At 40.8% G+C, this 141895-nt stretch overlaps 6 protein-coding genes across 16 annotated transcripts; 4 read left to right on the top strand and 2 right to left on the bottom strand.

Annotated features, from left to right (window-relative positions):
• The first annotated feature begins 1532 nt into the window (after nucleotides 1-1532).
• On the top strand, nucleotides 1533-12226 carry GTF2H2 (general transcription factor IIH subunit 2). 6 transcript variants are annotated; one of them, XM_086630092.1, is made up of 15 exons: nucleotides 1533-1633; nucleotides 1715-1792; nucleotides 2490-2526; nucleotides 3129-3215; nucleotides 4022-4072; nucleotides 4515-4569; nucleotides 5379-5484; nucleotides 6500-6590; nucleotides 6756-6840; nucleotides 7388-7495; nucleotides 8676-8739; nucleotides 9256-9359; nucleotides 11080-11182; nucleotides 11489-11528; nucleotides 11957-12226. In XM_086630092.1, exons 1-15 carry the CDS (start codon nucleotides 1578-1580, stop codon nucleotides 12074-12076), a joined length of 1185 nt encoding a protein of 394 aa, XP_086486218.1. In that variant the 5' UTR covers nucleotides 1533-1577; the 3' UTR covers nucleotides 12077-12226. The 6 variants fall into 6 exon arrangements, with proteins under 6 accessions (XP_086486218.1, XP_009988774.1, XP_086486219.1 ...); XM_009990472.2 differs by having other exon boundaries at nucleotides 6756-6843; XM_086630093.1 differs by lacking the exon at nucleotides 4022-4072 and having other exon boundaries at nucleotides 6756-6843.
• Nucleotides 12227-16736: 4510 nt separating this feature from the next.
• Nucleotides 16737-21833, bottom strand: LOC104382512 (survival of motor neuron protein). 4 transcript variants are annotated; one of them, XM_086629249.1, is made up of 9 exons: nucleotides 21795-21833; nucleotides 21632-21703; nucleotides 21419-21544; nucleotides 20929-21129; nucleotides 20390-20533; nucleotides 19306-19377; nucleotides 18661-18771; nucleotides 17682-17767; nucleotides 16737-16977 (listed from the first exon to the last, which is right to left on the bottom strand). In XM_086629249.1, exons 1-8 carry the CDS (start codon nucleotides 21831-21833, stop codon nucleotides 17711-17713), a joined length of 822 nt encoding a protein of 273 aa, XP_086485375.1. In that variant the 3' UTR covers nucleotides 16737-16977; nucleotides 17682-17710. The 4 variants fall into 4 exon arrangements, with proteins under 4 accessions (XP_086485375.1, XP_086485376.1, XP_086485372.1 ...); XM_086629250.1 differs by having other exon boundaries at nucleotides 20956-21129; XM_086629246.1 differs by lacking the exons at nucleotides 16737-16977; nucleotides 17682-17767 and having other exon boundaries at nucleotides 18420-18771.
• Nucleotides 21834-22816: 983 nt separating this feature from the next.
• On the bottom strand, nucleotides 22817-23984 carry LOC104375470 (small EDRK-rich factor 1; the record flags this gene model as incomplete). The annotated part of the gene is made up of 2 exons (XM_009981830.2): nucleotides 22817-23323; nucleotides 23875-23984. Coding segments are annotated over 2 exons (183 nt in total), but the record flags the coding sequence as incomplete, so codon positions are not given.
• A 7648-nt stretch (nucleotides 23985-31632) lies between these two features.
• BDP1 (BDP1 general transcription factor IIIB subunit) lies at nucleotides 31633-90365 on the top strand. 3 transcript variants are annotated; one of them, XM_086628853.1, is made up of 43 exons: nucleotides 31633-31726; nucleotides 35737-36311; nucleotides 36969-37072; nucleotides 37859-37918; nucleotides 38269-38415; nucleotides 39293-39426; nucleotides 42519-42613; nucleotides 43212-43266; nucleotides 43840-43983; nucleotides 45625-45909; nucleotides 46241-46418; nucleotides 47488-47647; nucleotides 50967-51043; nucleotides 53079-53223; nucleotides 53390-53466; nucleotides 54059-54218; nucleotides 54665-54747; nucleotides 57319-57547; nucleotides 58011-58198; nucleotides 58923-59139; nucleotides 59637-59673; nucleotides 59785-59824; nucleotides 60388-60598; nucleotides 62080-62195; nucleotides 62913-63132; nucleotides 63680-63867; nucleotides 66832-67048; nucleotides 68080-68297; nucleotides 70026-70416; nucleotides 73341-73466; nucleotides 73748-73784; nucleotides 75569-75652; nucleotides 76311-76542; nucleotides 77516-77664; nucleotides 78308-78449; nucleotides 79034-79190; nucleotides 80379-80436; nucleotides 81954-82143; nucleotides 85259-85475; nucleotides 86378-86420; nucleotides 87332-87605; nucleotides 88938-89181; nucleotides 89545-90365. In XM_086628853.1, the coding sequence occupies exons 1-43, from the start codon at nucleotides 31633-31635 to the stop codon at nucleotides 89671-89673; spliced, it is 6927 nt and encodes a 2308-aa protein (XP_086484979.1). In that variant the 3' UTR covers nucleotides 89674-90365. The 3 variants fall into 3 exon arrangements, with proteins under 3 accessions (XP_086484979.1, XP_086484978.1, XP_086484980.1); XM_086628852.1 differs by having other exon boundaries at nucleotides 31633-31805; nucleotides 35759-36311; nucleotides 59637-59824; ... (1 more) ...; nucleotides 73341-73439; nucleotides 87311-87605; XM_086628854.1 differs by lacking the exons at nucleotides 77516-77664; nucleotides 78308-78449 and having other exon boundaries at nucleotides 31633-31805; nucleotides 35759-36311; nucleotides 59637-59824; ... (1 more) ...; nucleotides 85253-85475; nucleotides 87311-87605.
• Nucleotides 90366-92881: 2516 nt separating this feature from the next.
• MCCC2 (methylcrotonyl-CoA carboxylase subunit 2) lies at nucleotides 92882-131000 on the top strand. The gene is made up of 17 exons (XM_086628929.1): nucleotides 92882-93010; nucleotides 97500-97566; nucleotides 100525-100609; nucleotides 100873-100974; nucleotides 101571-101698; nucleotides 104268-104380; nucleotides 108919-109032; nucleotides 114871-114935; nucleotides 115896-115995; nucleotides 116923-117018; nucleotides 118275-118347; nucleotides 118556-118632; nucleotides 120701-120767; nucleotides 121024-121180; nucleotides 121973-122087; nucleotides 124099-124184; nucleotides 130767-131000. Exons 1-17 carry the CDS (start codon nucleotides 92882-92884, stop codon nucleotides 130882-130884), a joined length of 1692 nt encoding a protein of 563 aa, XP_086485055.1. The 3' UTR covers nucleotides 130885-131000.
• Nucleotides 131001-137550: 6550 nt separating this feature from the next.
• On the top strand, nucleotides 137551-138065 carry CARTPT (CART prepropeptide). Its single transcript, XM_086629795.1, has 3 exons — nucleotides 137551-137706; nucleotides 137789-137872; nucleotides 137958-138065. The coding sequence occupies exons 1-3, from the start codon at nucleotides 137551-137553 to the stop codon at nucleotides 138063-138065; spliced, it is 348 nt and encodes a 115-aa protein (XP_086485921.1).
• The last annotated feature ends 3830 nt before the right edge of the window (nucleotides 138066-141895 follow it).

Here is a 141895-nt window from a genome sequence, read left to right as displayed (position 1 = left end):
CACCAATTATGGTCATGGGCAAAACAGACTCAGATTTGGTAAAAATCAATTGACTTTGTTATTAATCACATCAGAGACAATAATAAGAAAGCAAGCCAGATCTTAAAAACACCTTCCCCTACCCCTCCCTTCTTCCCTCACAGCACAGGGGCACATAGAACGGGGTGTCCTGGTTTCAGCCTAAACCACAACAGGGGGTTGCAATCTGTTCATCACACATTGTTTCCATGTGTCCTTCTTTCTCAGGGGAGGACTCCTCGCACTCTTGCTCCAGCGTGGGGTCCCTTCCCATGGGCTGCAGCTCATCATGATTTTGTCTGACATGGGTTCCTCCCACTGGGTGCAGTCCTTCACCAGCAGACTGCCCCAGCACAGGCTTCCCACAGACTCATGTCCTTCTTTGGGCACAACCCCTGGTCCAGCACAGACTGCTCCATCATTAATCTCCATAGGTGGCAGGGGGGCTGCCTGTCATCTCACCATGGGCTGCACTGGAATCTCTTCTCTGGCATACCTCTTCCTGCTCCATCTTCACCGACCTTAGAGTCTGTATAGTTGCTTCTTTCACATCCCACTCCTCTCTCCGCTGCAGCCATGCTGGGCCTGACTGGCCCAACAAACTCTGGCAGCCCCGGCAGGACAAGCTCTGCCTCATGGGTGCCCTGGGAGCAGGGGGCTCCTCAGTGCTCCAAACCACAGCCACCACCACACCCCTGGGTGTGGAATAGGGTGGAATGAGCGGGAGGGGGGGCAGGTAGCCCCGCACAGACAGCTGCCCACACCGACTCCTCTCTCCACTGCCGGTCCCGCATGGTGCAGGTTTCTTTGTCCCATCTTAAAGATGTCATTCACAGAGGTGCTGATGGGCTCGGCCCTGGCCAGAGACGAATCCGAACTGGAGCTGGGGGAACTTCTGGTAGCTTCTTACAGGAGGCACCCCTGCAGCCCCTCCTCTACTACCAAAACCCCGACTGCACAAACCCAACACAAGTATTTTGATGTTGTTGTGAAAAACACCCCGTTTTTAATTGTAGCGGCAGCAATATTTCCCGTAGTTTGGGATGCCGAGGGTCGCCCACTCCCAGAAGCCACCGAGCGGCTGGACAGCTTCACTCCTGCCTCCCCCACGGGCCCGTCTCCCGCCCGGCGGTGCGACCGGGCTGCGATCAGAGCAGTTGGAAGCTCGGGGCGAGTCAAACCCCGCGTTGCCGGTGACAGCCGCCGGGCCTCACCCCGCTGCCTCCTGCGAGGGGACGACGAGCCCCCGGCTGCCAGGCGGTGCCGTCTCTCCTCCCCGGAACGATCGCTCCGCGGCTCGGGCGGCAGCCGGGAGGGGTTGGCAGCGCACCCGGGCGGGGCGGAGCGGAGCGGAGCGGGCGCGCGGCGCTTCCCGGTCGGGGCGCGGGGGATGGTCGGGCCTGGTGGTCGCGTCTGGTTCCGTTCAGCTCTCCCAGTCGCCGTAACGGGGCTTCCCCTCCGTCGGGAGCCGCGCCTGCCCGGCCGGGGTCGGCAGCTTGCGGTGCGTCCGGGAGCGCGGCCGTCGCTGCCATCCGCAGGGGCACAGCGAAGCCGCCGAGATGGATGACGAGCCCGAACGGACCAAGCGCTGGGAAGGAGGCTACGAGAGGACATGGTAGGCTCTCCCTTTTCTCACCTTGTTGGTGAAAGACGAGAAAAATCTCCCTTCTGCTCAACAACCGTCTGTTTTGCGTAGGGAAATTCTTAAAGAAGATGAATCCGGGTCACTGAAAGCGACCATCGAGGACATTCTTTTCAAGGCAAAGAGGAAAAGGTATATGTTGTCACGACCTTGCTGATCATACTGGTTTGGTCGGTTATAAGGACTTAATCGTTCTGAGACCGAGTCCTCTGGATAGAGTAAGCGTACCAGCAGGTCTGCAATATATTTTTGTGTCCTTGCCCCTTCAGAGCCTCGTGTTTCTTGCCTGCTACTTACTAATTGTGCCAGGAAATAAACTAAAATTTATTTCTCTCCTTTATCTCAAGATTGTATGTGTACAGGTTAGGGGTACCCTGGATGCGTGCTAGCTAAAGAGGTGAGGTCTTGACCTGGTGAAATACAGCGCAGAGCACTGCTTAGAGAAAATCATTCAACTTTTTTTTAATACACAAATCGTGTTTTAAGCCTGAGTTTTGATATCGTGACACCAGATTTGTGTTTGAAATTGTCAGAAGAATTGCTAGGTAAAGTCTAGATTTGTTTTACTTCAGATCATGTTAAAATACACAAATCGGGATCAAATCTTAAAGGTCCTTTAAATCTGGTAGCAAGACATAGTTTTTGTTGGTTTTCTGAGAGGCATGAAATCTGTTTGTAATTTTTTTTTTTTTTTTTCAGTGTAAAAAGTGTCTGTGGTTTGTTATTGCTTCATATTGCTAGAAGTCTAGTATTGGATTTGTTCTGGGCTTTTGTTTTAGGAACCATTCATTCATTTGCATCTTACTTAAACCCTTTTGTGGCTTTTTAGACTCTATGAACACCATGGACAGGTTCGACTTGGAATGGTATGTTAATGTCTGTCCTGAGGCCAAAACTACTTGAATAGAGGTGGTATTCCCAATCTGAGATACACTTTTGCTGACTTAATGTACTTGAGACCCAAGCTTGTGTTTTCCACCCAACTTTTTGGGTTTTTTTAAACATTGTTTGTTCGTTGGCAAAGTGGGATGTGAAGCACTAGTGTTCAGAGGTGGAGGTTTGGCATTTTCAGTGTATCTGGGTGTGTTTTGCATCAGCAGTCAGATCACACACACTTGAAATGTCGATTTTTCTTCATGTGAAAAATGGGCATAATTTAAATGAGTTGTAAAAACCAGCATTGTACAATGCTGAGCTCTTCAGATTGAGAGATGAAGGTGCAAACTATGCATATTTCGTAGCTTATTGTGAGAGGAAGCAAACAGTGTGCGTTTTTCAAGATAGTCTTTTTTTCATATTGAAAGAAAAGTGGAAACTTTTTCAGTTGCTGTTGATTGCATAGCTCAGTATACTGAATTTTTCCCTGTTTGAGAGAGGAAGTAGTTGCTTTTTTTAATTAAATGGAATAATGAACAGTTCATTTACATATCTGTTCTTTGAGTGATTCTCATTTGTGGTGATAATGCAGATGCGTCACCTTTATGTGGTTGTTGATGGATCAAGAACTATGGAGGACCAAGATTTAAAACCAAACCGGCTTACTTGCACTTTGAAGGTACTTCTGTACTCTGTGAAGTTTTCTCTTATTAATCTGCAGTTTCTCTGTAAATGCATGGCAGTTTCCTGTGACTGGCTTCCTTGCATAGCCTCATCTCTCTTCTTATCCCTACTCTTTTTTCGCTTGTTGCTGTTGCTAGTCTGTAATCTTGTAAAACGTGTGTGACATTAGTTTGCCTTGCACGAGTGCTTCTATACAGGAAAAATACTTTGCAAGGACATATTGCAGAAAGACACATTGTGAAAAGTAGGTGGAAATTAAGCTGAAGTGTTGCCCATAATAAGAGATGGAAGAAGAACAAACATGCTTTCATTACACGTCTGGATTTTTTTTTTCTTACAGTTGTGTTTTAATGACTTCTGATTTGAATGGATGCTAGATGGGAGTTAAATTGGATTGCTGCTTCAAACTGTGGAGGACTTGAACTGTACATTTTGTAATACATGATCTTTTCTAATAACACTAAGCATTGACGTGCTAGGTTTTGATCATTTTGTACAGATAAGTGCTTTTTGGTGTATCTGAAAGCTCCGTTTGAACCAACAGTAATCTAGAACTTTAATAGCTGAAGTGAATAAAATAAGATGTGGCTAGTTTTTGAAATTTACAGTGCATTAGTAACACAGGAGGAGGGTGAATGATGGAAGGACTAGGGTGAAATGAGAATGAAAGGGAAGGGCTCATTGCCCTTTTTACCCAACTTTTTTTTTTTTAATTATAATGGATGTTTTGCAAGTACTACCTACTTAATGCATGTGGAATAAAACTATTTAGTTTTTAACAGTCTTAACTTTTCTTTGTAGTTATTGGAATATTTTGTTGAAGAGTACTTTGACCAAAATCCTATTAGTCAGGTATGTACAACCATACAAGAAACAAGTAATGAAAACTATTTTAAAAGTTAGGTTTAGTTTTAACACTATCTAGTAAACTGTTTTGAATTTATGTGTTCCTTCCCGTACCTTCTTCATCAGTCTGGTGAAATTCTTGTTTGTACCTGAATTAATGAAAGAACTCATTTATTCCCTTTTTCCTAAACATAAATTTTAACACAGAAGACTTGATTTTTTTTTTCAGGCATTTAGAATTTTAGAAGATTTATTTTTGTACTTTGTGGCAAAAGTACAGGAGGCACAGTTAGTGTTGTGCTCTTTTTGGTACAAGAAAATTTGTATAGTTAAGTAAATCTGATCCTTAAAGAAGTATTAGGCAAAACATAGCAAAAATGTAAATCAACTTATTTTTAAACTTGCTAACAAAAGTTTTGCCTTTTTTTTTTTTTTTTCCCTTCTCCAGATCGGCTTAATTGTAACCAAGAGTAAAAGAGCTGAAAAAATGACAGAACTTTCAGGTATGGAGGTAGTTTGTCATGGTTTTTTTTTTTTTCAAATTGAATATCTGTCTTATTAACTTGGGTTGGTGTAATCTCCCTGGATGACACTGTTGAAAGTCCAGATAACATAATATTTTTAGTTTAAAAGAGAAGTTATTGCAAGTTCTCTGAAACCAGAGTCTTTATTTCAATTGGTTTTGATTTAGAATTGTCATTACACACTTGTTTGTGATCAGGTCTTACCCAGATTGCAACTAAAATACGTTTTGTTTCCCCTGTAGTTAATTTCTCACTGGATTGGTTAATTTTGTATTTTATGACATGTGTGCTCTGTGGGATCTGACCAGATGTTAAGAAGCAAGGTTGTTTTGATTCTTGCCTTCTGTCACTAGCAATCCATGTGGCTTCAGAGATGAAGTCTTAATTTTTTCTCCTTATGCACCTGTAAAACTGGAGCAACTGTGTTGAGGAATTTGAGGATCAATCAATCCTTGAACAGTGCTTCAGAGACAACAGAGAAAACTAAACTCTGTTTCTACTGAAACACTTTGTGAGACACTTCACAGTCATGTTAAGTGCTTAATGATATCCAACAGTGATTTTACTATTTTTGACTTCTTAAAGTTTCTAACAATTGAGTGCCTGTAAATGTCTTCCTGTTAATACATTGTTTTATTTTTTTCTACATTCTGATCAAGAGGTCAATTTCTAAGGAGGAACACGAGTTACGAGTCACAGTTTGAAAACTGTTGGTTTACAAGTACACTTCATTAAATATATAGTTTAAATATTTTAATTCTTTTAACTTGTTTTTTTTTTTCTTACAGGGAACTCAAAAAAGCACATGACTGCTCTGAAGAAAGCAGTGGATATGAACTGCAGTGGAGAGCCATCTCTATATAATTCCCTAAATTTGGCTATGCAGACTTTAAAGTTAGTATATACATCGAGGTTTTTTTGTTTTCTTAGTTTTATATAATCAGTGTAATGCTGATTGTGAATTTTTGGAGGGGCAGAGACAATATTTTTTTGCAAGTAGCATCTTGCATCATGCTGATCTGTGTCTTTAAAAGGCAGCTTTATCTCCTCTTACAGTACAAACTGTTAAGAATTCAAATAATGCTAGTAGTGCAAAAGTTAATTTTCTAACACAATATGCTTCTATTTAGAGGTGTGCTTATAAAAAGCAACTATTTTAAAATTAAGTAGGTCATTTTTCGTTGTGTATGAATATAGCGATGAAAGACTTTGCAATGATTTTTTACTAGAGGGCTAAAGTATGAGAGAAGGCAGTTAAGGATTAATAATGATAAGAGAACAGAAAAATAAACAGCATTGAATCACAATAATCTGATGGGAGTTTGAGCATACTTTAGAAAGGTAGATTATTGGGCAGGATAAACTCAAAGTATTTTGTTATGTGAGGTATTGAGATGGAAAACATTTGTGAAAGACAGCTTTAAACAAGTAGTTATAGCTAGAAACACTAACAGAACAAAGCTAGTAGACAATGTTGTAAAAAATTATTTGAATCATTAGTTGGAAGAGAGTTTTCTATTAAGAACTAAAAGACAGTAATTAAAAGTAGTAGATTTACACCCTTAAACTGATTAGAGATTTTTATTTCAAGAAGTCTTACTGCAGTGTTGCTAATTTGAAGGTGAATTTTACCTGTGAGAGTACAGATAAGGTACAGGGATAACTTAAGCATTAGAGCAAATAATCAAATAACAACTACACAATCAAATACTGTACTTGAGATACTGGAAAGGTTTGACTTTTGAAAGGTGGAATTCTGGTGCTCAGAGAAGGATCTTACCACATTATTTTATAATTTGTATGGAACTTCTTATGTCATCTTCTGACTTTAGTGCATTAAAGTCCTTGGAAACTTTAGCATACAAGTAGCTTAGTGTACAGAAGTAAATCAACTATATACTTTCTTTAGGCACATGCCAGGACATACAAGCAGAGAGGTTTTGGTAGTCTTCAGCAGTCTGACGACATGTGATCCAGCCAACATCTATGATCTAATTAAGGTACAGAAGTGAAGTTTGACTACTACATTGGACATCTGAGCTATTAGACTAAAAACAGACAGTTATGGCGTCATTGCCAATGAATTTTCTTTTAACACTTTGAACTTTTTTGCTGTTTTGTATTCTGCATATGAATTTGAGTATGCTTTCTTTTTCCATGTGAAGTGTTTAAAAGCAGTTAAGATCAGAGTATCTGTCATCGGCCTAAGTGCTGAAGTTCGAGTTTGTACAGTACTTGCCCGAGAAACTGGTGGTATGTATCTGAAGTTCTGTAGTTATACTACTAATACAAGTTTAAAATCAAAATTAAGTAACTAATTTGTCATATAATCATTAATGCATTTTGATATTTAAGGATAAATATCCTGTTGTGCTGTCTGAAAATTTAAGGGTTTCCCAGATCTACAAAATACTCAGTATTTAGTGAGATTATCAGCTGATAGCTGCATCTCTAGAGAGAAGGAATACATAACATTTTAAAACCTAGTGCTCCACATTTAAAGCTATATGATGTGAAATTTAATTAATATAACATGTTAATATCAGTTACTACAGTGGTAACTCTTACAGTGTCATTACTGCAGTGTAATGTTGGAGAAAAAGCTATGGGCCTTCATATGTAATTAAACTTTCTGGTGTTACTAGTTTTAAAACTTGTTATTTTCAGTAGCGTTAACTACTTTTTTTTTTAGGAACAGAGTTGGCTAAGTTAACTTAAGTTATTTTCTGTCATTTGGAGAATGTGTTTGTATTTCTTACCATAATCTGAGAGTAAAGCATTTCTTTCATCTTGACAGGAACATACCATGTTATCTTAGATGAAAGTCATTACAAGGAGCTGCTGATGCATCATGTTAGTCCTCCACCTGCCAGTTCAAGTTCTGAGTGCTCCCTTATCCGAATGGGTAGGATATAGTTGTTAAAGTCCTAAAACAAGATTTGTGAACCTTGTGTCTTTTTCTTTGTCTGAATCTTCTGTGTTAAAGCCATACAAACGGTTAGAAGCATAATATAAACACTGCACAGTTGTTGGTTTTTTATTTTGGTAAATAGATATCCATTTTCTTAATGTTGTTCTTGCAAAGTAGTCAGCTTTTAAATACATTTTAAGAATTAAATAAGACAAATTACTCAACTGCAGCTGGAAACATTAAGATTAAATGATTTTGCTTGTACAGTAATTGGTGTAAAGATAATACTTAAAAATGAAGGATGAAAAACTGTATTTTATTTCTTCCTTTGTTTTTTTTTTTTTCCCCTGCAGAAGGCACCTGTTATAAGTTTAGTTGACTATAAAAGCTATCTTTTTGGCCATGTAGTACCTGTTTGTTAGGAGCACCTTTGTGGTGTTCTTTCAACAAATGGGTGACGTAACTTTTCTTCTCCTAGTGTATTTCTCAATAAATTTAACTTTGGATTTAAACCAGAATAAGAACTCTTAATGCCACGAATTAGAGAATTGATTTCTCACTTTCATTCACCTGTTTTCACAGATAAGAGTTTGCATTGGTTTAAATATCTAAGAGATTTACTTGTTATAGGTAAAGCCTGAGCAGCAGGCAGAAAAATTAACTGCCTGCTTGACGTGAGCTTTAAAAATTAAGTGATAGAAAGAATGATATCTGTTACAGCCTCCATAAAGCACTATAGTCTCGTCTGTCATATACTGCACTTGGGAGGTGGATATATGCTTGTTGTCTGCATATAAAAATATTTTCCCCCTAATTAGAAACCATCATTCAAGTAAACATTCTTGCAGTGCACTTTCTGCTTTCCTGTGGTTGCGCTTCATTTTGTTTTTAGCTGTTATTCAAAAATGGGGTTCCAGTGAGCTTCAGTTAATAACAAAGTCTGTGAAAAGATTGTTTTCAGTTGGGGGGAATACAATGAGGGATGTAGGTAGAGACCTTTAGGACGAATTTGATACCTAGTAAGAGTGTATTACTTCTCCTGTAATAAGAAACAAACAAAAAAAGAGATGGGCTTTACTGTTTAGAATAATCTTTGAACTTCTTTATTTAAGTAGGAAACTGAAAGATTACTTGTGTGTTTAAAATTGGTAATATGTGATGTTTTTCTCTTCAGGTTTTCCTCAGCATACTATTGCGTCTCTGTCTGATCAAGATGCAAAGCCATCCTTTAGCATGGCGTAAGTAGAATTGATTAGAATTCAAAGAGCTGATTAGAATTCGATGATAATTAGTAATATTTAGAAAATCTGCTTTTCAGTGAAAATATTGCAGAATAACATGAAAAAAATAGTAAGCAATGTCTTGTGACTTCTTAGTAGAAATGTTATTTTCATTTGCACTTCCAGTATGTGGCCATAGTTACCTCTGTTAAATATGCTTTTTTAAATTTATATTTAAAATTTTTGGAATATAGTAAATAGCTTTTAGTTATGTTGTACTGTTATCTTTCGTAACTTTATTTTTTAAAGATATATTGACTCTTCTATATGGGAAAATTTGATCTTTGTTCTGTTTCTGTGCGAAAATGTGGTTACTGATATGTCACACTTCTGACACTTCCATAGGTGTGGAACTGTTGCATGGAAGCTACTGAAACTTTTTAAACTATTTGCTGTGAGAACTATGTAGTATTTGTAGTCAGGTAGTATTATGGTGTTACCTCTTTGGTATTAAATCGTCTCTTTGTACCGTAGGCAATTGGAAAACAACAGTGAGCCAGGTCTTACCCTGGGTGGATATTTCTGTCCTCAGTGCAGAGCCAAATACTGTGAACTTCCTGTGGAATGCAAAATCTGTGGTGAGTAGCAAGAAAAGGTGAGATAAATTACGAGTTAGTGGTAAGAGAGTTAAGGGGTAGAAAAATTCAACTACACTTGGAAATTAAAAGCCAGCTTTGCTTTAAGAAGCCTGCATTCCTGTGTCCTGGGTTGTCAGCTTCATACAGGGGACTTTCAGGACCATAGCTGTAACAGTAAAGCTGTATCACATTCCCTAGTATAATTTTATAAACTAAAAGCCCTGAAGCAAAGGAAGTAATAATTTCCTTAAGAATCCTGATTTAACAGGCACACCAGTGTTTCAGACTCCTCAGTGCAAGGCCATGAAAATAAAGAGTGCTTTGGAGTGAAAGGACAGAAGTATCCCCTCACCTCTAGGAGAATGTGGATGAAAGGTTTCAAAGTTGAACCCAAAGGCAGGCTGCACAGTGACACGTGAAAGGCTATAGAGTTGTAACCGGAAGCCCTGCAGTCTTGCAAATGTTAATGGCCTGTGCAACCAGTGGTGCCTCCTCCATGAGAGTGGGAGGGAAGATCAGCATTTTTTTATAGTACGAATATTGTGTGAGCAACAGCTGTCTTCCTTTTAGCTTCTACTGGCATATGACTAAAATATGATAAGTATTAGCAAGATGGCGTGTATTTGGCAAGAGGATGAAATAACTCTAGTTTTGCGTCACTTTGTCCTAGTTTCATGTCAAGGTTTTCATGTCTGCATGAGTTTCGTTTCACCAAGGTAATAGTGTAACTGGAGAAATCCTTTGTATCAGCAACAGATTTCTCCACAGATGCAGCTGTCAGCAGAACAAGAGCTCAGAATTTTACACTGCATATGAGTGAGTGATGAAGAAGTATGTGCCAGCCCGTGCCCCAGCTAACACTAGCCTGTCGTCATGGTTTAACCCTAGCTGGCAACTAAGCCTCGCACAGCCACTCACTCACTTCCCCCCCCCCCCGGAAGAGAATGGCAAGGGTAAAAGTGAGAAAACTCATGGCTTGAGATGAAGACAATTTGATAGATAAAGCAAAAGCTGTGCGTACAAGCAAAGCAAAGTAAGGAATTCTTTCACTGCTTCCCAACAGCAGCTATCTCCAGAAAAGCAGGGCTCCATCACGTGTAACAGTTACTTGAGAAGACAGATGCCATAACTTCAAATGTCCTCACCCCTCCACTGCCTTCCCCCAGCTTTTATTGCAGAGCATGACATCTTATGGTGTGAAACATCCTTTTGGTTAGTTGGGGTCAGCTGTCCCAGCTGTGTCACCACCCAGCTCCTTGTGCACTCCCAGCTGACAGGGCAGTGTGAGGTGCAGAAAAGGCCCTGACACTGTGTAAGCACTGCTCAGCAGTAACTAAGGCATCCCTGTGTTGTCAACAGTGTTTCCAGCATAAATCCAAAACATAGTCCCCCACAAGCTACTGTGAAGAAACTCTATCCCAGCCCAAACCAGCAGACCTCAAGTTGCCTGAAACAGGGCTGTGGCATGGCTTCAGCAGTATCATAGCAGGCTGCAGTAGAGCTTTGTAGTTGGGCACCGTTTTAATTGGTGATGTGAAACAGCAGAACCATTGTTGCCAAATAGGGGTTGTGCATTTAGATTTAATCAGAAGACTTAATTCTTAAAAGCTCTGAACCACTGAGTAATTAAAAACTGTTTCATCCATTTTGTTTTTTAATACAGAAAAGGTTTTTCAGTAAATCCTCTGTTGTAATAATTTCGATGTCGCTTTATTTGCAGGTCTTACATTAGTGTCTGCACCTCACCTGGCTCGGTCTTACCATCACTTGTTTCCTTTGGATGCCTTTCAGGAAGTTCCTCTGGAAGAGTATCAGGGGGAACGGTATGTAAATCATATCTGTGAGAATGACTGTAGTTGTGACTTTTTTTTCGTGAAAGTAAGAAAAGCTAGCAGCAGCTTCTTTGCTGCTGGAGACAGTGTTGAATGTTTGGGTGTTTTTGGGCACCTGTGGCAATAAGAAATATTTGCAGTTCCTGTTAACAGTTATCCTGTGTGTTCAGTTGAATAGCTGAAGTAATTGCCATAAATTGCTACTATGTGTAAAATGGTGTTTTAAAGACACCTCATATGATCTTAATCTTAAAAAATCTTAATTTTTTAAGTTAAAATACACAATTTTGCTTTCAGGTATTGTCAAGGCTGCCAGGGAGAAATGAAAGATCAAAATGTGAGTATGTTGAACTACATTGGAATTTGCATTGAGGGGTGTCAGAAGTAGAGGTAATCCTTTAGTGTAGTCTTCCAAAGACTAGAAAAATATTTGTGGAAGTTTACCTCATGGTTAACTAGAGTTCTCTGTTATGGAGTGACGTCTTTTAGACTGCAAAGTCTGTGAAAGTGTGAGAAGGGATTTCCTAGAGAGTTGCATAAATAAGCTTCTGCTCTTAGCCATTTGGAAGCATCTACAGTGACCTGACCTCAGCCCTTTGAACATACTTGCTCTTAGAAACTTTGATTCACTTGGGTTTCTGTGACACGAGCAATATATCTAGTCTATTTACACTGTCTTAATGACATAACTGTTGCCCTAGTGTAGTGCTATGATGGTGGTAATTTTTTTCTAATTTGACTTGTTTTTCTGTCTTTTCCACCCAGGTTTACATATGTAAAGTGTGTCAGAATGCCTTTTGCGTGGAATGCGATTTGTTTGTTCATGATTCTCTGCACTGCTGTCCCGGCTGTGTTCATGAGCATCCTGCTCCTATATCTATATGACATCTTTTCTTAGAAATTGTTGAATCTATGTCATTCTTGCATAAATCTATTTTGTTTATTCAGCCGTAGCTTTCACTGAAGCACCTCAAAACAAGAAGGACCTAGATGATCATGGAAGAATGAACACTGGCTTGGGAGCAAACTTAATTTTTACCTGATGTATTAACATATTGATATATTAATGTATTGAAGTATTAATGTATTAATGTTTTAACATTTTGATGTATTAATAATGATTTTGTTACTGTGTCCTGGTTTTGTCTGGGATAGAGTTAATTTTCTTCTTAGTAGGTAGAATAACGCTGTGTTTTGAATTTAGTACAGGATTTGGTGTGAGAACAATGTTGATAATATACTGATGTTTTTAGCTATTGCCAAGACATCAAGGACTTTTCAACTTCCCATGCTTTGCCAGTGTGCAGGCATGCAACAAGTTGGGAGGGAGCACAGCCGGAGCAACAGACCCACAATCACTGCTTTAGGATATGGGCTTAGGCCCAAATCAGCCAATGGAATATTCCATACCATGCAACGTCATGCTCAGTGTATAGATAAGGGTCGACTGGGAAGATGGGGCTCTCTGTCTTCTGAGATTACAGTTTTGGAACTTCTCTTCTTCAGGATCGCTAGCTGGACATGGGCTGGGCATTGGCCAGTGGGTGGTGAGCAATTGCACTGGGCATCACTCATTTGTATGTTCTATCTTTTTAGTTATTTTTATCATTGTTTTACTTTATTTCAGTTATTAAATTGTTCTTATTTCAACCCTTTTCCCCTTTGATTCTTTTCTCCATCCCTCAAGGCAGGGGAAGGTGAGCGAGCGGCTGCATGGTGTTTAGTTGCCAACTGGGGTTAAAGCACCACAGTCCTTTTTGACACCCAGCATGGGGCACAAAGGGTTGACATAATGACAGATTTGACCCAGAGTGTGTTAGAACAAATTTGCTGTAAGCGTTCATTATGTTTTCTTGGACGTCACTAGTTGGAATGTTGGTGGGGTTTTTTTTGCTTTTAGAGTTGTTTTCAGAGTTGTGTTATGTAGCACCTTACTTGCCCTACATGCTGTTTGCCAGTGTGTATGCATGGGTTACTGTCTTTAGGTGCTGGTTTAGGATTAAGGATATCATTTTGTGGGTTAAGAGTATTGCTGTGCTGTGCTGTGGGGTGCTGGCTTCTGGCATGAGGAAATTGTGGGTGGTGAGACCAATTTTGTATTGGTATTCAGTGATGGCGGGTGGTGTGTGGAGCGGAGCAGAGTTGCCAGCTTCATTTCCGTACTTCAGGAGCCTTCTGGAGAGCGTTGTTACTGATACACCAGTTGCATTTTTCTCCTTGAGGAGCCAATACATGGGGTTCTCCTCCAGACCATTTACAAAAATTCTTAAGAATTTTGAATATCCTTGGGGTGTTCAAACCAGCATGATCCTCATGACCCTGTTGCCAGGACTCCTGAATGTATGTCTAATTATGTATATAATTAGAGTTGATCAACTAATTAAAAAAGATCACCCAGTTTGTTATCAGCATTAACCAGAGCTGCTGCCTCAGGCTCGCGACAGACGCTGCAGCTGCTCTGACCTTCACAACAGACCCTGAGATTACTCAGACCCCCGTGCCTGGTACGGCTCCTTGGAGCCTGGTGCTTGCCGTGGTTGCTCCACTCCGCCTGCTGCTGGTGCTCCGTTCAGATGCAGGTGCTCTACTCAGACTCCAGCGACAAGCAGTGCAGTTGCCCAAACTCCCACGGCAAGCACTGTGTCCGTTGGGCTGTTGTCCCAAATCGGAGGTTCATTCACCCGGTGTGCAGAACACCAATATACACACCGAATCGAAGCATTTATTACATTTTTGTGCGGAGATGGGTGCCTGTCCCAGGACAGCACACCCCTTCCGAAACTCGGAGAGCATTTATACAGTGTGCATTAGCATATTTATGTATTCAGTGTTATTCTCTTAGACAATTGCTTAATTTTCTCTTGCCTGGGATGTAAATTAGTTTGCATGCCCAGTCCATTGCCTCAGCCCCTTTCTTTGGAGCCTGGGGTACATTTAGGGAAAGTGGTCCATGAGTGAGACTTTGCAATCTCCCCCTGCCGGAATTACCTTCCCCTAGTTACCGCTGCACATGCTGACAATCCAAAACATGGTAACAAAGGTTCTATGTTTTCTGGGATGTTCCTCATTCAAGGATAGCCAACTCTTGATGGAGAGTTTCTTAACTAATCACTCGACAGCTTCAAGGATGGTTGTCCTATTCTCAGACCTTATGTGCATATCTGTCTTATTCAGGCAGTTGATTTGACATTGCTGTTTTTCCTCAGCAATGATGCTGGAAAGCAAAACCCACACCCCACACACCTCCCATTTTTGTCATCAAGGTTGCTATATTCAGACAATTGATTTCAGCAGATCTTTATTTCTGATAATCGAACATTCTAAGCCTGCTACCTACCCCATACCTTCTAATTATTCTATATATATCGTTCTACATACTTTCTAGGGATCTCCTATGGGCTTTTCATTGAGCAAAAGTCAGCTGATTGTTCTCTCAGATAGTCACCATGTTGCATGAACAATGCTGATGGCACAAAAAACTTTTCCTTTGTTTCATTGTCTTTCTGTTGTGAAAAATCCTGAGTATGTGCTTCGTAATAACTGAAACACTGCTTCCAGAATTTTACTTGGAATTAACGCTTAGGAATAATGTTTTGGGGATTTTATAGGCGTGAATTCCTTCAAATAAATAAGGTGAGGAAATAAAAGGGTACATTGAAACCTACAGTGGATTTGTTGGAGTGATGGTAATCTGATAATCTATTTCAATCTTCCTTTATCATCAATACACCCCAAGGAGGTGGTATCTGTGAATGGAAGATAGGCAAATTAGGCCTTGATCCTCATTTCCACCCTATTTCTCCTAAAAAAACCCAACAACCCAAAAGCTGTATATAATTGCATATGTAATTAACGCTATGCACTGTAGGTGGAATTTGTTTTATATAAGTTTATTTAAATATGTGCATCCAAGCTGCTTGCCCAGGTAGCACCTAAGTAGTCCATTGATGAGCAGTGACATACTTCTAAAGCAGATGGATGAATTAACTCCTTGTGGCACCTATACCTATTTATTGCTTATTAGGAAGATCGTAGGTGAGTATGCTGAACTAAGCACTTCTGCATGCCTGAAGTCAGTCGTTGAACTCTATCCTGCCTGCTCTTCTTGTATGACTTCTTTTTTGTTTGGGGAACTTAATTTCATCAGAAAAAAAAATAATATGCAAAGTATATGCAAGATCTTTCATGATTAAAACCCCTGTGCCTCAAATATGCCTAAAAAATCTGGAAGCTAAACCCATTAGCTAATTAAAATGAGAGGACTGCAAGTACTGCTTGGAAAGCACCATCTCAGATATCTTAACGAGATAGTCAGTGAAAGAGGGAGAGTATCAGTGCTCCCTTTCTTTCTTTACAGCTGCTACTGTGGAGAGCCGTTTCTTCTCATTAATAGTATCCTGTCATTACCCAGTTGCATTTCAGAAATGCAGTGCAGGTGCGTTTATGAGATCCTGCCAGGTGTATTCTCAGGCTGCAAGCAGCAGACGACTTCAATGAAGGATGAGTTGGGAGGGAAGGGCAGTGGCATAAGGACGACAGGAAGCAGCAGTCAAGAGAAGGGAAGTCAAAGATGTTAAGATGTGAGATAGTGAAGTTCAGCTACAAAAACCTTAGCAAATTGTCAGAAGAACAGAGGGATTAAGCAGATCAACCCAGTTTCATTGCACGTTTGTCTGGCTTCATCACAGAACTACTTTTTTCAAATTTGGACAACTGTCAGTGAGTGGATGTGAGAACTGCAATGTATTGATGATGATGCAATACCTGATGGCTTCAAAAATCTCTGTATGTGAAGAAATTGTTGATGAGCAGAATGAAGCTTGAAAATGGCTCCAGACTGGGTGAGGTGCACTTCAAAACTGTAGGTACTATATATTCCATTAGAACCTGTTAATACTAAGTAGCAGTTTTAATTTCTCCTTTAACAGGCATGTAGCATCTCTGAGTTGTCTTCCCATTGCTTCTGCCCTACAGCTTCTACCTTGAGTTTACCACCTCAACAAAAAAGAGGAGCTGTAGGGCAGCACTTTTACCTTTCAGTGCTGTAACTTTATCAACCTCCGTAAGTTAGCATGGAGGAAGAAGCAGGACTCTCCTCTTTCTTTTCCTGGAGTGAGTTATTTTCCCTTCTCCCTGCTCACAGGCTGCTAGGAGGAAGAAAAGAGGGAGCATAATTGGCAACTGACTCCCGATCATGTGCATAGCTTCTCTAACAGGTCAATGGGCAGATCACGACTTCTGTTTTAGCTGCCTTATTCCAGGAGGAAGCTTAGTTTTCAGCCAGGGCTCCTCAATAACGGATTTTGTGTACGCTATGGTAACGATTACCCAGCTCTACTTCAATATGTAAACAAGCAGTACAAACCAACAACATTCAGTGAACTATACCCTCAATATCTGGATGTTGGACGGAGTTTTTACAATGTACCTAAAACTAGCAATTTCAGGGGGAAGGTGTTAAAATGAGAGAGAAATGAAACGTATCGTGGGGTTAAAAGATTTAGACCTATCACGTGGTAAAAAGACTTAAAATTGTTTCAGGGAAGTAAAAAATATTTTATTCCTGCAGTGGTTTCTAAATACATTTGACTAGAGGTCTTCAAGAAATAGCTCATTTCAATGCACATATAATTACTAGTCTCAGGTTATTTGTTTACTTGTTATCAGGGGCAGCTCAATGTTAAGAAAACGTTAAGATTAATTGTCTTGATAAAATTCTGATCTTCACCATCAATCATCAGTGCATAAGTGATACACACTTCTCAGTGGGAAAGATTTGTACCTGGCTTTAAAAAAGAAGCAAAAATTAGTATACAAGAACTTGTTGTTTTTAAACAAATTACTCAGCTGTACAGAAATTACATGTTGTCACAGAAAATCAGAAAAACAAGTCCTCGGAAGATTGCAGGTTTGTTCTACATGGAACTGAAAAATATACTGGAGAATTCTAAACAACAGATTCCAAATAGAAGCATGGGCACTGAAATAATGAGAACAGAATTGCTCAACAATATCAAACTGAAATGTTGATATTGTCCTGCAAACAAAGTTTAGCTACACATCCTGCTATCTGTCTGTATAAGGGAGCAGTTGCTTCTGAAGATGGGTACATAGAAGCAAAAACTGCATTTCATTTAATAACCTTTTATTCTCAAAATAGCCCATAAACAGATAAGTTTCAGTAGCTCAAGTAAGCTGCACAGTTAATCCAGATGCATGGAGATGCTGTCATTAAACCACTCAGAGCAATAAAATACTTCCCTTTGTTCTAGCCAAGAAAATATTATTCCATGGCTAATAAGCAAAGAAGGGATTAATACTGGCAGAAGTAGTCTTTGAAGAGATCGATATGAGTGGATGGAAGTCCCGAAGCTCACAGTTTTTGCACAGAATTCAAAACTTGTTGAGAGCTTGTAAAATGAACCGTGGTTTCAAACAAGTTTGTCGAGCAACACTGTATCTTCATTTACCACAAAATGACAATACTTACAATCCTTCAAAACAATGATGGGTACTCAGTTATTTTGCATGCATTTCTCTCTCCAGTGCTCCTTCCATTCGACTTTGTTTTAAACCCTACAGGATACAATTTAGTAAAATCTTGGTTTTACTAACATGGAAATAAAAGCTTTAGTCGCAGAACAAAAACCACTTTTGGACAATTTTTTTTAGTCCTTTACAAATCAAGAATAGCTTTTAACTTTTTGGGGAAGTCAGAATGGGCAGTTAAAAAAGGACAAAAGCCAAACTACATGTCTTCTTTACAATCAGTGGCTCTGCAGAATAATTTCAAATACGTATTTCTTGTTCAGTTAAAAGTAAATTAAAGCAATTCGCAATTATATATACTCTAAAGGAAGAGATTCCAAAACTAGTCTTTCAAAGATATCCTATGGCACCAAATCCTCCCTTCCTGACTTCTCTAGTGCAGAGTTTAATTCCTCATGTAATTGTCCTTCTTCTTAAGTGTACCAAGGAAAACAGAAATCAATACTCCACATCACACAATTTTTACAACTACACTGACAGCTCCCACTGGACCGTCACAATCACTGATGAACAGACGCTGCGAAAATGCCAAATCTGATACTAAATGCGATACTACCACTCATACTCAAAGAAAACACATAGAAGACTACTGAAAAATAAACATATTCAGATTTACTCCACCTGTCCACAAAGACACAACTGGCTGTTTCACAATGGCTATAAAACACTGGGTATAAAAGTACCTAATGGGACGCCTCCAGTGCAACAAAGAACTAAACCAACATTGACTATACATATATGCTGGCTCAAGTGACTCCTACTCAACGAAAAGAATACAATACAAAATACCCTTAAATTTAGCTGTCGTAAATTAGAATAAGAGATCGAAAAGCAGCCCTCCCTTAACTTCTTGCTGAAAAGAGCAGCAGCAACACAAAAGCGAAATTATAAAGACATTTGAAGACAAAAGTGGCACGTACCAAGTAATACCCAGTGTGATAACCACTCATGTACCAAGCTATCAACATGCTTCCCAGTGCTTCATCATCATCAGGAGAGTCTGGCCTCATAGGTGGTGGAGGAGGAATCAACTAAGAAATCACAAAGGAAATGTCTGTGTTTCTATAGGTTATATCTCAGTTTAGATGGCAACCAATTCTAAAAGATCAAAATATAAAACTGAAAAAATAGGAACATAACCTCAATACATTCTCTGAAAAGGAGTCAAGTAAGATGGTATTGTCTGAAAACGTGTAATTTCCAAAACCTGGGAGAAACAGGATTCTCATAGTTTGACTGTACACAAAAAGTTTTATTGGCAGTAAGTATTTATCTGCATCAGTGAAATACTGTTAGTCAAATGTAAGGTGTAGTTTCTTCAAATAATTTTTCTCTTGATACTCTTACCAACAGCTTCACTGTCATGAAAATGAGCACAGACCAGGTCTTGTGCATTAGATTCTTGTAATATTTGCAAGTGAACCTGTTATCAAATACCTGGAAAATACACACTCTAACACAGAAACGTGTTCTAAAAACACAGGTGGTGAGCACATTCAGGTAAAAAACTCGATATTGCCAATACTCATCTCTGACACCTTCTTCCTCATTCTCCTACCACTTACCGGTGGTCCTGCTGGGAAGGGTGGGGGCCAGCACGATAAAAACGATGGAGGTGCCCTGAATTTTGATCCAGGCTACACAGAAAAAAATCAAATAGTGCAAATTAAAAAGAAATATCAGGCATTCAGGATTTTATTTAAGAGAACTATTTGAAGCAATTCACAAACCTTAAACTAAAGACAACACATCCCAGGAATTTAATGAAAATGCAATAAAATACACAGTAGCTATTTCTGTGGAGCGTTCCACGACTGGAAGAGTAAAACTTAGATTACACATGTCCCCAAGGGTTCTAGTTGGTACAAGCAGTTAAATAAGTGTGGTTTTTTGCTAAATAGAAGTCAGTGGTTGCACTCTCACGTGAAGAAACGTACCTAATATTGCCCACAGGCAAAGAGGTAATTTCTCTGCTCCTGTGTGGCGGGGAGCACACGTCAACTAAATTCCGTTACACTTGTGAGTGTCTTTAAAACGAGCTTAGATACAAACTTATTTACATGAAAGCAAAAGGATAAAGAAAACTTTATAAAAAAATCTTGCACAAACACTAATATTTAGAAAACATAAGACTGCATTCAACTGCACTATTATTTAGATTCCTACACAACAGGAAAACTGAAGAGCGTATCAATAGCCCAGCCCTCATAATTCAGTAGAGAAGCTACAGCTGAGAGCTTCTACGACTTCTGGACATCACTTTTTCTGCCTTCAACATCCTGTGTAGCAAAACACATCAATTGGCTAGAAAAAGTGCAATTTTGAAACATCAACAGTGCTACCATTAACAGCACTCTCACAGTCAAAAGAAAAACATCCCTCTTTTAAGTTACATGGCAATTGCAAAGCAAGTGCTAGCTAGGAAGAAGGCTTTCCTCACTAGACAGCAGCACTGCAAAAGGGCTACACTGTGGCCAGATTATTATAAAAAGGCATACCAAGAGGTTCTAACATGAGTATCTGTATGTCCATTCTCAAAACGCTGATATTTGGTTTCTAGACAATGATACACATCACTCTATTGTCTCAGAATTTAGATACCAAGCTTAACAGCAGTATACGAATTATTTCAGATAAGGCTGAGCTTACCCTTCCCAGGCCTGGGGCTGCTGGTGGTATGGGAAAATGTAGGTTTTGAGGGGAGAATCTTGCTTTCGTGCAGTTGGTTTTGTTTCGAGGTGACTGGGACGATTTTTCACTTTCATCTGTTGAATATGGAGTCTCATTTTCATTCTAGAAGATCAAGACATTTTTACAATATGCACTAACCAGGAGTTTATAGCAAGCAATTTTAGTGTGAAAAAACTTGGAAAGCCCCATCCACATCCTTCCCTCTCTCTAGCCCTCCCAGTCCTACTCAGGAAAGATCTTATAGCCTCATAATCTTACCTGCTCACCATTTTAGCTATGTTATCTTTCATTCAGTAATTTCTTGTTGCCCTCTCCCCTTCTTCCACGCTGAGTTCAAGAAGAGGACGTTTTCGTTCCCTCCATCAGCTTGTGTCCGTTCACAACGGAATCGAGTACTGATTCACACTCTGAACACCGCAGTGGTACCCGAAATACTGAAAAAGCTGATTCTCCCTCTTTCTTTTTCCCTTTCAGAAGAACGAAAAAGCACCCCTCACCTCCCCAGAACTGCCCATCCCACTTACTGTTTCATCGCTGGCTGGCGGAAGTAGATCAGACAGGTTCTGCTCCTCCCGATTTCCATATCCTGTGTACGTGACAACACATGTGCCCCTCTTCTGATTGATGGAGGCGATAGTCGCCAGGTACACATTGCCATCCTCAGACCAAACGGCATTACAGCTGTCACCAACTTTCCACTGCAACAGAAGCAAGAGAGGAAAGTAAAGACCTACATCAATGGTCAGAAAGAAAGATGCCTTCTTCTAAACTACTTTTAGTCCCAACCCCAAGAAAGACGACTCCCACTCAGAAAGTTTTTCCTTCGTATTTAGTGAAATCACTCAGAGTGACCTGCAAATAAAGTTTATAACGTGACCATCCCCCACCCCAGAACATCACTCTCACGGTGATGAAAAAGCTGCTTTCGAGTGCCACAGAGAAGCACCACACGCAGTACGAGCATCACTAGCGGGCAGGCGAGGCGACCTGTTTCAAAGGCGCAGTGTTGCTCTTCTTTCTGTGCCTGTTCTTCTTATTGTTCTTCCTCTTCATCCCCATGCGCTGCTCCTGTTTGTCCGAAGGCTCCGAACACTCTCCGTTCTTTAAAGCGTTCTGCGGGAAAAGAAAGGAGGAAAACAACGAAAGGCACTCCCGCGGCCTCAGCCCCGGGTCCAGCGGCGCCCGGGCCGCCCCCCTTACCTTGAAGGAGGCCACCGCCTTGTCGTACGCCTTGATGAGGGCCGTGTCGTCCCACACGTCCGAGTCGTCGCTCTGCGGAGGCCACAGACCGCTTTACCTCCGCCCTACAGACCGGCTCCCGCCGCCCCGCCCCGCCCCCGCCCCGCCGCCGCCCGGCGCCCACCTGCCCGGTGCCGCGCCGGAACAGCACCCGGTCCGCCATCGCCATCGCCTTCCCCTGCCGCCCGCCGCCGGCGCATCGTCACTTCCGGCGCGCCGCGGGCCCGCCCCGCGCTGGCGGGAGCGTGCGCTCCCCGCGGCGGTCCGGGTTTCGGTCTTCCTTCGGCTTATCGCCACGGAGCAGCTCGCCCGTAGGGCTCGTCCCCTCCCCGGTGCTGGTCACCGTATTCGACAGCACCGTGTCGGGGACACCGCGCGGGAGGCGGCCGAGCGCTCGATTTCCGTGATAACGGCCCCCAGCTGTCGCGGCGCGCCGGCCTCTCCCGGGGGAAGTTCGGCTGTGCCTAGCGCGAGGGCCCCGGCCTCACGCCCGTGAAACTCGCCTTGAAAAGCCTGGCAAAGCTGAGAGCAGGAGCCAAGACCGGGCCCACTAAGAGCAAGGGGGAAAAAAAACCCAACCAACCAACCAACGCCTGCTTCGTTTCACAGGTATTACATTGCCAGAAACAGCGACCTTTTCCTTCGGACACTCCCCCAGCGGTGCCAGAGGCCTGTTAGCAATAAGTGCACTTTGATCTACGAGGGCTCACACAAGCAGAGGCTTCAAAGCTCACCAGTTTCACCTCAGTCAGTACTCCACATGCTCACGCATGTCTGTAAAGCAAATGCTGTCTCTCATACTAAGTTTTATTCTTCAGGCTCATTTAAGCAGCGATTTAGAGATCTCTTTACAACTGCAACTCATTAACTCCAAGCCTCCAGCTTCTCTAAAGTTGGCATCAGTAGCAGATTCACAGCCAGTTACATGCACCGACGAAGCCTGCAGCTAGACGGGCATCTTTCTGTAGTGCAGACTTACCTCTGTGTATTATATTGCTTACATATGCATTTCTTATTAATTTGATTTATACTTGTATTATACTGACTTATTTATGTCACATTTCTCCACAATTCTGTCTATTCTTTGTGTTCTTGGTAACTTCTTAGAAATCAACTGATCATCAAGCATAACCACTTCAGATTAGACAGTATTTCATGCAACATTTTATTGTAAAAATAAGACAAGATTTACAGTTCAGACCTCTGTACCGTTATTCAAGTGTGTTCCATTCTGAATGAAGCTGCACTTCAAGAATTAAGACAAGAAAATCTCGTCTAACTGTGGATGCAGAAATTCATTGTCACTGGAACCATTAAGTGAAACCAACAAATTCAGCAAAAGCTGAAGTAAAGCTATTGCTTGGTACGTTTATTCATATGCATGCAGAAAAGTGTAGTCAGTTTTGAAATAGCAGTCCAGACAAGTAAGCCTATGCTACCAGAAAATATTCTAAACTATTTGCTAGTTGAACAACTCTGCAAGACAGACATTAAATCATTTAATGGCTGGACACTTTAACGAATGATCTTCTACGGCCTTTTGCTTCATTGTCGCACTCCATCTTCTCCATACAGGCAGCTCATTTTGCTCCTGCCTGCTGAGACTTCCTTTCATTAGCCGCTTTTTGTTTTTGCTGCATAATTTCAGAGTCTCTGTGAAAAAAAAAAAGTTGGATTTCAGATACTGGCTTACTGTTTTTGTTTTTCTAAGTAGAGTCTCCTCCAGCTTGTTTTTGCCCTTTAGCAACCCCCATTTCAAGAAGGGAAAAAGATTAGTAGAAAAACCTCAGTTAGCCATGAGCACACTGTTTCTATTATCCCATTTTTTCCATACAGTACTCCATGAGGCAGACAAGTTACTTGATTAGTAGACCTTACATAATTCATTTAGTTTTAAAAGTAAAGGACAATGCAGTGGATCAAACATCGTCAGTAAAGTATTAACACAATGTTTCCCTGTTTGTACCAGGCAAAAACCTTTTCAAAAGAAACAAAAGCTTTACAGGTCTTACCAAAGATAAATCTGTTTAGCAGCAGACACAGTAAAACCTACAAGCACAGTTTATGCTCTGGCATGTGAACGGGCCGTGAATCAGGGCAAAGTACTTAAATGCTGCTGTTTCAGCTGAGACACTGGATTCTTTCTGACCCATTTTCCCCTCCTATGTTGCCCAATCATTTCACTCAATCATATTACATCTCACCTCTGTTTTCTCTGTGAAGCAGACAAGCTATCCTCTTTCCTTTTCCCTTTGTGGATCTCCTGAGTCTTCTTCAAGTTCTTCTGGCGGGCAAGTTCACGCTGGTTCCCACCTGTAAGATAATACACAATTTATACAGGTGCTACCACTTTTTACACACAGTTTGCATGTGCAGTAGTCTGTTATAAAGGTGGTAAGGTTTGACTCAATTTGTAGAGTTGGTATGGCAGTATCTGCTGTAGTTGTCATTATCTTCCACCCCAGTCTCTCCCTCCAGTGCATAATGGGAGGCACTGAAGCCTGTTAGTTCTCACATTTACGTCTCTACAGGCCAAGTCCAATAGATCACCAAAATCCATTCCAACACTCCTTCCAGAAACACAATGCAGTTTCCAACAAAAGACTGAAGGCAGACCCTCCAATCAACAGCCCAGACAAAATTATGACAGTAGCTCATCCAAAGAGGAGCCATCCTCTCCATCTCAGGTTCCAGCATTCAATGTAGCTTAGAAATTGATTTTAGACTGAAAGAACAGCATTAAAATAAAGGCGGCCTGAGAGTTTATAAAAATTCCTCAACCTCTTCCCAAAGCCCTCTAGATTTTTGATGTCCCAAGGTATCAAAAAGCAAATGGCTCTAAGTATTTGGAATCCAGAAACATCCACTTGCTTTTAGTCTGTAGTGCTGCCATACAAAGTCACTGAGATTCTATCGCATCCCATGGTCAAGCAGCACGAACTTTTCAGGTCTCACTCATTCTCACTGATAACAGTGAGGGGCCCCATATGTGTTTGTACGAAGAATACACTTTCGCAGATGCCACTTAGAAGATGACCAGTATAGTCAATATACATGGGAACTTTGGCTTTCCTTTTTACTGGATAAAGTCCCCAGAACTACTTAGCACAGGATTTACAATGCATAATTGGGCACACATACCCTAAAAGCTCAGCTAGCACTATCAAATGATAAAGTTGCCTTACTCTGGAACCAATGAAAGCAGAGAAGACCACACAGTACACAAGCAGCTGTATGTAAGTTAAAGTTATTTTTGCTTCAAGGCAGCTGACATGTATGCTGGGTGAAGCTACAGCAGCTATGGAGCTCAAGCCCAAGATTTTGTTTACCCACCATCTACCACAGAGCACCTTGCAAAAGAAGCAGGGCTGACAAAGCTGAAGTTAACGCTCAACCGAAACTCCAGTTCCTCATCAAGACACCTTGTTCAGCTGCACAGCCCAAGCTACAGAAGGCAAAGGCAGGGACTGGGAGAGTGAAGAACCGTGCACTGTAGGAGAAGATCAGGTTCAAGACCACCTAAAGAACCTGAAGGTGCACAAGTCTACGGGACCTGATGAGGTGCATCCACGGGTCCTGAGGGAGCTGGCAGATGAAGTTGCTAAGCCACTAACCAGCATGTTTCAGAAATCGTGGCAGTCTGGTGAAGTTCCCAATGATTGGAAAAGGGGAAACATAGCCCCCATTTTTAAAAAGGGGAAAAAAGACCACCCAGGGAACTACAGGCCAGTCAGTCTCACCTGTGTGCCCAGCAAGATCATGGAGCAGATCCTCCTGGCGACTATGCTAAGGCACATAGAAAATAAGGAGGTGATTGGTGACAGCCAACATGGCTTCACTAAGGGCAAATCCTGCCCAACTAACTTGGTGGCCTTCTATGATGAGGTTACAGCATTGATGGATAGGGGAAGAGCAACTGACATCGTCTACCTGGACTTATTCAAAGCATTTGATACTGTCTCACACGACAAGCTTGTCTCTAAACTGGAAAGACATGGCTTTGATGGATGGACCACTCGGTGGATAAGGAATTGGCTGGATGTTCGCACTCAAAGAGTTGTGGTCAACGGTTCAATGTCCAAGTGGAGGCCAGTGACGAGTGGTGTTACTTAGGGGTCAATACTGGGGCCAGTGCTTTTTAACATCTTTGTTGGAGACATGGACAGTGGGATTGAGTGCACCCTCAGCAAGTTTGCAGATGACATCAAGCTGTGTGGTGTTGTGGACATGCTGGAGGGAAGGGATGCTATCCAGAGGAACCTTGACAGGCTGGAGAGATGGGCCTGTGAGAACCACATGAAGTTCAACAAGGCCAAGTGCAAGGTCCTCCATGTGGGTCCCATGCACAAGTACAGGCTGGGTGGAGAATGGATTGAGAGCAGCCCTGAGGAAAAGGACTTGGGAGTGCTGGTGGATGAGAAGCTCAACATGAGCCGGCAATGTGCACTGGCAGCCCAGAAAGCCAACCGTATCCTGGGATGCATCAAAAGAATCCATGCGACCAGCAGGTCAAGGGAGGTGATTCTGCCCCTCTGCTCTGCTCTCGTGAGACCCCACCTGGAATACTGCGTTCAGCTCTGGAGTCCCCAGCACAAGAAGGACACGGAGCTGCTGGAGCGGGTCCAGAGGAGGGCCACGAAGATGATCCAAGGGCTAGAGCACCTCTCCTATGAAGACAGCCTGAGAGAGTTGGGGCTGTTCAGCCTGGAGAAGAGAAGGCTCCGGGGTGATCTTATAGCAGCTTTCCAGTACCTAAAGGGGGCCTACAGGAAAGCTGGAGAGCGGCTTTTTACAAGGGTGTGTAGTGATAGGACAAGGGGAAATGGATTTAAACTAAAAGAGGGCAGATTTAGATCAGATATAAGAAAGAAATTTTTCACTCAGAGGGTGGTGAGGCAGTGGAACAGGTTGCCCAGAGAAGTTGTGGATGCCCCAACCCTGGAGGTTTTCAAGACCAGGCTTGATGAGGCTTTGGGCAACCTGGTGTAGTGGAGGGTTTCCCTGCCCATGGCAGGGGGATTGGAACTAGATGCTTTGAGGTCCCTTCCAACCCTAACCATTCTATGATTCTATAAAATTACTTACTACTTTCCCAAAACAAGTGCGTGCATATGTCCCCACACAGGGTGGATAACCCTAACAGTGTTCACATGTGAGAGTATTTTCGTGCTATTGAAGGAATTAGCAAACAACCATTCAGGAAGGTTCTTTTTCCATGCACTACTATGGGTTTCTGTTCACAGCTTTCTTGAAGCTTGCTGTGAACTTTTTAGAGTTGTGCTTGCTTTTTAGAATTCAAGGTAAACCAACATGTATTTTTCTGTCTTACTCATTTTACAAGTTTCTCTGTGTAGGTGTTCCCTTAACTTGGCAAGTGAGGGCACAGTCATAGTTGTCCTACCTACTTTGCTTTTTTTTTTATTTGAAATCAAGCGCAGCACTTAAGCATGGCCTTAGCAGGTGCTTAACCTCACTTTCAACAAAAGTGAGAGGAGTAACATCATATGTACACAAAGACACAAAAGCACACCACTGTTGCCAGTACAGGGAACACCTCTTCAGGGGACAGACAGCTTTCCCCAGGATTACCAACCCTCTGAACTGCTGAGGCATGAAATTTTTTTGATCGGACAACATTCCTGAGAGCATGACATCATAACCAGCACAACACAACTGCTGCTCAGAGCAGATAAAACTCTCCATCTAAATATTCAGGGTCTTCCAGGCAATGGCCACAGTCATCACAATTACAAACTCTTCCACATTAGCTGACTATCCTTCCTTACTATCCACCTCCTTGTGGCACCTCTAGTCTGCTCTAACCTGCCAGAGCTGGTTCATTTGTTTGGTATTTCTTCTTGCCCTGCTGCTTTCGGACTCAGTGTTCCAGATACACTAGGAGTAATCACTTGTGCTGTTGAGCAAACATGATCACATTTTTCTATGCTCAAAAACAAAAGCTCCATCTCCCTATAATTTCTGTTGTGCCTCTTTTCAGTCTCTGTCCAGTCTTGAGACTACCTACACCGTCTTTCAGTCCCAGAGATCTCTCCAATCTTCAGGTGCCTGTAACTTCAGGTATATGAAAGCAGTTTAGGACTCAGTCAATTTTGAACAACAACCTGTTGATAGAATCCACAGCTTTGTTCTCACCCCATTTCTGAGCTGATAAAGGTATCTATCATATCAGCAAGTAGACAACAGCAAACCTGCAGAAGCAGGGGTTCTGCACATTCTTCACACCAGTGCAAGTACTGTCTGGCAAGAAGTGCCAGAAGCCCAAATGAAAACAGTATTATGACTGCTGCTTCCCAAGGGCTACTCCTGCCTTGGAAGCCATACTTCATCTGTGACAGAACATCAAGCGCTACCTTTTGAAAAAGCTGAGGGAACTCCTGCTCTATCCTCCTCACTAACATTCAGAGAGATCCTGTCCTCAAAGCCCTCGTAGAAGGGCCACTATTTGTTTAGAAACAGAAGTAAAACAGCTATCTATCTCTGGCAGTACTGGTGTAGATTAGAACTTGATGACTCATGAGCAGATGATACATTCCAGACTATAATTGGTTCTTGAGTTTTGTGGTACTCAGGAGGCATGAATGTCACACGAACAAGTTAACAGCAGTGAACCAGCTCTTCCGTGGTGCTTAAAGAAATGAAGTATCTTCTTTTACCATGAAGAAAGACGCAGGAAGTCAAAACACACTGCTATAGTTGGAATTCATACAGCAGTTATCCTGCACCCTCAACCTTGTACACTTCCTTCTTTTTCAAGTATTGCACAGGGTGTCTGCAGAGTTATTCCATGCACACGGTAACATTGTAAACTTAAGAACCAATCTGCATGGCATCACTGAAAAGCTCGACTGTCACTTCTGCACACCAAAGCAGAGTAGGTAGAAAAGCAGAGGAATACAGTATGAACACATGGCATACAGAGCCAAACAATTATTTGAAGAGAAACTTACTTGTACCATATCCCTGCTTCCAAGTAAACATTGCCAAGGACAGTTTTGTCCCAGTACTTTACCTGAGATGCTGAATGAGTACCCCTAGCTCCAAGGGAGACTGTGCTGTTTTCTGCATTCTGCAACATCAACCTAAGTCTTCCATGAAGTGTGGTCCAGTCCTGACAGAGGACAATTCAGCTTCTTGTAGAGTGAAATTCAAGCATAAACTGCCACATAAAGACCAGTACACCCTTCCTGCTTATATCTACAGTTAAACATCTCCATCTTTTGTCTGCCTCTGCAAGACATATGCCTTAGTTCAACCTGTCCCTGCTCTTTTAACTCCAAGATCCCGTTATTCTTGAAAAGAAAAATAAGCAAAAGACATCTGAATCGTACTGGAACAAGCAGTAATCATCTCTACTGTAAGGAGGTCAAAGAGAGTGGCAGTAAGGATGGCTACTGAGGTCATCATCCCTGGAGTTTCTTCTCAGCAGCAAAGGATCTAATCACATGTCAGAACCTAAAGGAGAAGAACAGTGCCTGCCACTAAGTCCCAAAAATAGACAGCTAAAGTAAACAGAAGATTTTGATGCAAGAGCAAAGCAATAGCGGAAGAAAAGTGACAAAAACCCCTCTAATTCATCTAGTCATCATCATCTTCACAAATTTACTAAGTTCTCCAGTACCCTGAAATTTGGCAGTGCAACAAGTACCATGAATTCACAAACTCGCGGGCACAGTAAGTAGTTGTTAATAAGCAATTAATTCTTATTCTATTTTACTATACGTTCATCTGAAGTCACAGGGTCTAGTCCAAGTCTGATTGGCAACAAAGTACTGAACTCTGGAAACATGTACAAAAGCTGTGACTAGACTATATGGTTGCACATAAGTTCTACATGTCTAGTATTTCAAGTACTGTAATAAGCTAGGTCATCCTAAAACAAAATGTTATCATTCTGCTATGCTCAGATGTGGGACACTCTGCCTCATTTCAACCTCGAGCTATGTTTATTTCAGCACCATGCAGAACATTAAAAAAAAAATCAACAAAAGCCATAAACCTGCCTGTTCCTCACATTCAAGGTCTGATCTGTGCACAAACTGTTTACGATCCATGTCTTCAACTGCACTTCCAGCAGTACCGTGGCTTCAAAGCTACATATTTTTAAGTGTGAATGTAAAAGTACCTTCTCAATTAAACACAGTTTCTGTACTGCCAAGTATAACACACAGAAGCGAAAACAACCACTCCACCAGTTAGGTGAGCCAGAGTATTTTAAGTTTGGATCACAGTTCTCCACCACTTTGGAGTACACAGACCAATATTACTTTCGAATAAGGTGATGATTAGCAAGTTCTCTTGCCCTTTCAGCAACAGCCTTAATACTATATTGCTTAAATGGTGGTTGTTAAGTATTTAGCAGCTATATAAAAGCTCTTTATTTACAGACTAGACGGTAGCCAGGACTGAAACTGAATGTTACTGTTGTTCCAGCAGATCATCGCCTTTTCTCCTCCTCCTTACCGCTTAGCACAGCTACACCAGGGCATGGGATAAGGATGGTTTTGCTTCAAGCCTAGGACAGCAGCAGGATGCGGGAAGCCTCAGCCCCAGCGGCCCACGCACTCACCAGGGGGACACCAAGTCTCCAAGGACCAAGACCCGTCAGCAGCACACCACTGCAGCACACCACCGCGGCCGACCCCCGCACCACCCTCGGTGTCACGCCCAGGCCGCCGGCCAGGCGCAGAGCGGCCCACCGCCCACTCCCCTCCCCAGAGCAGCCCCTCGAGGCCTGCCGGCACTCACGGGTCATCGCGAGACGCTCAGGCCGCACAGCACCGCAGCTGTCGCCGCCGCTACAGAACCCCCGCACGCCGCCGGCTGCCAGAACCTTCTCCCTCCCCACCCGCCGCCGCCGCGCCTTATAAACCCCGCCGGCCGCGACGTCACTGCGGCGCGCGGGGAGGCGGCGCACCGCCCGAAGGTCTCTCCCAATCAGCGGGCTGCGCGCTGCTGCCGCGCGGCCGGGAGGGCGTGGCCGGGGGCTGGCGCGGCGGGCGGGCGTGAGTGCGGGGCCGAAGCGGTCGGGCGGTCCGTGTGAGCGCGAGAGGGATGGCGCGGGCGGCGGGCGTGCCGCTGCCGACGGTGAGGTTTAGGAGAATCCAGCTGCCGTAAAGTGGCGAGAGGCGGAAGCGCCGCGGTGCCCGGGCCTGGAATGCTGGGTGTGGGAGCGAGTAACGGCGGCGATGCAGCACGCGGGCGGAGCCCTGGCCGGGAGCGAAAGGAGGCTGTATGGATACGACTGAAGGATTTTTTTGTTTGTTTTTTCGAAGTGTCTCGTGCTGAAAGAGTACGTGGGTTTCGATCGACAATGAAGTGGGGAAAGAAGTCACTGCAGACCGTTGTCCGTTAAAACCACCGAAGGAAGTTTGAGATAAAAATCCCAAACTGCTGCTTTCCTTGGGCACTGTTTGCCTTTTCTAGCTTTGCGTGCTGAGAGCAAGAGCGTGCTTTTCCCGTCCGAGGGTACTTTATTTCAAAAATATAAAAATAATAACTAAAAAAAAATAACCCCTCAAACTTCACAATTTTAAGCACTGCCCAAGCCCTCCGCCGGGAAAACTTTCCCAACCAGAGGAACGTCCCTTGTTCGTTTAAAATTGACCATCGTAGGCAAAACTAACGCCGGGAAAGCTGCTTATGAGATGCCTGAATTAAGGAGGGAAAAAAAAAAAAAAGACTTCCGAGCTGCTGAGTTACACATTCCCGCTCCCGGCCTCGCCGAGCGCGGGGCGGGCCGCTCCCCCTCCCCCCCCCGCCCCTTCCTCCCGCAGAGCGCTGATGACGTCGCAGGGCGCGCCGGGCGCGGGGCCGGGTGACATGCCGTGAGGCGGCCGGGCTCGCGGCGTTACCGGGCCGCGCGCCGCTGACGCCGCGCTCGCGGGCGGGCGGGCGGGCGCGTGCGTGCCGCTGCCGGGCGCCTGGAGCGAGCCGCCGCCGCCATGTTCCGTAGGGCCCGCCTCACCGTGCGGCCCAATGTGCGACCCGCGGGCAGGGGCGCCGGCTGCGCGACGGACCCGGAGCCTCAGGGCTCGGGCGCCCCGGCGGATGCCAGGGAAGAGGCTGCGGCGGGAGCGGCGGCCGAGCCCTCGCCGGCCGCGCGGCGGGCCGAGAGGTGAGTCCCACCGGGGCCCCGCGGCCGAGCCCCGGGTGTGGGGAGCGGGGCTGGGGCCGTGCCGCGGGGCTCCCCCGGCGGATTCTTGCCTGGGCCGCTGCCAGCGCTTGGCCGCGGATCCCCGGGAGTGGGATGGGGGAGGTGGGGGACCCGCCCCCACTGCCCTCCGGAAGCCCCTTGGGATGTAGCGATAGCCGCTGTCCGGTCGCGCTCGTTGTGACGGCCTGTCCCCTCCTGGTTGTCCCTGCTTTCTAGGTGGGAGGCGTCTCGTCTAGAAGACCTCCTGAAGTAGGGGTGCTGCGCTGCCCTTCGGCCCGTGCCTGGCGGCACTGGTGGTGCATGCGGTAGTGGGACAACGGCTTCTGGGTGTTTGACGCGTTTGCAGCCTAAGCAAAACCTGCGTTTCTTGACTGCGGTTGCACTGCAGGTGCTTGGAGTAATAGATAAGTTGAGACTGCAAAGGAGGAGCTTAGCATGGTCCGATACTGGGCTCTTCTGGCGCTGCAGCAGCGGGGAGCTCCAGTTTGCGGGGTACAGCAAAAATTCTTTGCACTCCGTAACTGAATTGCTTTGATTTTGTATTCTTAGAGCGCTCCCTGTTTTGTATTCACTGAGTTAGTGAGAGGGAACTTTCAGGCTTTTTCCCTTTTGATTGCTTATTTTTTTAAGTGCTTTTTATTGCAACGGAAGCACATGGTAAGGTTGGTCCGAGGACCAGTCCTTCAGGACCTCCCTGTTTTGGCTTAAGCCTGGCTGGCTTCACTCCCCTCTCCATGGGATGGGCAGAGAATTGGAAGGGCAAAAGTGCAAAAACACGGAGGTTGAGATATAGATAGTTTAATAGATAAAGCAAAAGCCGTATATGCAAGTGAAGCAAAATTGGGAACTCAGTCACTACTTCCCATTGGCAGGCTAGCCATCTCCAGGAAAGCAGGGCTTCGTGCGTGTAGTGGTCAAACGACATCACTCTGAATGTCCTCTTTTCTTCCCTCTTACCCCGGCTTTTACTGCTGAGCACACTACCAGGTGTATGGGATATCCCTTTGGTCAGTTGGGGTCAGCTGCCCTGGCTGTGTGTCCCCTCTCGGCTTCTTGCGCACTCCCAGCTGGGCAGGGCAGCATGAGAAAAGGCCTGGATGCTGTGTAAGCACTGCTCAGCAACAACTGAAACACGGGTGTGCTGTCCCTGCTGTTCTGGTCACAAATCTGAAATGTAGCACCATATGAGCTGCTGTGAAGAAAATCAACTCTGCGCCTGCGAAAAGCAGTACAGACCAGTTCTTCAGGACCTTTCTCTAGTCTGATAGTTGCTCTTCAGAACAAAATTCTCACTTCTTTTAACTAGTTGGTTTTGCATCTTGCATGAATACCGGTGTTCTTTTGGCTGAAACTTGTCCCTTATGACATAATGCAAGATCTTCTTACAGTCTTCTTTATCATGTGACTAGAAATTCAGGTATCAAACTAGTTGGCGTGGCGTGTCTTTGGTAAACCTGTGCTGATTTTATTCAACCTGTATCTTACATCTTTCATGCTTAAACTTGTTTTGCATTGTGCTGTAAGGATGTTCTTCTTTCAAATTTTATTTATAAAATTTATGTGTTACAGAGATCAGGTTACTGGATCTTTTAATATCCAGTACTTTTTTTAAAAATGAAGATATAGTTCCTATTTTTCAATTCTGTGGTACTGCTGCTGATTCAGCAGATTTATTAGAGACTTTTGTGTTTGTAATTTGATGAGTGCTTCAGTGTAATCTAATTTTGAGTTTCAAAACTAGATGCCAATGCCGTTCTGAAAGAGATCATATTCTGAGAAATCTAATCATGTGGCTTGAAAATAGACCTTTGCTGTATAAGTAACAGGCTTATGAAATATTTTCCTCAATAAATGCAGAAATATCCAACTATACAAATCCACATTCTGCTGTTTTAAAGAAAAAGTAGGGCACTTACACAAAATTTAAGACTGTTTGTGGTGGATACTACCGCTCTGACTGTAGCGTACAAACCTCTTCAGTTTGCTGACACAGTGAAATGTGGGGGATGTGGCTAGGAAAGAGCTCTGGAGAAGTGCAGGTTTGGAAAATGATGCGCTTAGAAGAAGAGACACGTGGACCACTGGAGTGCTGTGGTGGGTTTCCACAGCTCGGCTGGAGGGAGAAAGTGGAATCGAACGTAAAAATGCTGGGAGACTCTCAGGGGGAGCTTTTAGTCCTGGGAGCAAATAGAAGAGGCATAGCTGAGAACTGCTCCCTTCTTGCCCCCATTTGGTCACCTTAAATTCCAATGAATAGCTGATTGTTAAAGCTTTTGCTTGCTTTGGAAGGCATACAGCAACCAAATAGGAGAGAGCAGGCCTAGGGAAGGCAGTATTAGCTTATTGGGAAACTGTCGCTCTAGATGGTGCATTTCGAAGACTGGCTGCCTAGGTGTCTCTGAAGATTCAGGAACAGTGGATGTGAGGAAGATGGCACAATTTGATCTCCTGAGTGGGGTAATTGGTGGCATACAGCACAATGTGTTTGTGGTCTGCAAGCAAAGTAAAGGCAAGTGTGAAAATATCTTGCACATTTATCCGTCCAACCTAAGGCATTCCTTCACAGGTGCTCAAACCTGTATCTGTAGTGTCAGTTACGTTACTTTGTTTTGCTTTCTAAATGCTGAATGGGTTTCTGCTAAACTGTATTTAACTGTCTAGAAATCTGGTGTGGCGCTCTGATTAAAAACTCCACAAAACACAGGTGATGTGGAGAAGATGAGTGAAGAATTACTTTCCACTGTCTCTTGTACAAAAACCAGAGAGTACTGAATGGGCCTTGCAAGGATCTCATTCAAAACACATGGACAGGCACCGTGTAGTAAGGTTGCTGAACTCCTTGCTGAGGGATGTTCTGTGTGCTAAAAATGTATATGAACTCACAGTATGGAACAAATTGATTCAGCCATTTAACAGAGGCTGTTAAATACAAAAACATAATCTGCAGCATTTGCCTGAGTCACGGATGGTAGCTAGAGAGGGTTTGGAAAAGTTTCACTGTATGTTTATGCTTTTCTTATATTCATTCAAAGGCATTTGCTTCTGACTGGTTTTGAAGATGGCTAAGTGAACCATGGGTGTGGTTGTCCTTCTGTACAGAAGCAAGGCATAGTTCCAATGTAAAATTTAAAAAACTCTTTATGACTCAATACTAGTTCTACCGCAGTCTTACTGTGAGCAACAGCCGAGGAGCCAAACACTGGAGGATTCTGCAGGTTTAAGAAGATCATAATGTTTTGGAATTTTGCTTGTGCTTTGAAAATTATTTCTGCATGAGGGATGGAGAAAATACTTACATAAGAAAGCTTTCCAGGGAAGCCAAAAGTTGTTTCCTCAGAAGGGATACTTTTGATGGGTTAAGCATGCGTGGTAGATTAACAGCAGCCAGTTTGACAGCTGAAGGTTTTTTTTGAATTCACAGTTTACATGTCGTCTGCTTGCAAATGTAGAAGAGGAATTTTTGGATTGATTGTAATAAAAATCATCAAACTACTTGTTACATATAGCTTTATTAAAATGTTTTTAATACGTCACCTATGTTCTATGGGTTATTTTTTTTATAAAGCTTTATTGTATTATGATGTTTGTCATTCTCAGCTGAAAGTAGAAAGCCTTCCGATAAACAAGAGGAGGTTGGGGAGGGAACATGTGAGTTTAATGTTATGTATCAACTAGCTTGTAACAGTAACATTAATTAATAATAATTAATATTAGAAAATAATATACTGGTTCCTATAGCTGATTAATTTACAAGTAAGTACCAGCTACAGATTGATTCTAGTGTGGCTTCTTGTATACAACTGTATTTTTCTGTAGCACTATATTTGTACTGACTGCTGCTTAAACATATCTTTAAAGTAAGAGTTACAAATCTGTCCGTAAAGTATTTCAGAATGCCCTTTTGAATTTTCCAGCAATGACAAGACTGATAGCTCAAATGATGCTGCAGGAGCTAGTAAACCTGCCGAGATGCCTTCGCAGAGAAGAAAACGGATCTCTACCATGCCTAATCTTGTCAAACCCAGAGCTGGACCTTCATCTGCTCAGGGTTCTGCATCAAAACCGCAGAGGCGAGCGTCTCAGGCTCCTGATGGCAGTGCTTCACTTCAGAAAGATTCCTCTCCATCAGAAAAGAGTAGTGTTGAAAGCTCTTCAAAGTCTTCCATGCTGCCCGAAAAGAAAACACCTGTGCCACAAGTGCCACAGTTTTCCCCCTTAAAAAAATCAGTGAGCAAAGAGCAAACTGTAGGTGTAGCTGCTCAAAAAAATGATGATACCTTGCAGAAGAATTTACCTTCCCCACTCAAGGAGAGACCAACACAGGAAAGATCAGGAACACAGGAGGAAAAGCTGCCTGTGAAACCTGTTCCCGAAAAAGAGAAACGAGCATGTTCTGACCGTGAAAGGATCCTCAAAGCTCGGAAGCTGAGAGAAATGCTTAAAGAAGAGCTGAAGAAAGAGCGAATGGTAGGCTTCTGTGTTGAGCAGTGCTGACCTATGAAGGGCAAGGATGTGTGACTCACCTAGCATATATTACCTTTTTGCAGTAGTGTTTTTTGATGGTGAGCAGCTACTTACTGCTAGTAGCCTGTGATAGCTCATAACACTGTATGGGGTTTTGTCTGTTTATAAACAGTAGTAGCACTGTGTTCCCTCATAATACAGATTTCACGAGAAATTGTGTGTCTTTTCATTTGATTAGACCCACAAGCCTTTTTTGACATGAGACCTGCATTGGAAATCAACATTTTTAATTTTAAAAGTTTCACAGCTGGTAATACAATGGAAAAATGTGCTATAAGAAGCTTGGGATTTGGGGTGTCTCATATCTTTTCAGCTTGATTGTTGACCGAGTTCTGTAATTTTGAATAACTTTTCACTTTTAATTGTGCCAAGTGTTGAACTTCTCTGAGAGGTTAAGTCATTTCAGGGCCTGTGGCATCCTTTCTGACAAAGGGATAATTTTTAAGGTAAACTTACTTTAGTTGTTGGGGGCGGGGGATGAATGTGAAACAAACTCCCTAAATGGATTACTTCATAAGCAAAGAAAAATATTTGTTTGTGACATATAAAGTACTTTCAGAGTGAATTGAAGGGTTTTTTTTCATTCTTATATGGAAACAGTTGAAACACAGGCCTCCAGTAATTGAAGGACGTTCTCCACCAGATCGTTCTAAAATGACCATGAGAGACCTGATATACTATCTGCCAGAAAACAATCCTATGAAGTAAGTATGACTCTTTTTCTGTCTCCTTAGATTAAATGATTTTTATTTTTCTATCAATTTAATTATTGTGAAAAGGCGAATTCTTAAATCTGGAGTATTAGCACAGATGAAGTATTATTGCAATGGTAGCAGAGTCTTCTAGACGTTCCTCCTTCCTAGGTGCTGAAGTGCAAAATGCACTACAAGACCCACAAGGTCTCTCCATTCCAGCTGAATAGATGTAGCTGCTACTGTTTGTGAGCATCCCAGAGCTGCACATACACAGGGAACAGTAATGCAGCTAGCTGGACAGACTACCACAGGCACAGCAGGGCCTTTTTCCTGCAACTACCTAAAAAAAAAACCCATAAACATCAGTACAGCTGACAAAGTCTGATTATTCTGCGCAGTAGCAGATGAATTCTCTGTTCTTGTCTGTTATCACCTGCTTGTTAGTGTTTGTGTGCTTGAGTGTTTTATTTATCACTTTCCTTGTTGTTTTTTCTTTTACACTGAGTAGTCCTTAAGCAGGTAATGAACTAGATGCTCTCACATTCCTTGTACCCTTACAATGGATTACTGCTTGAAATATTTGGTTTTTTGTCCTTGCTTTTACAAAAAAAAAAAAGCAGGATTCATTAGGCAGTTTTGGTTGTTCAGTTAGACTCAAGTCTAGATGTGGTACAAATAATTGAAAAAAAAGCTTTGGTGTTTCTTTATCTATTATCCACTAAAACCAGGTTTTGTGGAATGAAGCAGAAATGTGTCTGTATAAATGTTCATCTCTAGCATTTTATAAAATTCTAGGTCTTCATTGGTAGAAGAAAAGCGAACAGAAAAAAATTCTGCACTGAGTCAAATGAAAGAGTAAGTCTTGATCATAGAAATACATATAGTCAAAAAGGTTTCTGATGTTGGAAAAAACCCCATGTTTCTGTGGTTATACTAACTGTAGGTCTGTCTCAGTGCACAGCCCTTATTTATAACAAAAATTTAATTTGGAAGGGGAGGGTGGTTAAAGAGCATTCCGCTTTAAATAGTATGGTTTTGGATTTGTCCATTTTATAATAGAATGAAAAGCAATTCTGGTTTATGTACTGACTAACTTGCTGGTAGGTTGCATTGCTGGGTGGTTCTTTAAATTCTTGAACACCTGGCGTACAGAGCAGCAATTCAAAGCACTAACAAAGAGACTTTTTGGTCTCTTAAAATTGTAGACAGGAAGAGAAAAGTACCCCTGAAGATCATGAAGAGGAAGATGAAGACGAAGAAGCAGAGAATGGGGAGGAGAGTCAGGACGGTCCACTTCTAGTCCCTCGTGTGAAAGTAGCAGAAGATGGCTCAATTATTCTGGATGAAGAAAGGTAACGCTTTCTGCACCTGACTGATGAACAATGTGTGCTACCTTGCTGTTCAGTTTGCGAGTAGAGAACAGTTACTTTGGACGGGGACAAACGTGGGCGTATTTATGTGTTGAGAGTTGAGCTATCCCACCTTAGGAAACTGTGCAGTTGTCTGCATCTCAGTAGCGGCAAACTTGCTCTATGAGAAATATTTTTGGAGAAGAAGACAGAGAGGAAGATGTCGTATTTTATTACAGTGAATGAATACTGGATATTTGCCGACCTTCCAAATATCTTCTATTTGGTTAACTTTGTTCTCACAGTTACTTGTGTCTGTTTACTGTTACTCAGTTGCCAGTATGATTTGCCTCTGCTTTGCATCTTGCATGTTGCTGTTTTATTCAGCTGTCAGTGTTCTCAGTAACTTTGCTTCGAATATGGCTTTTTAAAAGTAGTAGATTATCAAATTGCGGAGTTCGTCAAATTTATTCTTAGCATGAGATTTAGGCCAAGGTGTAAGGGTAAAGCACTCCTGGTAAAAGAATTTAAAAGTATTCTAAAAGTATATGGAGATATGGAGAGGCTCCAGTGGTTTTGCAAAATAATTTTCTTATGTTAAAAAGACAATCTTTCTTCTTTTTTGAAGATATTTAATTTTGTCTCTTTGTACTATATCTTATAAAAAGAGAAGAGCAAATATACTTGCACAAGCTGAGTAGGATAGTGATTTCTTGCTGCATTCTCCTATTAAAATGCACGTTAGTATACTTTTAAGCCTGATTACACAGTACAAACTCTGGCTTGTAGCAAAAAAAATCTGAGTAGGTGGCTTATAAACATCTATGTGTCTTGTTAATGATGTTTTCTATTAAGTCTCTTTGTGTGTTTGCTTTTCTAGTTTAACTGTAGAAGTTCTAAGAACAAAAGGTCCATGTGTTGTAGAAGAAAATGATCCCATCTTTGAGCGTGGCTCTACAACTACGTATTCTAGCTTCAGGAAAAGTTTTTACACAAAACCATGGTCAAATAAAGGTGAATATGTTTTTTGTTTCAAGTTTTGAGTCTGCAGAAAAGTTTTAGTTTTCCATCTATGCTTTGCACTCAACAATTTTTCTTTCCAGTGTAGTAAATGGATCTACTTATGTATGACCTAGTCTCAACCCTCCAAATTATTACAAGCAGAGCTCTAATGTTTGCTGTGAAAATCAGCACGTTTAAAAAATCCAGTGCCTTATGATATACAGGTTACCTGTGAATTTTTTCTGTCATGGACATTTGGATGCTGTGGAAATGCTAGTCTGCCTTATCAAAAGCTTAATTTGGATGCTGGTGTCCAGATGTTTGAGCTCCGTATGGAAAAGTTAACACTTCTTAACAGCTTCTTTACTTGGTTCTTCCAGCATGGGCAGAAATAAATTGTGTCAGCTGTCTCTTATGTGGGCTGATTTCAGTGCACATGGACAGCTGTGTTTTTATGAGTGGGTGGGTTGTTTTTTTTGTTACGCCTGTTGTGAATTGATTATTATTTCTAGGCTGACAACACTGTGCAAGACTTTTAACAATTGGAAATGTTTTTTACAACCATAGATGGAAAAATGAGCTTCAGAGTTCACTGTGCTGCTTTTGAAATGCAGTCTTTTCCTGTTAACAAATAATAATGGACATGGTAGTTTTACACGTTTTTTTCCTGGTTTCTGTTTGTGATTGTGTTTGAACATTGACAGTTTGGTTTTGATTAGCTTTGATTTACTAGCTTTACAAAACGTGCTTCACATGCTGCAGATGAGACAGTTCTTTATGTTAATAGTTCGTTCAGGAAATATTATGAGAGGTACTTAGGTAAAATAACACACATACTCCATCTCAGCTGAATTTGCAGCCACAGTAAATAACCTTAAAGTTATCAATCTCATAGATTCATAGATTCATAGATTTCTAGGTTGGAAAAGACCTTAGAGATCATCGAGTCCAACCATCCCTAATCCCCATTAAACCATATCCTCAAGTAGCTCATCCACCCTATTCTTAAACACATCCAGGGATGGGGACTCAACCACCTCCCTGGGCAGCCTATTCCAGTGGCTGACAACCCTTTCAGAGAAGAAATACTTCCTAACATCCAACCTGAATCTCCCCTGACTAAGCTTATGCCCATTTCCTCTTGTTCTATCACCCGTCACTAATGTAAAGAGCCCTTCCCCTACCTCTCCACCATCTTTTCTCAAGTATTTATAGGCCGTAATCAGGTCTCCCCTCAGCCTCCTCTTTTCCAGGCTAAACAGCCCCAACACCCTCAGCCGCTCCTCATAAGTTTTATTTTCCAGCCCCTTGACCAGTTTGGTCGCCCTTCTTTGGACTTGCTCCAGGAGCTCAATATCTCTCTTAAAGCGAGGGGCCCAAAACTGGACACAATATTCCAGGTGCGGCCTCACCAGTGCCGAGTACAGGGGCAGGATCACTTCCCTGCTCCTGCTGGTCACACTATTCTTGATACACGCCAGTATCCCATTGGCCTTTTTGGCCACCTGGGCACACTGCTGGCTCATATCAAGCCGGTAGTCAACCAACACCCCCAGGTCCTTCTTCGCCAGGCAGCTCTCCAGCCACTCCTCCCCGAGCCTATAGCGATGCTTGGGGTTTTTATACCCCAAGTGAAGGACTCTGCACTTGGCCTTATTAAAGCTCATGCCATTGGCCTCAGCCCAACGATCCAGTCTGTTCCAATCCCTCTGAAGGGCCTCCCTACCCTCGAGCAGATCGACACAGCCTCCCAGCTTGGTGTCATCCGCAAATTTACTGAGGGTACATTCAATCCCCTCATCCAGGTCATTGATAAAGATGTTAAACAGAACTGGACCCAGCACTGAGCCCTGGGGAACCCCACTGGTGACCGGCCTCCAGCCGGATTTAGCCCCATTTACCACCACTCTTTGGGCCCGGCCATCCAGCCAGTTTTTAACCCAAAGGAGGGTGTGCCTATCCAGGCCAGCAGTTACCAGTTTCTCCACCAGAACACTATGAGAAACTGTATCAAAGGCTTTACTGAGGTCCAGGAAAACTACATCCACAGCCCTTCCCTCATCAACCAGGCGGGTCACCCTGTCGTAGAAGGTGATCAGGTTTGATTGGCAAGACCTGCCTTTCATAAACCCATGTTGACTGGGCCTGATCACCCGGTTAACCTGTATGTGCTCATTAATAGCACTCAAGATAACCTGTTCCATGACTTTGCCCGTCACCGAGGTCAGACTGACAGGCCTGTAGTTCCCCGGATCCTCCTTCCGCCCTTTTTTGTAAATGGGGGTAACATCCGCCAGCCTCCAGTCCAGCGGAACTTCCCCAGTGAGCCAAGACTGCCCAAAGATAATGGACAGGGGTTTGGCAATGACATCCGCCAGCTCTCTCAGGACTCTCGGGTGGATACCATCAGGCCCCATAGACTTGTGGGCATCCAGCCGAAGGAGCAGATCCTTGACCCGTTCCTCTTGGATCACAGGAGCTTCGATTTGCTCTCCCTCCCTGCTCTCAGACACCGAAGGCCAGCTCACCTGGGAACTGCTGACCTTATTATTAAAGACTGAGGCAAAGAAGGCATTAAGGACCTCAGCCTTGTCCTCATCCCTAGTGACTAACGTACCCCCTGAGTCCAGTAGGGGCTGGAGGTGATCTTTAGCCCTCCTTTTGTTATTAATATATTTATAGAAAGACTTTTTGTTGTCCCTTACGGAGCTGGCTAGTCTAAGTTCCAATTGGGCTTTTGCCTCCCTGATTATCTCCCTACATGTCCTAACTTCCTCCCTGTATTGATTCCTGGATGCCTGCCCATTCTTCCAAGACTTGTAGACATCCCTTTTTCTTTTGAGATATTCCCAAATCTCCTTTGTCATCCAAGCTGGTTTTCTACCCCGGCGGCTCGATTTCCGGCACACAGGGACAGCTCACTGCTGTGCCTCCAGAATTTCCTTTTTGAGTAGTAACCATCCCTCCTGCGCCCCCTTACCCTTGAGAGCTGATCTTGTTGCATCAAGTTTGAAAGGTGTTTTTATATTAGATAACAAGAAGGATAGTTACTAAATACTTAAGTGTGTGTATTTTTTTTTTTTTATTCCTCTGCTCCCCTCCAGAAACAGACATGTTCTTTCTAGCTATCAGTATGGTAGGAACAGACTTCTCCTTGATTGGACGGCTGTTTCCTCATAGAGCCAGAGCAGAAATTAAGGTAAAATCAAAGCACTCAATAAAGCAATTAAGCATGTTTTCACTTTTTTATTTCTCTTTTGCTATCCCTATGCTTCCTCTGTTAGTATTGATAATTTTGATGCTAATTGGCTCTGTAGCAATGCTTTTTTTAATACCTATTTCCGAGAGGCAGTAAGTGTCCGAAATATTAGTACGTTGGGTTGAATTCCGATCAACAAGTAAAGGTAGCATGCCTAGATGCAGTTTGTCTCAATTTTGTTTTGACTGAAGAATGCTGATAAGTGTCAGTGAATGTTCAGTGAGGGTCTTCTGTGTTGCCTCTTTCACGGTATCTATCAGGGAAAATCTTTGATATTTTAAACCCTGCTTAGATTGGAAGTAAGGACAAAGATGTTAAAAATAATAAAAATTATGAGTGGTAATATCTATTGATGACAGATTGTATATATTTAAAAATTAATTACAGACTTGTGTTCTGTGAGTGTGCTTGTAAGTTTTAACAACTTAAGTTGGCAGAAAACTTTCATTGAAGACAGCTTATCTTGATCTGCCATTTCATACAATATATTGTAGTATTTCTTGCTTACTGAAAAAGACAAATATACCTTTACTTTTAGAACAAGTTCAAACGCGAGGAAAAAGCTAATGGATGGAGGATAGACAAAGCTTTCAGTAAGTAAAGTAAATGTACCCCATCCTACAATGAGTCATTAAATGGTAGTCATCTTTTTTCCTGGTAATCTTTGTGCTTTGCTTTTCTTGAACTAGTTGTAAGAAAAAATTTTTCCCTATAGGTGAGCTCAGAAACTGGGGAATCTTGGGTTTTTGTAACTAGTGTGGTTCACAGTAAAGATATTTAGGTTTGATTTCTGGCTTTTCTACTTTGAGAATCCTTAAAGGCTTTGTGTGTTATTTGAATGAGCTACATAAGTCCTAGAGCAACATGTTAATACACTGTGGTACAATTCATGTATTTGTCACTACTTGCATTTTCTAAACTACTAAGTACTGTAAACTTTGTACTATTTGTTTTTTAAAACCAAGCTACCATTATCCGTATGTATGTCAACTCTAGTCCTTGCTCAAGTGAAACAGAATGTATTGTCAAAATAGATTCTTTGTTTAAATTTTTATAGACTTTGATTGTTAGTATCATAACATGTACCACTGATTATTTTACAAAGCAGAAACTTGGAAAATTACCAACTTTGAAACCTTTTCTACTTCTTTGCTTTAATCTGACAGAAGAAAAGCGGCCCTTTGATTTTGAATTCTTTGCCCAGCTGCTTGAGAAGGTGTTGGCAGATGAGGAAAAGAGGAAGCAGAAGACTGTTAAAAGTCAGAAGCCAAAGGAAAAGAAGCCATCAAGGCCTCGGAAGAAGCCAAAAGGTACTTCAAAAGAATACTTGAGATAGCATTACAGAGCAGTGGTCAGTAATGTGTTGCTAGCAGAGGAAAAATCACATTAGAAATCCTTCCCTTTCCTGTTCCGGACAGGGCGAGAAGATCCTGGCTTCATAGCATAACTTTTTGAGATGTAGTTTACTGATGTGCAAGATGGTAATAATTGGTAGCAGCTGGCTTCCTGCAGTGCGTTTTCTCTGGGCAGCAATGTGAGAGACAATGAGATTAGTGCTTTTCCACAGTCTGAAGCACTGATACGCCAAATGGGATATTCTAATTTAGCAGTTGATAAGTATCTCCATGAGTTGCTAACAAATTCACTTTTAGAATCCTTGGGCCAAACCCTATTTTTTGCAAGCTCTTCTGTGAGTTTTAGTTTAAATTTTTCTTACAATTTAAGCCCTTTTCTTTTAAAGGTTCTGTTTCTCCTTCCGTTATAGTTTGATTACCTAAGTCTGAAAGGTGTGGTTTGTTTCAGGGAGTCTTGTAAAAGCGTTTTTAATTTTCTGGTCTGTTGAAAATAAAGGATAAAAATTATGTTTAATTACCATTGATCACCATATAGTGTCTTATTACCACAGTACCTGTGAAAAGACCTTTCACAGATGTGCTTAAATTAAAAATAGTTATACTGACACCATATCATAAATTCCTTGCTAATTCTGTGGCGTTGTTCACTTGTTTGTTCCACAAGGACTCATTTTCTTCTAAGTGATATTGCGGAACAAACAAGTGAACAACCTTTTTAAAGGGGATACTAGCTAGGAAGCAGCATTGCTTCTTTAAGTCTTAAAATTGACATAGTTGCTGCTTTTCTATAGGCTTGATTTCAGATTTGATTAAGTAAAATTTCCCATATATTAGGACTTACAGCCACATATAGAAATTCTGTTTGTAGACTCTAACGGTAAAGGTACTTTATATGTAAAGCAATACGAGTATGCTTTTCTAATTCTCCTGCATTTTGGATTTTTTGGTTATAGGGGAACAAGTTTGTATAAGAATAGTAAAAAGGACAAGGAAAGGTTCTTGGTGGTTGATGTTCTGCATAATTACAAAATCGAGACAAAATATCCTGAAAAGGGTAGGAAGGAGAATTTTAGAAACCCGTTAAACCCAGAAAAGAACTTGTGAATTATTACCTAGATAATAATTCAGCTTGTTTTATGTAAATAAGAATGATTAACTACAATACATTTATTGATCAAAATTACTTTTTCATGGCATACTTTCTGCAGCCATCATCATCTCTTTCTGCAGAGATATGATAATTCTTTTCAGGATTAGCAGTGCTTATTTTTCCTGGATCCAAAAGCAACTGTGTAGCCTGCTAAAAAGTATAGGAACAAGAACATTTACTACATTGGCTTTACATGCCATATGAACTTTACTTTACCCTAGTGAAGCGTTGTCCCGTTTACAGAATGTGTTTTGCACTTTAGTGTAGAATTTAATCTATGCTGAAGCTTTCCTGTGAAGTCAGTGACTGACTTCTCCTGGTCTTGCCCATATGCCTGGCAGTATATTGGCAGGGATGTATGAATTCACAAGACATTGCTAGTGGAAATATCTTTGTGATATACGGCTCCACCAGACTGTTAACCAGGGACCATATTGTCTCAATAGCAAAAGCTGCCAGCACAGAAGCTGCTAATGATCAAGATGATCTTCAGGAAGCCAGAATTTCTGATGCAGAAACAGAAGCAGATGCTGTGACGGCTGAGAAAGAAAATGAGGAATCTTTGGGCATTTCTGAACAGGCAGAAGAACTGGTTGCATTAGAGCCAGCGTTAGCAAAAAAAAAGAGAAAGAAGAAGAGAAAAGATGATCTTGAGCAACAAGTGGAGAATCTTCCAGAAGAAAAGGCTGTCCCTTCAAAAACTGCTGAAGAAGGGAAGTCCTCTAAGAAAAGTAAGAAGCAAAAATGCTTGCTTTCAAATGTTCAAATATAAATTTTATATCAAGACGTTGCAAGCTTAAAAGTGAGAACTTGGGTTTTGATTTCTGTCACTGATCTGCCTTGGGAGGTTGTGGAACAATGCTTTATAAAATCAGCTTTCATGATAAATCTAAACATTTCATTTTAGTTGAGAATGATTCTCTTAAATCTTAATACTTAGGCATTTTGTACTGGGATTTTTTGTCTTTAATTAACTCTTACTTCACTGTAGCTAGGATTTGAGAATTAGAATTCTAAGATGTTGCACAGAACTTCGAAATTGAATTAATTCTTATTCATTAGCAGAAAAAAAAGTGGTAGGTGATGCAAACCATGATGGTCATACAAACTGTAGAGAAGAACTGGACAGTGTTATTGAGAGAAACCAAGGTGGGACTGCTGTTACAGAGGAGGAGAGATCAGAGTCCTGTTTTCCAGTGGATAACATAATGGAGAGAGAAAGTGATGTCAATATATGCAGGTAATGTTTACAATTGAAAGCTTAGACAAAACGAAAAATAATTCAAAGCTTTAATATTGATTTTATTTATCCATGCTTATGATCATGCTGACTGGCACAGAACAGGCAGGTTTTGGGTTTTTGAGGACTGTCTGGAGTTTATAGTAAGCTGTTTTTAATTTATGCTCTCAGTATATTCTCTGCCCTGATGGGCTGCCCTTGCAAAATCAATTTACATTAATACTAAAATCCCATCCAAAACTGCTTTCGCTTTCTTTTTAGGGTGTTCACGAAGGCTATTGGCTTATCCTAACTCCTCTAATATTTCTCTCAAAGCAGTGCTTCATAGTGTTGCTAAGTAGTGTTGCTATGCACTTGGAATTTATGTCTGTTTTTAATAAGATGATTCTTGTGGGAAAGGAAAGTTGCTTGGACTTTATTTGTGCGGAACTTCGGTGGGAGGCAAGCTTTTGATTTCATTTTTGAGCATTCTTTTAAAGGAATGCTCAAAAATGGAAAAGTCCTACAACTAGGAAAAAGTCCTAAAACTAGAAGAAAAGTGAATGTTTGATTTATTGAACTTGTTACATTAGAACGTGGTAAAACTAAAAAGTCATTATGAAACTAGTGCTACTTCAGAATTTTGTGTGTTAATTGTTGTACTTGGCCGTATTGTAATCGTTTGTTATTTCATAGAGATTCACAGAAACTTTTGGGTGCTTTAATACCTCATTGGAAGCATTCAAATGAACAGTGTTTATCTTTGAACTCAATGTACACTGTTACAGAAGATCACGGAAAAACAGTCTTCTGCGTATGAAGTCTGTTTTAAAAAACCTATCTAGTCTAGAATATTCAGATGGGATTTTAACATCTTGTAATAGCATTGCAAAAGTACAGAAGTTGTTTTAAAGCTCGTATCCTGCAAATATCACTAAAAATCTTCAGATTCTCTGAAATACATGTAGTTGTTCAATGTCTCAATTGTATAAATTTTCTGTGCAACTTGGTCAATTTGTAAACAATAATAGCTTTTTTTATTAAAATATTCTAATACAATGTTTTTTGTGTGCTTTTTTCTCCATTTCAGCTTTGAAGATAGCAATGATGTTATAATAGAAATGAAATCTACTGAACTGGGAACCCTAGATGTTAGAGATAATACATCACAGGAAGGTCAGATTTCAGAGTTACCAGTTTCAAAGATTAGAAGCAGAGAAAGACAATCTGAAGAAACTAGCGAAACAAAGGTATTTTTATTTTTATATAGTTCTTACTTCTTAAGATCTTCCTCTTTATCATTAAAAGCATTTTTATAAATCAAAGCCATTTTTCAGTTCTCTTTGTGATATTTTACCACTAAGTGGAAAAAAGGCAACAAGCCTGAGAACATCAGCAAAATTTAAGTACTATGAATTTGGCTGGCTTTAATGGGTTGTCTGTTATATTAAGTTTATTCCAGGAGTATACCGTACATGCCTGGTGTATCTCGTAGACAATTTGAACAGCTGAACAGTTTAATTATTCAGAAGTGAAGCAGTACAACATCAACAGTAAAACCTTGGAGCAAGATTTTGCTGCTGTGTGCTTACTAGCACGATGTTAGAAACTGATTTGAGCAGTATGAGCACTGGGTTGTTTGTGCTGCGTAAGAGTGGAAACCTGTGTAAACTCATGCCCACTGCTACTGACTGCCATGAGATGTTTCAGGAAAGGTACAAGAACCTGGACTAAGATTGAATGATCTTTCTTCAGGTTCTAATCAGGTCCAGCAGTTTAGAAACTTCCTGAAATTGCATCTAGCTTCTTTGAAGCTCTTGGTGCACTTCTTACTCAGGAGTTTGTTTAGCTGCTTTTTTGCATCTCTCTTCCTTCGTGATGAATTCAGTGCTCCAGCTAAGAGTTCATTCCTTTAATTACTTAATAAAGGAAGTGTATTCTTTGGGTTGTTTTAAGTCTGGTGCCTGGTAGTTTAATATGCGCTATATTTCTGTTGTTATGTTCCTGTTGATTTTTGATGTTCCTGTTCATCTTCTCCAAGCTATTCTTATTTATATTGCTACTTTTTCCTCCCTCCAGCAATATTGTTTTCAAGCTGAAGAGTCCTAGTCTTATATTTCTCCTCACATAGAGGCAGTTCCATTCATCTGATTATCCTTCTATCCTTGCATCATTGTCATTTTTGGAGCTTATACCATACTGTGTAAAGACTTGTGCTAAAGGGGAATCAGTTGCTTTATAAAGTGAAGAATGATCTTATGGCTAAAGTTTGCAGTGAGAGATTAGGAAATTCTAAGTGTTAGTGTTTCCATAATGTGACAGGCAAATTATTTGTCCATCGGCCTTTACCTTAGATTCTGTTGCCTAAAATAATGTCTTCATCTTAATGGAAAATCATCTGCTTAGGAACTTCGCAAATACTAAATGCCCGTAGTTGGAAATGTTGTAACAGTACAACCTCCTGATATTAGTTGAAATAATATTTATAAAAATCAATGAACTGAACATGGCACTGTGCTATATATAACAGCTTATAATAGCAATGTGTCTGCATTTAGCCCGTATCCGGAGCTAAACAATAGCCAGCTGTTCTGTTACCCAGTGACCCATGCCCACTCCAGAAGTGGAATCAGGAAAAGGAAGGAAGACACGTGTGATAAGAACTGCTTAATAATTGAAATAAAATAAAATGAAAAATAATGATGATAATAATAATAATGTATACAGACAAATATGTATAGTGCGGTTGCTCACCACCTATTGACCAATGTCTAGCCCATTCCTGGCTAGCAGTCCAGGAGCAGGAAGATCCTGAAACCACAATCCTGGAAGAGAGGGAGTAGGCCTCAGGAGCAGAATGACAGGCGAGATCCTCCAGAGACGGTGACCACTGAGAAAGAGAGACAACACACTTTCCAATTTATAGTGAGCATGACATTACATAGTATGGAATACCTATTTGCCAATTTAGGTGTCAGTCTCCCTGGCCACACTCCCTCCAGGTTCTTGGATATCTGGGTTGTTAGCAAAAACAAGTTGAAAAGTCCTGAAGCACTATGAGTACCACAGCTGGCTACAGATTAAGACAAAGTCTTACCAACTTTGTTCTCACCAAATCAAATGCTGCGGTCTTCTTAAAAATGCAGCTTACTTTAGAAACATAGCTTTTCTGAACAGAAGATTGGTTCTATGGTTCTATCCCAGCGAAACCAGGATATGGTGTCAGTAGCCTGTGTAGCTAGTATCTCTGGCTGCTTAATTATGGCTGTTTGACAGGAGAAAAAGGCACTATAATCTCTAAAACTGGTAATTTCCAAAGATCTTTTATGTCAGTACTAATTCTCTTGCCTTACTGTGGTTAATTTACTTCAAAAGTATGTGAACATAATCACTGACCTAAAACTAGAAATACTCAGCCAACCAGTGATGGTGAAATAGGATTCTATTAATATTATTAAAGAGGTAAATAAAGTAGGGAAATAATGTTTTTATGCTATAGGCTTTTACCTTAATTCACCAAATAGATTCCATAAAATTTTTGCTGTGATTGTGATTAGTTTGCTATACTGTCAAATTCTTTTTTCATTTTCAGAGTGATGGCCAGTGCTCTGTAAGAAAATGATTTAAATACTAAACCTGGAAAGTGATGATAGCTGATACTGCCTAAGGAGTATGTTATCAGCTTCATACAATTAAAAGACAAAGAAATGGGCTGGCAGGAATCTGATGAACTTCAGCAAGGGGAAGTGCAAAGTCCTGCACCTGGGGAGGAACACCCAAGGCACCAGTACATGTCGGGGGCCATTTAGATGGAAAGCAGCTTTGCAGAAAGAACCTGGGCGTCCTGGTGGACGCCAGGTTGAACATGAGCCAACCATGTGTCCTGGCTGCAAAAAGAAAGGCTAATGGTGTCCTGGGCTGCATTAGAAGAAGCATTGCCAGCACATTGAGGGAGGTGATCCTTCCCCATATTCAGTACTGATGAGGTCACACCCAGATTACTGTGATCAGTTCTGAGCTCCCAAATATGAGACACATGGACATACTGGAGATAGCCTGTCAAAAGGCCATGAAGACAGTGAAGAAACTGAAGTGTCGCTCCTATGATGAAAAGCTGAAAAGAGTGGGGACAGTTCAGCCTGGAGAAAGACAAGGCTCAGGGGATCTCTGCAGTATCTGTATAGAAACCTAAAGGGAGGGTGCAAAGAGGACAAAGCCAGGCTCTTTGCAGGGGCCCCCAGTGACAGGACAAGAGGCAGTGGGCACACAATGAAACACAGGAGGTTCCTTCTGAACATCAGGGAATACTTTTTCACTGTGAAGGTGACCAAGCACTGGCACAGGTACCCAGAGAGAACGTGGAGTTTCCATCCTTGGCAGTATTTGAAAGCTGTCTGGACATGGTCCTGGGCACCCAGCTCTAGCTGATCCTGCTTGAGCAGGGAGTTGGACCAAATAACCTCTGGAGGTCTCTTCCAACCTGTCTTCTGTGAATCTTGTTTCTACTTTTCTGTACATTAGTGCAAAGAGTTCTGCTACTACAACTTTTTTTTTTTTTTCCTTGCTCAGAACAAAGACATACATGACTTACATAGACCAGATGAAAAGCAGGGTGCAGTGGAAAGTGATTCTCAGTCTGAAATCATGTAAGTAAAATTATTTTACCTTGCAATGCTACTGGAGCTAAACCTATGTTTACTTAATTTGGATATAATTCTGATTGACCACAGTAGGTTGAACTAGATAGTAGATCATGATAACTTTTTTTCCCATATTCAGTGAAGTTTTTTTGATAGGAATTAGGATCACTGAGAAGCAATGCTTTGACTAAGATTTAAATGTTTACATGGGAACAAGGAGGCTTAACTAAACTTAGAAAAAAGATAGCCCTCCTCTACAGGAGGCTTTGAGCAACCTGGTATAGTGGAGGGTGTTCCTGCCCATGGCAGGGGAGTTGGAACTAGATGATCTTTGAGGTCCCTTCCAACCCTAACCATTCAGTGATTCTGTGATTCTATGATTCTATGTACAAAGTTTACCCAACACTCGATTTTTGGGGAAAAGCACAACAGTATTTATTGTTCTGTCATAGCCTTGCAAAAAGCAGTTACTAGCGTTTTATTTTCCCTTTCTGAGAGTCTTACCATCCTGACTACGCCCGAGACTCTGCCGAGCAGGAGGGTGTCAATTAGCGGGGTCATCACAGAGAAGGGAGGTAGGCACTTCAGGGCATCCCCTGTCTGTTCGTAGAGTGTGCTCTGTAGCTTCCCCCTCTCTCTGTTCTGAGCTGCCTTTTTTACGCCTTCAACAGAGTCAGTGGAAGGGTACTGATGAGGCATTGCTGCGCACGTGGCCAGCTCCCTTTCTCCAGGTTACGTTCTCACAGCTGAGTCCAGGTTGTAATTGTATTTGTTAAATAACAGTGCTCCCAATTCCTTTTCTCACAGCTGAGTCCAGTTAGTAATTTTCCGTCATGGCCCTATACAGACTGTCGTCTAAAATCCCTAACACACAATTTCTTACACTTATTGCTGTAACTGAGCAGAGATGTTTAAACAGGTCTGTGCCTAAGGTTTCCATTTTTGTGTGGTCAGCGACTTCCTATTCTATGATACAACATTTTAAAGATGATTTAGGGATGGGCTGCTAGTTAATTCTAAATCGATTTTTGTGCTTCTGTCTTTCCTTCGCTGAAGGGCAGCTCAGTCTTATGGTAAAGAATGTCAAAGCTTTATTTGTCCTGTCCTAGGAAGAATATAAGAAAAGGCAGTAGTTTCCAGTCTGAAGGTTATTGATAAGCTGTAGGGCTCTGTCAAAGCATGTGAATGGTTAAGGACGCAGAGATTGATGTATGTACTGCATTCTTCAATGATGTATGGATGTTGAAAGCCGGACAAGGTGTTTGAAAGCAGCAGTTCACAGTTCTGTGAGGGGATAACTTTGAAATGGGTTGGAGGTACAGGAGAGGCAGATGCAAGATTTTGTGTTTCAGGTAAATCTGCTCTACTTTGAAGCAAATTTCTGTTGTTTCTATTGAAATCAGTAAGCCTGTTCACACTGACATCTATGTGAGTTCCTCAGAGAAGAGGTATTCTGATTTATTTAACAGCAAGAAACACTTTCTTCAGATATTTTTAAGTAGATTCCACTGAAAGCCAGCAAAGTTGGTAAGGTGTATCTGACATTCTTTGCATTAAGTAGAATCATGGAATGGTTAGGGTTGGAAGCGATCTCAAAGGTCATCTAGTTCCAGCCCCCCTGCCATGGGCAGGGAAACCCTCCACTATACCAGGTTGCTCAAAGCCTCATCCAGCCTGGCCTTGAGCACTTCCAGGGATGGGGCATCTACAATTTCTCTGGGCAACCTGTTTCAGTGCCTCACCACCCTCTGAGTGAAAAATTTCTTTCTTATATCCAATCTAAATCTGCCCTCTTTCAGTTTAAAGCCATTGCCCCTTGTCATGTCACTACATGCCCTTGTAAAAAGTCCCTCTCCGGCTTTACTGTAGGCCCCCTTTAAGTAGCAGCGTGTCTTGTCATATGAGGAAGATGTAATGTGATTTTTTTCAGTTTATTGTCTTGCTGCATTGCCCATGCAGCCTGCGGTGCTTTGAAATACATCTTGGACCATATAAGATTTCAAGTTTGTCTTTGGTAATAATGGTCTTTTTATATCTTAAGGAAAACTGAAAAGCCAGCAGACAAAGGGCAATTGCAAAGACCTAAACCCAATTTAGTGAGATCATCTGCAAGGAGAGAAGCAGCAACTCAAGAGGAAATGGAGCCTGAAACTTCCTCTCCAGACCTTGTGAATACAAATGAAAAGGTCAGAAGGAGGAATGCTGCTTAATATGCTATGCTTTTGATGCTGTATCCGTTTTGACCATGCTGATACAGTGAACTAGCTGAAGTGTAATAAGTAGTATTCTGAGAACTGCCTCTGAGGTGTTTGTGTCCTTGTCCAAAAGTAATATTCGTTGTGTCAATTCCAGTGCTCTGAGGAAGACAGTAGAAGAAACAGAAATGAAGCCACAGAAGTAGAGAACACAGATTTGAATACTAAATCTGAGTAAGTATTGAAATCACTTTTCCAGTCTCCTGGAATTAACGGACTACAGTTGTTAATTTATTCTCTATAGCGCTGTTATAAAAAGACAACAGTAATTGTGAAGTTTAAATATAAATCTCAAATTTGACTTTGGCATTTTCTTGGATGATATCAAGTGATCCTATAGTAGAAGGCACATACATCTTTTCTGGGAAGTTGAGGAAAGCATTACTTTATGAAGTACCATCTATACTTGGAGTTTGGGGAGGGGAAGGGAGGGAAGTGATAACTATGGCTTTGCTTTCGTCCCACCCTCAGTTACCAGCTAATGGCTCTGCTTCTGACACTTGCAGAAGCAGCTATGGTCTGCAGTCTAGTGAGGTGGTTCTTCTGTGTGATAACTTCATATCCTTTTAATAGGTAGATAAATTGAGTTTCCACACTCTGTAAGACTAAACAAAGTTTAGTTCTCATGTGAAGATACTTGCATAAGTTTGTGCAAATCCTTCTGAAGACAACCCAATTCCAGTAAAGCAAGCTGTGCAAGTCATTGAATATTACATAGGCCTGAATATTATGGAGTAAATGTCACTGTTGTGGATACTTTGTGCAGAGAACCTGAAAAAACTGTAATTGCAAAGGCAATAGTTAGAGGATGTCGACAGAGATTTAAGCCTAATGTTACAAGAGCTTCTGGAAGGAAAGAAGAGCATGGAAAAGATGCAGGAAATGATAAAATGCCCCATCCACAGCCAAAGGGAGAAACCAAAAAGGTATTTATAATAGAGTAAGGTAGGTGAAGATAATGCGTTAGCTAAAAAGCTACTGGATGCAACAGCAATGTTATCTTTTTGGGGTTGGGGTTTTTTTTTTGTTCATTTCTTTCCTTTTTTTCCCCTGGGTATGACCAGGAGTCAGCCACTTATTAACTTGCAGTGACAGTGTGACGTCACTTAGAGGCCTCAGCTAAGCTGGGAGCTTGTCACACAAACAATAGGTGCCAATAATCTTTCAAGTCCTGCAGAGAATACAGCTTTAGTTGTTTCGTCTAGATTTTACTGCACCTTTTTGGCTATGTGAAATGTACTCTATAATTGCTTGTGTCTGTCATAAGTAATCCATTTTGTATCCTGTTGTGGACAGTTACCTGGTCTGTTAGGTATTGCTGTACTTCATAAATGGGAGAGACTTAATGTCTTAATGTTCTATTTCTATTCAGAATCCTGACCAAAGTAATCGGTCTGATGCTACCAGTGAAGAAGCTGCAGAAAAAGATGATAAAGTCCTGGAAACAGTGTCTCAGTAAGTATGTGCAAAACGAGAAGATACATGCTGCTCTCTAGCAATTCGCCATCCTGCTCACTTCTGTTAGTATTACATAGCATGGTAATTTTAGAAGTTTCTGAAGAAACTGTCGTGGGTTAGGTTGAAAACTCCCCACACACACACAGCTGGTCACTCCCCCTTCCCCACCCCCAGGAATGAGGGAGAGAATTAAAGGATAAACGGGAAACCCATGGGTTGAGATAAGAATGATTTAATACAGATGATTTAATACACAGTGTAGATGCTCACCACCCCCTCGTATGCGAAGCCCGTCTCGTCCCGAAGCTGCAATCCCAGACGAACGCGAGGCCCCGAAATAGAGAGGGGCAGAGAGAGAGAGAAAGGAAAGAAAAACAACAGAGCAACAGCGCAGCAAGCGCAAAAGAGCCAAAGCGCAAAAGCCCTTCTTCCCGGCTGACCCTCACTTTTATACTGGGCATGACGCTGCATGATATGGAATACTAATTGGCCAGTTTGGCCCTCAATCTTAAGTTCCACCACAAATCACAAGGGGAATCGTGTCCCCCTTGTCCCACCATGTTCCTGCACTCCGGCACACTGAAAAGTCCTTGGAGTTTCACTTCCAACCACAAACATCAGCTTGCTATCAACATTCTTCTCAGAGTGAGCCTCTGAGTAAAACCAAAACATGGAGCTCTTCTGGCTGTTAAAAACTCTGTCCCAGCTAAAACTAGGACAGAAACTTATGCAATGAGGCAGAGGTTCAGGGAAGAATAGGAATCTTCTTTTAATGCATGAAACAAACAGATTAAATGGTTTTGTTTTTAAAGCAGTGCTTTTAAATTAGATGTAAGTGATGATAAATGCGGAAAAACCCTGAAAATTTAGTCTCTTGAAAACTCAAAACAAGCCTTCGCTAGCTTTAATACTGAAATGCATCTTTTTCAGTGGTAGAAAGTGTTAAAGATAAAAACTATAAGAATAAGAATTTGTTCTTAAAGTGTAGTGTCCTGGTTTTCGCTGGAGTGGGGTTAGTTTTTCTTTTGAGCAGCTGGAATAGCTCTGTGTTTTTGATTTAGTCAGATCTGCTGCGAGAAGAATGTTGATAGTGCACTGATATTTATAGTTGGTGCTGAGACATCAAGGACTTTTCAATTTCCCATGTTTTGCCAGTGTGCAGGAGCACAACAGATTACGGGGGAGCATGACTGGGATAGAGGGCCCACAACTCCTCTTCTGATTTGAACTTAGACTTAGGATTGAGGGCCAAATTGGCCAATGAGGTATTCCATATTGTGCAATATCATGCCCAACATATAGAAGAGGGTTGACTGGGAAGTTTGGAATTTTCTTCTGAGAGCACTCGTGGTCTCTCGGAGTTCTGTCTCTCTCTCGCTCTCTTTTTGGGCCTCTTGCTCATCCAGGATTGTGAGATCGGGACTTATCTGTTTCAGGATCACTTGTCAGGACAGGACAGGCATTGGTCACAGAGTGGTGAGCAGTTATATTGTGCATCACTTGTTTGTAAATTATCATATATTCATTTTTTAAATTCTCATTATTATTTTATCACTATTACTTTTATTTTTATATTATGATTATTAAGTTGTTCTTACCTCAACCCACGAGTTTCCCCTCTGTTTTCTCCTTTAATTCTCTTTCCCGTTCCCCAGGAGTTGGACAGAGTGAGTGAGCAGCTGTGTGGGATTTAGTTGCCGGCTGGGTTAAACCATGGCATGTAGTTAAGTGTTAGGTGTCTGGTATTAGGGAAAAAAATTCCAATGTGGAGGCAATTTAATGCACATATTAATGAAGAAGTGTTTCTTGTATTTCTCTTCGGTGGAGAAATGGCAGCTGTTGTGTAAAAGGAGGAATATGTTTTACTGGAGAGTTTATTTAAAAAAAACAAAAACAAACCACACAGAACAACCAAAGAAGCCACTCCCCCAAAAAAACTAAAACAAAACTAAAGCAAAGCAACAGCAGCAACAAAAAAACCCAAAACATGAAAGTTTTATTTTTAAAGGGGGATAGTTGAAGAGGATGGAGGGAGGTAAACTGGGTTTGATAATCTGTCCGAAAAACACCTTAGCAGTTATTTCTTTCATTAACATACTGTGTAACTTAGTGCTTAGGGTAAAAGGCTTAGAAGTAACTAATAGTTGTAGTAACATGCATCTGATATTTTTAAGTTAGTAAGATTATGAAGTTATTTATGTATTTTCTGAATGTTTATGGTTTTTAACCCTTCATTAAATTAGGTCCATCTGCTTCTAGACCAGATAGGAATACAAGAAGAGCCATAATGGGTCAGAAAAAAGTCTGTCTAGTATGGTATCCTGTCTCCAGTGGGAAGAGAAAAAAGAACAGGGCAAACATAAGTTTAAACTTGTCAGGTACTTTTTCAGACTCTAGCAGATAAACTTCTACCTTTATTATTTCATAAAGTTAGTAATGCATAGCTCCATTTTAGATAAGCGTACGTTAATAACTGTTTGGGAAAAAAAAAAAAACAAACACACTCCTCCAAGAATCTGCCTACTTTCAAATGGGGTTTGTACTTACGGATCTTTTGTATTTTTTCAGGTCTAATGAAACAGCTGGTTTACAAGACGACAGCAAACAGAGTGTTCTTAAATCAGCACCTCTAAAGAGAGGCAGAATGCAGAGACCAAAACCAAATCTAGGAAGAACTGTTGCAAGGCAAAAAGACCTGATAGAAGAAAAAGATCCTGAAGAGAAGACTGAAGGTGGAGAAGTACAGAAAGGTGTGATACACCTTAGAGATGAAAACAATGATCAATGCCTGAAAAATGTAAGTTTCTTGAGCCGTTGATTAGGCACACTGTTTTGTTGGATCCTGAGTAGAAGCCTGTATTTAAAAAGATCTAGCTACATATCACGTAGTTTGTAAGCATAACCTTTGCATGCTTTGTTTATTCTTTCAGGATAAACTGAATTGTCGCAGAATTTCCTCATGCTTGCTCTTGGGTTCTGTTTCCTGTGGATAAATGGATTTTGTCTCACTTTGTTGTATTTGTGTTACCAGATCTGAAAAGAGAAGTGCAGAGAAAAAAGGTCTCTTGGAAAAGAGACCACTTCAGATAGAAATTATACAGAAAAATAAAAAATTTTTACAGGAAGCAAGAGAGATGTTTTGAGTGTTTTTGTAAGAGATACTAAAATGTACTTTTTCTTTTCCCCTTGCTCTTTTAAAAGAGAGATCGAGCAAATTTTTTATCTTAATAGAGTAAAACTTTTTTTTTTTTTTTTTTTAGAATGTGACAGTTCATGAAGACACTCAGCCATGCAATGTGTTGTTAGAAGGACATGTTTCTACAGATTCTGAGATGAATTCAATACATACAAGGCAGTGTTCCCACAAGAAGTCCTCAGAAGCAGAAAGTTGTGGAAGTGAAAAGGGATTGTCAGATGTCTTGAAACAGGTTTCAGATTTCAATACAGGGTAAGATTATTTTTTAAATGGAGAGAAGGGATGGTTCAAAACCATCAATGTCTCTAGGTATTCTACACTTCTGCATTCAACTCCAGCATTAAAAACAGGTTTTATACATATAATGAGATGTTTAATCAAGACAATACTAGACTTAACTACACAATACCCCAAGAGCTCGAATGCACTAAATTTATATATTGTTGGATGTTAATTTGGTCTTTAGACTGTAAGCCCAGTTTTCAAATAAATACATTTTTCTGATGCTTAGTTCCTGTGGTTACCTTCTCCATGTTTGTCCTAACAGTGTGCATCCCTATGTACTTATGTAAATTGTTGAGTATAGGATTTGGTTTCCAATTAAAGCGTACCTTAAAAAAAACCAACTGTGATGTAAATCTACTGGTAGTTTTTAACATGACTAGACAAAGGCATTTGTAAAATATTTATATTCCTCTCGATGTGTGACTGGAAGTTGCAGTTATACTGAAGTGGCATCTTTTTTTTAACTTATCTTTGCTCACCTGTTTATAAGATACACAGGTTTTTCATAAAGTTCCATGAGCTTTTTTGGATCTTTTTTCACAATGCGTGTAACTTTGTTACTGCTCTAAGAAAGCTAAGGATTTTTGTACTTAGCTATTGTATTGAAGAGAGCTACCTACAAATACGACATGCATGATGGCGAACCACTGTTGTCCCATGCCTTCAGTTGTTCTCTTGTTTGTTTTTGTAGAGAGTCTGGTCTTCAGAAGGAAGAGGAAAAAACTGTTGCATCATCTTCTCGGCTACTGAGGGGCCGATTCCAGAGACCAAAGCCAAATTTAAGAATGACAACTAGTAGAAAGGAAGTGCTGGATGTAAATAATAAAGGTGTATCACAGAAAGATACCAACAAGGAAGAAAGTTTGACACAGTGTGATAATGAATGTAACATCCTTCCTGATATGGATGTAAGACTTTTTTTTTTTTTTTGTCATTAGTTCTATTTGAGGTGTTGGGTTTGTGAAATGAAATACTGATGATTTAAAAAATGCAAAATTAATCTTTTTTGAAACAATATTTTCAAAAGCTAAAATTTTTTACATGAAAATTCATGCGCTTCTCACTTGGTTGTATGTGAGAGGAAAAAGATTACATCTATTCTGTATCTCTTGCTAGGTGTCCAGATGTATTTCTGATTTGAGGTGGTTTGTAGAGTTGACAGTGAAGAAAGGAAAGTATTAATAGAACTTGGCAAAGACGAAATCTAGACTTCAAGCTATTTTGTTTAAAAGAAACAAATGTGTGTTTGTCCTGGAAAGACTAGGAAGTTATTAGTGAGCCATTACAGAGAGGTTTTTGCAGGAAACACTTCAGAGTGATGAGTACCAAGCTTCGTGGACATCATAGTGTCTCCTTTTGGTTTAGTGTCATGATCTTTTCTCATTCTTGTGTTTACATTTTTCAGAAAGCAGGAAAAGATGAAGTCCTGCAGCCATTGGAATCCTTAGGAATGGAGAAGTCACTTGGCTCTCAGGAGGTTTCTGAGAGGCCAAGTTGTAAGTCCCCAAAGACATTTTCAAGATCAGAGGATGGTGCACTCAAGTTTTGTTTACCTGAAATTAACCAAGATGACACCTCAATGACTAATACAGAGTAAGGGCTTAGCTACTTTTGTTTCTTGACTGTAACAATGAAAGTATTTTAAAAGGAAATCATTGTGCAAATGGATTGCTAACTAGCAAAGAAAAGATAATAAAAATACTGAACAAAATCTCAGTTCTTATAGTTTTGACACTAGTGATACTAAAATTCCAGTTACTTCTATGCTAAGGATTAAATTAATGAGCATTTTTTTTACAACTGTTTCGTCATCTGAAACACTATATTCATTTAATGTAAGCAGAGGAATACAGATTTGCTTATTGGAGAAATCATGTGAAAACTACTTTGGCTTCATAGTAATAAGCAGATGGTAAGTTAATGCCTTCAATGAGTTAGTTAATTCTGTTGTGGAAGTAGTTAGGAGACAAGTGCTTTGTAATTTTTGCTGAAACAAAGCTTTGTGTTTGTAACTTTAACTCAGCAGAACTTTATGTTTACATGGTTTCTTTTAAAAACTCAATTGTTTTTTTATGTTAATGTAATGAACCTGTGTTTATTAATGACATGCTTATATATAAAGTTTCTAATTTTTTGTGTGTGTGTGTCTGATTCAGCATTGACAGCAAAAATATCACTGAAGAAGAAAGTAAACAAACACCTATTCAACCTGTCCAGGTAGTGTGGAGCAGATTCCAGAGGTACAAGCCAAACTTGGGAAGAGCTGTTGGAAAGAAGAAATTACAAATATCAGAAAATGAGAGGGAGAAAAAGCCTGAAGCAGAGCAGTTGGTGTTGCAAAAAGATGAGTCTGCCAATACTGCCATCGTAAGTTTTAATAAGAATAAGCACTTTGTCTTCAAAAGTATGGTTCCAAGTTGCATATTCTATTTTATAAAGTTAAATTAGAACATTTAAGTTGCATTCTCTGAAGCTGAGACACCATACTAGATGAAAAAAAATCTCCAAACTCTGGTATGTTGAGATATTGCAGGTATGAAATCAGTAGAGCCTACAACTTGTACTATTAATGTTTTCTGGAAAATAAGGATCTGATTTTGATTGGATTACTTGATAGAAAAAAAAAGATTATGCATATTTAAGGTAAACTCCAGAGTGAAAATGTATTTTACATTGCAATACAAAAAAATTAGCGTTTTTGCTCATTTTATCTTTTCTGTTTGGATAATCAAGTCTGTCTTGAGGAATCTAGTGTGGAGTATCAAAAGAAGGCAAAATATAGCTATTTTTCTGTAAAAAAAAATAAATAACGTCTTACTAATTTGGTAAACTTTGACTGGCTTCACCACTACAGTGCCTGACATCCATTCCTCTACTTTACACAACTAAATTGAGTCATTCACCTGCATCCTGTATCCCCACAGACACTTTGCTAGGCTCTGTAAAAGGTATTGAAATCCTCGAAAGCCATAATAGTATGATGAACTCTCTGTAACCATTTTGTGGATTGCTTATGAATGTTGTCATGGATGTAGGCATGAGTGTGTAGACTTGCCTTAGATCTCAAACATAGCTAAGCTGTGTAGGAGTGACTCATTTTTTGGAGTGATCATAGCTGGTTTTATTCTTGAACCTGTGCATGGTTAGCTGGGAGTGCTTGTGTGCTGTGTTCCCAGAGACGAGCATGAGTGCACTGCAGCTGTAGTCTCCCTCTCGGTGCCATGATGTCAGATCACCCTTCACTGAGATAGTTGCTTGCGGGTCAGCTTCAGCTGTTCCAGGCTTGTGACATGTGGGCCATGCACATGTATCTGCACTGTGCTGTGCAAATCTGTAGAACCACAGCAGGTCAGAAGCTCCTCTGTACGAGCGAAGCTGTCACAGACCTGGAGTGCTGAGGAATGTGTTTGAGTGACTTCTTTGTGGAACCAGTGTGGCAAACACAGAAGTAAAACTAAGAAGCCCTTCTGAATCTGAGATTATGTTATAGTGACTTGGATGTTTCTGTGCTGTGCTCTGCAGTATCCAGTTTTCAAAGGTTTTTCCATTTGCCAAAGTATTTTGTTTAGGTAGTGTTCCATGTAAGTGAGAGTCGATTGAATGCTAAATAGAAAATTGTTACCCATAATACTTAGGCTCTTAAATACTATATGCATCCAACTCTGCATAGCCCAGGACTAAGAAGACTTCTGCTCCTGCTTGCCTATGAAATGTATTATGTGCTTAGGCAGATTACCCTCGATAAATATGACATGATTCTTTTCTTGATTCAGATCGGGGAAATAACAGAGATCTGTAGTATTTTTTGTAATATCTGTAATATTTTTTTTTTTAATTGCACACAAAAGGGTGAAAATGAAGCTGAATTGCGTCAAGTGGATGTACTGAGCAAAGACGAACAGGAGCAGCAAGAGGCGCCTCAGGTGCCCTGTATTTCTGAAAACATATTCTGTGAACAAAGCAGGTGAGGTTAGAGTTTAGCAAAATTACATCTGAAAAACTTTCATCTGGTGCATAATGAGAGACTTTTGTAAGTGTCAATTCTTTTGTTCCTTGTTACCTGTCTTTCTCCAATGTTTAATTTTCAATGCCATGTTGGTTTTTTTTTCTTGCCATGTTTTCAGAGCACGTTTTTAGTTGAGCTGGACTACTTGTCATTGTTTATCTGGTACATACTTGATCTATATGAGCTCATAGCTCTTTTTGACCAAGCTTTTCTTTTATTAGATTTGTATTTGCATATACAGTGATTATACATATAACAGATATAAATTTTGCAAAATGTCAGAGATTTGTCTTTCATTAATCCCAGTGTGCTCTTCTATTTTACTGTTTTTCTTAAAATAAGATCTTGAGCATGCATTAGTCTGCAGATACTTTGATGTTGGTATGATTAGCAACACAACTCTTTTCTTGATGTTAAAAATGCCCTGACAAAGAAATCTTGTTATTGCTTCTCACGTGTTAACCATAAGTGCCCAAAATAAGAAATATGTATTTGAAGAGAGAGTTTTCTTGATTTTAAACAAAACAGTGTATCTGTCTCTAAGCCTCTTGTATAAGTGTTGATTCGAAATTTAATGAATGAAGAATTACTTTTTTTCCCCTCCCAGCCAAAGTGAAGTGACATAATTTTGGGTTAATTTGTTTGTTTGTTTTGTGTTTGCTTTAAATTCACTAGTGCTGAAAAATCCACTTCCCAAGAAGGCAAGCCGAGTGCTCTGCAGCCAGGACAATTCATAAGGAATGGATCTCCAAGATCTAGACCAAACCTAGAAAGAGCATATAGTGAAAAAGAATCTCCAGTGGCACAAAAACTTGCTGCTCCAGTTGAGGAAGCAGCAAATAAAGGAGAGAATCTGCCTTTGACAGAAGAATGTGAGGAACCTCTTTCCTCAAAAGTGAGAATTCTGTTCAGATATTTCTGACTATACTTTCTAATGCTTCGTTCTGCTTCAGCTGTTTTAAAAGCATCTAAATAAGCTGTTTTAAATGCATAAATTAATTTTGGACTAGTAAGAATTACATTCTTGATGAATATTCACAACCTAATAAGGTCTTCTAAAATTCTGTTAATGATGCATGGATAGTATATAGACTTCTGTTAACAAATCTAAAGAAGTCACTTAAACTTGAAATTTCAGTCATATTCGTGATACATGAATAGTTATAGTTACCTGCATGCCATATTTCTGTTGCTGGGTTTCTTCTGAACTCCTTGATGGTTGCTCATGAAAGACCATATTGGTTATATTTTCTGATTTTACTAGGTAAGTACCTTCTCTAAAGGAACAAGGAACAGTAGTGGATGCCATAAACTACTTGAAAGTTTTTAAAGAAAGTTTTGTCTCAGGTTAACATCTTCATCGTAACTTGTAATGCTTTATTTTACAGGTGATACATGTTATGCTAATATTGTTGTGTTTGGTTTTTTTTCTTAAATCTAAGGATGACGTGGAAGCATTGTTGTATGTGGGGATTTTGGCCAAGAATGACAATCTAGACATAAATCCAGGAAGTATGAAGTCAGAAACACTCAATTCCCTTAAAAAATCACATGACTGCCACAGCAAGGGAAAACAAGAAGAACATCTATCTACGGATGCTATGGGAAGCATTCAGCATACCATGGAAAGGTAAAGTTCCCTGTTGTAAAAAAGTAAAAGCTCTTTAAAAACTTTGTGTATTTGTCCAGTTGTTTTCATACAGCACTTGCTTTTTGAAGTATAGGCTCTGACCTGTAGTCTTGCAGTGCGCTACATGCTGTGAAGGTCACTAGGTGGCATCCTTAGGTAATGTAAGTGGTTTTAACAGAATTTTTCTCAGGGCTGTTTTCCTTTTTAGAAGGTATTTTGCAGGTGAGAGTAGAAGCAAGTAATCAGAGTTTAGCTGTCTGAATATCTCAGTAATACATTCTTAGGGTACAGTGCACTATGAATTTGGGCCGTTGAAAGGAAGACTAAGCAGTGCCATTTGCTCTCACTTATAATTGAGAAGTGGTAGGTAGAGTAACATAAAATGGGCTTGCTGTCTGAGGTGTATTATGAGTCTTTTCATTTTTCCTTTCCAGCGGAAGTTCATGCAACCAGGATGTGTCATGTCCTGGTTCTTTGGTGGAGGGGTGCTTTTTATGTATGTGCAATATAAGGCAGATAGTGCCATTTACATGTAACAGTTCTGGGTTGTGTTGTAAGCTACGTCTTGGTCAATCTTAACTGATACAGAGCAGCCTCAAATCAATTTACTTTTGCTGTTTCTAAAATCAGCTTCTAGTTCCTGTCTGTCTCTGAGCCTCTGCTTAAAATGTCTTCTGTAACTTACATTGAAATTGTATCCCCGAGTCTTTGTGCTAACAAGACAAAACACTTCACTTTACAATCTTCTTGGCTTCTGTGATGGTGGAATTTCACAGAACCACGGAATGGTTGAGGTTGGAAGGATCCATTGCTACTCGATGATCCAAATTTCTATAAAAAAAATGCCGAATATGGGAAAAAAGTTATCATGATCTACTATCTAGTTCAACCTACTGTGGTCAATCAGAATTATATCCAAATTAAGTAAACATAGGTTTAGCTCCAGTAGCATTGCAAGGTAAAATAATTTTACTTACATGATTTCAGACTGAGAATCACTTTCCACTGCACCCTGCTTTTCATCTGGTCTATGTAAGTCATGTACGTCTTTGTTCTGAGCAAGGAAAAAAAATGTTGTAGAAAAGAAATGATAAAGGTAGCAGAATTCTTTGCACTAATGCACAGAAAAGCAGAAACAAGATTCACAGAAGACTGAGGTTGGAAGAGACCTCCAGAGGTTATCTGGTCCAACTCCCTGCTCAAGCAGAATCAGCTAGAGCTGGTTGCCCAGGACCATGCCCAGACAGCTTTCAAATACTGCCAAGGATGGAAACTCCACGTTCTCTCTGGGTACCTGTGCCAGTGCTTGGTCACCCTCACAGTGAAAAAGTATTTCCTGATGTTCAGAAGGAACCTCCTGTGTTTCGTTTTGTGCCCATTGCCTCTTGTCCTGTCACTGGGCGCCACTGCAAAGAGCCTAGCTCCATCTATCTTTACACCTTCCTTTCAGGTATTTTATAAATGTTGATGAGATTTCCCTGCCTACTCCCACCAAGCCTTGTCTTTCTCCAGGCTGAACTGCCCCCACTCTTCAGCTTTTCATCATAGGAGAGATGCTTCTGTCCCTTCAGCTTTGACAGCCCTTTGCTGGACTCTATCCAGTATGTCCACGTCTCTCTTGTGACCAGTTCTGGGCACTCCAGTACAGTGCTCCAGCTGTGGCCTCACCAGCGCTGAATAGGGGTAAGGATCACCTCCCTCAGTCTGCTGGCAATGCTTCTCCTAATGCAGCCCAGAATACCATTAGCTTTCGTTGCTGCAGGGCACATTGCTGGCTCACGTTCATCTTTGTGTCCACCAGGATGCCCAGATGCTTTTCTGCAAAGCTGCTTTCCATCTGGGTGGCTCCCAGCACATACTGGTGCCTGGGGTTGTTCCTCCCCAGGTGCAGGACTCTGCACTTCCCATTGTTGAACTTTGTGAGGTTCCTGTCAGCCCATTTCTCCATCCTGTCCCTCTGGTTGGCAGCATGACCCTCTGGTATATCAGCCACTCCTCCCAGTTCTGCATCGTCTGTAAACTTGCTGAAGGTACACCCTGCCCCCATCATCCAGATCATGAATGAAGATAGAATTGGACACAGTATTGACCCATAATGTACACTCCTAGTTACTGGCCTCCAGCTAGGCTTTGTGCCACTGACCACCAACCTCTGAGCAGGGCCAATCAGTCAGTTTTCAGTGTACCTCCTTGTCTGCTCATCCAGCCCATACTTCATCTGCTCCGCTATGAGGGTGTAGGGGAGATGGTGTTAGAAGCCTTACTGATGTCAGAGCAGTAGATAGCGTCTACCCTCCTTTCTTCTGTTGAGGCAGTCATTTCTTTAAAAAGGTTATCAAGTTGGTTAAGCATGACTTCTCCATTCTAAATCCATGCTGACTACTCCAAGCAACCTTCCCGTTTTTCATGTGTTTGGAAGTGGTTTCCAGGATTAGTTGTTCCATCACTTTCCCAGGGCCAGAGATGAGGCTGACTGGTCTATAGTTCCCTGGATCCTCCTTCTTGCCCTTTCCCAAGATATGAGTTTAAAAGCCCAAGATTTCTATGTTACTGATCTGAATGTGCTTGAACAGATGTAAGAATTTCATCCTGTTTAAAAGCAGTGGTATCTTGAGCACTGGAATTAGTGAATATAATGTTCCTGTGATTGCTTAATTTTGGGGATCTATGGTGGTATCGCTGGAACTTTCGGTTGTTCCTGACTTCTTAATATTGTTTGGCTTCCAAAAGATTTTTCCAAAAGTAATCAGGAAGGTCCACTACTGCAAAAAAGCAAGGTATCTCCTTTTCACATTGTTTTGTTCTTCCTTTATGTTCTTTTAAACTTCACCAACTTAACAAATAAAAATGCAGAACACTTAAGTTCATTTCTAGCTGGGAACACTAAGTATTTAGTAGTAAGCCAAGCTTGTAGAGTGTGTTTTGTAGTTCCTGAGAAGTAAAAGCTGAAAAATATTTTTGCAGGTGCAATGATAAATTAAGTTCTGGAGAGGAAAGTGAACAAAGTGATACAAAACTTTTACATCAAGTGGGGCAACCCCACTGGAACCGAAAGCCAAACGTAATGAAAGTTACTAGGAAAAGAGATTATCCTGAAGAAGATGAAAAGAGAGAAGAGGACTATGCTGAGAACAGAAATGCACAAGAGTGTTTGGTGTTAGAAAAAACAGATATATCAAAGGTAAGTGCTGATCATATATTTTGAGCCAATTTATACCTCAGTTTTTGTGTTTAAGCTCTTAGAATCGTAAGTGGCACATCAATCCAGTATATGGCTGGGAAAGGTTAGGGTGACTCTTTCCTTATTTTTTTTAATTCACTATTGGAAATGATGCTGAATAAATGGACTTGGAATCTAAAAACTGTGAAAATATTTAATGTACACTGTTGTCTCAAGTTTTACAGTTTATATGGTCAGAAGTCTGCATTATCATAATACATGCTAACACCATTACCAGTTAATATAATGTCTGTTATTCATTAATGGAGATGAAGGCAGCTGTCTAATGTTAGATACTACCTAAAATCCATAGAAATATAAGTTGAAATGTATGTGAAAAAGTTCAGACCTTCTTCTGCTTAAATTCTCTCAACAGGCCTAACCTAGCCCAGACTAGTTCCTTCTCTGTCTGAAGTTGCAATACCTGAATCAAGTTTCTCTGATGTTCCTTGTTTTCTAGATAGATCACTAAAATCTTTCAGTTAACATATTATTTTAGCCAGGTATCCATAGTTGACAGTACTGTGCTTGCTGATGTTTTTTTATGTTCTGGGATATGTTTCTCTGTGTGTGTGTTTCTCTGTGTGTGTGTTAACTATCTGAATAATAGTTAAATGCTGTTCTGTAAACTATGGTAGTTTTTTCCTCCTAGTTTGTTCCCAGGGCAGAAAAAAAAGAATTTTTCTTTCTCTCAAATTGTTCTTTAAATGATTCATCTTTCCAGCTTCTGAAGAATTGCTGCTCTTGGTAAGTTGGTCTATTAACTAGCAGCAGCACTGGAAACACAGGCATCATAGATAATATCATCTAATGACTCTTCTGCTGTAGAGCCCAAAATTAAAGAAAATGGGGAAAAATGTCCTAAGCTATCAGAGATAACAGCTGGGCATGTTTTCAAGAACCTCAACCTTAGTTCTTTAAATCTTTTTGTCACCAAAACCAGTTAAAAATGTTTGGCACTTAATACAGTAGTAATTGTCTCCTCTGTTCAGCAAAACCCCAGTAACGTAGAGGAAGCTGCATCCTTCTCAGAGGCTACAAGAAAACACAATTTTACAGACTCTGCTGAAGAAATACCTTGTAAAAGAATCAGGCAGCATAGTAGACTCCAGGCTTCAGAGATATCATCAGAGTGTGAGAGTGAAGTAGAACAAGAAGATGATTCTCAGCTTTCTACCTCTCAGGAAAGAAATTCAGACAATCTCACAAGGTAAAACAACTAATTTTGGCTTGTAAGAACAATGGATTGGTTTTGGCTTTTGTTTTAAAAATGTAATTATAGGCATAGTTCTGCAGTGTGTTATGTGAGTGCATATAGGATTCCAGTCCTGTCTTCCATCTGAACTCTACCAGATGCACGCAGATAGCCCTATGTCTCTTACCCTGCTTGCACTCTTATAAAATGAACACAGCCAGCACTTCCACTAACCCATCCCAGGGTCCACTTTTGATTTGAACAGGAATTCCTGATTGTAAAGAGGAGGACTTTGAAATACCCATATTGGGGGCACAGGGTTTGTGGGATTAACCTAAACAGAAACTCTGTGCTGGAAGTGTCCTTTGCTGCTATTTGTTTCCCCTCCCCACCAGTTTACCAAGGAGGATGTTTTTTGGGGAAAGTTTGGAATTACTTTTGATACCCAAAGTGGTCATGCTCATCATTTTGAGGAGGGAGACAGTAAGCAGCTGATTATTGAAGAGGTTGCTGCCTGAGAAACCAGAGCAGATAATTAGTTATCATCTAACAGTTCTAGTTTCTAGACATTAGTCTGATGAACTGAAGTATCATAGTTTGGGGTTCTTAGTATATCTTTAGCAAAAGAGAACTGGAAATGTTCCCATGATGTAAAAAGCATGTGACTTCCACATCCCTCAAAATGAAAATTAATTCGTCCTTTTCTAATAAAAGAATTCTGTATCTTGTAAATTTAATTGTGCAGCTTGCCAACAGTCTGAAACTGCTTAGTACACATTTATAATCAGTACTTTGTGCGTTGTTGTGGTTTAACCTGGCCGGCAACTAAACGCCACACAGTGCTTGCTCAGCCAGACCAACTCCTGGGGAATGGGAAAGAGAATTAAAAGGGAAAATGGAAGGAGACTCGTGACTTGAGTTAAGAATGACTTAACAATCATAGTATAAAATGAAAAGTAATGATAAAATAATAATAATATATGAATATGTATATATGATTATAATAGTATATACAAACAAGTGATGCACAGTGTAATTCTTCACCACTCTGTGACCAACGCCTGTCCTGTGCCAGCAAGCTATCTTGAAACAAATAAGTCCCATCACTGCAATCCCAGACAAGTGAGAGGCCTGGAAGGAAAGTGAGATAGAGAAAGAACTTGGAGAGTCTGAGAGAGTACCTCCAGAAGAGAGAACGATCCCAACTTCCCGATCAACCCTCATTTATACACTGGGCATGACACTGCATGATATGGAGTACTCCATTGGCCACTGTGGCACTCAATCCTAAGTATACATTTGAATCAAAAGAGGAGTTGTGGGCCCTTTGTCCCGGCCATGCTTCCCCCAGGCCTGTTGTGCTTCTGCACACTGGTGAAACGTGGGCAGCTGAAAAGGCCTTCATGTCTCAGCACCAAGTGTAGACATCAGTGCACTCTCAACAGTTTTCTCATAACAAATCCCATGCTAAGTCCAAACCACAACGCTATTCTAGGTGCTAAAAAGAAAAACTAACTCCATCCCAGACAAAACCAGGACATGCATGCATGAAGAAATTAGAATTTCTGATTAAATGGTATATGAATGCATTTTTGACACGATACTTTACAAAGTAACTAGATTGTGTTGTTGGTCACAATTATCTGGTTTATTCATGGAGATTGTTTTGATTTGTGGTATCCCTTTTTTTGCAATGTCTTGAACTTCATTGCTTTTTAAACCTGCTTTTGTTCTATACTGTAGAAGTCAGTCCAGAAGGTCATCCAAAAGGACGGTGCTGCCAAAACATGTCTTGGAGCGAAGAACTGCTGCTTCTGCCTCTGAACATGAGGCTGATTGCAGTGAGAAAGCGAATCAAAGGCAAGAAGTTAAACTGAATGTTACTAGAGGCAAAAGTTGGAAAACTACACATAGAAAGAAAATTGAGAAGGAGTGCAGAAGTTCAAAGACAACCTTGGTGACCCTGCGGGCTTCTCAAGAGGAGGAGGAAGAAGATGAGGCAGATGACTTTGAGCCTGATGAGGAAGATCAATGCTTTGCACCGGAGGAAGTAAACAAAGCTCCAGTGTTTGTTCCTATAGGTCTTCGATCTCCAAAACCTGTTCCTGTTCAGATAGAGGAAACCATGGAGGAGGTATTATGTGGCTGGGTTCTGCATATGTACTTTTGCTTTGATTGTTTAAACAGCTTTTATTCCAGTTGCATTCTCTGACAACTTGGGTTTTATCACAATTTAGTTGAATTCATTAATAATGACGTTGAGAGTAGCAGGGCTGTTACTTGGCACAGGTACTTGGTTTTGAAGAAAATGCTACATCAGTCTAAAGTCCAGTTATGTTTACAAACTGTGTATAGATCTGCAGGGTGCTCACCAGTTCATTTATTGGAACTGCATGTAGGAACAGACTACCATGCTTACTATGTGTCTTGAGGCTCAAAATGGAACAACTGAAGCATTTCAATTTTTCATTTGAATGTTAGGAAATGAGGGAATGAAGGAGATGTTTCTGTACGTGGTGTCCCTCTCACCAAGAAACTTTAACTGTGTGATGGGCTGACCCTGACCAGCAGCCAGACACACACACAGCTGCTTGCTCATTCCCTTGTCCTGTGGGACAAGGAGAAAATAGGAGATGAGAAGACTTACGAATTGATGTAAAGACAGTTCAATAGGTGAAGCAAAAGCTGCATGTGAAAGCAAAGCAAAATAAGGAATTTATTGATTGCTAAAAATAAGGAATTTATTGCTTTCCAATGCTAGGCCACTTCTTGAAAAGCCAGGCCTCAGCCTGCGCAAGAGTTACTCTGCAAGACAAACGCCATAGCCACAGATGCCCTCCTCTTCCTTCTCCTTTCCCTGAGCTTTTGCTGCTGAACTGGCTGAAGGATAGAAGCCAGAGAGTAGTGGTCAATGGGACAGAGTCCAGTTGGAGGCCTGTATCCAGTGAAGTCCCTCAAGAGTCGGTACTGGGACCAGTATTGTTCAACATATTCATCAATGACTTGGATGAGAGAATAGAGTGCACGGTCAGCAAGTTTGCTGATGACACTAAACTGGGAGGAGTGGCTGACACACCCGAAGGCTGTGCTGCCATTCAGAGAGACCTGGGCAGGCTGGAGAGTTGGGCGGGGAGAAACTTAATGAAATACAACAAGGGCAAGTGTAAAGTCTTGCATCTGGGTAAGAACAACCCCATGTACCAGTACAAGTTGGGGACAGAACTGTTGGGGAACAGCACAGGGGAAAGGGACCTGGGGGTCGTGGTGGACAGCAGGATGACCATGAGCCAGCAATGTGCCCTTGTGGCCAAGAAGGCCAATGGCATCCTGGGCTGTATTAGAAGGGGTGTGGTTAGTAGGTCGAGAGAGGTTCTCCTCCCCCTCTACTCTGGCCTGGTGAGGCCACATCTGGAATATTGTGTCCAGTTCTGGGCCCCTCAGTTCAAGAAGGACAAGGAACTGCTTGAGAGAGTCCAGCGCAGGGCCTGGGAGTGCGAGCATCTCCCTTATGAGGGGAGTGGAGTATCTCCCTTATGAGGAAAGGCTGAGGGAGCTGGGTGTCTTTAGCTTGGAGAAGAGAAGACTGAGGGGGGACCTCATTAATGTATATAAATATGTAAAGGGTGACTGTCATGAGGATGGAGCCAGGCTCTTCTCAGTGGCATCCAATGATAGGACAAGGGGAAATGGATATAAGCTGGAACATAGGAGGTTCTCCTTGAACATAAGGATGAAGTGCTATTTAACATCTTTGTTGGAGACATGGACAGTGGGATTGAGTGCACCATCAGCAAGTTTGCAGATGACACCAAGTTGTGTGGTGTTGTGGACACGCTGGAGGGAAGGGAGGCCATCCAGAGGGACCTTGACAGGCTGGAGAGATGGGCCTGTGAGAACTTCATGAAGTTCAACAAGGCCAAGTGCAAGGTCCTGCACATGGGTTGGGGCAATCCCAAGCACAAGTACAGGCTGGGGGGAGAATGGATTGAGAGCAGCATGGAGGAAAAGGACTTGGGAGTGCTGGTGGATGAGAGGCTCAACATGAGCCGGCAATGTGCACTGGCAGCTCAGAAAGCCAACCGTATCCTGGGTTGTATCAAAAGGAGTGTGGCCAGCAGGTCGAGGGAAGTGATTCTGCCCCTCTACTCTGCTCTTGTGAGACCCCACCTGGAATACTTTGTTCAGCTCTGGAGTCCCCAACACAAGAAGGACATGGAGCTACCGGAAAGAGTCCAGAGGAGGGCCGTGAAGATGATCCGAGAGCTGGAGCACCTCTGCTATGAAGACAGGCTGAGAGAGTTGGGACTGTTCAGCCTGGAGAAAAGAAGGCTCCGGGGTGATCTTGTAGCAGCTTTCCAGTGCTTAAAGGGGGCCTACAGGAAAGCTGGAGAGGGACTTTTGACAAGGGTGTGTAGTGATAGGACAAGGGGCAATGGATTTAAACTGAAAGAGGGTGGATTTAGGTTAGATATAAGAAAGAAATTTTTCACTCTGAGAGTGGTGAGGCACTGGAACAGGTTGCCCAGAGAAGTTGTGGATGCCCCATCCCTGGAAGTGTTCAAGGCCACGTTGGATGAGGCTTTGGGCAACCTGGTCTAGTGGAGGATTTCCCTGCCCATGGCAGGGGGGTTGGAACTAGATGATCTTTAAGGTCCCTTCCGACCGTAACCATTCTATGATTCTATGAACTTCTTCCCAGTAAGGGTAACAGAACACTGGAACAGGGTGCCCAGAGAGGTTGTGGAGTCTCCTTCTCTGGAGATGTTCAAAACCTGCCTGGACACGTTCTTGTGTGATATAATCTAGGTGGTCTTGCTCCGGCGGGGTATTGGACTAGATGATCCTTTGAGGTCCCTTCCAATCCCTAACATTCTGTGATTCTGTATGATATGGAATATCCCTTTGTTCAGTTTGGGTCAGCTGTTCTGGCTCTGTGCTCTCCTGACCTCTTGTCCACTCCCAGCCTACTTGCTGGGGCAAAGAGCAGGAAGACAAAAGCTTTGACAGATGTTATTTTGGGACTGATGAACTGAAGTACTTTTAAAATTGTTTTTACAGTTGGAAATATCTGTGAATATACCAGATGTGCAGGTGGCAACTGATGTTGAAAGTCTCTCTCTTGCATCTGTCGAACCAGTGGTACAGAGGGAGGAAAAGGTAAGCATCCTCAACAGCTGTAAGAACGTCCTTTCTTTTCTTGTTTCACAGCACATACAAAGCTAAGTGGACAGTGCCTGGCTGCCATGTCTGCTTGTAACAGTACAGCTTAATAGATTCTTAACTGTCCTACACAGATGTGAAGGACACAGCTATGGGAGAGCTATTTAAGTAAATATTGTTAGCCTTTAAATTACACTTTCAAAGCCAGGGTAACCTTTGGGCAGAGAATTTACCTGTAAGAATTAAATTAAAGTTGTAGACTCACCTTATATAGAACTTTGATATTCTTTTTCCTTTTATTTAAGGCGACAACTGTAAATGAAAATCCAGAGGCGGACAGAGGTAGATATGAAACAATCTTTTTCATATCTTTCTTGTTAACTTGCTACCAATATATCGTTATTCTTGCTGGAAGTTTGGAGGTTTATATAATCTTTATATATCTTATTAAAAACCTGCTCTTGAGAACTGAATGCTTTTATGTTTTGGAGGAGATTTAAACCATTTATTTTCTTACTGTTGTCTATGAAGAAGGGGGACCAAGTATTGCAAGGTTCTTTTTCCCAGGGTCAGAATGTGCCTTTTGTGTATCCCATCTGTCACGTTCCCGTGCTGTGGTTAGTTGTACTAGGAGAAGAGGAAACTTCGCAAGTGCTTACTTGCAGCTCGCTTGGTGTGTGACTGAGTGATACAAAGAGTGGGTGGATTCATTGCTTTGTTATCTCTGTGGTCTCTGACTTTAATATTTGAAACTGTGTGATAGACTGTGATCACAGTCTTCCAGAAGCAAATATTCTTTCCATGTGAGATACGTTATGGATCTATTAATTTTTCGAATAGCTTTCGCTTTTAAATTTGAATATATTCTCAATGCATCTTCCTAGGAAGCACTGGAAATTGAGTGGGTAACTGTCTTAGTTGAAGGGGGAAAGCCTACTTTGTTCTTTCAAGTTATTTCAGTACAATAGCTTTAGAGGATGGAAATGTTGTGTTGGATGTGACCAGTTAGTGACAGGCAAAGGGATGTATGCTGGGTACACATTAGGAATCGGGAGTCTAAACTGGAATATGGATCAACATTATAGGTTACAGATTTCTGTGATTAAACTGTTACCTCTTTCTTTCTCATTTGTGGTGAGCTGACCTTTGGCCAGCTGCAAAGTGCTCACCCAGCTGCTCTCCCACTCTTCCTCCTCTACAGGATGAGAGGAGAAAATAAAATGGAAAAGCTCCTGTTTTGAGATAAAGACAAGAAATTACTTACCAAAAGAGGCTCAACTTGAGGAAAATTAATTTAATCTATTGCCAAACAAAATAGGGTAGGATGCTGAGAAACGAAGATAAAAACTAAAACATCTTCCCCTTCCCACCTTCTTAATAAACTCAACTTCACACCTTCATTTCCCACTCCTCTGCCTCCTCCCCGCAAGTGGCACAGCAGGGTGGGGAATGGGTGTTGCAGCCAGTTCCTAACACTTCATCTCTGCTGCTTCTTCCTCCTCACACTCTTCCTGTGCTCCAGTGTGGGATTCCTTCCTATCAGGTACAGTCTATCAGGATAAGTCTGCTTCACCATGGGTCCTCTACAGGATGCAGTTGCTTCAGGAAATATCTACCTGCTCCACCAAGGTCTCCTCCTAAGGTTGCAGGGGAATCTCTGCTCCCACGCATGGAGTACCTCCTCACCCTCCTTCCTTACCGACCTTGGCATTTGCAGGGTTGTTTCTGACACTTTCCTTCACTCTTCGCTGCTGTGCAACGTTTTCTCTTTCTTAAATATGTTTCCCAAAGGTGCCACCGTCTTGGCTGATAGGCTCAGATGTGTTCTGCAGTGGGTCAGTTGGAACCAGCTTTGTCCAGGGCAGCTCCCCTGCTGCCAACACCTTGCCACCTGTACCCAGTACACCGTTGAAGGGAATAATCTTGTGGCTCAGTGTTTTTACAATAGTTTGAATTTAGTGGATCAGAATTGCTGCCTGTCTACCATCATCTTTATCCGTGAATGGCAACAATTTAAAAAATACTTACTTTACTATATTGATGATAGTGTCAAATTCTTTTTGAATATGGAGAAGTGAGTTTCTGGTTGATGTGCTTAAGACTTACATGTGTGAACAACTTTGCAGGAATTAGTGATGGAAGCACTGAAGCTGCCATGACTTTACTTGCAATGGGTGATCCAATGTTCCAGTTAAAAACAAGCACTGAAGGTATGATCTGATTTATGGGACAAAGCCTTGCGTGTACTTTCTGGGTCCACATAACGGGGGATGGAGCAGTGGCTGCAAAGCTTTTCCACATGCTGCTGTATGGCAAGAGGTCTTTTATGCTTTTAGTCTTTGTGAATTGTAACGCGTAGCGAGACTAGGCAGTGCAGGTTGGCTGGAAAGAGTAAGGCACCTTACTGGGTACTGCCAACTGCATCACTGTGCTAGAAAGATGTTTCTAAGACCTGTTTTAGGAACAAGGAATTCGAATTAATTTGGTCACATAAATTGGACTAGAAAGGAATCAGGCTTACAGACAACTGTAACTATTTGTGGTCTTTTCAGGCCTTCAACCTGAAGCATAGCTTTTTCCACCTAATTAGCTACAACCTGAAATTACCTTAGTTTAGTCTAGTTTTTTGTCAACTTTCATTTAGAATTTGTTATCTGGTTTAATTGGTTGAATGTTAGTTTCTGCATTCTTGCTATCAAAAGTGTGATCTTAGGAGCGCATTTACCTGGGATTTGAATCTGCATCTTTGGAGAATGCAGACTTTGTTAATGACGTTTGAAATTCAGTATCTGTAAAATAGCTTTATATTCATGCGAAACTTCAGTCTTCTAAATTATGCTTTTCTGTTCTGTTTATTGTTCTGATCAGAATGGACACACTTGTTACCTGCTCAGGATGAGCTGGACATGGCCAGTAGCCTTGTAACCCACGCCTACTCCAAACAGAATAGAACTCCTAGTCAGGATTTACTTTCTTCAGATGCTTCTACCAAGGAATTGATCCCTTCTGAGGATGGAAGCAACATTAATGTAGATGATCAAAGCACTGGCGCAAGAATAGGTGTCGAAGAATATCTTGAGAAAAATGCTACGGATACCAGGTTAAATCACTACTTCATTGAGAGAGATGCTCTGACACTACTTACTTTTGCTAGGTTCTTTCAGGCGTTTTTATTGAATTGCAAACAGTCTTGCTTTAGCAAAGGTTTCTCAAATTATGTAATTTGGTATGTAATCTGGAAAACCCCACTTGTCTCTTTCTTAAGACTTTTATGAGATGTTGGTATGTAATTTTAAGGATGTAGAAGTTGTTCTTCACTCCTGAAGTTAAGTTTACCCTGGTAGGGGATAAAAGAATATTCAGACTTAGTTAGTATGGATTACTGTTAATTACCAAGCTTATTTTTCCAAAGTACTTTACAGCTAATCAGGCAAATTGCTTAAGTGTCACTGCTGGTGTGGGATACAGATAAAAGATTTAGAGTGAAGGGATGTCAAGGAACCAGTTGATCTTCTATCATTATGGTTTTTAATGCTTTATGTTTTTTAATTTTGTTCAAGCATTTGTGAGTGTTGAAACAGCTTGACAGAACACCTTTTCAGAAAAAATCTGCTGGTGATCATGTTGCATTATTTGAAAGACTATTTAACTTGTCAATTGCTTGAACAAACTATCAGATTATACTCCTCTGAAAAATTACAAATATATTTTACCATAAGTCCAGTGGTTCTTTCATTATGTTATTAACCAGAACTTACTACTGTGGGATCAGTGTTAGATTTCTGATCTTCTCAGGTTTTTTAAATATTTCAATTATTCATTTTTCTCTGTAGGTAGGGAACATACTAGTTTGTAGTATACCTGCCTGTTCCAATTCCCAGATGATTTTTATTTTTTGTTCTGTCTCCTCTGCCAGCTGCAGCCTGTATTTCAGCTCTTCTTTGTCTCATCTACTCCTTCTCTCTTACCTCTTCTCTGCACATTGATCTTTGCTCAAAACACTAATTTCATCTCAAAAGTAACTGTCAAAAATCAAGTACTATATTGATGGCATTTTTCCTTTTTACTTGTAGTGATAGTTCTTTGCCTATAGTGAATGGTATGAGAGGCAGACTTCTGAAGCCTGAGCCAGACTTTGGAATATTGAGGTCTAATGAAAACATAATTCAGGAGTCACTTAACACCGATGTACTTGCGGAACAACTAGAGCGAGTTCAAAGTGGTAAGCCTGTTTCTTATCGTAGGGTTCTGAAAATGGTTTCTTCTGATGGATTGACATCTCTTGATGAAATGAAATAAAGCTAAAAGTAGTCTTCACTCTCTGTTCATGTTCACAGATGATGCATCACCACTGTAACGTAGGGCATCCATTTATGGTATAGTTTTCACATAAGTATACCTTTCAGTATAAAATTAAATTAAATTTGAATAGCAGCTTTTCTGTGCAGGTCTTAAATTCTGGACTGCTGATTACAGAAATACAGTACAATACAGCGTACTTTTTTCTATTTATTATTGTCTTTCCCTTCTATTAAACCTAGAAGGAGAGATACGCAGAATTGTTTTGGTATTCTTAAAACAATTACAAATAAAGGTGGTCTTCAGGCTCTTAATTATCTTCATATCACTGGCAAAATGCACAACATACCAAAGGCAAGATAAGATATGTGTATGTGTCTCATTTATATGAAATGTGTACATATACAGCAAAATTGTTAATAATTTTGTAGTGTGTTTATATATACACATCTACATATGTATGCATTTTAATATACAAAAGCTTATATGTAAAAATTATATGTGTATATATATACATATACACGCACACAAAAAAATATTTTAATTTTTATTCTTGTGTATCTTAGAGTCTGCAGCCCTGATAGGTACTGCAGAAATGCAGAAGGTGGAACTAGAACAGATCAGACCAACTGCAAGTGATTCTTCAGTTCTTCATGATTTTGCAGCTAGAAGTATGGAACTTACCAAGCAAGTAGACAAAACTGAGAGGTAGGAAGAATCATCAGTTAATATTCACTTTATTCCTAAAGTCTCTTAAAACATGCAGCTGAGGTGCACGTGCAGTATGTGCCTGTGATTGAAACAGTGTGCTTACAGATATTGTGTATTTTTATGCATGTAAGTGTACAGTTTAGACTTTTATTTTTAAGGTTTTTCTCTCTTGCATGTTGTCCTACAGCTTTTGGAGCTAAATCATTAACTTACGTTTGCCGTTTCAGAACTTAGTAGTCACCTGGCTGTTTAATTGTCTCCTATGAAACTGTGTCTGGAAGGAAATGTTAAAGAGTTGATCAATTTGGAAATGTTAAGCTTGTAAGGCTTACTGCTTGGTCATGCTTTTAGTGGTAAAATCTCAATGGATGGTGTTAGGGAGGCTTTTTCCTGAAATAACTTTATGTAGACTTGTTTGAAGATTATGCATTTTGTTTAGTAGAATGATGTAGTTTTTAGACAGGTGCCCTGTTTCTCTGTAACTGCATAAGCTTAATATTAAATAAATAATTATACAGAATTTACTCCACGCACAAGGTATCTTCACTTGGTTTTAAACTGACTAGATATATACCTTACAGAACAGAAGAAGAGATGGGAGATGCTTGTGGAAATTTAAGACCTGCAACTGCATTACCAAAACCTGTAAAATCTCACCTTGGACTAGAGAATTATCCAAATCAAAGTTCTGTGGATGGACTTCCTGAGCACAATATAGGCACCATCAACTTTGCTCAGGTAAAGAACTTAATTTAATTACAGTCTAGAAGTGCTGAGTTTCTGTAAAGGAAGAGGTTTTCAGTGCAAATGTACTCACCCATTTTAACGACCTGCTACTTCAGCTGGTGAGTGAAACTTTCTTTTTTGCAAAGGCATAACCAAACTTAATCTTTCAGACAAACTTAATCTTTGCAAGCCTCAGTTTATATCATTTCAGTAATAAATGATGAATGTATTAGCAAAATTTTGAGCAATATTTTGAAGAGTTTTGGTGGAAGGAGTTACCCAGGACTCCTGTGTTCATTATATTCATTTAAATTAAATTTAAGTTAAAACATCACTGATGGATGCAGCATTTTCATTGTCACCTTCATTTGCTTTTTTTAAAACAAACTTCATCCTTTGCTATGCTCTTTCCCGTTTATTTCAAAACCCAATTAAGAGTTTCACTTGTATTATCATGGACAAACAGTATGTCTTTCACATCCATTTCTTTGCAGTGGTTTGCATACCCCTGTTCTAGTATAAACAAGAAGTATCTTATTTCTTCATGAGAGAAAGATTCATTCTCAATTCTCTCAGGTTTTCTAGTGTTGCCCGAGATCAATGTACGTACAGTTACGGTGGAACAGCTGATGGGTAGTAGCTTGTTTCCCCAGTGCAACCTGTTGATGTGTCAAGGTTGATCTTACGTTAGGACAAGGTACAAGAATGATCTGGCTCTTGCAGGATTGGCAGGGAGTGTAAGAAGAGACAACGTGCAGGGGAGTATTCCTGTTTTTAGCAAAGGTACATGCCGTAAAAGGAAAGGGACAGATGAGTTGCACAGCTTGGTGTTTTAATTTGGTACTCAGTGGTTTTGTAATGGTATGGGGAATTTGTGTTCTTAGTGCCACTGAACAATTTGTTATGTGAGTCATCTCTGACAGAGTTGTGCTGTAGGAAATATAAATTTATTTTGACAAACCATCAATAGAGACAAAGAGCTATGTATAAATTTTATATTGCCCAAGTGTTTCTTGTCCTTGTCAGGCTAATATCCTTCATCCTAGCATAGCTAGAAGTAAAAGCTGACAAAATGCGATTATGATGATATCATTAGTTTTTTTGGCTCTTCAGCATGTGACATGCTTTGTTTCTTTCCTGTTTTCTAGAGTTATTTCTCAGATTTATTAACTCGTTTTATTTCAAATGTGTTATTTCTAGAAGGAAGCTTGTGCTGATTCTCAACAACAGTGCATAAGCAGCACCGAAGAGACTTCAGGTATAATCTGCTAATATTCTAAGTTAGCAAAAGCCCACACTTCCGTATCTTGCAGTTAACGTGAAGATGAATTGAAAAAAAAAAAAGATTTAAAATGTTTTCATTGACACGATTAATCAATCTATTTCACTAGCAAAAACAACGACAGCACAGTGCCATTCCCCTCCCTAGGCTCTTAGTACATTTCATGAACACAAACTAGACTTGGGAACTTTTTGAATAGCACTTTAAGTTAAACATCAGTGGAAGGGAAACTACTTACTCTCTCCTCCCTGCTCTGAGCTCCTGCTGCTCAGCTTGTGCGAGCTGTAGCACTTGTTAGAGCCTTTTATGAGTCTCTGACTCACTCACCCATCAAAAATTGAGCTTGACAGAGGGAGAGAACCTCTGTAGTTTTCCACTGGCTTAGTGAGCTATTGTGGCTTATGAAGTTGTCGAGTGAAGGCCAGTGTCAGAGTTGTGTGAGTAGGAGGGCTGGACCGTGTAAGTGTGGAGCAGGGAGGAAAGGAGAAGAGAGGGAGAAAAAGGAAGAAGACATCCAGACTTCTCTCTTTAGTTGTAGTGAGTCAGCAGATGAACTCCTAACTGATTAGATGCGATGAAAGGTATAGTGATGGCTGCTTTTCCCTAAAACAAATTGAAATGGAGCTGGTTTGAAACCAATAACTTGTCTAAAGTATGGGTAAATTGCTGTGTCAGAATCCCAGAATACTTGCTGTATGTGGAAACTGCAGTCCAAAGTTATAACTCCTGAGCATATGCAAAAGATAGGGCTAATACTTCTTTTTAGAAAAGTATCTTTTATTGCAAGGATCTTGAGACCGAGTATCTTAAATCATCTTTAATTAGATAAAGAACCAAAGTGAGTTGAGGTTGGAAAAACAGCAGCTTTACATCATCAGGAATGAGAGCTGTCTTAGGTAATGGAGCAGCACTGTTGTTTTCCAACTTTTGAAGACTTTACAAATATTCTCTCCTTAAACTCGTTCTAACAGATAGCAGTTGGCAGTTATCTGTTAATGTCCATATGCTGCCTAAATTATTTATATTTTTCATTTATTAAATTAAAGACTATACTTCTCAGGTCCTCTTTTGCAAGTCTGCAGTGAGGGGAATTCGTTGTGTTTACCATCAAAACAGCAGACTCCTGCCATTTAAAGAAGTAACTCTTAATATCTGACAGTTGCAATTAAAGACAGAGGGCCATTTGACCACCATTACACAAGTTTAATTAAACTGCAAATTGTTCTTTAATGCTAGAACACCATTTTAGAAGCTCCCTCCCTACTAGGCGTTTTTAATATTCTTCATTCTGAATGCAATGAATAGGCTCCATGGGGGTGACAATGCATATCTTATCTGAAAAGAAAGGAAGCATATTGTCTTAAGGATATCCCTAGTGCCTTTTTCCCTGGAGAAATGAGTGCCTAAAATTTAATTACTCAAGGTAGGGAGGGCATGAAGAGAACATGTGAGTAATAGATTTTTGTTCTTTATTTCCCTGAAAAAAAATACAGTAGTGAACAATGATCAGAGATGTCCAGAGGAGGAACAGACATTCATTTTAACGTTGGTGGAAATCTCAGCTGACTCAAAAGAGTTTGATGCATCTGCTTTGCTGGAACAAACTTCAGAACCATTACTACCAGCCCCCATACTTATAAGCCCAATAAATGCAAGTGAAACAAGCGTGGCCGAAGTGGAGAGGTAAATGCTTTATTTTTGAGCAAAGTGAAACACTTTTTGTTCCCTGAATGTGCATTACAGATTAGAACTTCTTAAGAGAAGAAATGCAAGAGGAAATAATTTTAGCAGACTGGTCAGAGATTTAAGAAACTGAAAAGGGCTCCAATCAGTTTTGAGAAAGATCTCAACAGTGATTTAAAGTTAGTGTTCTAATTAACTGAGATTTTGGTGTAAACCTTAATTCTGATTTATCTTTTAAAACAACTCTTCCCTTTTAGTAGAAGTTATTTGTCCAGCCTGAGTCTATTCTGCCATGGATACTGAAAATGTAAAGTAATTGAAATGAAAAATCTAAGCATGTTTGCATTTTTACCGTACTTCAACAGTTTTGTAAAGTAGCTCTTGATTACAATTGCTCTGAATACAGAGCAATTGTCCGAGCAACCAGAGATCAGGTTAGGAAAGCCAAAGCCCTGATAGAGTTAAATGTGGCCAGGGACATCAAAGTCAACAAGAAAAACTTCTATAGATATGTCAGGGATAAAAAGAGATCTAGGGAAAATGTAGGCCCTCTCTGGAAGGAAACGGGGGACCTGGCTACCCGGGATATGGAGAAGGCTGAGGTTCTCAATGACTTCTTTGCCTCAGTCTTCACTGGCAAGAGCTCCAGCTGCACAGCCCAAGTCACGGAAGGCAAAGGCAGGCACTAGGAGAATGAAGAACCACCCACTGTAGGAGAAGATCAGGTTCGAGACCACCTAAAGAACCTGAAGGTGCACAAGTCCATGGGACCTGATGAGGTGCATCCGCAGGTCCTGAGGGAGCTGGCAGAAGTCATGGCAGTCTGGTGAAGTTCCCACTGACTGGAAAAGGGGAAACATAGCCCCCATTTTTAAAAAGGGGAAAAAAGAAGACCCAGGGAGCTACAGGCCAGTCAGTCTCCCCTCTGTGCCCAGCAAGATCATGGAGCAGATCCTCCTGGCGACTATGCTAAGGCACATGGAAAATAAGGAGGTGATTGGTGACAGCCAACATGGCTTCACTAAGGGCAAATCCTGCCTGACTAACTTGGTGGCCTTCTATGATGAGGTTACAGCATTGATGGATAGGGGAAGAGCGACTGACATCGTCTACCTGGACTTATCCAAAGCATTTGATACTGTCCCACATGACGTCCTTGTCTCTAAACTGGAAAGACATGGATTTGATGGATGGACCACTCGGTGGATAAGGAATTGGCTGGATGGTCGCACTCAAAGAGTTGTGGTCAACGGTTCAATGTCCAAGTTGGAGGCTAGTGACGAGTGGTATTCCTCAGGGATCAGTACTGGGGCCAGTGCTTTTTAACATATTTGTTGGTGATATAGACAGTGGGATTGAGTGCACCCTCAGCAAGTTTGCAGATGACACCAAGTTGTGCGGTGGTGTGGACACGCTGGAGGGAAGGGATGCCATCCAGAGGGACCTTGACAGGCTGGAGAGGTGGGCCTGTGAGAACCTCATGAAGTTCAACAAGGCCAAGTGCAAGGTCCTGCCTGTGGGTCAGGACAATACCAAGCACAAGTACAGGCTGGGCGGAGAATGGATTGAGAGCAGCCCTGAGGAAAAGGACTTGGGCGTGCTGGTGGATGACAAGCTCAGCATGAGCCGGCAATGTGCGCTGACGGCCCAGAAAGCTAACCGTATCCTGGGATGCATCAAAAGAATCCATGCCACCAGCAGGTCGAGGGAGGTGATTCTGTCCCTCAACTCTGCTCTCGTGAGACCCCACCTGGAATACTGCGTTCAGCTCTGGAGTCCCCAACACAAGAAGGACATGGAGCTGCTGGAGTGAGTCCAGAGGAGGGCCATGAAGATGATCCAAGGGCTGGAGCACCTCTGCTATGAAGACAGGCTGAGAAAGTTGGGGCTGTTCAGCCTGGAGAAGAGAAGGCTTTGGGGTGATCTTATAGCAGCTTTCCAGTACTTAAAGGGGGCCTACAGGAAAGCTGGAGAGGGACTTTTGACAAGCAGCAATGGCTTTAAATTGTAAGAGGAGAGATTTAGATTAGATCTAAGGAAGAAATTTTTCACTCAGAGGGTGGTGAGGCACTGGAACAGATTGCCCAGAGAAGTTGTAGATGCCCCATCCCTGGAAGTGTTCAAGGCCAGGTTGGATGAGGCTTTGGGCAACCTGGTGTAGTGGAGGGTTTCCCTGCCCATGGCAGGGGGGTTGGAACTAGATGATCTTTAAGGTCCCTTCCAACCCTAACCATTCTATGATTCTATGATTAATTGCTCTTCCAGATTTTTAGCGTAGATGGTCTTCTGGAGGACATGAGAAACAATGGATGTAAATTCAGATATTCTCTTGAGTTTGTGCCATGTTCAAAAGGCAGAAGAGCTGAAAAAGCAAAGAAATTAATTACTCAACAGAGTAATAGTTGGTTTGCAGTACCGTGATACAAAGGGTTTGAGTTTCTTCTACAAGGAGTACTCCTCAATGCAATCTAACACCACTGTTATTTCAATGTTACAATTGAACTAAATCTCATGGTCAGTTTGGGAGGAAAACTGTCCACACCAAAGGAAAAAGACATTCTAAAGAATAAGAAATGGTTGCAAAGTTGTAGAAAAACTTATTCCTATATTAATTTAAGTCCTCAGATCATAACTAGAGTTAGGGTCCATCTTCTGTCTTAACTGTTCCCATACAGCTTCATCCTATTTCCCTAGTCTCTGCTGCTTCTCTAGATGTCTTGCCATCTGTTGAGATCATACTGTGGGGTTGGAGGGGGGTGGAAGGGTGTAGGGATGATGATTCAACTGTGCATTTAAATAATACTGTATTTTAGGATTTTCTAGAGTAGTTAATCAGTTGTCCTTTTTTTACATTTTATGAAAATAGCAAATGGAGTTCGAATAGAAGAGCTTCTGAAGTAATTCTATTCAATTATGACTAGAAAAAACTTAACTCTAACTCAAGATCACGCTGCAAAATGTTTCTTGGTAGTAAATAGTACATTTGAAGTTAATATTGACATTAAGCAAGAAAAAGCATCACCGTACATCCATGTGTAATTTCCATACAGAAATGTTATACAAGGTAAATTTTGGCTTCTTGTACAGTCCCAATAACGACTTTATATATAAACAGCATTGGATCCTTGACAACTGCAGCTGATGGACTTGCTGAGCCTTTAAACAGCAGTATGGATACAAAACAACCAGCAAGTGTATCAGTAGAGCCCCACCCAAATTTGCAGACAACTCAAAAAAGGTCAGCTGATGAGCTTGAAGAGAATGATTTTCCTCCGGCCAAGAAAGCTCTGCCTCCTGCTGTAGTGGAAGGTAACTTGGAAACCACTTATAAGGTGAGATGGTAATTTGGTAAGCGAGTCTTTATGCATAGTGTAGATGCCATAACATGTAATAGAGCATTTTAATTACATTTATTGTTTAACAGTGTCACTTGCTTAAAAATGGTACTGCCTGTACGACTTGAAAGGATAATCAACACCCATAGAATGCTTTTTGGTTTGAACTCTACAACAATTTTTGGGCTGTTGGTTTAGTTTGGGCTGTCTTTTTTTTTCAAATCTGGAGGCTCTCATGTTTTTTTATTAAGCTTCCTAGTAGCCAGACTGGTGATATGTCTTATTTAGTTCATTCACGACAGCCTTTCTGACAATGACATTGCAGAAGAGGAAACTCTGGATGTACATTGGAGACTGCCTAGGTTCACTGAACGATGTTATGATTCCTCATGGTGTCTATTACATGAAGAAGTTCATAGATACGTTCCTACCATTTTTTAACGTAGTGGCTGTTAGTTTAAAAGAACAAGCTGCAAATAAGAACTGGACAGTATGTTTCCAGCTTCCCTTTGTGCTCTTGGAATATGGCAAAGCTTGTGGCAGTGACTACCATTAATTTTTGTGAGTAGGCTAAGATTCTGTAGTGTGTTTGGGTGAGGGAATGGGTAATAATTCCCCAGAGGATCGAGAGCTTTTCTAGGAAGGACTGGATAGCAATCATCCTCCTTCTTTGACCTCTCATCTTGGCATCCTTGTCTTGAGTTGTTTGTCATGAGAACACCTTGATAAGCCTGCTCAATAAATGAGTTTATGATGAATGATGCTGTACTGAAGATGTAGTCTTCTGTATCAGTCCCGTCCTTAGTACCATACGCATGTGATATGACTTTATCAACTTTCATTGTCTCTTCTGTATTGAAAGAAATAGAGAAAAAACTTTTTTTCTTTCTTAAATACAGGGTGATTCAATTAAATCCACAAATGCTTCAATGACAGCTTCTGGTAGGTAATCTTAAACTTGTGAAACAAAGTATAATGAATGTAAATGCATAATACATCACAGTTTAGTACTGGTTGTCATTGTGCTAAATAGTCCGGTCTGGGGCTATCTAACATAAAAGTAGAAACAAATTTTCCCAGTAATACCTTAGTACTACCATTCCATTTTTTCTGCTATAAACTAGTTGCGTTATATTACATAACTGGCTATTATTTTAATAATGCTTCTAAAAACATTGCTGTAGCTAGTCTATTTGTGAAATTTGGGAGGTTTTTTGGACTAAACATGGTATCTTCTCTTAAACAAGTATTTCCACCTGTTGGACAGCACTAATAACCAAAGATACTTTAACCATACTATGCCAAAATAATTTATTTTTATTTTATTTTGTGTTTGTCTTTTTAAAAAAATGTATGCACAATGTAATTATTTGAAAGCTTAATCTGCCTCTCAAGCATCAGAGGGAAAGCAGAATTGCTGACAATGTAGTCTTCAGTGATCTGAGCCCATGAAGGGTTTGGAGAACTACTTTTTGGCCCTGAAAAAGACTTTAAATTGTGGAAGCTTAAACTGCTAGATGACTTGACTAAGTTCTGTGGTGTGCTTCAAGGGAGAGGGCTTGTACTGTAAAACTACACTTCTACCAGCTTTTCCCCGTAACATTCCCCATTACATTAAAGTCTGTAAGATCTTACAGGCTTTAAAAGTAGACTATGAACTTTTAATTCTTAGTGATGACTTCAAAAAACTGAAATGCCAAAAAAAAAGAAGAAAAATTCAGCACTTGTAATGGTGCAAACCATCTTAAATTCACATGCGTCTTTTGGGCTGTCGTTTTATCACTGAAGTTAAGTAACTGAAGCCCTTGAATGACTCTCAACTCCTGTTACAGAGAATCCTTTTCAAAAAACAGAGGCTTCAGCAAAGAAAAAAGTACTTATTTCTGTGTTGGTGCCTGAGTCTGTGTCACCACTGGCTGAGAGAAGCCAACCTCAGACTTTGGAGAACTTAGGGAAAGCACCACTTGAGAATTCATCACCCAAACAGGAAGAGGAGATCATGTCTAGATTAACCTCTAACAGAAAAGGAGAAATAAGTGTACAAGAAAAGCAAAGGGATGTGCATGAATCTGGACAGTTGGAAAATACTGGAAGCCTAGCATCATCTTCAAAAACTCCATTACTCAGGTATTTATGCAAGAATGTTTTGTCAGTCTTTTCTGTAAAAAAGACCTTGTTTCTGTATTGAGGTTTTTATATCCTTTTTCCACTTAGTATTACAAAGACAGTACTATTGTTTGTGACTTACATGGCTAAGAGTTACAGTATCTATCCTCTTCTGCAAATTAGAAAGGATCAAACTGTCTGCTTTGAAGTTTGAATTATTTTATTCATTAAATGAACGGATTGACCAAGGGACACTACGGATGTATGGTATGTCTGTTTAGACACTGACAGATACCAGTGTCTTGTGAGGCAGACATCCGTTGGCTATGATACGGATTTAGGATAATTGCTGTTTTCCTTGGCTCAGTCTAATGTTGTGACATATACGTACATCCACTTGTTTTGATTTTTGTCCTTCTGCCAGTAAGATTTGTTACTGGTATAGTACTCAGCTCACTGGATTTTTAGGACTAACTTAAGATGTGTCATTTCCCCAAAGGAGTTTCAGCCTTGACAGCTCAGAGGATATTTTTTTATCCATCCGACTATGGATTTTCTTAATATACCTTTTGATAATGTTTAAGTGTTTGAGTTCCTGCTCTCTATTGCTCTTGCGCTCGCTGATTTCGATTGTGGTGCTCCTCTGGTCTCTTCTGACACTGTTATTTACTCTTTCATTATGTTTGTTTGAATACCAAAACTGGCTATTTGTACCTGGGACATCCACAGCAACTGGGTAATGATGCATTAACATCAGAATCCTTGCCTTAACGTTTACTTTCTAAGTTGTAAACTCTTAACAACATGAAAAGTTGATACGCTCTGTACCTACCTCATCACTATGACTTCCGTAAGTTCACTGGTACTAGGTGTGATGCTGTTAATAGGCTGAAACCCTGCAGAAAATAGTCTTCTTTCTGGTGTTTAAGACAGTCTGCTGTGGCCACATCCTTGGGAATCAGGTTGGTTTTTCCATTGATAGCATGAAGGTGCTCTCTTCAGTTCATTCTTCAGGAGTATGTCTCCTTTCTTCTTGAAATCTCTTTCTGAAGATCTGGTGGCTTGTTACAGGCTCTGGTTTAGTAGCAAATAGCAGGTTCTTGTTCTCGGAGTTGGAGACTGTCAAGAGTCTCTGTAACTCTTTGAAAAACTCTTATGCCAGAATATTCAGTAATACAAAAGCCTTTCTCAGAACAACTTTTTGTTTGTTTTTTTTTTTTTCCTTAGAATTTTCATAGATCTCAGAGGCGCGTGTTTGTTTCCTGTGTAATGAGTTGGACTCCCGTAATACTGTTTATATCTTCCTTTTATGGAGCAATCCTATGATATCCTGACCGTATTTGTTTTGAACAGGGGTGGACGAAAACCATTGGGATTTTTGTCTTTAATTTGCAAAAAAAGTAGTTCTGAATCTGCAGAAGATACCAAAGGAAATAGAGGGAAGATCCAAAAACCTCGGATTGTGACTCCAAAGCGAAGTCTTAAAAAACCCACTCCATCCACTAAGGATGATAGGGAATCTTGTTCTCTTCCCTCTACAAGCACATCATCGTCATCTATGGAGTGCGAGAATGTAGCTGCTGGTGCTGCAGTTATGGTATGTGTTTGTTTTTGAATGCCCTTGCGTTTTTGAGATGCGAAGAACAGCGAAATAGTTACTTCAGGAGTGGGTAGGTAGGCATGCAGTGTTTACGTTTTGAGAAGGATATTTGCTCCAGTGAATAGATGTTGAGTTGTGCGTGTCTAGGAGGCTTATAAAGGAACTAAGTTGGTTTTTCTCTGCACATATATCTTTGCAGTGAACTCTGATATTTTTTTTTTGTCTAAACTGCCTATCTAAATTGGAAGCTCAAGTGCACATATGTATGTATATATATACACATATAGAAATATGCACACACACACATATACACTCACACAGATTAAGACTGTTGAGAGCAGCCTTTTCTTCTTCTACTAGGTTCCAAGTGATGAGCCATCTGAGAAGCCACCCCTTTCTGCTAAAGATCAAGAGAAGCAAGGAGAGCCAACCAGAATCTCAGAGTATTTTTTCAGTGACATCTTTATGGAAGTGGATGATTCAGAATAGCAAATTGCTTTATAAAATCCTGGGATCTGAGAGCATAATGCAACAAGAAAAGAGTATTTTTTAAAAGTTACAATTTGTTCTGATGTTCATTATGCCACACTTACTGTCAGCCAAGCTGTTAATAAGTTCTATAAAGATGAAATGGATTCCTCCTGAAGCGACCTGGGTACTTTTAAAATGTTGACATAACCTAAACCACCACACTGATGTCATTGGACCTGACCAGCACCTGCTGGGTTTATGGTTTCACGTGTTCAGACGCTGATAACAAGTGTGTGACTATCTTCCAGAAAAGTGCAATGAAAAAATGCTTAATCTTGTGACAAGTATCCCTTTGAATTTTAATGCTAAAGCATGTGGCACTGGTTATGCAAGTTCTTTACTTCTTTTTGTGAAGTATGTTACATTGGTATGTTAGAAGGAGGAATGAACCTTTTATGTAGCGTATAATCTCTGTACATCAGGATGCAAATACTGGAAGCTGTGTAGTAAATACACAGGTATGTTCAGCACTGCAGGTATTTTTAACAGCATCTCCAAATTATGTATATTTGTAAGAATTTTTTATTACATAAATTAAAAGATCCTTAGCCGAAAAGCCAAATAGGTTTAGTTCCTTAAAAATGCATTGAGAACAACCAGAAAACACATTTTCCTAAAAGATGGTACACAATGTTAATCTTTGCAACTGTCCTATTGGAGTGGGAGATTAATGTTTCCTAGTATAAACGCTAATTTCCTTCTAAATTTGAAAACAAGGGGATAGATACCATTTCTTTTCCTTGATTTTACGTGTTTGTGTATCCACTGACTTCCTTGGTTTCCCATGTGCAAGGGAGCACAAAGAAACTGGATTTAAACAATGACTATACAGTGTGGTTGCTTTGAGGATTTGCTGCTTCAAAGCAGTTGAATTTAAATGCTTTTCCTCATGTTGCACGTCTACTTCTACTGTAACTTGCTATAAAATACTAGTCTAATTTTTTACTTTCCTCGTCAAGAATATTGTCTTGATGAGGTAACAAGGTTCATGCAGTCTCACAGTCAGGTGGTCACTGAAAGATTCAGTACTTATTCTGAAACTCCTTACTACACCAAACATGAGCGTGTAGATTTAAGTAGTCTAAATTTTTCTCCTGTTAATACCAACAGGTACTTTTGCAAAATGAATTATTTATTATGAAAGTAAAACTGATGTTTATATGGTATTGTTATGCTCTTAATAAACCTATCTTCAGCTTTAGACTGGATAATCATTTACTGGCAAATATGTTCATGTAAGTATCTAGTTAATATTGAAATACTTGATGAAGCTTAAGAACATTTGCCTTTTCAGAAGTTACTGGCAAGGCTTCTGAAGGAGCCTTTAAAATTTTGCCAATAAGGAGAAATACACAGAAAAGCTACTGTTACTGCAAATTGCTACATTATCAGGCCTCTGTCAACCAAACCTGGCTAGCTGCAGCATCTTCTTGAGGTGTTGGAAAAGGAACAGTCCCAGCGTACAGCAACTTACTTGAAAGCATGCTATCAACCTCCCTACCCTCAAAAAAAAAAAAAGACCAAAAAACTCACCACCACCATTTCTGTTCTGACAGTACCTTGTGCTTTACCTAAACAATTTAACTTGAAATGTTTATCTAAATATTGTCTTACTGTAAACATTATGAAATAGATTAATCTATACATAAAGCTCCATGTATTGTATATCTTGTAGATATTATTTTATGTATGCAAGCATTTAGTTCCTGATACATGTGGCATGTTTAAATCATTCGCACTGATAGAGCCCAAAAATACATTTGTGGGGAGTGGCTATAACATAATTGCCCTAAGTACTATCTGAGGTGATAACCATTCTATGTTTGGTTGCATGCATTTTTAGCTTACATTCATATTACAAGGAAAAAAAAGCCCACAACTATTTCATTACTAAGATTTAAGGTGCCTTATCGACCTTGTTAATTGGGGCTACGCATTTTTTTCCCTGCAGCAAACCACATGCACTTTGTTAGAGGTGGGTTTTGGGTTTTGTTTAAGGACAAATTTAATTTGAATAGCGGTAAGACAACTTTGTTCTGTTTTGTGTACGAAAGTTTTATAATGGTGAAGGATGTAAGAAAAGATCAGTGAAATCTCAATGCCTGTCGGTTTAGCATTCTTACAAAGATGTGGCATAAGACCGCTTTGCATAGTTGTCTGACGCCTTGGATCATCGCCTATAAGCTTTCTGTTTCAAAGAAAGTAGTCATATACTGTATGTAAATTATGTGAATAAATGATTTTATACAACCCGTGTTGCCGTTTCTCTTAGACTATCAGCTGCAGTTTTTAAGTGCTGTTAAGTGTAATAAGTTGACGAAAGCGTGGGCTAAATGACTGGCTGAAGTTGCGGCTGCAGCACTGGGATGCACAGAGGCCTGCTGGTACGGTGGTAACAGACCGAATACGCGTTAACAGGGGCTTTGTTGTTGTTTACGTGGTTTTGGTTTGGTTTAGAATAGAGCTTAATTTACGTGCTATCTGACTTCCCAGGGCTATCTCTCTGTAAATACCGTAGCCTGGTTTAAAAACAAAATAAAATAGGAATTCCGGAAGCCAGCAAAGCTTTCAAATGAGGAAGCAACTCGAGCAAAGGGGTTAGAGCTTGGGGGGGTGCGGGGCGGATTCCACCGCTATCACTGCAGCGTCTCAGCCGTTCTGCAGTTAATGGCAAAGCCCCCCCGTTTGTCGGAAGGGCACGGGCTTTCCTGGGTTGCACAGGATGTAATCCTGTCTTGAGAGGGAAGCGTTCGCACAAAGTTCTCTCAAAGGGAGTTCTTCAGCCCTGCAGCACCTCGGGGCACGGGGGCTGAACGGAGCACGCAGTTGCGGCGTGCCGACGGCGGTCCGCGAAGGGAAAAGGCTTTTGCCTTGATTTATCGAGTTCAATTCCCGAAGTAGCAGCCACGCCACCAGCGGCAGGACGGAGCGGGCGGGGGCCGGGGCTCGGCCCTGGCGCTGGCGGGGCGGTGGGCGCCGCACCAGTCCCCTGTCGGACACCGCTGCGCGCGGGCAACGATGAGCCGGCCCGGCCCGGGGCGGCCTCGGGGCCCCGTTCTGCCCATTGGCTGTGACAGGGGGAGTGGCGGCGGCCTGGGACGGCCGGCTCGGCTCTGCTCTGCTCTGTTCGGCTCGGCCCGGCCCGGCCTGGCCCGGCGCTACCGCCATGCTGCGGCTGCGGGGACCCTGGCGGCTGCTCCGCCGCGCGGCCGCCGCGCCGCCCTCCCGTGACTACCGCGGCGATGCGGCGGCGGCGGTGGGCTCGCGCCCCGATGCGGGCTCCGCGCGCTACCAGGTAGGCCGGTCCGGGCGGGCCCGGCTCCTTCCGCCTCCCCGTGCGGCGGGGCTGGGGGCAGGCAGCGGTGCCGAGCCCCGGGGACCTGCCAGAGTCAGGGGCCGGCCTTCCCGCAGCCGGGCTGCGGCGGGGCCCTGCCGGGGCGCGGCCAGTGCGGGGCCTCCCGGCCTGCCCCGGCCCGCGGCTCGGCCGCCCTCCGCTTCCGCGCCCCGGTTGTGACAGGCCGGCCGGTTGTCGGGAGAAGCCTCCACGCGCGAGGCGCGAGCGGCGCTGCGGGAGCTCGGGGTGCTGTGCCCGCGGCCGTCCGCGGGAGAACAGGAACAAACCCGGGGGACGTGGGCTCTGAGCGCAAGCAGGGCAGCCGCCATTGCGCAGGTGGTGTTCCAGTGGCCGGTGGACACCACCGGTGCGCGGTGGAGGACATGGCGCTGCTGCGGGTCAGCCCCGGGGCGGGCACCCTGCGCGCAGGCCGAGTTTCACAGTGCTGCTCCCCCTGTCTTACTGCTTCGGTGCCAGGCCCTGTCCGTTTCATTCAAGCCGGGTGTAAAGGTCCCGTGTAAAAAGGACGTGGGTTTGTACCATCGTCTGCCTCATCACGGGATTTTTTTACCCTTTTTTTTTTTTTTTTTTTTCAGTCAGAACGCCGGCTCTTCAGCGTTTTGAAGAGCTGGTCGATATATGATGCTAGCGAAGCGGAGACAGGGAGTTTGGAAGTGGTTGGAGGCGGTGTCTCATGATTCCAAAATCGGAAATTTTCCTGTATTTGCGGATGGATTGCTGAGTTGGAGTAAGGCGGAATAGTTTTACAAAGTCATGGTCATGCCTCCAGAAAACGGCACCGGCAGAAAGAATCTTCTTTTGAGGGGAAAGAGGAGGGATAGGCGGAGTTGCGGTTGTCTTTACGAAGAAAACAGTACTTGCATCTGGTGTAAATAGTTTAATGGGGTGTTATTAACATCTTCATATTCAAGATAAAAATCATGTTTACAGTTAGGCTCAGAAAAAACGTAATTTTGAGTGTAGATCGAAACTGGCAGGAGGGCACACATTTGTTTTCAAATTTGTTCCAAGTAAAATATCAAACAGCAAGTGAAGCAACTACATGTATTCTTATTGAAATATTTCCTTTGGTTCTGTGTTTGGTTTTGCAGAAACTAAGTTTTGGGACAGAAGTTAGGTGGCTGAAACTTATGTGAAATTTCAGTATGTGTGTATGTATATACACACATATACAGATCTTGTGTATATGAAGTGTATATACATATGTGTGTATATTCATATTTTGCATACAAAAAGTGTTTTGATAAGTGTGTTTACTCAGCTAAGCTCTCCTGGATTTGCATGTGCATCTCAAAAGAAAAGCAGGGTTTGGTAGCTTCATAGAACACTCTTTTTTTTTTTTTACTTTTTTTTTTTAATGTTCATGTATTTTGGTAGCAGTTTCCAACAGGATGTCAAGAAAGGAAAAGTTTGCCTAGCTCTGCTAGACAGTCCCACTTACTTGGATACATCTGGTACGTCATTCAAGCAGTAAAACAGCTAATAGTGTTAGTATTTGGTAGAAATAATTTATAGAGCACTGTAAATGCATGTAGTGCTTTACAGACACGAAGAGCTGAGGTCCCTGCTGTGAGGCACTTAACCGTCTGAAATAAAATACGGGGAATAACAGTGCAAACACCAGAAGACATAAGAGTACGTGATGAAGGTCTTGCCTTCTTGAGCTAATGTTTGCTCTTCTGGCGGTGAATTCAGCTAGACAGGCTGGCCTTCATAATGTAAACTCTCTTTCAAACCAGACAGGTAAAAATGTAATTTAAAAATAGGACTAAGTCTAAATTCTGGAAAAGAAAGGGAAATCTATGTAAAGATTCCAGGATTAGCTCTTGTAGCCGCTTTGCTTGTGTAGCAGTAATTCCATGAGCTCGTGCAGTAACTGTAGGATTAGTCTGTAGGTTTTGTCTCTTGCTTTTGCTTTAAAGTTCATACAAGCCCTCATATTAACAGGAGAATTTCATACAACTTATTTGTGCGGGGGCCAGTTTCCAGAAAGAACTTGCATCGCTTCACTGGCCTTTTTGTTAATGAAGAGCCCCACAGATGTGTGGTAGAACTAGCATGTTTCGTTCTGAGAGGAGCCTTTTCTGTGTGTGTTCAAAACCTACAGTAAAAGTTAAGTCATCTTTACTCGTTCTTTATGAAGTATAAAGAGATTGTGTTCTGGTTAAAGCTATGAAAGATAAGGATAGAAACTAAGTTAATTTAAGCAACTCAGATATTTGATGACAGTATTTCCTGTAGATGATCTAAAAAGTCCTTTCACAATTTTTCATGTAGAGTAGCTGAAGTGAGTTATTAGTTCAGCACCTAATAAACAAACCTGTGATTGTGATTGATGTGCCCCTTTTAATTTCCTCTGCCATACTTAGCTGCTTTTTTTTTGTGAGTTAAAGGTGAGTTTTTAAGCGTAGTAATGTATGCAAAAGGTGAGTGTATTTAGAGAAAACAGGCTGACTGAACAAGGGGAGATGGGGAACACACTTGATGTGTAATGCTGCAAAATGAGCCAGTTGGACAAGCTGAACACTCATACGATAAAATTGGGTGTTGTGACAACTGCAGGTTTTTAAAGTATGGAATTACAATGGCTATGTTAGAGATTTTTCACGGGGGAAAAAATAACTTGTAAACAGTCTTTTGGACAGGATTAAAAGCAAGTTTTGTTTTCCTCTGTGCTGCATGTGGTTGTGTGGCTGCAGTTACTGTCCATAGTCTCTCCTAGGAGGGGCTGAGTCACGTTAGGAAGACGAGGCTTGGTTTGTTCTTGGGTTTTGGGACACTGTGTGAGTGGTAGAACTGCCAGTAGGTCATTGCACTGTGATTTCACTGGTTAGGAAGAAATAAAACAGTTGTAGAGGCAGTTATTGAAGCTGTGCTGTGCGTGGTGCAGGGAGAGGGAGCATTGAGGTATGGAAAGAAATAGATTGAGAGGGAAACAATGCGGTGGATGTACTGATACAGCCTTACAAGGGAGGGAGGAGATGCAGAAGTCTGGTGACCTCCCGTGTCCTGAGTAGTCAGGGGTCTGCAGGGTGGCACCACATATCCAAGAGATTTCGTTAACTGAGGTCAGTATCTTGGGATGCATTAGATGTTGGCTAGTGACCGGCTGCTACAGAGTTCATCCAAGCACAGGCTGTGAGCCATATTGCAGATGGCGCTTTTTCAGAGCATGGGGAATGCTTCCCAACATCCAGCAGAGGCACAGAAGTGGGACGTAGTGTTTCAGTATGTCACCTCGATCTTGCTGGACAACCTCTAAATGCTGACCTTATGTTTTAACTGTGTATATGAGCTGACAGAATTGCCAAGATCTGTTTTCACCTCATAATGTTTTTACCTTTCAGTAGCGTGTATTTAATCTATTTGTAGCAATTACAAAGGAGGAAAAACGTGTTCTTTTGAAAGTCTTACTATGCAGCTAAAACCGTTTGAATGCGAGGTGCCTGTGTACGTGGTTTTATTTTGCTGCTGCTTTGCATCTTGGTACCTTTCAGTGACTAAGAGCTGAACAAACTTTAACCACAACACTCGCTGCTCCTAGGGGAAACCTTAATTTTGAGTGTTCAAGTCCGAGTATGAAGAGTCACCAGATGTTTTTTTTCCTGTTGAAGTAGACTCTCGTATCTCCTAAATGAAAATTAGACAAGACAGTATGATTTTTTTACACAGCTGTTATTATGTTCTTTTATTCCAGTTATACTTTTCAAAGAGGTAACATAGCTCTTATATGTCTGAGAAAAAAAAAACAAATTATGATTGACTAATATCTTTTAATTCCTAAGAAGTGGTAAAAAACTGCTGTAATGAGCACACAAAGTTTTGCATAATGCTGGTAGAAATGGTGAGCTCAGTACTGGATCACTCATATTCAAAAGTAAGAGTCTTTGTTTTTCTAAGAGCAATATTGGCAAGAAGACCTGACCTTTGGGTTTTAAAAGCTTTGTTTTATCTTTATGTTCTACTGAAAAAACAGGAATGTAGAAAGTGTTTACCAAATTCTGTTTGGTCTAGATCATTCATCTTTTGATACAAGAGACATAGGAGCACTTAAATTTGAGTCCTCGTGATGTTTTTTACAAAATCAGATTAAAAAAGCAAACAAAGCTGTTACAAAAAATTAACAAAATCTGAAAAATGGCACTTCAACTGTGTAATGACTAATTCTATTTTTCTTTTTTTAGATTTGGAACTAGTCTTTTACAATCCTAATACACTTGATAGTTTTTATGAAGAATGTTTATTGGATGCTTGAGGAAAGCCAATCCATAGGTAGAAAAGTTATTATTTTAAGCATAATACAGAGCCAGTATTTAATGAGATAAAATGAAATTTGGAAGATGAATCTTGTACTTTCTGTGTTTGTTTATTAAAAAAGAATACTGTCACTCTTGGTTAAACTTAAAATGCTGTTTTGTTTCTCGTTTAGGAAAACTATGAACGAATGAAAGCGCTAGTAACCGAACTCCAAGAGCAAGCAGAAAAAATCAGATTAGGTAAGTATGATAGTCTAGATTTTAGAACACTTGTTTAATTCGGTCCAAACCCCAGTTTTCTTCTTTGGATTTTTTTCCCTTGTGGCTGTACATTCCATTAATCAGTTCATTCAGATACAACATACTTGCTAGAGTAGTCATAGTGAAATTTTACCTCATTTAAATCTAGATTTACCATCTTCTGTCAGTTGAAAATTTTAAAAGTTTTACATCCAAGCTAACTCAGTTAAAAACTTAGGGTTTTTTCTAAGTAACTCAGGCTAGCTAAGAAAAATATCCATACCATTACCATGTCTTTGTTTACCACAGTATCTAGTGTTAAGACTTTTTTTTGTTTGCCAGTTGAATATCAGAGCCATATGCTAATGTCAACAAATCCATAAATTACTGGAAGCAGACAAATGAGAGCTTGGCTGATTTAGTCAAGCAGAAGATTCATTTCACTGCTAGACAGGCAAAAAGTGAGCGAGTAGATAGTGAAAACTGGATATTTAGAGTCAATTTTTAATCAGTGAAGATCTTAGTAATCAGTAGAATGTATGTTTCTAATGGCAGTATTTTTTTAAATAGATAGGATTATTAATAAATGGCTTTTACTGATACTCTTTCCACTTCACCTGCTTCCTTACTTCATCCGCTGCTGCCTGCTTTTATAACTAATCAGTTTGGCAAATGTGCTTCTGTTCAAGTTGCATGTTAGCCTCTTCACATGCAAAGAGGATTTTCAAAGACCCTTGCTGTAGTTGTACAGGCAAACAAAAGCAGATCTCTAATAGTTTAAAAGATTGAAATCTGTTTCTTCATCTTGACTTGTAAGTCTACCTGCATTAATTACAATTGACTATAATTAATGGAAACGATGAAATGAAAATGGTTTCTAAATGCTTAACTGCTGCCAGGGAATGAGCTTGCAGCTTTAATTCTCCCCTTCTTGTGTCCATCATGATACTGTTTTTCTCCGTATACTATTTCTTAAATAATGCAATTTTTTTTTACAGCTTGGAATGGAGCACAGTTAAGATTTTGTGCTTAGTGTTTTTTTCTTACTTGCTGTGAAACAAAGCTCCAGGATTTCCTGAGGAGATGCTGAAGCTCATGGACTACCTCTGTGTTTCATGGGTGTAGAGACTGTTCAGCAATTCCCTGTGTGGCTTACGAACTAATGCTCATGGCCTCCTCCACTGCTGCACGTTTTCCTGTTCTTGCCCATTACATGATAACAGGACAAGAACACGGCCCTCGTCTTCTCTCCGTCTCACGGAGCTCCACCAGGATGTTAATACACCATTTTGAGTGACATCAATTGAGATTGCTTTGCCTGTCATTTAAGTATATGAGAAGAATTAGGTACTTATGTCAAATACTTTTGAAGGATAAGTCCAACATCTTTTTCTTTGTAAGAGTTGTCTTTCAGAGGATGAGCTCTTGCTTGATGTCTTTGTAATGAATGCTTCATTCTTTATCTGTCCCTGCAGTGAGTAGGGCTTTTGTGAACCCATATCCCGTTCTACTGAGTAATCCCCAGCTGTGCAACAGGAAGATGGTCCCTGCCCCAAAGAATTTACAGGCTACAATAAGTACAACAGGTGGATTTCTGGTGATGAGCACAAGAAGCAATGGAGATAACTTTTTGTCTCCGTGACTGACAGCAATCATAGCACATCAGGAGTCAGAGTGAAGTTTTTATAGACATTACTGTAAAGAAGGAATTAAAGAAAGTTTTCAGCCTAAATGCCTCCAAGTTTGTTCTGTTGTCAGGGATGCTGCTGCTCACAGTCTACAGAGTGCAGGCCAGCATAGGGTAGAGCGAACGTCTTGATCTTAGAAGGTACAGAGCCTGGACGGGGCATTTACTTTAGTGTATGAAAAGAGGGAGTGCACAGAGATGACAAAAATCACAGGATGGAAAATTATTTTTGTGGCGTCACTCTGGGTGTAAATGAGAAGGGCAAGATGGAGGTAGTTGCAGTTATCATGATGTGGGATATTGGGAGCTTGGATGAGAGTATTAGCTCTGTGGGTGTATATGAGAGGTTGTATCTTAAGAAACCTGTACAGAAAGATTTTGCAAGATTTCAAGTTAGGGTGGATATACAGACCTAATGAACAGACTGACTCAGAAATAAATTGTGGGCTTTCTGGCGTGCCTAACAGGTAGGAAATGATGTGCATAGTGATCAAGGAAGGAGGTAAGAGAAAGGACTTAAAAGGTGGACTTAAAAGCTCTGTTTCAATGCTGCTCAGCTGACAAAGAAATCTTGAAGGCTCAGGAGAAATGTTAGCAAAATAGCACCTTCTTTATTTTGGACAGGGGAGACAATTCTAGAGTGATGAGGTGGATCAGTGATCTGTCTACATAGACAATGTTTGTTATAAGCTGTTGTTATAAAGAGGCTGAGGTGTGTCAACAAATCTTAAGTATTGAATGACATAAAGCTCTAGAGAGCAAAAGATATGATTTAGGACGACCTGGAGTAAAGAGTTGAAATGAAGCAAAGATAAACTTGATATTGAATGCTGTGTGTCTGAACTCTGCTTACAGTTTTGGAGTGATCTAAGGAAGATTGCATTCAGCATAGCTATTTTGAACCAATTTTAAGGAATAGTTTTTTTTGTAGTTCTTACTGCCGTGCTTTTGTTTGTGTGTTTGTGTTTTCAACCCTTCTGTTCTTTGCCAAGCAGTAAAGGAAAGTTTCGGACAACTGTTTTTATTAAAGTCTTTACCTCAAGACTGGCTATAAAAAATGAGGGTGAAAATAGAGTAGATTCTGAAAAGCAAGTATTTTTATCAATACCTTAAATCTGTTTGAAGTGAAAACCATTATTTATTAAATTCATTATTAAGGTCTGTACTTCAAGAACTGGGAACCTGTCAGTGCTTCCATTCTGAGTTTTAATATGTGATGATTTATCTATCTGTGTCCATAGTAAATGTAACAATTTACTGTTGTTTCACAGGAGGTGGAGAAAAAGCTCGTAAGCTTCACACGTCAAGAGGAAAGCTGTTACCCAGAGAGAGAATAGACAGGCTTATTGATCCTGGGTAGGTTTTTTCTTTTTTTCAAAAATGCTTCAGGTTCTCTTTTGCGGGTAAGCACTGCAACAGGCTTGTTTTCTCTTTAGTTTCCATAAACACTGGCAAATAACACAGTTGAAATTCTACAGTAGTATTTGAAATACTTTTTTATTAAAAATACTTTTTTAAAAAAAGAATCTCGTTTTTAAAAGCTTAGCCTTTTAAGTGAGATTCAATGGCAAAGATGGTCAGTTATTTTTTTAAATTGTGTTATATTTGTCATCATTCAGGTCTCCGTTCCTGGAGTTCTCCCAGTTTGCAGGTTACCAGTTGTATGGTAATGAAGAGGTACCAGCAGGAGGCATTATCACAGGCATCGGACGAGTATCTGGGTGAGAGATACCAGTGATCAAATTATTGATGATACGAAAAGGAAGGAGGTATCATTTTGTGTAGTTTTTAGTATTAAGATATTAGCATTTCTAGTGTTTTGTTTCTGACACTCAAAAAATTAAATAAGTTGGTATCTTAATTTGCTCAGCCTTAGCTAAAAGGGAGTGATTTTTTTTTTTTTTTTTTTTTTTTTTTTTTTTTAGTTAGTGTATCCCATATTAAAGGAGGGTACACATTGAGTTTCTGGTGTACAATGGAGGGAAGAGATTAGTGCATCAGTAAGGCAATTTTCAAAAAATAGGGCGGTATTGTAGGCTAAGAATTAATTTTGCTCATTAAAAGTACCTCCAAGACTATTGTTGAAATTAAATATGATGGTATACAGCATTATTTTAATGAGTTAAGGCACTGTGGAACAGGACATCATAGTGCTGAGACTGCTGTTGCAATGTGCATTTGAGGGAATGCAGATGAGCAGGGCTTTTTTTGAGCGTCAGGGCTTCGAGGGTCCTTGGCATGTTGCAGTTCTTAGCCAACAATCGTACTTAATTCATTAGAAATATTTTTCTCTCTCATAAATTTCTTTTATTTTTAGGGTGGAATGCTTGATTGTTGCTAATGATGCAACTGTCAAAGGTGGTACCTATTATCCCATCACTGTTAAGAAACATTTACGTGCTCAAGAAATTGCAATGCAAAATCATCTCCCTTGCCTGTATTTGGGTAAGTTTCATTGCAGAAATAGCAAATGTCTTCTGTTAAGGGCAGCTCAGGATCTCTAGATAAGACAGTACTTCCTTAAATAAATGTCAATGAGACTGTTACGTCCCCAGGTTTGACTAACCAAGTATATGTTTTAGACACACATATTCAAATGTATTTTCATCAGTACTGTTACCTCTACAGATTGATGGCAAATCTTAACTGCAGGGTACCCATCGCTTCTCAGCACTACCTTCTGCACTGCTGTAGGGCTGAGTTGATAAGGTAACATATAACTATGCCACTGTATTACTTCTTTCTTATTCCTTTCCTTTGTGTCGTGCTTGAGCAACCCATTCTATAGCCTCATCCAGTCTAAAGTCAAATTGCAGTTAAAAAAAAGAAGTTACTTTGCCTTTTAGTGGAGCATGTAGCTGTATGAGAGGACATACCAAAGAAATAAAGAATGTCTCAGTGCCAAAAGTGTCAGTAATAGTTTGGATCAACAGATTTTTACAATTTGGAATGAATGTTACTGAAGCAGAAATTTCTTTGTATGTTGTATTGCATTTTGAGTTCAGTCTGTTCAATCAGTATTTAGCCAAACCTTCATGTAAGTTTTACTTACGTGTACTTTTATTAAAGATTAAGATCAGAGAGCCAAATGTCTTTAGTGTATAACAGGTAGTATTTTCTTAGCCTGGTTTTTACAAATTCGACAGCTTTCTGCCGATGTCTGTCTGTCAGTCTCAATTCCCAGTCTAATAATTTTAGAACCCATTAGCCAATTTCAGCCAAATTTGACAGATTTGAGAGTGTGTATTCCTGTGGATTTTGTGTAAGTCAGCATCAGAGGAGAAAGACCCTTCTACTGTCTCCATTTAAAAAATGGGGTGGATTAGTCCTTTTCTGTTCTGCTTGGCTGAGCAGCTTACATAGCAGCTGAGAGGCATTAATTGGTTTGCCGGTCAGGATGCTTCTACTACTTAAAAAGTCAACATAAATGTAACTCCTGGCCAGCGTAAGTGTTTGTAATTTCTTTACCCTGCTAGTAGGCCAAACATGCAAAAAGTACTGAGAAGGATTAGAAGAAATGTGAAGTTGAAAGTATTGGTGGGGTGAATACAAGGACAGTGGGTCAGGACTTTGTTGTACTGCAATGGAAGGAGTCCTGGAGGCAAGGGGAGAGCTAAATTCTATCTTAGTCATAAAAAACAGAAGAAACTTTACTGTTTGCAAAACAACTGTATGATATTCTAGTCTGAATTATCAGCAAATTCTGTCTGTTCAGACAACTCATTTTTTTAGTGAGTTTTCAATGAGCAATTATGAGCAATTATACTGTTTTAATATCTTGTGAATTGAGGAACTATGGGACATAGATATGCCTTAGAAACAAAAGTTTAATTTTTTTTATTTCACCTTTGAGATGTATAGTCCCTGTATATATACTGCTTGTCACTCAAACCTCATTAATTACTTTACCTTTGCAATGTCTGTACCTGGGCTTGTTTCAGTTCATTTCAGTTGTGTGATCAAGAGGGAGAGCTTTGTAGTCAGTCGACACTTTGCTGACCATCTAATTTTCGTGCCATTTGAACTGCCTTTTCCCTCAGTAGTAGCCACCTAGGTGTTAATTCTCTGATGTGGACACCTGGTGCCATTTGGCACTAAGTCAGTTACTGCTGTGGGCATTTTCTTCTGTGATCAGGGATGGCCCATTTCACAACATTGGTACGTTGACCAATGGTTGGAGTTTGTCTAGTTGCCGGAGTTGATGCTGGTTTGGGAGAGCAGTTCTGCAAGGGCAGAGGGAAGAATCAAAAACCCTTGTTCACGGTAAAGCTGAATGTGAGGCGTTACTGGCTGCAGTCATGCATCGTAGTAATGTGGATATGTACTGTTGCTCATAGGTAGAAACTAATTGCCAGGAGCCAGAGTTCTCTTACGTGCTTGGCCTCTCTGTGCATTTCCTTCTAGTCTTCTGTCCTTTGAAGTCTTGTGACATGATGTATTTTCATTATTTGAGGGTGGAGAGGTAGCTGCAGTTGGAGACCTGTAAGCTGGAGGGCACATCATGAGGCAAGGACACATAATAAATGAAGATTCGTAAAGACAGTATAAAGTCTTAATTATGTCTGTATAATCAGGATGTGAAAGTACACATGCTCTACCTCTTGAACTCAGTGGTGGTTAGTCTTGCCCTTTTCTGGAACTTGTGACAGAATTGCAACAGAATAATTGATTTACAATTGTACACTGAAGGTGTTCTTAGTTTAAATGTTTTGTAGTGAGATGAGTTTAGAAATTTGTATGGGGAGGTACGATTACATCTCTAAACACATCTGAATTAATTTTTCAATAGAATGATTGGGATGGATGTTAGTTTGCAGAGTGGGAAATGTTAACTATTTTTTTTTCTTTTTTTTTCCCCCAAGAAGAATATCCTAATATACCTAGTTAATGGCAGTATATACAGCGTTAGTGATAGTAATTGCTGTGTATTTTAACTAACGTGCAGATACTTTGCCAACCATGTAAGTATATAACACTGTTTGAAGACGTATTAATATATTTTCATTCACTCTAGTTGATTCAGGAGGAGCAAATTTACCTCGGCAAGCAGAAGTATTTCCAGATCGAGATCATTTTGGCCGTATTTTCTATAATCAAGCAGTCATGTCCTCACAAGGAATTCCACAGGTAGTTTGCCTTTAATTAAGAGTGAAATGTACAAATTAGTTTTTATGCTTGCTGCCTTTATCTGGTTTCAAGGCTTATACCCATGCTTTGTTTTTGACAGCACTGTGTTGTGCTGACCTGGAGGCACTGTAAACACAGTAACTGTCCACAAAAAGTCATAGTTCGGAAGAAACTGTCTCCTTTTTTGGCCTTAGTGTTAATGACATGACCTACTTGCTCCTATCTTGGAATGGGAGAAGAAGAGACTTGACAACATGGTATGTAGGGCCGTGTGAAGAAGCACTAGGAAATCTCTTGGAACAGGTGATTATTCTGCATCAATACTGTGAAGGTCAGGACCTCTTTGTTGATGACTAGTAAATGAGACATACTTTCTACTAACAGGAGTATGCGTATGTTTACATATCCATTTTGTACAGCACTGATGTGCTGTGTGATAAAACTGCCCTAACAATGAGGTTATTTTCTAATGTATTAATGATGCGTAGAATTACTATTAGTCACAGTTCCTGGATTTAGAAGTGTTTTTGTGTCATGAGTATTTCAGGAATGCATTTGGGTCAGTTTTTTGACGCAGGTGGCGTGCTAGAGAAGGTGCACTTTTGGATCTATTAGTCATGAAGCATGTAGAACTGTTTGAGGATGTAATTTCTGATGGCAGGCTTGGCTGCAGTGAAAATGGACGACAGTGTATCGGGTCCCAATGGAGGTGAGGAAAGCAGATAGCAGGATAAAGACTGTGGACTTCAGGAGAATAGTCTTGGACTTGTTAAGGGAATTGTCAGCAGACACCTGTGAGAGGCTGCCAGGGAGGGCAAAGGTCTTTGAAGATAACCTACTCCAAATAAAGGAATGCTTCAGGAAAGCAGATGATGAGGTCGTTCCTATAGAGTTGCTGTAGAGTCAGCCAACTCCCAGCCTCTTCATGTGGTTGTGTAGTCCACTCATATACCTGCCTCTTACTCTCCTTTGCAGGCCAAGGAATTCAGGCTTATTGTGCTGTTCTTCCTACCGAAAGTGTTCCATACCTTTGGTGGTCCTAGTTTATCTTTTCTTACTAACCTTTTCCTAGGTCTCATTACATCTTTTCTGAGATATAATTTAAAGAGCCTTCTAGGTGTAGTTGTCAGTTCAATGCCTTTCACTATATATTGGCTGGATGAAAGAAGGTGAAGGAAATATTCAAGAGTGTTCCACCTGAGAAGAAGACTTGTTTTAGAACATTAGGCTTAGAAATAGGTGTTGGAACCTCAAGCAGAATAAACGTTTAGCTAACTCGCTGTTTCATCTGAGTACCGTCATGGAAGTATTTCACCACTGTATTATTTTGACATACCTGACTATTGAACTCATCATTAATGTAAAGTGGAAATAAGACTTTATTTTCTTTGTTCTTACCAACATCCATCATTGAGAGGCATGGTTGGGCTGGAACCGTTTTTATTTATTCTCTGTGAGAAGCTGTGCTGGTTTGAAATCTTCTAGTCAGAAAGGAAGAAGTAGAAGCTAATAGTTTCATTCAGTGTGAAGTAGAAGCACTGCTGATACAGTATTCCATCTGATGCCTCCTTACATAGCAGACATTGACTTTGCATGATTTCTGAGGAAACTACATTTGTTGCCTTGATACTTTTTTGGCACATTTTGGGAGCAAGTCAGACTTCAAACCTTCAACCATCTTTTCCTCTACCAAAGAATACTGAAATCCATTGCCTCCAGAGAAATCCAAGGCTGAAGATTTCAACAATACACTAAATCTCTAAAGAAAGTTCAGCTTCTGCAGTTCTTTTCTTTCCAACAATAAAAGTGGAGCAATGTAATGATTAGCTAGGTCTCCAGAGGAAGAACACTGTTTATTTAGAACAAAATATTTAGGAAAAAAGACAATTTGGAAGCTGGCCATCCTGCAGATCACTGGTAGGTCTAGGTTGTACTTTAGGTTTAGATATGTGAATAAAATCAGTCCCAGCATTTTTGTGGAACAGCATGTGTCAAAGGAGACCGTCACAGGGCTGTTCTGCTGATTTATCTTTTAAGTAGAAGTTTTGGTAAACCTTATTTTTGCTAGAGATTCCAGTCATTCTCTCGATGGGAGTAGTGATTTTTAGGTGTTATGTCAAGGATGAACATTTGCAAGGCTGAAAATACTGATGTTAGGCAGGACCTTTCTCAAAGTGCCTGACTCTAAATTCGTGCTTTTCGGCTGTCTTCCTGAGTATCTTGAAACAACTTTAATGTATTTGTAGAATTCCTTATGAAGTTGAATTTGTCTTTATTTCGATTACCATATAGTGTTGCATTAAGAGTAGCATTATACTCCTATACAATAAAAAGTGTAGGAAAGATTGGCCTTTTAATAAAACACATTTCTGTTTGATATGATGCTGATGAAAGTTTAACTTTCTTGGTATGACACTGATGAAAGTTTAACTTCTTAAAATAATTATAGAAGACTGGGAAAAATTTTTTACTGAAGTGCTTCCTTCATTTGAAGGACATAATACAGGTGTATTTTGTTTGGGAGATGTTTCTATCCTTTATTTTTTTTCAAAAAGACACTATTAACATTTGTAAATCTGCTGTTGATGCTGTGCTAACAGACTGTGGTAGAGAGAATCATCTTCCCTGTCTGAGAGGATGTTTCATTAGGAAATGGTGTTAGGAAATTATGCTCTCTCTGATTTCCGTTCTGCTTAATTCTTCTGACATGAGTGTCCAGATGTTGTTTTGTCTCTGCTGTTCCTTGTTGTGGCCTGCCTCAAGGTCTGTTTTATCAATTCATCAACCCTTCTCATTTTGCCTTTAAAGTGCTTGCTGCTTTTACTTTTTTTTTTTTTTCCAGTTGCCTATGGTGCTTTTAATTTCCCTCTCCACTTTTACCTGTGACTAATTTATTATACTCCTACTACAGCTTTAAATTGCATTGATGTCTGTATGGCTGTGAATCAGAAAGCTGTGATTAGTTTTTCATTAGCCACTTCCTAAGCTCTCTCACACTCATACACTGCATGGATACAGTGGGCACCTGATCAGTGGGTATGAAATACTGTATATGCGTTCAGAACTTTTGATTTTTATTGCACTCTTAAGTAATTTCCTATGCAGTAATTCAAAAAAGTGAAGTCAGGAAGTAGCACATTAGTTGGGAGTTTGAGGCTGTGCTATTTGACAGGTAGATTTTGGTTCTTCCAGTATAGACATATTCCAATTTATGTACTGGAAAAAGTAACACCTGAATTACAGTTTAAATGCAGGCACATTTTTCATCATAAGCATGGTAAAATTAACAGTAGGAAAAAACTACAACTCCTGGCGGAAAAAATGAAATTAACTTTTTTCCCAAGTTTCTCCCCTTTCTAGAGTCTTATATTATCTTCGTGTTTACCTGGAGGTATTTGTTAAATGCACAACAGAAATACTGTAGGTTAATGGAGTGATTCTGAGTAAAGTTCAGAAAAGATTCTGGAAACTGTTTGCTGAAAAAGCTGTTTGATTTGATGATAGCAGCTTACATAGTTCATTCACTCCTGCTTAGGTACGGATAATGTGATTTGGAAGTTTTATTTGTGTGTGCTGTTTTCTTTTAAGAGCAAACATTATCCTTTAACACAGAACACTACTCAATGTTGCTTTAGAAATATTTCCAAACAATGTTAACATAAAATAACATTAATTTATGGTTTTGTTTTGAGGGTTTTTTTTTGTGATTGTGAAATAAAGGGTTAGATTAGACAATTACTTCTTTCTTGTCTGCCTTTTCCCTATGAGTATTCCATTTCTTCTGCCTTAGAAGCTGTTTTGAAAGGGTCTTTGGTGGAGCTTCCCTGAAGGAGAAGTTAAGTTAGAAACTTCACTTTCATGATCACGTGCTATGATATTCATCATGTCTGGGCTGAAGTCAGTTTTGTAAAAGTGTCACCCAAATATTACTGGTAGAAAATGTTCCTTGGGTAGATGTTCATCTCAAAATTAGGCATAAAGATGAAGCAGAGATTATTTGTGCTAAAGCCTATAACGAGATACTCAAGACACTTAGAAGGGGCAGAATTAATTGTTTGATCCATTGAGGAACTGAAGTTACATAGTAGTAGATGTAAGGAATTCTCTTCAAAGGATGTCAACATTGATGAAATTATGCCAATAAGCAACAACTGAAGCTCTTACTTAAGCATAAATACCAGGAGCAACCTCTAGGTTTCAGCTTTATACCATACATTGGTAAAAAAAAAATTCATGTTAGAACATGCACCTCTTCAAACGTTTCACATACATAGCTCAATGGTAATTTGTATGTGAATTTTCCTGCAGGGTGGCCTGATGATCATAGTTAAAGAAATTGTTGAAAACTAGAGAGACTTCCTGTTTTTCTGAAGTAAAGCTAAAACATAAATAAAAAGTTTGCTGTCAGGCAAAAATAATCTTGCAGTGCTGTCCCAAAACCTGTATTAAAATCACTGCAACATATAATAGTAGCATGTGCATTTACTATTTTTAAGAGTTGAAAATTCATTAACTTGTCTTTTTTGTTTTCTTAACAGATTGCAGTAGTAATGGGATCCTGTACAGCAGGAGGAGCATATGTACCTGCAATGGCTGATGAAAGTATTATTGTTGGCAAGCAGGGAACAATATTCTTGGGAGGGCCACCGCTGGTAAGGAAACGGAGGTTTCTAGTAAGCTCGCCCCCAAAAAATTTGTGCTCCTGGCAGTTGTACAGCTTAAACTATTGAGACCTTTCTTGGTGAGACATTCTGTAGATTAGTTTGCATTTTTTTAAGTATATCTGAATGTTTATGTCCTAAATTAAATCTTCTCTGTCTTTTAGAGGTTTATATATAGTTCAGACTTTGTTAAGGTGTTTTTATAGTACTGCTTTTAGATTGCCATGCACATTTTAAATTATAAAAATGCTCTTCTGCATTCAGTTATATAGTCTCTATGACTTAAAATTAAAAAAAAAAAAATTACAAGCATGTATATTATATCTTGGAGTCAAGATCAGAGAACTTCAGAAGCAGGATTGATCTGCTATATATTGTGTCAGTTTACAGACAAAAGAGATGCACTTACAATGGAGTTTGTCATTATTTCCTTACTTTCTAAGTAAGGAAACTGTTCCTGAGGACACTGACCTGAAGAACTGGGAATTAAAACTTGCTTTATTGTGGAACTCATAGTGAAATCTGTGACTGTGCAAAATATTGCAGTATAAAACAGCTTTAAAATTATAGTAGCTTGGCTCCAACAGGAGAGAGAGTGCTTGAGAGGGGTTTGGTTTTTTTAGAACAGCTGTACCAGTGTATGTTCTAGTGTAGGCTCAGTTTTATACTGATACAAATAATAATCTGTGCTAACAAAGATTGGTTCACTTAACACAAGCTTCATAATAAGAAAGGAATTTCCAGTAGTAAACGTTATGTTAGTGCTAGAGCTCACAGGTAGGGCAGCACCCAGCACAACTATTCTAGTTTCAATGAAATCTGGTTAAGCTTGTTTTTTCCAAATAGTTAAATATTTGTCTCATTGAATTTGTCTGAGGCAGCACATTGGCTCTGTTTTGGTTATAATCTTTTGGGAACTTGTAGGCATGCTTCCTGTGACAAAGCTGAGCACAAATCAAATTCCTCTCGAAAGTCCTTACAGCTTGAACACCTCTAAATGGAGAAATCACTTTGTAATGGCATTGTTAATGAAGACACTGCTCCATTCAATTCCTGTAGTAATAGAGGAGGAGGAGTCTGCTGGAAGTCACTTCTTTCCACTACTTCAGACACTGGGAAAACGTAGAAGGTCCCATAAACTAAGGGAAGACAACCACTGACAATTCATAATGTCGCTGGCATATTGAAAGCAGCCGGGTGGGGGACACACACACCACCCCCTGTAAGTAAGAGGATACTTCGTTACCTACCATAATAAAATAGGTGTTTGGCTTGAAGCATTTTATTATTTCAGTGGAGGCTTTCCAAGTTGATGAGAAGAAAAAAGTAGTCGGCAAAAGCAGATGAAGTAATTAGTAGCAACTGTGTAATTTAACCCTAATTTATTTAGTGCTCATTAGAATTCAAAATTCTAGAATTTGTCTGTTGGAATTTCTTTGTCAGTAATTGTTTCAAACCTCTTACCTAGGTTTCTGTTTCTTTTTATCTTGTATTAGTCCCTTTCAGCCTGTTGTTTATGTGTAAATAAAGACAAATCCTCAAAATTAAGCAATTTTCTCTTAATTTGTCACTGTAATTTAGATATTAGGAGTTTATTGGTGAAAAATGGCATAAATAGGAATGAAGATACTAGTTGAGAATAATATTGGTTGAGTGAGTAACATTGGGTGATTCATACATCTTTCTATTGAAATAAAGGAATTAGTATGATGAAATAAATTAACTTTTGCATCATACTGCTATTAGCTTGGTTATTATGTTACAAATAACTATTCCTGCTTGCAGGAACACCTGAGCTGTCTAAGTACAAACCCTTTCTAGGTCCAGCACAGTTCATTAGCTTAGAGCCAACGGTATATAAAGTGGCAGTACTGCCTCTGAGGCTTGCTCAGGTTCAGAGTAAGTTGTTGCAGAAGCTCAGCCAGTAAATCTGAAAGACCTGAGCAAAATCAGCTCTTCTAACATGGCATTTCCATTGGCAAGAGTGCTGGGGAGTGCTGTGCACCTTGAGTGATTTTGCTTGGAGCTGTGTTAGAGCTGGAAAGGTTCATCAGACCCTGAGAGGTCCCTTGGGGGCACTGAGTAATGTGTCCTGGAGAGCTCAAAGCCAGTTTCTTTCAAGCTCCATCATTAAGCAGATTCAAACTAAGACAGCTAATACCCAGTACTACCCAGGATGCTGGCTAGGAAGATGAAAAAAGGGAATCAGACTCTCTTGTTCTAAGAGGATGGTAATCATTTAACATCACAACGGAATTTAGATTATGCATGTCTATCACTGAGATGCAGCGCAGGAGATTTTTGGCAGAATGGGCGGCTGAAAAAGAGTGGCCTGAGTCAGGTCTCAAAGGGAAGACTTGCCTAGGCAAGTCAGTGACTGCAAGGATGTTGTGAAGTTAGAAAGGGTGAAAACTTTTCACCACTGCCAGAGGAAGATTTCACAACTATCCTCCAATTTAATTTGTTCCTTAGCAACCTGAAGATGTAATGATCCTTATCTTTGTGCGTATAGATCAAACTTTAATATCACTACCTGTCAGCTTTTCTGTTTGGTAGAGCTTTCATATTCTCACTGAAAATATTTTGCTTGCCTTTCTCTAAGCATCAAAATTACTTCAGACTCCCATAGAAACTTCTGTTCCATGTTGTAGCAGATATTGTAGCCATTATTGTGTATGCTCTGTTCCCTGAAATGCCTTTCCTATATGAAGAAAGTTGGATTGGATTTGTTTGTCAAATTTGTCTATATTTTCGTTCTGGGGACTCTTGTACACGTCAGCCTGATCTATTGTGAGAAATGCACATTTTATCCAAAGTTTGTGTTCATTTCTCCTGATGATTGCAATGTGAAGTGGCTTGAACAGGGATTTCATTGAACATCCCCACATAACTTGTCAAGGCTCTACTTGCAGTCTGTTAGAATGTAATGAAATTTAAGAAAGTTAGTACTATTTGAACTATGGTTTGTAGAATACTCTATTGCACTGCAGTACCTGGGAAGATGATGGAGCAAATAATCCTGAAATATATTTCCAAAAACAAGGAGGACAAGAAGGTGACTGTGAGTAGTTGGTGTGGATTTTCTATAGTGAAATCAGGCCTGACCAAACTGATAGCCGCTACATACTGAGACGACTGGCTCAGTGGAAGCAGAGAGAGCAATGGATAGTTTATGTTGACTTTGACAAGGCTATTGACACGGTCCTCCATAACATCCTCAACAAACTGATGAAGTATGGGCTGGGAAAATGAGTGAGCAAATGAATTCCTGCAGTGAGGTGGCCCGAGAACTGGCTGAACTGCTGGGCTCAAGCTAGAGGTCAGTCACTAGTGGTGTAGCCAGAGGTCAGTACTGGGGCCAGTGCTGCTGTTTAACGTCTTCATTGATGACCTGGATAATGGTCCAAAGTTCACCATCAGCAAATTTGCAGATGATAAAAACCTGTGAGGACTAGTTAACAGAGCAGATGATTGTGCTGCCTTTCAGAGGGACCGCAACAGGCTGGAGAAAGGGGCTGAACAGAACCTTTTGAAATTAAACACAGCAGGCAAACGCCCCATGGAAGGAATAATCCTGGGCACCAAAACAGGCTGGGGACCAACCTGTTGGGAAGACGCTTAGCAGAAAAGACACAGTAGGTCCAGTGGACACCAAGTGAATGTGGGCCAGCAATGTACCCTTGCAGCAAAGGCAGCCAGCCACATCCTGGGCATGCATGAGGGAGAGCGTTTCCAGCAAGTCAAGGGTGGTGATCCTTCCCATCTACTCAGCCCTCATAAGATACATGCGGGGTACTAGGCCCGGCTCTAGGCTCTCCAAAACAAGAAGGCATGAACATAACTCGAGTGAGTCAGTGAAGGTCCATGAAGATGATGAAGTGACTGGAGCATCTGTGATGAGGAGGGGCTGAGAGAGCTGGGACTCTTCACTGGCAAAGAGATGGCCCAGGTGGCATCTATCCATGTGTATTAATACCTTGCAGGGAGGAGTAAAGATAGCAGAGCCAGGATTCTTAGTGATGCCCGGTAACAGGTCAGAAGGCTACAGGGCACAAACTGAAATACCGGAAATCATATTCAGGTGCAAGAGAACAGTTTTTTACTGCAAGGGTGGTCATGCTGAACCAAGTTGTCCAGAGACCATGTGGAGTCTCCATCCTTGGAGATACTCAAAATTTTACTGTAAATGGTCATGAGCAATCTCCTCTGATTGACCGTGCTTTGAGTAGGGGAGTTAAACTAGTCAGTCTCGCAGAGCAGCTGGCAGACCCACAACTCCAATTCTATGATTTGGAGAAGGAAAACTTCACCTCTGTAGAAGAGGTAAAAGGCTATTTTTGTAAAGTTGATTAAAATGAGTGTATAGATTTCTTCATTACTAGAAATCAGTGCTCTGTTGAGATTTGTTTGAAGTTCTGCAGTAGTCACAGAATCACAATATGTTATAACTGCATACTGTGTCAGACGCGTATAGAGGGATGTACAGAATTATTTCATAGAACCATAGAACAGACTCATAGAATCATGTAGGTTGGAAAAGACCTTTAAGATTATCGAGTCCACCTGCAAACCTAGCACTGCCATGTCCACCACGTCCCTAAACGCTACATCCACACGTCTTTTAAATACTTCCAGGGATGGTGACTCAACCACTTCCCTGGACAGTCTGTTCCAGTGCTTGAGAACCCTTTCAGTGAAGAAATTGTTCCTAATATCTCTTAAAAGTCTCCTCTTCTGTTCATTGTTTAATGAAGACTCAATTACGTCTCTGACAGAAACTTTTCATTAATTAGCGTCAGAATGCCACACCTTCATATTACATGGGTAGCCATTCAAATTTAAAAGCAAAAATCCTGCTAGTGAAGAAATATCTATACTTAATTCTACAGACTTGACAGTTTGGAAGTGTGTGCTTGTATATATTGATATATTTAGTGTGCTTTGGTTTTAGGCACGAAACTTTGAAATCTGTTTTGGAAGCAATTATAGTTTTCTCTTCCCTTGTCTCTTATGCCACCCTGTACCTTCCATGTGTGATGAATGATGGTTTCACCAGCTTGCAAGGAATCCTTTTCAAAGCAGTTACAGTAGAGTGGAAATGCATCAAGAAGTCTTTTTTTTTGCCATGCAGTAAATGAGACTGCTTTGTTTTAAGAACAAGGTCTGTCAGGTCTAAGATTTGACAGATCTAGGATTTAGATTGTGCATTCCAGGTATTTTTGTAGAGACATTGTATTTGATCCAAACAGTTTTGTGCCATTAATTAGCTTTTTCAAAAGAAATTATTTTTACAAAATTATTTTGTGTTTATTGGAATATTTAGAAAATAAAAACTAGTAATGATTGTTCTATAGTAAATATTTAAATAAGTAAGTTAAAATTCACAGAATAAGAGTTTGTGTAGAGAAAGCACAGTCGAAGAATGCTAAGTTTCAACTGAGGTATTGTTTGAAACTGCAGGAAATTATGGCATTTTAAATTGATTATTAAGTGCTAAAAATTTTTTGTGAAAATGCATGTTCATAAATCTAAAGGATATGTAGGTATACTCACACTAATAATGGACACAGCAGTAAATACAGCAGTAAGAGGAGAATCTCAATAAAAAACATATTAATGCTAGAATATGGATACAAAGTCAGAAAAATAAAGTATTTTGACAAGATTCTGTGTTGTCATATTTTAAATGCTCTGAGGAAGAGTAATTGAGGAAATATTGACAAAGAAGCATTTTGCAAAGATCTCTTGTATTGCAATAACTAAGCCAATATCAATACTAATGCAAGACAAGTGTCAACTCTGAAACTTATTTTCCTCTTCTTCTGGTAGGTTAAAGCAGCAACAGGTGAAGAGGTATCAGCAGAGGATCTTGGAGGGGCAGATCTTCATTGCAGGTTTAAAAAAAATATTTTCCCAAAGTTAATGTTTTCTATCCTTTAGACTTTAGTAGGGTGTATATTATTTTTATTTTTAAATTTATTTTATTTTATTAATTTATCTTTAGATATTATTTAAACTGTATTTAGGTTTGGAAAATTAAAATTTTCTGTGTCCTTATCTGGTGCTGATGAATCATTTTGTTCTTAGAGTAGAATAATTGTCTTACGTCACTCTAGTTAGGATCTTCTTTCCTTCATTTACTATTTTAAAATACTTATGTGTCTAATGTACTGCAGCATCACACATAATATGGAGGACTTTTCTATACAGTTTAATACTGAATGTTAATAAAATAATGCACTTTGAGAAAGAGAATATATTTTTCAGATAGTCTTTATTGCTGTCAGTTAGAACTTAACTACAAACAAGATGAATATAGCTTGTGTGTTTTGTAAAAGAATACTTACCAAAATGAAGAATTCTGCACACTTTTGAGTTCTAAAATGAAAAGAATAGTGAACAAAGTTAGATATTTCTGTACAGTAAGTTAAGCATTACTGTAAAATAAATGCTTAATTTTTACTTCAATTTACTGAAGTGAGTAAAGAATTCTTTTGAAGGGCAGTTCATAACATTTCTGTAAATGTATGTTTTCTTTATAATTTCAAGTTAAATTTCCATTTGATCAATGTTTATCATCTTTTTAGTGTCATTTGAATTTTTTACTTCCTCGAGTTGCTATTCTATCTCATATCTGATAACTTGAAGGTACTGTTTCAAAGAAAAGTTCAGACATGGGTTTTATTTTGAAAGCAATTTCATAATAGAACATGGAGAGCTATATTGTAGCATCTAAATTTTAAAGATAAATATAAAACTTTTCAAGTCTTACGATTTGAAAAACCTAAAATTTTCATTGACAGGTTTGGGGTTTTTTTTAAAGTCTTCATATTGCTATTGTTGTTTATATACAGAAAATCTGGTGTAACAGATCATTATGCTTTGGATGACAATCATGCACTTCATCTAGCAAGGAAAGCTGTAAGAAGTTTAAATCTCCAAAAGAAAATAGACGTAAGTGTATAGAATCTGAAAACACTGCATTGTTTAAATTAGGAATACTCCTCTTCATCTGATTTACACAACACATTTTTGACTTTAGACACTTTGAAAATGAGGTTATGATTCTTGTCCTAAAAGGTTTCTCCAGTGTTTCAGTTCTGCAGTTACATTCCTGCTGCATTATTCCCAATAAAATCACTGGGATTACATGCAAGAGTGAAGCAACTAACTAGAACAGTGCTTCAGAATCACAGCATTGCACTTCAAGATTAACCCTGTCTTGCAAGGTGTTTAATTTTAAGCCCACACGATCATTCCTCTGGACTTCAAATTAGATATCTGCTAAAGCATCTTTTCGAATATACTTTTTCTACAATTATTAATGAAGGGTGTAAAACTGAGGGGATAGACCTAAATCATGTCATTATATTGTATTGATTTAAAAATTCCTTGTAGGAAACAGGATGGATAGCTTATAGGGAGGAATTGCCTTAACTTATTTTGGCAGGAGACGCAAGAGGGTGAATTGAAGATTAAAGCTCAGCAGCTGAAGGAGGCAAAGTGTTGTATTCAGTAGCGTGGCAAAAATCTTCATCATTTTTTCAGAATGCTACCTGCCTAATAGGGCACAGGGAGAAAGTAAGCAAATAGGAGGACATGCCTAATTTTTGATCGTGTGGAGAAGTGGAGCACGTGTGGAGGTACACGCAGGAGTAGAAACAAAGGTAACAGTAAGTGAGAAGTGTTACCAACCATCAGTTTAAGAAACTTAATCATGATGCAAAATGAGGACAAGCCAGTACAGGCATTTTGATGTGGTTGATGAAGAGAAGACTGTGCTCAAAGCAGTTGGGAAATTAATTGTTGTTTGTTTTTTAAAGTCAAAACATAGACTAATAATTCCTTTGTTGTGTAAATTGTTTTGTTAAATTGGTACAGGTGACTATAGAACCATCAGAAGAGCCTTTATTTCCTGCCGATGAAATATATGGAATAGTTGGCGACCAGCTAAAAAGAAACTTTGATGTCAAAGAGGTATGAATATAAATGCAAGATCCGCTTGCCCATACGTGCATGCACTCAGTTTTCTTGAAGGAAATCACTCTTTGTGTCATCATAGTTTGTCTACAGAAATCTAATTTGGGGGTATACAGTGAATGTTGAGATTTCAAAACATCTTTTAATGTATTTTTTACTATTTTTATCCAGCAGATTCATTGCAATGGCAATGACATGTTCAAAATATAGCCTTTTGGTTATACTTTTAAGAAGGATGAGCAAGGATGAGAGATTGATAAAATTCTGGAAAAGCTGACAGAAAATAGGGAACTTTGCATTGGTAAAGCATTCTATAGGCATGCCAAGTGATGTGATAGCTTTCTTTTTTTGTTAATCCTGTGAAAGTAAAGAACAAATATTTAATTTATGGAGTAAACCACAGACAAATCACTGCTCTCCCAACCACATATGGAGACTATAGTACTCTACTGCAGGTCTCGTGTAATTATTTGCCTCAGTTCTTCATCTGAGACCACATCCTTTCTCATATTTTCTGTAGATCTCATATTCAGAACCTTTTTCACTGCCAACCAAGTATTTATTTTAGGAAATGTCTTAGTATGTATCGTTTTTAAAATAATTTGTCAGAAATTACTGGGATTTGCTTTGCATTAAGGGAAAAAAAGATGAATGCTTGTATTGAGTCTCACACTACACTCTCAGAAGATGTAATAGCTTGGATTTATGTTCTTTTAAAGTTGAAATGAATATCTTCTGGCAAATGTCTTGCTAGCAATGGATCTGCAGTTATACAAATTGGCTCCTTTTCATCTCAGAGAAACCCCAGAACAGATCTTCATTATTTTTGTATGTCACAAACTTCAGCAAAGCTGAAAATAAACTTCCCTGTAAGAAAGTGACTCATGAGTGTATATGGTTTTCTCCTTCTAAATGTGAGTCCATTGATTAATGTTTCATATAACCAGTAGTAGCATTTTTTCTTTGAAATGTAACTAATCAGGAAAACTTTGTTCTTGTATAATTTAAACTATTTGGTTAGAATATTCTTAATCTTGTAATTCCATTTTTTATAAACATGTAGATAAATCACACTTTGAAAAGTAAATGGGCTTTGCCCACCATCCAGACTATTTATATGGTGGGCTGCTTAATGTTCTCTAAATGGAAAGAATTTATTTTAAGGTATATGTTAGCATCATCTTTCTTTCTAAACAAATTAAAAACTATGAAGGATTAAGAATTTCATTTTATTTTTCTATTTTTTTCTTAAGGTCATTGCTAGAATTGTAGACGGAAGTAAATTTGATGAATTCAAAGCCTTATATGGGGATACTTTAATTACAGGTATTTAGAAAGATATTGTAATTATTCTGTATATGATCCCACTTGGTTTTATAGTTGCATTCATTCTGTTTGGCTCACCCATTGTAATTGTTAATGATGTTTTTATTGAAAAGAATAGCGATTTCTGTTACAAGAGAAAGTATTACCTTTATATGTTATGGTAAAATAAATATATGTCAAAATTTACAAATTTATCTTTCTCCTTCAGGATTTGCAAGAATATTTGGTTATCCAGTAGGAATTATTGGAAACAATGGAGTTCTCTTCTCAGAGTCAGCAAAAAAGGTAAATAAATAGATTGTTAACTTCTTTACCATCGAGAAACAAAACTTCTGGTGGACAACTTGCTCTTGAAATGAGGACCTTTTTTAAATAATGAAAGTGGACTGGCTCCACATTTTTCATGTAAACATGAAATAGCTTAACAAGCTGTAAAAGTAATTTACCATATTTTAGAAACAGTGTTCTGAAGATTTTTCTGGTATGAAGTGGACAGGTCAATAGGAAAATATAATTAGAAAAACAGCATTTGAATTCGTGTGACTACAACACAGTTGAAATAGTATATCCTGAAACTTAAGAGTTAGTACAAGAAAAGTCCATACTGATTGCATAAAATACCCTGTTAGTTATAGTTTCTAACTTCTCAACTGTGAAGTACTACAATAAATCACATCATTGTTTTTGCAATAACTGGAAAATTTCAAACTTGGATTCCAGTACCCAGTTCATTTAATTTTCATACCTGCTGCAACAGCTCCTGGTGCTTAAACTAATGAGTGAAAATGTGCAGTCTCATAAAATGTGTAAACTAAAATACCTGTTTTGTGACCTAAAGGGCATCTTAGATGGAATATTATGATTGCATTACGGTTAACAGTGCTTTACAGATTGAGGTTGGGGGATTGGTGGTGATAAAGAGTTTCTGGGTATGGCAGACTGGTTATTTAGCTTGTTCTATGTTGTTTGGTTTCATCCTTTATTTTTTCACGAGACTACAGTCAGTTGAATTTTTTGTAATAACAGTCATATATGGTAGTTTTGTTCTAGCAGGCTCCTCAAGCTAATGGTGAGGAAATCAGTATTGAAAATCTATAGGAAAAGGAAGCCTTGATGAGACATTTGGAGAAAGGAAGTAATTTTACTTGATTTATTGCTGTAATAAAACAGTACATGAAATTGAGTTTCATGTACTGAAGGAATACTTTCAACTTGGAGCACTGCAGTAAGTGACATTGTTTTCGGCTAGCATTTGGTTTAACACAGTTATTTACAAGGTGAAAATAACTCTTTCAGTATTTTTCTGATAATTTAGTGCTGCAACTTTTTTCCTACCCATGAAAAAAATGTAAGGAATCTTCCTCTGCTGACTTTTGGTGGCATATCGGCACTGTAAGAGGAGATGGTCAAGTTTAACTTGTTTCACTTCTAGAGAGACCTGACCTTTGTCGATGATGTTGCTTCTGTAAGCAGCATAATCTTAACAATACTTTTCTTTATCTTTTCCATTTTTGTAATGAATTATGGCACAGGCGCATCTTTTTCTGTGATCATCACTAGCTTTTCTAGTGCTTCTCTGAAAAAGCTAGCTAAATATTATGCTTTATGATTTTTCTCTCTTTTTTGTTTTTGTAAATTTTGCTGGTTTTGTTTTGTGAAGAGGTTAGAGATTTTTTCAGTTCTGTGCTACGTGGTGGTTTTTTTTTTACCAGCAGTGTGTAAATAATCTGAGGAACTACATCGATTTAGATTATTTCTAGTTGAAAAAATCTGTAATCAATTTGTTGTAATCTGCTATTTATATCTTTGCTAGGAAAACGGTCTTTTCTGCGAAAACAGGGAGAAGGCATCTGCCCTGAGAAAAAGGAAAGTATGTTACAGCAGTTGGCAGGACCATGAGCAAATTGTGTATGTGGGCCTTTCCCAGTTTCAGAGAATAATTTTCTGCTGTACAGGAAATGAGGAGATATTTTTTTCAGACTGACTGTCTTAATTTCCATTACATAGTCTTGCAAAACTTGATGTCAGGTGCCACACTGTGAAGCTGTCTGAGGTTTAACTCCATACTGGCTGGGTCAAAACAGTTGAACTTTTCAATATCAGCAGTAATATTTTTTGAGGATATTATTTCTGCTTTACCCTTGGACTCAAACATTTTTGGCATTTTCTTACTTCTGCTAGAGTGAATGCATGTTTTGCAGTTGATTTTGGATGAAGTGGAAGTAGTCAGCACTTCGTGATGTAAATACTCCCATGGATTTCAGTGGAAGGAGACTCCAGTGTGCTGGTGGTGATAGTTTCACTGATCCAACTTTTAATGGCTTTTTTTTATTATTTTCTTTCCTCTCCACAGGGTACACATTTTATCCAGTTGTGTTGCCAGAGAAATATTCCCATTGTGTTTTTGCAGAACATTACAGGTGAATAAGCTCAATATTTCGAAGTTTCACTATGTTGTAGGCTTTGTTGTTAACTGTTGAGGCTATGACTTTTAGACAGCATCTTGTGTGCTTTGTTGTACCTACATCTCCAGCCTCTTCTGAAATCCGCTGAAGGCTGCCTTATGATATGTTCTTCATTTTTATCTGCATATGCTATAAAGCACATAGTATGATATACAGCACAGTATAATATTAAGTCAGTGAGCCTTTTTTTTTTCATGTTGTAATTCTTTAGGTTTCATGGTTGGTAGAGAATACGAAGCTGGAGGGATAGCAAAAGATGGTGCCAAGATGGTAACTGCAGTAGCTTGTGCCAATGTACCTAAAATAACAGTGATTATTGGTGGTTCTTATGGAGCTGGAAACTATGGGATGTGTGGAAGAGCATATAGGTAAGTTACTTCAAACTATGACAGGAGATAAGACTAAGTTAAGAGAATGTAACCTTGAAGTACCATTCTGAAAAACTATCTAAACTCTTGCAAAAGTTGTGCTATTTGGAGAACAAAACAGCAGTCAGTGAAGACGGTCATAAGTAAATAACAACCTGACAAACTTGTAGAGATTGATAAGCTCATAATTAACCTTCAAATGGGTGATGGAGTAGATTTTCTAACATGTAAACATGCTGACCTGCTTTTCTCCCATTTTAGCTCTTGGAGGAAAAATTGTACAGTCCTAAACAATCATTAGGTAGTATGGGCTGGTCCTTTATTCTGCATTCATATGAAGAGTACCAGCGCTTGTGTAAAAAAATTCTTATTAACTTTAATGAGCCTGCTTTTATGAATAATGTTTGCAGAAGCCCTGAGGATTTATGTTTTTGACCCTTTGGACATGACTCACGTAATTTTTTTTTTCATTTTTCAAGGTCCCTGATACTATTGAAGAGTTGTTGGTGATATTTTTAAAGGGAAAAATTCCTAGGGGGAGGTCTAAGATGAAGAGACTCAAGAAAGAGCGAAATAAATTTTTAAGGTGCTTTAATATAGGAAATGAGCAGAATTCTTAGATTTTCAAACATAATGCTGCAAGCATTGAAGTACCGTAATTTGCATTCTTTAAAAAACGACACATTGTGAGATCGCCATGCATAAAAATGAATTCTTAGCTGAGTGGGAATTGGTTCTTTACTAGGAAATAAGGTAATGTCTTATTTTAGTATTTAATATGTATTTTTTCAGTCCAAGATTTCTTTATGTGTGGCCAAATGCTCGCATATCGGTGATGGGAGGGGAACAAGCTGCAACTGTTCTCGCTACAATAGCTAAGGACCAAAAAGCAAGGGAGGGAAAACAGGTACATCTTTCTTCTTTCATTTGCAGTAACACCATTATTATTTACTGTTTCCCTGGAGTTGCTCACTTGTGAGCTAGGAAGGGGTTTTACAGAGCAAGACACCAATGAACTATCATTCAGTGCACCTAGTGCACTCACAAACGTGAAGCGTTTGTGAAATGTTACTGTTCACATCGTCTAAATGTGTAGAGTTGCATAGTCCTTCACTTGGGGTGTAAAAACCCCAAGCATTGCTACAGGCTCGGGGAAGAGTGGCTGGAGAGCTGCCTGGCGGAGAAGGACCTGGGGGTGTTGGTTGACTACCGGCGTGATATGAGCCAGCAGTGTGCCCAGGTGGCCAAAAAGGCCAATGGGATACTGGTGTGTATCAAGAATAGTGTGACCAGCAGGAACAGGGAAGTGATCCTGCCCCTGTACTCGGCACTGGTGAGGCCACACCTGGAATATTGTGTCCAGTTTTGGGCCCCTCGTTTTAAGAGAGATATTGAGCTCCTGGAGCGGGTCCAGAGAAGGGCGACTAAACTGGTCAAGGGGCTGGAAAATAAAACTTATGGGGAGCAGCTGAGGGAGTTGGGGCTGTTTAGCCTGGAGAAGAGGAGGCTGAGGGCAGACCTGATTACAGCCTACAAATACTTGAGAAGGGATGGTGGGGAGGTAGGGGAAGGGCTCTTTACATTAGTGATGGGCGATACAACAAGAGGAAATGGGCATAAGCTTAGTCAGGGGAGATTCAGGTTGGATGTTAGGAAGTATTTCTTCTCTGAAAGGGTTGTCAGCCACTGGAATAGGCTGCCCAGGGAGGTGGTTGAGTCCCCATCCCTGGACGTGTTTAAGAAAAGGGTGGATGATCTACTTAGGGATATGGTTTAATGGGAGATTAGGGACGGTTGGACTGGATGATCTCTAGGGTCTTTTCCACCTAGAAATCTATGAAATCTATGAAATCATTCATGACGTTTCTTATCTTGCTTAAAAAGAGGAGTATTTCTAGTATCATCATCTTTCTGTATTTTGTGCATCAGATTACTAGTTATGCTCAAGATGAGTAGCCAGGGATCTTCCCTGGTTTGGGAGTATAAGGAGGAATATGTGAGAATGAAGTGGCTTTCCAGCTATTTTTGAAGTAGGCAGTTTTTCAGAAAGCTGATCTTCAAATTATTCAGTGACTGAAAATTTTGAAATTTATAAAGCAGAAGTCTGTAGAGGTTTGGAAAAGATTTTGACTCATTTCAACATTTTAATTGAAAATTGGTGGTATTTTGTTTAATAATCTTTTCTGGTTTCTCTGTACACTCTTTTCTGCTGTGTTTTTTAAATTACATGGTTTATGTTTATACTGGTGCCTTGGTACCATAAGAAGTGATCTTATTGTGATGTCTTAAAATTTCTTGTATTTATCATGAGTAGTTATTCAGAATAATGAAGCAGTATGTAAGTGTTATCTCAACAGTTCTTTTTCCTACACTTGACTTGGGCTTTCTGTGGATAGAATATATTCACCCTCATCTCCCTCTCTTAATTTCCCAAATCCCTAACATGGACAGGTTGATACTCACAAAGACATTTGAGAAAGATAAGTGTAGTTAATGTCATTAAGATGTGTTAGAAACATGGACATTTTCTGAATTATGCTGGTGACCACTGTGGATCACAGAGAAAGCCAGTGTGAGATTAGCACAGACTTGTTTTATTAAAAAGTCTTACTGAAGGAAACTCAGAACGGGGTTTGTTCAGCACAGTAGCTTCAGTAATTTTTCAGATGCAAATCCTCAATTAATCTTACACTCAGTTAAGTATATTTTTACTCTCTTTTTCCCACCCACCAGGTTTGAAAAGTGGTATTTTGATTTAATTGTCAAATATGCTATGTTGATAATTGTGTGTAAAAAGGAGGAGAAACTTCGGGGCAGTTTATTCAAGTTTGATGCTGCATATAAAACTCTGCTGTTGTTACGGAGGAAAATATTAAAGAATATCTTCTCTGTGTTTGTGTATTTGCTTGGTTTTTTAGTTATCTGAGGCAGATGAAGCAGCTTTGAAGGAGCCAATCATCAGGAGGTTCGAGGAGGAAGGAAACCCTTATTATTCTAGTGCAAGGTAACATATAAATGACTTCCAAAACTTAATTGTAATCACAGGACATGACAGTAACATCTAAATCTTGATGTTGAAGAACAGCAAAAAGAGCAATGTGGAATAGAGATTGTGTTTGATCTGCAGGAGTACAACACAACAAGCTTCAAATCAATGTTTTGTCTGTCTTGCCTCTGAGACTTTGTAGTGTGTACTGTTTCAAAAGACGGCATGCACTCGCGGGAATTATTCTGCTGGTTCTGTAAGTAATGGCATGGTAGCATGACGTTTGTATTCTCTGTATTTTATTCTGGGTAGGATTTGTAGTATTCTCCCCAGTGTAGTATCTGGTCACCTTTCTAAAGCCCATTGGACAGTGTAATGAGAGGCTGCATATGTGTTAGGAAGAATTCATTTTAGTGGGATTCTGCAAGAAGAGTCGAGTGGTAAAGGAGAAGTTTCAGGAAGACCTGAAGCTGTTTGCAGATCTCAGGTCATGATCTTGGTGGGTGACTATATTGGATGATAGCAGCTTGGATACGACATTAGCTGATGAGTGCAGTGTATTTATGTTTGTTGAGAAGTTTTTTGCAGCATTTTGTGCTCAGGTTAATGGAATATTAGTAAATGCCCAGGAACTAGTTAGGCCAATGAAGCAAGGTGGCATCCTGGAGTGTTACCTCCAGGAAACTAGCTTGGAGGCTTTCTTGGCCTCTGATTGTTACTCAACATCAGTTTCATCCTGTCTGTACTAATCTTCCCGCACATTTTTCTGCTGTGGTACCCGAAAGCTAAATCTCCACATGCTCTTAGCTGCTAATGATGGTAGAGGGTAGCATATAATAACAGGGCTTTACTGTGCCTCTATGGCTTCTCATTTCGCAGAAAGAACATTAGCCTTACGCAACTGTGCAGTCTGCAGTATGTATGTTTTTGTGTAGCTGAACTAGAATTACTGATGGTTTTCTTACCCACAAGATTTCAGTAGTGCTGTCGTATAGCATGAGGGTCTTGATTTAGGGAGGGTTTTACTGTTTGGTAAACCTGAACAGTCACCACTGTTTGTTCTCTGCTTCTGGCAGAAGCCTCTGTGATGGTGTTGCAGAGTATCGTAGATATTTTCAACTTCTTGAGGTTTTATGCATGTGTACAACCCCCACTGCTAGTAAGTTGCAGTTTATTGGAGTTTTTGTATAGAATCAATGAGGATCCTTTTGTGAAGTCCTGAATTGTTATTGACATGGACCTTCTGGTGGCACACTGGTTTTGATCTAAAAAAAAAAAAATCTTTTAAATAGATGTAAATTTCATGGGGTTTTCACCGACATGAGAGATGGTGTAAACTGTTAAAAACTTTTGTGCTATCTCTTTTAGTACCTCTTAAAGATCAAACCTAGTACCTGTGTCACAAAACCTTGCCCTGAGGCAAGAACGAAAAATGAAAACACATATTGTCATCTTTTATAACTGAATTTTCAGGAGAAGAATTTTCCACGGATAAAACAATATTAAAAAGTGAGCCAAACTGTCTGTATTTAAAATGAATCCTTACTGTGGAGGAGAAGATGAATAGTTTGATTTTTTTTTTCACATTTGCTTTTTTTTTATATGTTCTCTGAAACACAGTCATAGTCTGTTTGTACTCATGATTGAAAATAATTGGATTTATTTAACATTCAATATAATCAATATATTGGCCTCTCCCAAAACCCTACAGACCATTGTCAGTATTTACAACAGTAAGTTACTAACCTGCGAGAAAGTTTTACATGTAAGATTAAAGTTAGAATTAAAAAAAGGCAGATTCTAAGATTTTAATAATGTCCAGTGATTTTTAGACATGAAACTTGAGTATTTAACACTAGCTTTGTGCTCGCTACTGAGCAACTTTTACCAGTTTATGCTTCCAGAATGTCTGGCCATTTTGTGAAGTTAGGTTGCAAATCCAGAAGGCACCTCAATAAATAGCCTAAGTTTGCCTAGCCTAGGGGTTAGGAAATGCTGTTAATGCTGTATGTCCTGTCCTTCACATTAAAAAAAAGGGGGGTAGTTACCTACTTACTGTGCCTGTAGCTTGGAAGGGAAACGTAACATGCACAGATATGAGCTGGCTGAGAACTAGCACGGGTCTGGGTTGTATGTGGTGTGGTTCGTGCGATGCTGCACTCGAGCTAATGAGCTGAACCGAGACATGAAGTCAAATGTCAGAGCTGAAATCCCACTCAGGTTCATCTGGCTAATAGTGAAAGTGAAATGCCTCTTTTCACGGAGTGCTTGTGAGAACAGTGTGTAACTGGCTCAGGTCAAGACAGTCCAGGCCGGTTTCTCTCTCTCTCTTCAGTCCACATAGGCACAGTCTGCATTGACTAGGAGCTCTTAATTGCTCTCTGCTGTCTTGTAGAGGTAATTTGGTATATCAGTAGATATTCTTATGTTTTCTGCCCTGACTTCGTGCCTTCCTGCCTATATTATCGCATGTGCCTGTTCTGTCATTTATTGCTAATTCCTAAGCAAGATCTCAGACTGATAGCTCAAAAGTTTTTGTTACTGTGGAGTAGGCTGCCCAAGCAGAAACAATGAGATGAAGTAGGATTTCAGTTTTTGCAGCGAGTAATGTACCCGTGGGAGGGGTTTAGCCACCTTGTACCTTGGAGCCATCCCATTTGTCAGCCAACATCAGCAGCTCCTTATTGGCAAGCATTTGCCATAGGTCAGGGAGAAGTAGTAACCTGTTCCCTTTGCTCTGAAGGATGCTTCCTGTCTGGTCCCAAGCATGGTAAAAAAGCCAGTTGACCGTCAACCAAATGTCAGGATGCTGTATTGAAACTGAATCTGGACAGCCTTAGTTTTGTCAGATGCTAGATCCTTCCACCAAAAAGGCCAACAAGAAAACTCCCAACAAACAACTTGGCATGATAGACAGGCAGAAAAACTGCTCTCTGTATTGCTGCTTCGGAGCAGCCAGTTTCGAGGCTCCCTCACGTTTTCGTCTTGCTAACATATGGGGACCAGTCTGCCTCAGCCCTAATGTCCATTGAGATTGATGTGACCCTTCCAGTTGACTTTATTAGGATTTGAATCAAACTTTTAGTAGTAATAATGAGAGGGAAGGAAAATGCCCTAATGATCTTAAAATACAAGCAAATTTCCCTATTTACTCTGCTTATATAATTTTGCTTATAAATTGTGACTTGTTATATCTACAGGATGTCAGTACTGTTCCCTGCAGTTGTATTTTCTAATCAAACTTTAATCAATTATTTGATTAGAACCTTTCATAGTGAGCCATCTTAATTAACGGGATTCATTAGGCAGCACCCTTTTTAATGAGTTATATTAATCTACTTACAGATTACTAAAAGGATTTCAGCAGTTTGCATCTTAACAAATTACATGAGTGTTTTACTTCTGGGTACTTCATTTCTTTTATTCACAGTGTCTAGCTACAAATATTTTATGAGTGTAGTTGTGACTCATGTTCTAGAAATGGAGTTTTAATAGATAGTTTAATTATTAATGTTACATCCCAGCAGAGAATGTAGTTTTCTTTAAACAAAGAGAAGCAGAAGCCAGGGGTGACCATATGAAAGCAGCTTGACTTTCATGCAACATAAAATCTTTGTGGTTATCAATATAAATTAATTATGTTGTTACAAAAAAACTCAATCTACCATTAAAACGTGCTTCATGTTTGGAAGTGCTGATTACCGTAGTAGTCACTATGAAGTTGCAGCTTGGAAAGTAGCGCATTAAGTTGGTGATTCTTTTTGATTCAGTTCACCTCTGCCCTCCCCCAGCTCTTAGCAGATTTATTAAACACTTTTAAGAAGTATGAATTTCTTCATTCATTCTCAGTGTGTTTCATAAATAAAAAAGTTAAATGCAAGTGTTCTTTAAAAAAAGTTAATATGCAGAGCAAACCTGTAACAGTCAAAAAACCAAGTTTGCTTAAAAATAGAAATTACTATATTTGAGACTGTTCTTTCAGTTGTTTTTTTTTCACAGTCCTAAGAAAACAAAGGGATTGTGGCTAATTTGACCTCACAAAACTACTTTGCTTTTCACTATTAGTAGGGGTATTCTCCATACCTTTGGTGGATTAATCTGACTATATTCATCAAAACTAAATCAAGATCTAAAATATAAGAAGAAAGGAATAAAAGCATATGCATTCAGCTTTGGTAGTGCATACTTCTTGATGTTGAAAGTATAGGAAATATTCTATCTTGGCTGTTCTGTCATGCTAGATTATATGAACAGGTATAACCACTGTCTTGGGGAAAACCAAGAGAATTCAAACACCTCTTAAGTAAGTCTAAGTAAAACCAAGTTATACTTGGTCCTGTGGTTATTTTGAACAAAAAAGCTTCTAATTGTTTTTGCTGCAAGATAAGAAGCACTTACTCTTGAGTCTCTTTTTCAATGGAATATTGTTAAAATATGCCAAAATATTTTAATGAGTTATTACTTAATATTTAAAGCTACAGTTAGGAAAGGAGTTATTCACAGGAACCAGACTGCAAGAGCTTATACCACGCACTTCATCCAGAATATGATATAGACAACTCTTGTGTGTCTTCTGCAACAGAATTTTCCATTAGTACCACTTCCATGCAGACACAAGCGTATCTGTTAGAATATTCCAATGCACAGTTTAGTAGCCCACTAGAAAGGTCAGATACTCACTGAGAACCCTAAAATGAGAACACATCAGATAGAGCTACAGTTTCCTTATATTTGTATTTTGGGTTTATCGCGTATTTTTTCCTCTTGAAAGAAGTTCTGTTTTTTCCCAGACTTCTTTCTATGCTGGTTGGGACCTGTCAGCCAGGTCAGTGAGTGCCACAGCTACTGTGGTGTAAAATTTCTTAAGTCAAGCTTTTGTTTTCAGTCCCAAAAAAGAAACAGCGTAATTTTGCCCAATTAACAGCAAAGACTTCCCTTCTCCAAACCCCTTTCTCCTTTTGTACTTCACCTTTGCCCTTGCACCTAGTTTAGGATAATAGTCTCCTCTACTTGAGGAGCTGCACCATGGTAAGATGTACTTGTAGTGGAGCGTTCTTTGTGTTGGGTATCTTTTTTCTTTTCCCTCTACTTGTTGGAGAACAGGCTCCTAAGCTGAGTCTGAACCCTCATGGCTCATCTTCTTACAGGTGTCCTTTATTACAATTCCGCTTTGTGCATCCTAGGATAGATACATCTATTTGTTGTAAAAACAAAAAGCATACATTGTCAGTCGTTTAATATTTTTATCTGACTTGATGAATATTACTTTCACAGCAAATGGCAGAATAAAGCAAAGATGGGAAACACTCAAGCGTCTGCTGCTGTAATGAGCTTGTCAGCATGTATTTATGTACAGTTTGCAGTCTTTCTTTTGAGGGTGAGGTGAGCATGTTTAGTATTGAGAGAAGAGTGCAAAATATATAGTTTCCTGTCTAATAGATTTTTTTCAATTCATCTTCAAACAGTATGAAATGCAGCTGGAAATTAGCAGCTGGAAACTTCAGTTAGAAAGGAATGGCTATGCCTTCTCTTGGTAGAATCAGCCTTAGGTCTATTCATGACCCTTTCTTGTACTTTTAAATTTTCCACAGACAAAGAATTAAACATTACCAACACTAAGTTCAACAAAGAATGCAAAATAAGTCTCTTTAGGGAAAGACAGTATGGAGGAGAAGCATCACTGTCTTAAACAAAGATACTGTGCTTATGTTTTGCAGACCCTGATTAAAACGCTTGCTTCCTTAAGCGAGACTGGGTAGCAATGAGCAGTGTGGTATCTTATTTAAATATCTTGCTGGGGAGGTAGTAATTATACATTATTTACAGTTTTGTGGCCTGCTGGGGGTTTTGACATGGATTTTATTTTGGGTAGGATGAAGCTGTCATTGAGAACTGATGCCGCAAGTACTTAATTTTTGGATAATATCAAGGAGAGACTATTTACAAGTGGGACTATTTACTTTAGGGACTTGGGAATTTGGTATTTGCTCATTCATAATTTAATTGGCTTCAGGGCTGGGCTAAGGAAGGAGGGTATTTATCTTACAGTTGTTTAGAAAAGAACTCCAGAAAAAATAAATACAACAAATACTGGAAACACTTGAAATTTACTCTGACTCTTTTAATGATGAAAGAATAAACACTTGTATCATCCTCATCTGGCAGCTGAACTAACCTGAATACCATAAATAATGATGTGACATAGCCCTTAATATATAGCCTTCTTAACAGAAGATAGGTCATTGACAAAGGTCATTTTCCACATGAATATTAAAAAATGAAGAGGATCTGTTTTCTCTAAGGTGATGAATTCATACTAAAAATAAGTATGAAGAGCCTAATTTAAAATATGTAGATCTGACCTTCTTCATTTATGCAAAATTTATACTTTGTTCTAGAGGATGAGTTCCACAGAGTAATACACACCAGTCTATTGCATTGATGGTTAAGGTGAATTAATTCCATGGCTTTGAGTATAATTCAGTTCTTTGGTCCACTCTCTTTAGTATAACTATTTCCAGTTTCATGTGCTTGAAAATCTACCCACTGTGTTTGTTAATCTCATGTAATTATTATTGTTTGATTATTTTTTTTTCCTAGATTATGGGATGACGGAATTATTGATCCAGCTGACACAAGACTGGTTTTGGGCCTCAGTCTCAGCGCGGCATTAAATGCACCTACAAAGAAGACAGAATTTGGGGTTTTCAGGATGTAAACTGACACGTACCCTCATCAGAGTTACCTCTCTATGTTTTAATTGGGACTGGAGAGCAAACTAACTGCAATGTTGAAGTGATTAAAAAATAAAGATTTGTACAATGCTATTTTTAATGGAAATGTAGTAGTTGTTTATTTTCACTGAGCAATCATTACACAGTGCCTCAGTGTTCTGATAGTGCTTTGAGATCAGTCACTTATAGTGCTTGTATAACACTGCATTGCATGAATAAACTGCAACTTCAGCCTTATGTTTAACAACAAAGTATTGATTCTATCTCTTATATAAATGAATCTGCAAAACAAGCTACATATTTGGTGCTTCTCAGCTCCTTTATTTCTTTTAATTCTTCTTTGTATCTCTCCTATAAATGCAAACTATTTTTGCAATCAAAAAAAAAAAAATCCATATTTGCTAGTAAGTAATTTTTGCAAAAGAGAAGTGCTGTGAGGGCAGCCAGGGAGTTCAACACAGCATGAAATCACAGATTTCACACAGTTGTGGGCATTTTGGCCTTTCTCAGGCTTTCATCCAAAACGCATTGCTCTTCTGTACAGCTCCCTGAAGTCAAAACAAGAGAACCTGATGGATGCAGTGTTTTCTGGAAGAGGTGGGGAGAGTATGCGGATACCTGTGGGAGCTGCAGGTTGCTGAGAGCACTTCTGAGAATGGGAGTTGACTGCAAAGGCGTTTCAGCCTCTTGCTGTGTGATCCTTCTGGCAATTTTAGTTTCACGGAGACAGAGCGTTCTCCCCGCATGGATCAATGCTTCACCCAGAGCACATGCCTCAATCCCACTGACTTTAGGGCTATTGAGATGCTGGAGTGCTTTGATTAGTCTTACTTACTGTAGTTTGTTGGCAGTGTAATGTTTTTCAAGAATTCAGTGTCCGTCATTTCATTTGTTCTCTTCAGAAATATGGTCCTTGTAGAAACTAAATGCTTGGCAAGTAGTGTGCCTAGAATAAGAAGGCAAATACTGTGCTAGCTGGGACTAGGAAGGTGATTTTACCTAGCTTTGCCCTGCAGGTGTCCAGACAACAATTGGCAGAAATATTCTTGACTGAGAATCAAATCCAAGAAGTGTTCATGTGCAAGAATGGAGGTCCTATCCTCTGCCGGCGTGTGGGGGAGAAGAAAGATTGCTAATAGGAGTAATCATCCTGGATAATATGCTAGCTGTAGTCTTCCTAGACTTGTGGGGCAGAGGAGTTCCCCTTGGACCCAGGACGGGGAATGAAGGTCTGCTAGCTACTGGCCCTCTCAGTTGTGTCTCAGGCAGATGCAGAAGTGAAAACGAAACCATTCTTTGGAATGGGGATTTTCAGTGTAGAATACAGACAGCCCAGCAAATGTAGTTTTGTGGTTTTGTGCCACTGATTCTTGTTCTTGGCTTACTACACAAATTTGTGAATATGTTGGGCATGGCCCTGGAATTCCTTTATCCTGAAAATACAGTGACATTATTTGTGTTTGCTGGACTTCTGAAATGCCTTTAAAAATACCCTACTTTTAAATAGGTATATATAAAATATAACCAGGCAGAACAAAGGTTTCATACCCTGAAATGGTTGCAATTAATGGCTTCCAATAAAAAGAAACACTCATATTTTCTCCTACTGTGCTTGAGTAACTGGTTCAGGCACCTGTTGTCTTTCTAATCTAAATTATGGAGGTCACTTTCCCCAGTCTCTTACTCCAAAGCCATAAGGAGTACTGCCTTTTTCTGCTAAGAAAATCAATCACTTTGGAATAATGTTTTTGCTTTGACTGTATTATTTCGGTGAGACTGGTAATGAAATCATTATGAGTTGGAGACAGTAAAATAATCCTAGGAGACAGATGATGGAAGTAGGTACATTTGGGAGGAATCATCCTTCTGATAATGATAGCTCCTTATCACTTTTTGCATCTGAAAGGACAGTTGTTTATGGTTATCAAAATTTCTTCCTCTAAATACGTGTGCAAGCCAAGTCAAAACATGTCTCTGAATAAATAAGAATGTTTTGCTTTAATAATACTTACCCTTGGAAATTTTGCTAAAGAAATGAAATTCATCAGCACAGGCTTAGCATCCTGCCGGCGTGTTCTGGTTAGAGGAGGTTACAGAGTGGGACCTTCACTGCAGATGAACAATTCAAAGAATTGCTAGCGATTATCACTCCCCCACTGCATAGCAGGCTATTTTGGAAAAGCTTTTGCAGGTTAACGTGCTGTGCTTCGTGTGTCGGCACTGACTGTACTCAGTGCACGTCGTGTGTGATGGCACTCTGATGGCAGAGATGCCTTCTTGCTGCACAGAGGTTTGCTGAAAAACCTTGTTCTCCGTCGACCCACCAGGAGTGAGGAGCTGCACCCCATGCTCGTACCACATTTGGTGATGTTGGTAGATACATTTACACGGTCTCAGAATAGTCACCCAGGCTCTTATATTGCCTCTTCTGTCAGGAATCTTATGCCCTTGCAGTGGCAGCTGCCTTTTATTTAGGTTTATTTAACATGGGCTCCATTACATAGTCATTCTCACTTCTGAGAGCTATTGCTCTACCAGTAGGATCTCTTGGATGTTTAATGAAAGGAAACGTCAAATAAACATTCGAGACCAGGACTGCAAAATCAGTGCTCTAAGCTTCCAGGGGACCTTTCTGCTCCCATCTGATCTCGACTTGGGGATCGCTCTCTCAGCCGTATGCCTCTCTCCTGCCTCAGAGCAGTGGCAAGGCCAAGAAGTTACCTAGTGCCAGCTCTCTTTGATAGCTGGACATGGCCTGTCTTAAGAGAGGTCAACATCTGAGTACAAGGTGTTTAAAAGGGCCAATACTGTGACCTCAAGGGTGTTTTCAAATGCCTCTGCAGAAGGAAGTGGAAAGCTCTGAGTGAGGTGGGCTAAGCTACTCGTCACGTCCCTAAGGACCGTTGCAGTACCAAGGGTGGTTCTCAAATTACCTGGGCTGAGATGGTGAATTCAAGATGGATCGTAAAAACCTACCCATTTTCCTTTCTTTTCTTATGGCAACTAGAAAGGTGCTGGGAACCACTGGGATCCATGGGGAGCTACAGTATGGTGACCAACCAAAATCAGTGGCGGTTTATATAACAGATGTCAAGGGCAGCGGCTCTGGTACATGATCATTGTGAGGCTTGCATGCCTGCTTCCAAGGCTGAAATGAGATGCAGCTAGTGCACAGCCTCTGCAGAAATGGAGAGGCTGTAAGTGTAGCCTCTGAGTGCTTGTTCCCACTCCTCTTCCACACATTTTGAGGTTAGTGTAATGGGGAGTTTGTAGCCTCAGTGTTTGTGTTGGTATTTGTGTATGTGCTGTTGTTGTGAGAACCCATCTTTTATTTAGATGGCATTTTTCCAATCTGTTACTCATCAAGATGAATTGGTATCTCCTGAAACAGATGTTATCTTTCAAGTATGCCTCTGGACTCTATTATTGCTTCAAACGTGGCAGAACCTTAATTTATCTTACATTTTCCTCACTGTTCTAGAAATAAGCCAAAGAAATGTCTTGATTCAGAAAACCAATGATGGTATATTATATTAACTTTTTTTTTTTTAAACTGAGGTTTATAAATTAAGGCGATTCAACAAAGCTCTTGTAAAAGCCCACTGCTTTTCAGCAAAGCCTTAAAGCATCCACTTAAAGCCAGACGTCCACTTCTCATGGCTCTGATTCAGTAGAGCACTTGAACAAATGCTTCACGCTAATCTCTATGGTCTAGTAGTCATAAAATCCATCCAACTCTGTGTCTACGTCAAGCCAAAACTAGAACACATAAATGCATCAGAACTGCTCAATGGATACTCCATTATTTTGACATCAGCATCAACAGAAACCTCCATTATTTTCCCCCTTTCAGAATTACATTCAATTGATTGATCATGATGGAAGAGTGTGATTGTGAAAAGCATGTACCATGTACAACTTAAAAAAATTATCCATTTGATATACGGATGCTAATGCACATCGGCTGTGTCCTGTTTGCACCTCATCTGCAGTAACATTTGTATGGAGAAAGTAAGTTAACTTCGAGAAGCCTGAATTAATTGATCGCTACAACAGAGCCGTCCGTCTCTGAGGTTGAACGGCACTTCATGTAGATTAGCTGGAGCTGAGCTCTGTAGTGCCACAGACTCCCCTAATGATGCTCTTGAAAAGTACCTGCCTTTTGTAGCTGTCAACACCGATTTTGTGTTTTTATACCTCGACCCTGTTCTGCTCCTTGACATGGTGGCTTCTGACACTCTTATTTAACATTCAGCTCTGCTGCGTCCGACAGCTTTTTTTACCCCCTAGTTCTGGAGACCAAGTCTTCAAGAACAGCTGAATAGGGGGCAGGGTACAGTGATGTTTGCAGAGACAGTGTGGTACAGACAGCAGCAGGCACAGAAATGTACAGTTCATGGGTGTCTGTAGCCAGACAGATACGACGACTTTGGAAAACTGAAATTTGTAATCGCCTCCACGTTCAACAGTAATTTTTTTTTTTACTGGGGGAACTAACAAATTCAGCTTTTTACTGGAAGTGCAAGTTGGAAAGAAAACTCAGATGTTTTCTGACCACCTCTGTGGTGTTTTCAACACTGCATGAGTAATCCTCATACTATAAAATATGGCTTCAATTTTTGGGCAGGCTTCACAGGCACTGCTTTCAAAGTTGAGTAGGCCACATATCTGCCTCTCCATATGCAGTGTTGCATTTTTCTTAGCCTGTTTCTTCTCTGCTCTAAGAACTTTGCTTCACCGAGCCCTTCATTTCCAGCACTTCATGTAGCTGCATTGTAGCTCCAGCCTGGGACGCGGGATTGCTATGAGTGGTTCACCACCAGTCTGATACCTGACATCATAGCCTTCCCTGTGGCAAAAGGAGACTGGAGGATTTGTGCGAACGCACAGAGGATCTCTACTCCAAACAGCAATTACAAATGAGACCTTTGCTAGATGTCATGATCAATAGGAGTGTGTGGGAGGAGGTAACAGCAAGAGGTGAACAGCAGCTCTGGAGGCAAGCCACATGATAGTTGGAGAGATCAGAATCTTTCTATTGCCTCAAACAAAATGGTGCTGTTGAAAATTACTTGTTAAGCCACACTCCTCTCAGTCCCTTTAAACACCGCCTTCCTGTTTGGAAAAATATGACCCTGGGTCTGTTTAATATTCTTTAAACAACTTTTTTTTTTTTTTTTCTCATGTTCCTTTGCCTCTTCAAGCTGTTCCTAGCTCCTCTACAAACGACCAGCTAGGAAAGCTTTGTTAACGAGGCTTTCCAAATTCTTCCTTCTCCAGATGATTCTCCCTCCACCTAGGGAGATCCAGCCCAGCTCCCGCTGCCACTGGCTGGAGAGCAGGAACATTCCTATGCCACTGCAGAGCCAGCAGCTGCGATTGGAGCCTCCTCACAGGCAGATCCTGCTCCCTGCCTCCTTGTCCCCACAACCATCATGCCAGGGGCAAAAATGTCTCATGCCAGCGAAGCTGCTGCTCAGCTCCCCTCTGATTTGCCCCAGTCTTGGCCCAGAGGCATGAGCCTGGAGAGGGCTAAGCGCTGCCCTTCATCTTGCATGCTCTTCTTGGCATGCCACTGCTTTTCTTAGTGAGAGAAGCTGATACTGTCTTCCTTCTGCCTTCACCATGACCATGAGGCTTGGACAGGTTTGGGCCTACCAGAGAGCTTTTTGGCCACATTGTTGGTGAACATCAGGTTGATGAACATGAGCTTGCAAAGCCAAGCGTCAGCAGGAAGGTCTGAAAGGAGATGCGCGCACTGATGCTATGCCTGCTTTTGGCAACTATGCTTTTTCTCTCCCCAAAAGGAGGGGGCCTCATTTCACACACAGGATGGATGATGCTCACTGAGCACCTGCTCAGCAATATGATATTTAACCTCAAGCACCTTTTCACAGTTCTCCTCCAAGTACCAGCAATTACTTTTCTCCTGGGCCTCTCAATGCTGCTTCTTACATTGCTCTCTGTGGCCCTGAGCTCTCCCACCCTGTTGGCACTCCCACCCATCCTCAGTCAAGCACCCCATCCTCATCAGCTGGTTGCTCACCATCTTTATCTTCCCCTCCTCCTCAACTCGTTGAGGTTAACCCTCCCTTCCTGGCTATTCCTCCCATCACATCGTGCTTTTCCTTAGCCCACGGGCTACTAACTCTCTCCTCTGATACCCGTGTTGATTTCCAAGCCTGGTATCCCTGATGGCCCAACCTCCACTCGCTTCTCCGGGTGTCCACCGGCCTCCTTCTCCTTCCTCCTCTTTCCGACCCCCTCGGGCGAGGGAAGAGCCTCTCTCCCTCTTCTCGCACAACACCGGGCGGCGACCCGGCCCTTCGCCGTGGACAAGACCCAGGCTGCGCGGCCCGACGAGCGGGCCGCTTTCCCCTCGTTCGCTCTCGGAGGCGGCTCCGCTGTTCGTGCCGAGCCCGGCTGGACAGAGAGCGAGCCGCGCCGGGGGACAACTTCTGCCGTGGCCGCTGGTTTTGGGGCAAAAACTTGGGCGGTCGGGCGGTGGGGGGGTGCCGCGCCGCGCCGCGCCGTGCGGAGCCGAGCCGAGCCGAGGCGCGGCGCGGCGGCGGGGGGCGCTGACGCACGGCGGGGCGGGCGCGGCGTTATAAAGGCGGCGGCGGCGGCGGCGGCACCGGGGCGGCGGCACCATGGAGAGCTGCCGGGCGCTGGCGCTCTGCGCCGTGGCGGCCGCTCTGCTGCTGAGCGCCCGCGGGCAGGGGCCGGCCCCGCCGCGCCGCGCCCGCGACCTGGGGCCCGGCGGCGGCGACGGCGGCGGCGGCGGCACCTCCCGAGAGAAGGAGCTGGTGGGGCGGGGGGCCGGGGCCGGGGCGGGGGGCTCCTCCCGGCCAGGCGCGGCCTAACGGGGGCTCTGGGGTCTCTCGGCAGATCGAGGCGCTGCAGGAGGTGCTGGAGAAGCTGAAGAGCAAGCGGGTCCCGCACTACGAGAAGAAGTTCGGGCAGGTGCCTATGGTGAGTGCCCGGCGGGACGGGACGGACGGGATGGGGCGGGGTGGCCGCCGGCGGCGCCCCCCTGACCGCCTGCCCCTGCCCGCAGTGCGACGCCGGGGAGCAGTGCGCCGTGAGGAAGGGGGCCCGCATCGGGAAGCTCTGCGACTGCCCCCGGGGGACTTCGTGCAATTCCTTCCTCCTCAAGTGCCTGTAAGCGGGGGCGCCCTGGGACAAGCTGCCGGGAGCGCAGGCACCGACGTCTCCCCGCCCCGACGTGCCGGTCCGGGGCGGCGGCGGCGACTTCCCGCGGCTCGTCCGCCCGAGAAACGCAGCGAGAAGTCCCCGCGTCGCCTGTGTAACGCCGTCCGTGACATCCGACATCCGTGGAGCTGTTTTCGTTTTCTCCTTCCCGTCCCTCTTCTCCTCCCTCCCCTCCTTCCCCGTTTGATTTTCGTCCGTCCAGGAAAAACCCAGCCTGTGCCTTGCCGAGATAGAGTGCCGGTACCGGGAGTTGCAGTGTCGTACCGGTGCAGAGCCGAGTTGTGCCGAGCCGTGCCCGGGAGCGGGGCTGGCGCCGTGCCGTGCCCCGGGGTGCCCCGCTCCTTCCCGAGGCAGGGAACATCCATCCGCTGCCGGTCGAAGGGGCCGGGGCAAGGGGATCCCCTGGGTGGTTGCGGGGGGAGGGGGGGGACCGGGTGTGTTCAGAGCACCCTGACCCCCTTTTTGTTGCCCCGCAGCTGAGAGGGCCCAACTCGGCACAGCCCGGAGGGAGCGGCGCGCAGCCCGCGGCGGGTGTCGCCCGCACGGCCGGTGTCAGGCCGGGTCTGGCCGCGCTCGCCCTGCGCTGGAGAAAGTCCCGCATGGGATGCCGGTGGCGTTCAGGAGTCGGCACTAGCCCGGCTGGGATGGGGCTGGGGGGAAATCGGTTGCGTTACCGGAGCCACCACGGAGAGAAAGCTGTCTGGAACCATTGCAAACTACCAGGGGATATCCTAGTCGTCTAGATCAAATTGCTCACGTTTCTACAATGAACTGATGTATATAAATATGTCTGTCCTCCACAGGTACACTGTGCGTTTCGGCAAACTCATAACGTGTTTTAATCCTTTGTTTGTCTCTGTTAATAAAGTCACTGTTCTGATGACAGTGTTTTGGGAGAAGTTTTTAATTTCACGCACGGGAATCCCTAGCACTCAGAGGGAGAGGCTGAGAGTTACTCCAAAATTACTGCAACCACCTGCATCACTGCATGCTTTAGCTAGGCTGTCAGCCAGGTCAGGACAGGGCTGGAAACAGGTTCGCATCTTCTGGTGCTGGCTCGGCCGATGGCTGCTCCCTGCCCCACGGGTGCCCAGTGGGACTGTGATGAGCACAGACACTTCGGACCTCGGGCATTTCGCTTGAGAGAGGGCGAGGTTGATCCCAGCTGCAGGGACTCAGCTGGGGAGGCAATGTAAGGGGAGCAACCAGTGCGGGCTGGATCTTCTTTGCTGCTTTGCGTTTTTTTCCCATAAAAGAGGGACCACTGAAGGAACTTTTTGCCTATCCCTTGGTCACAGCTCATCTGTGCGTATCTGTGTCACAATCAGTTCCTATTTCTACCGGCAGGAGGAACAGGGGCTGCATGGGCCAAGGCAGACATGGGGGAAAAGCACTCCTCCAAACAGGCTTCCTATTTGGTGCTGAAGAGAGCATAAATTTAGTCGAGAAACCTAGAGACTTGTGAGAAAAAAGAGATTCCTGTAAGGTGCTTGCTTTACTCCTGAAGAGTAAGAGCACATGAGCTACGCTGGCTGAAACAGATACTGAAAAACGGGCTGCAAAAAGACAAGCCACTGTTTGTATTATTAACATTATTACTATTGGTATTATTACAATTATTGTTGGGTTTGTTGCTGTATTATTATTATTATTATTATTATTATTATTGTTATTATTATTATTATTATTATTATTATTATTATTATTATTATTATTATTATTCAGGACAGGAATGAGCTCTTCTTAGCCCAGAAAGAGAAAATAAACAGCAGCTGGACACATCCACAGAGAATGTGAAGGCTGGTGGAGCGGATGAGGCCACAGGGCTGGGGGATGCTGTGCACAGGCAAGATAGTACTGATCGGGGGGGGCTGTGTATGTTGGGAGGGGGCATGACAGGAGTGTTAAAGTAGGGCAGGAGCCACGGTGCAGATGGTGGGAACGCTGTTCAGTGAGGACTTTACAAACAGAAAGTTAGGAGGTGAGCAGGGATGGAGCAGTGCGTTTTCCAGGCAGACGTGGCTGCAATTTTTGTGCCCGTGGATGGGTGCTGGCCTGCGAGGAAGAGGTATGATAGTGCATTTGCATGTGGGAGGTGTGTGTTAGATTTTGTAAATTGGGAAACTTGCTTCTGAGTGTCTTCATGGTGTTTCCCAGAGACACTGTAGAGGCATTTACTCTTGATTTGCTGTGCAATAATGAAATAATTTTTGTAGCATCTGGGTTTGATTCCCTCCTGCCCCTACAATAAAAATTATTTATATTTAGGTGCTAGATGCTTTCAGGCATGGAGTATGTAGGCTGGCTCTTTGGTGGTCCCCTCAGGACTGAGTCCAGTCTCAGGTACCACAGCCATATCAATGAACCAGTGTAGATCATCTCAACATGATATGTTTTTACCAAAGGTTTATTTATACCTCATTGGACTGAGACATGAAATTATGGACTAAAATATATGAAGAATGATTCAGCTTGTGTGTTCATTTTGTAGTTCTTGTTTTGCCTGATCATAGTGCTCAAAATTGTAAATGTGGTTTAAATAAAGATCAAAATTATAAATCTAAAAGCTGACTTAAGGAAACTGGTATTTATGGTTCACTTGCATGATGCTGTCATTATGAGAATACTCTCTGCCAGAGTGTGTGTACCAGCCTGAGGGCTCTTATCACTTTGATTATGTTCATGACTACTTACATTACATTGCAGTTATTTCTATCATACGGATTGAAAAAAGCTGGTGAGGAGGGAATCCTGTGCTGTAACAGTCAGGACAGAGTTGGCATTTGCGTATTTTTCACTCCTAAAATCAATGACATGAGATGACATCGTTTTTCCTTCAAATGATCTCTTGATTTCATCTTTCCTTTTCAGGGGTTTGGACACACTCTGTCATGGTGTTTTAGAAGCAGAGGAGTGCATGTATTTCTGGGGTCTGCAGGGTCCTTTGTACAGGAGGTTGTAATGCCCTCAAGGGCAACCATGGGCCTCAAGGGCCATTCCTGCCCCACCAGGGCTTCTCCACACTCTGCCTATTGCCTAGAACCCCTTTTCATCCCTGCCCAGGGCCCTTAGCCTATGCTCCACTGATGCCATAGAGAGCCGGTCTCCATCTCCCTGTTCCAGCAGGACTGAGCCCTGTCCTGCTCAGTCATCTGCCCATGGACTGATGTGCCAGCCTGGCCTTGCCCAATCCCCATCCCCATCTCCGGGCAGGTGCCTGATGCCCCCTGGCGTGTCCTGCTCCCTCTCTGGGGGTGGGATGGGTCTGGCTGTGCCACCCTGGGAGCAGCCCCTAATGGTCCCAGCACCCAGCAGCTCCTGCAGGATGCACCCATAGGTGCTGTGGGAGATGGACAGCTGGAGGCCAGTTGTCAGTGGTGTACCCCAGGAGCAACACTGGTGTCAATACCATTTAACATCTTCATTAATGACCTGGATGATGGTCCAAAGTGAACCATACAGTTGTCCTAGTTTTAGCTGGGACAGAGTTTTTTTTTAACAGCTAGAAACGCTCCGTGTTTTGGTTTTACTCAGAGGCTCACTCTGAGAATAACACTGATAACAAGCTGCCAAGGACTTTTCAGTGTGCCGGAGTGCAAAAACACGGCAGGATAAGGGGGGAGCATAGTTGGGACAAGGGGGACACGATTCCTTTTGTGATTTGTGTGGAACTTAAGACTGAGGGCCAAACTGGCCAATTAGTATTCCATATCATGCAGCGTCATGCCCAGTATAAAAGCGAGGGGCAGCCGGGAAGAAGGGCTTTTGCGCTTTGGCTCTTTT

Source organism: Tauraco erythrolophus, chromosome Z (assembly GCF_009769465.1).
Source record: "Tauraco erythrolophus isolate bTauEry1 chromosome Z, bTauEry1.pri, whole genome shotgun sequence".
Classification (NCBI taxonomy): domain Eukaryota; kingdom Metazoa; phylum Chordata; class Aves; order Musophagiformes; family Musophagidae; genus Tauraco; species Tauraco erythrolophus.
Note: the sequence above shows the minus strand (reverse complement) of the source record. Positions and strands in the feature narration are given on the sequence as shown.

Bases quoted from the DNA above. Each gene is read 5' to 3' on its own strand.
- GTF2H2 (XM_009990472.2), top strand. From the start codon at position 1,578: ATGGATGACGAGCCCGAACGGACCAAGCGCTGGGAAGGAGGCTACGAG. The intron at 2,527-3,128 runs GTATGTTAATGT...GTGATAATGCAG, and splicing joins GACAGGTTCGACTTGGAATG to ATGCGTCACCTTTATGTGGT. The intron at 6,844-7,387 runs GTATGTATCTGA...TCATCTTGACAG, and splicing joins ACTTGCCCGAGAAACTGGTG to GAACATACCATGTTATCTTA.
- LOC104382512 (XM_086629246.1), bottom strand. From the start codon at position 21,833: ATGGCGGACCGGGTGCTGTTCCGGCGCGGCACCGGGCAG. The intron at 21,545-21,631 runs GTAAGGGGGGCG...CTTTTCCCGCAG, and splicing joins AGGCGGTGGCCTCCTTCAAG to AACGCTTTAAAGAACGGAGA. The intron at 20,534-20,928 runs GTGAGGGGTGCT...TTGATCTTCTAG, and splicing joins GGATGGGCAGTTCTGGGGAG to AATGAAAATGAGACTCCATA.
- BDP1 (XM_086628852.1), top strand. From the start codon at position 31,633: ATGTTCCGTAGGGCCCGCCTCACCGTGCGGCCCAATGTGCGACCCGCG. The intron at 37,073-37,858 runs GTAAGTATGACT...ATAAAATTCTAG, and splicing joins CCAGAAAACAATCCTATGAA to GTCTTCATTGGTAGAAGAAA. The intron at 47,648-50,966 runs GTATTTTTATTT...TTCCTTGCTCAG, and splicing joins AAGAAACTAGCGAAACAAAG to AACAAAGACATACATGACTT.
- MCCC2 (XM_086628929.1), top strand. From the start codon at position 92,882: ATGCTGCGGCTGCGGGGACCCTGGCGGCTGCTCCGCCGCGCGGCCGCC. The intron at 118,633-120,700 runs GTAAATAAATAG...TCCTCTCCACAG, and splicing joins TCTCAGAGTCAGCAAAAAAG to GGTACACATTTTATCCAGTT. The intron at 120,768-121,023 runs GTGAATAAGCTC...GTAATTCTTTAG, and splicing joins GTTTTTGCAGAACATTACAG to GTTTCATGGTTGGTAGAGAA.
- CARTPT (XM_086629795.1), top strand. From the start codon at position 137,551: ATGGAGAGCTGCCGGGCGCTGGCGCTCTGCGCCGTGGCGGCCGCTCTG. The intron at 137,707-137,788 runs GTGGGGCGGGGG...GTCTCTCGGCAG, and splicing joins CCTCCCGAGAGAAGGAGCTG to ATCGAGGCGCTGCAGGAGGT. The intron at 137,873-137,957 runs GTGAGTGCCCGG...CCCTGCCCGCAG, and splicing joins AGTTCGGGCAGGTGCCTATG to TGCGACGCCGGGGAGCAGTG.